Source organism: Canis aureus, chromosome X (genome assembly GCF_053574225.1).
Source record: "Canis aureus isolate CA01 chromosome X, VMU_Caureus_v.1.0, whole genome shotgun sequence".
NCBI classification, from domain to species: domain Eukaryota; kingdom Metazoa; phylum Chordata; class Mammalia; order Carnivora; family Canidae; genus Canis; species Canis aureus.
In genome coordinates this window covers 78241460-78350010 of record NC_135649.1, presented here as the reverse complement: position 1 = coordinate 78350010, position 108551 = coordinate 78241460, and the positions used below count along the sequence as shown (strand labels likewise).

Here is a 108551-nt window from a genome sequence, read left to right as displayed (position 1 = left end):
GCTGTGAGAATAGATTAGAGGAGGCAAGGGTGAAAGCAAGAACAAGGTTCCTGTTCAGGTGCTATTTGCCTGTCAATGTGTGAATTGGTAAAAGGTGCCATCTCCAGGTAGACATAGCCTTATGGCACTTGGCTTGGGAAAAAGGGCCTTTGTATAAGGAGAAATATGCCCCTTCTTCCTGCAGATGCAGCCCCACATCAGCATGCATGAGTTAGCACCAGAATACAGGCTAGATTTCAGCCCCTACTGGGCCCCTCAACCAGATGCCCTTGTGCAGTGCACAAACCGCACAACTGTCTACAGTCATCATCAAAGAAACTAGTAGGAGGTTGTTGCAGTAACTCAGTGAGAGAGGTGATGGCTTGGGTCAGGGTGGAAGCAGGGTAGTGGGAGGAAAATGTACAAGGGATATGCTAAGGAGATCCTTAGCCCTGGGTCTCAGCCCTAGCCTCTAGAAGAATAAAGTATTATTGCTTTCCTAAGAGCAGCTCTAAGGTCTCCCAAACATGAAGGCTCAGACTCATTCCAGCCCTGAACAACTACCCCAAGGGAGGGGTAGGGTGGTTAGTATTTCTCTCCCCATGGAAAGAAGCTATAGCTCCCAGGAAGCTTTGATCCCCAGGAAGAATAACAGCCAACAGGCTGCCCTCCCAAAGGAGTCCAGAAGCAGTTGTACATTTGTGCAAATCATGAGAAATGAGACTATTAATCCCTCCTTAAGGTTATAAGGTTGTGAAGATCAAATATATGTTCAAAGCAGCAGTACTAGGCCTGGTGCTTGGTAGGCACTCAGAAGACCTTGGCCTTAGTCCTAGTTCCTCCACAAACACACTGAGAGATCTGAGACATATCTCTTTCACTTTCTGAGACTCAGTTTCCTCATTTGTGAAATGGGTATAATATTCCCTGTAAAGAAAAAATTGTTGGAGCCAATAGAATGAAACACTGAATGTGAGGGAAGCCTTTGGAAAGGTGGCCATGAGGTAACTGGTGACATCATGATATCTCAGCCCTCCTTTCTCTTTAAACTGTCCCACTAGGAACAGCTCTTTGCCAGAACTTGTGAAAAATCCTTCCAGCTAGTTACCTCTCCTTTAGTCTCCTTGCTGCCTGACTCAGTTTTCCTGAATCTCATCTCTAGGATCTGCCCTTGTTCCCAAACTTGTATTAGATCCTTAAAGTCCACTGGATTTGTACAGAGAGGTGACAGCTAGGTGCCCTGCAAGCCCTGCGAGGACTTGGATGTGAGAGAAATGAGATTACCCTAAGAAAAACTAGCAGAGTGGTACTCAGAAAATGGTGATCATTCCCTCAGGGAGGTTAGAGGAGTTAGTTCCTGCCACTTTTCTTTACTCTTTCTTGTCTTCCTTTATTTCTCTCTCTCTTTCCCCTAGTCTTTCTCTGACTTTTTCTCCTTCTTAATCCCCTGTGAGCCTCTTCTCTTCCCTGTGACTCAAATTTCTGCTTTTCTATTTCTTTTGTCTCTCTCTTCTCCTTCCCTCCAACGGATTGGCCTTTGGGTCATCTAACTCTCCACCCACCTCTCAGCTATCTTTCTTGTGACCACCCCACCCCCTCTCTACCCTCCCCCCTCCTCCCAGGTTTAAGGATGAGCAACTTTCAAGACTCAGGAGCTTTGGAAACTATTCTAAGCCACTGGGGCCACCCCCCAGGTCTGAATAAGGCTGACCCTCAGGAGTGGCAGAGGGGGAGAAGTAGCAGGAAGAAGGAGGTGTTGTTACACTTGTAGTCTTTTTTCTTGCCATTCATTTTGGAGGGGAAAAGTAAAACAAATGAGGAATTAAAAACTCTCTTTTGTCTTGCTCCAGATGCAACTACTGATGGTCAAAGTTTGGTTTGACTCTCTAGGGAAAAAAAAAACTAAGAAACTGCATCGTTGAAATGCTAGGTTTGCCTAGACCACAGCATCTGATAAGACAATTAAAAACAAAAAAGGCTTTTTAATATAAATTTATTTTTTATTGGTGTTCAATTTGCCAACATATAGAGTAACACCCAGTGCTCATCCCATCAAGTGCCCCCTCAGTGCCCATCACCCAGTCACCCCCACCCCCCACCCACCTCCCCTTCCACCATCCCTAGTTTGTTTCCCAGAGTTAGGAGTCTCTCATGTTCTGTATCCCTCTCTGATATTTCCCACTCATTTTTTCTCCTTTCCCTTTATTCCCTTTCACTATTTTTTATATTCCCCAAATGAATGAGACCATATAATGTTTGTCCTTCTCCGATTGACTTATTTCACTCAGCATAATACCCTCCAGTTCCATCCACGTGGAAGCAAATGGTGGGTATTTGTTGTTTCTAATGGCTGAGTAATATTCCATTGTATACATAAACCACATCTTCTTTATCCATTCATCTTTCGATGGACACCGAGGCTCCTTCCACAGTTTGGCTATTGTGGACATTGCTGCTATAAACATTGGGGTGCAGGTGTCCCGGAGTTTCATTACATCTGTATCTTTGGGGTAAATCCCCAACAGTGCAATTGCTGGGTCGTAGGGCAGGAATATTTTTAACTTTTTGAGGAACCTCCACACAGTTTTCCAGAGTGGCTGCACCACTTCACATTCCCACCATCAAAATCCTGGAGGAGAACACAGGCAACACCCTTTTTGAACTTGGCCACAGTAACTTCTTGCAAGATACATCCACGAAGGCAAGAGAAACAAAAGCAAAAATGAACTATTGGGACTTCATCAAGATAAGAAGCTTTTGCACAGCAAAGGATACAGTCAACAAAACTCAAAGACAACCTACAGAATGGGAGAAGATATTCGCAAATGACATATCAGATAAAGGGCTAGTTTCCAAGGTCTATAAAGAACTTATTCAACTCAACAGCAAAGAAACAAACAATCCAATCATGAAATGGGCAAAAGACATGAACAGAAATCTCACAGAGGAGGACATAGACATGGCCAACAAGCACATGAGAAAATGCTCCACATCACTTGCCATCAGGGAAATACAAATCGAAACCACAATGAGATACCACCTCACACCGGTGAGAATGGGGAAAATTAACAAGGCAGGAAAAGGCTTTTAAAACCAAATTAACCCACACACAAATGTAATTCTAAGGAAGAATCAATAGTCTAGTGGATCATTTTTCCTGCAACTCCTTGGAGTAGCTTAAAGAGACTTTCAATCAATGGTGTGGATAGTGAATAAGATGTTCTTTTTGAAATAAATTGAGTTGAATTAAAGATGAAGATTAAATAAATAAGAACAAGGTGATGCTTGACCTTGGCAAACATTCTAAGGTACTTCTCCAGTGGCTACAAACACTGATCTGATGAAAGCAATATATAATGCAAGGCAGCCAAGTGCCAACAGAAATTCAACAGGGCCATGAACACATCTGAAGGAAAAACTAGTTCCCTGGACAACCACGCCCAGCCCTGAAAAGGAGAGATGTAGAAATTAGAAGAGTGTGTCCAATGGTCAGTAGTCCTGTCTAGGTAAGAGAGATGTGGGGATATTGCTTGTTGATTTATGGCTGCCCAAACACACTTCTTCCCCTTCATTTGTCGTCCTTGGGGAATTCTCTCTGACCCACTGTAGCAGGCCTTGTCAGTCACCTCCCTCTTCTAGGCTGTCAGGGCCCTGCTTTGGCTTCGGGGGCCCCCTCATCCCCTGTGTGACTCAGGACTAAGGCCTGATTGATTTAAATCAGTGGTTCTGAAGGTATAGTATGGGACTCCTGGGGACCCCCAAGACCTTTTCATACTGCAAGGTCAAAACTCTTTTCATGATGTTCTTTTCCTTTTTTGTTCTCATTACTTTACAAGTATATGATGGAGTTTTCTAGAGGTTATATGACACATCATGATATCATCACTCTGACAATGAATAGAATGTATCTTTGTTATTCTCATATTTTCTAGAATTTTCCAGGGTTTAACATAAATATATGTGTTTTTACAGGTTAATTCAGTTTAATCTCAGTATTTCTACCATGCTTTTGCTAGCTATAACCCCTGCAACCTTATTATCAGCCAATACATCATTACTTTTATTTTTTATTTTTTTAGCATGTGTTCTTTTTCTTTTTTAAAGTTTTTTTTTTGGGGGTTCTTTTTTTTTTTTTTTTTTTTTTAGTAATCTCTACACCCAAGTGGGGCTCAAACTTATGACCCTGAGATCAAGAGTCACATGTTCTTCCCAGTCAGCCAAGCACCCCTCATTACTTTTAAATCCTGAAGTTTTTTAAAGATTTTATTTATTCATGAGAGACAGAAAGAGAGAGAGAGAGAGAGAGAGAGAGAGGTAGAGACACAGGTAGAGGGGGAAGCAGGTTCCATGCAGGGAGCCCGAAGTGGGACTCGATCCCAGGACTGGGATCATGCCCTGGGCTGAAGGCAGGCGCTAAACTGCTGAGCCACCCAGGCATCCCAAATTCTGAAGTTTTTCTTACATCTACATGGAAACACACACAAGAGGTTAGTACATTTTGTTGTTTTGATTTGCAACCATATTTTAAAATTTTTTCAGTCTTAATTTTTAATATTCTAAAAGTTGTCAACTATTGCTCATATAAACTATTGTCAATGATTGAAATAAATAATTTTAAGGGTATAAAAATGCTCTGAAGCCAAGAAATTCAAGAACTATTGGTTTAAGGCAATCATAGGTCTCCCATTCCTCTTTCCAGAAGTTGGTTAAAGAAGGAGAATGTGACACTGTCCTGACTCATGGGACAGACAGGTCCTCTATGTGGTGGTATTATAGGAAAGGTTTCCTTGATCTGAAAAGGAAACACATGAAGAAGCAACCATTCCTTGGTTTGTCTTTTAATATTGTCCTGTATGGAAGTGATGCAGGGACTCAGCAGCCAGCAGAGCAAGGTAGCCTCTGAGAACAAAGTCAATGCACTGAGTTTCACATAATGGTGAGGTAGAAAGGACTGGGTCCTTAAGGTACTGAATTAACCAACACACAGGCCTCCCCCACTCACCTAGGACTCCTTGTTTTGTGAAATAACACATTATCTCTTTTCTCCCTAGTGTGTTGAGTGGAGTGGGCTTATAAACTAAGTTTAGCCAGCCAAATGCTATCTTTGAATCATGGGCAAAGGATACAAGGATGGAAGGAAGAGTGTGAAATTGTTCATTTACCTTAGCATTCCAGCAGTCCCTGTCCCCCTTCTCAACCTGGTCTTGCCTCTCTCTCTGTGTCTTCTCACGAATTTATTTATTCTCATGAATAAATAAATAAAATCTTAAAAAAAAAAAAGGTAGGGGAAGTGCACCAGGCGAAGACAACCATATCTTTTTTTTTTTTTTAAGACAACCATATCTTGTCAAAGTCCACAGGTGGTACATTCAGGGAAAAGAAGAAATTCCTGGTTGTTTGGGGCACAAAGTGAGGGGGACAATGGGCCAAATGAGGCTAGAGAGGTGACAGAAGCCAGAAGTGACTTTGTAGGCTAGCCATTCTTTTTTTCAAATTTCTAATTGTGGTAAAATGCATATAACATAAAATTTACCATCTTAGGGGCACCTGGCTGGCTCAGTTGGAAAAGCATGTGACTTGATCTCGGGGTTGTGAGTTCGAGCCCCATGGGATGTGGAGATTACAAAAACAAAAACAAAAACAAAAACAAAACAAAACAAAAAAACCTTGAAAAAAATTTACCATCTTAACCATTTTTAAGTGTATGTTTCAGTGGCATTAACTACATTCACATTGTAGTGCAACCATCACCACCATCCATCTCCAGAACTCTTCCTCTTGCAAAACTGTAACTCTGTACCCATTGAACAATAACTTCTCATTTCTCTCCTCTCTCCAGTCCTGGGAAACTACCATTCTACTTTCTGTCTCTACACATTTGCTTGTTCTAGGTACCTACCAGGAAAGGAATCACACAACATTTGTCTTTATGACTGGCCTTTCTCACTTAGCAAAATGTCCTCAAGGCTCATCCATGTGGTAGCAAGTGCCAGAATTTTCTTGGATCAGCCCTTCTTAAACTGTAATTCTGCTGCTCTTTGGGCTTACTTTGATTAGCAAAGTTGTAGGCCGTTTTAAAAATCTCAGGATACAGGGATGCCTGGGTGGCTCAGCAGTTGAGTGAGTGTCTGCCTTCGGCTCAGGGTGTGATCTCTGGTCAGGGGGTCAAGTCCAGCATTGGGCTCCCTATGAGGAGCCTGCTTCTCCCTCTGTCTACGTCTCTGCCTCTCTGTGTCTTTCATGACTAAATAAATAAAATATAAAAAAAAATCTCAGGATATAATCTTGCAATCCTAATATTTGTGCTTGTCTTTTTTTCCCTTACCTTTCCTAACTCTTCTACCAGGAGACAAGAGCATCCATATTTGTATTGGTTTCTTGGGGCTGCCATAACAAAATAATACATACTGAATGGCTTAAAACAACAGATATCTATCCTCTCACAGCTCAGGAGGACAAAAGTTCAAAATCAAGGTGTTGGCAAGGTTAGTTCCTTCAGGAGGCCCTGAGGGAGACTCTGACCCATGCCTCTCTCCTAGTTTCTGGTGGTTGCTGGTAATCCTTGATGTTCCTTGGTTCATAGATCAATCATTCCAATCTCTGCCTCCATCTTCACATAGCCTTCTCCCTGTGTGTCTGTTTTCTGTGTGTCTGTGTTCAAAATTCCCTCTTCTTCGAATATAAATAATAGTAAAAGGGAATAGAAGGGAAGGGAGAAGAAATGGGTAGGAAATATCAGAAAGGGAGACAGAACATGAAGACCCCTAACTCTGGGAAACGAACTAGGGGTGGTGGAAGGGGAGGAGGGTGGGGGGTGGGGGTGAATGGGTGATGGGCACTGAGGGGGGCACTGGACGGGATGAGCACTGGGTGTTATTCTGTATGTTGGCAAATTGAACACCAATAAAAAATAAATTTATTATTATTAAAAAAAAACAAAATTCCCTCTTCTTGTTTTTAAAAGATTTATTTATTTATTTATTTATTTATTTATTTATTTATTTATTTATTTATAAGAGACACACAGAGAGAGGCAGAGACATTAGGCAGAGGGAAAAGCAGGCTCCCTATGGGGAGCCCAATGTGGGACTTGATCCCAGGATCCTGGGATCACGACTGGAGCTGAAAGCAGGCACTCAACCACTGAGCCACCCAGGTGCCCCAAAACTCCCTCTTCTAATAAGGCCACCAATCATTGAATTTAAGGCCCATCCTAATCCAGTATGACTTCATCTTAACTTGATTATATCTGCAAAGATAGTATTTTCAAATGAGGTCATATTCAAAGGTTCTAAGTGAACCTAATTTTGCAGGGAGGAAACCATTCAATGCAGTACATTATCATCTCTAAGGGAATTAGGAATTAAAATTGTTAGAGAAGAAACAAACACAAAGAGAAAGTAGATAATGCTCAGTTTTTTGTTTTGTTTTTGTTCCTAACTTAGACTTTTGTGCAAAGTTAATGAATTTTGTGCAAAAGAGAAATCCTTGATTAGAACAGAACATATTATAATAAAGATTAGAAAGAGAAGAGAGGAGAATAGAGGCCATCTCCCCCCACCAGATGCCAGATACTACTTGACAGTCATTTAATCTGGTATGGGAAAGGAAAGAGTAGTGGCAGTGAATTTAGAGGAGGTTAAGAGGCCTAAGGAGAAAGGATTGAATGGGGGCAGGGACCATGAAGAAAAGCAGGCACAGGGTATAAACAGTGCCGAGAACTGTTGGTGGCAGCTCTGGGAAGCCCCAGTGAAAAGGACTGCTTCTGGTGTATGTAGCAATGGGAGTGGCTATGGCACCTAGCAGGAAGTGCAAAGTAGCAGATGGGCCGAGAATAAGTAGGAAATCTGGCCAGGGTAAATGAGATTTGCCAAGAGTCTTCAAAAATATGAGGGGAGATACTGGATTTTCCAAGTGGCTAGGATTTCAGATATTTTATTAGAATGTTAAAGAACTAGGAGACAATATCAGGCTGTACTTTTTGGGTACATCTAAGCAGAAGGCATTTTGATGACTTTTGACCAGAATCATTGCCTGTTTTGAAGCCCCACAACACTGATATCCCATCACATTCATTATTGGAGAAATATTTGTTGAGCACCTATCATTTGCTAGGTTCTGGGGATGCAGGGATGAATAAGGCAGGCAAAATCTCTGTCCTTCTTGGTATTTTCTTGTCTTTGGGAAGAAAGACACTGAACTAATAATTACATAAAAACACATGTAGACTATATGAATAGCTTTATAAGTCTCGAGGTGCAAGTAGAGTCTTATCTTTTGTATTTCTCCAAAATAAATGAAAATAGGCTTGAGCCTTCATGGGCCAGATTAGCAAAAAAGTTTAACACCACCTGCTTTGGCTCTTCTCTTCCCCTGGCTTATTCAGAAGGATAAGTCCAGAAAGGACTAGACCATAGTCCACAAAGGAGGTCAGCCTGATGTCTATACCTCAGCAGAGAAAAACCACCACTCCCATGCATGCATTATGCCTCATTGCCACAATGTATCACTACTGAACATTGCTCTGTTTCCATCTGGCTCTGCTGCTCTTCTCCAGAACAAAGCTTTGCTGTTTCCACCTTCCAGGGAAGTCAGCATGGTCCTTCAAATATTCTCCAAATTGCAATTCTAAGTAACCAGTGTTTCTGGGCGTACACTTAGCTCTTCTCAGAGACTTCACTGCCTCAGAGGCACAGGTTTCAGACTGAATCAGATATTTGCCCATCACAAACCCATTCCCTAAGGATTTATCCCAGGCCTTGTGAGGCTTTCCTTTTCAAGCCCCTGAAATTCCCTTTCATAGGCAAAGTAACTTCATTGCCTGCAAGGTGGAACCAGATCTAATGAACACACAAAGTTTTATTAACCCTTCCTGAAGAAAATATCTTCCAAACCTCACCTTCCCAAAGAACACCAAAGGTGAAGTGGTTATTTATTTGGTTCTTTGCTACTCAGCATGTGTTCCCCATTTGTTTGGTAATAGCACTTTGATTTGGGAAATCTAAATGATCACTTCCCCCACTGGAAATAGTCTGGCAGGAATGTCAACCATAGTATATGCCTGCCTCCAGTCAAGGGATGGGCAGGTTACCCAAACTAGACCAGCTGAATCTTGAATGGGACAGGCTTCTTTGAACTCTATATGAATCACTTGGGAGTCTTGCAGGTTCTGAGTTAGTGGGCCTGGAAATCCTGCATTTCTAAAAAAACTCCCAGATGTTGCCAACAGGTCACCCTTTGGGCAAAAAGAGCTGAGCAGGCAAACAGCTGGAATACCTTTACTCAAAGGCAGCAAACCTTAAAGACTCAGTCTAGAGCTGCTCTGGATCCTGTCCTCTCTTCTAGAGAAAGGAAGAAGAGGGAAATCCAGAGGGAGGGAAATAGAGAGGGAAGGATGCAGGGAGGGAGAGTGAGAGAAATTTCCTTTCAACCTGCAGCTAGGTCAGGGAAGCCTGGGTGGCTCTGTGGTTGAGCTTCTGCCTTTGGCTCAGGGCATGATCCTGGAGTTCTGGGATCGAGTCTCACATAGGGCTCCCTGCATGGAGCCTGCTTCTCTCTCTGCCTGTGTCTCTGCCTCTCTCTTTCTGTGTCTCTCATGAGTAAATAAAATCTTTAAAAAAAAAAAAAAAAACATGCCGGTCAAAGTGCCATTGTCTCTCCCTATAGCCAGCACCTAATTTTCAGCCTTTGTGTGCTGTGATGTCATCAAAAACATTTTATTTTGTGAAACCTTTGGGAGACAATAAAGGCCCTTGGGCATCTTCAAGGTGGTTGAAAATTTCTTTGTCCAGCAACAACTGGAAGAAAACTTTGGGAAACTATGTGCAAAGATGCTTGACTATTTATCTAGTTTTGCTGCTTTGGTAAGAAGCTTTTGGTAAGAAGCTTTTGGTAAGAAGGTCTGCACATCACTAAGATTCTTTGCATTGATGTCAAAGTCTCCATTAATAATTGTTTTGGTTCATTAAGTTGCTGGAAGGCCATATTCAAAAGATTTGGCATTACAAAATGCAGTAGCTTATTAAAGGGTTTGTGGCAGGAGGGAGATATGGTTAAGGAGTGATCTGAGCTTGACGTCCCAAACTCCCTGTTCTCACTACTCAGGTCCACAGCTACAAGACAAAGTACAAGTTGCCCAGTGTGTACCCAAGATACTGCTATCAGCTGATAAGGACAATTCAGAAATTTCCTCCTTAAAAAAATAAAAATAAAAACAACCCTAACTTCTCTGTGAGGGTTAATCTTTGACTAAAACCTTCAAATGAAGCCCTGGTTTCCAGAGATGGAATGAATGCCCAAGGACATAGGCATTATTGTAGATGAGGCCCAGCAGCTGGGAATTCCAGGAACTGTTCGGCTCTGGTTTCTCCCTAGCAAGGTAACAGAACACTCTTATGGGATTTCTATCTAGGGCCATATTTGGTATGGAGCAGATTCCATAGTGGTGTAAGCAAAAATATGGGTGCATTTTGCTTGTTTGCACTGTTCTCACAATCGATAGTTCCATCTTGCCCAATATTTTACCCAAGCCTCCAGAAATTTTCTGACAGTGAAGGGTATAAGGAATTATGTTGACTCAAACTCCGGTTTACTATAGGTTTATTATTCCATATCACATAGTAATTTATTAGAGTCTGCCCATAAAGAGCAAAACTTGAGGCTCTAAGACTTCATTCATTAGTATTCAGAATGCTATTTGAGGGTCTCCCCTCAAAATCATTCTTGTAAGGTTAGTGGAAGGCCAGCCCGACTTCATCTCTCCACTTCTAAATGTGGGTTTTGATCAGGATTCTTTGGCTGCAAGTAAAAGAAAGTAAGAGGGATGCCTGGGTGGCTCAGTGGTTAAGCATCTGCTTTTGGCTCAGGGCATGATCCTGGAGTCCCAGGATCAAGTCCCACATCGGGCTTCCTCCATAGAGCCTGCTTCTCCCTCTGCCTGTGTCTCTGCCTCTCTCTGTCTCTGTGTCTCTCATGAATAAATAAATAAATAAAATCTTTAACAACAACAAAAAGAAAGTAAGAGAAATTCACAGGATTGAAAGGAACGCTGGACAGACCAAAGCCCTTCAGCTAGCAAGGGAACTTGATAACAGAAAATTATTAACAGGTTCCCCTTGAAGAAATGAATGAACATCAATCATTTTCCCCATCTTTGCATTGCTGGATACAAAGCCCCAACATCCCAATAGAAAAATAAGCAAGGGATATGAGCAGACCATTCACAGATAAGGAAATATGGTGCAGGAATGAGTGTGAGAGTACACTGTAAGAAACATGAGATGATCAGAGGTGGTCTCTGCCCACAGGGGGTCACATATGCTATCAGGCTGTGTCCCCTAGGTCAGGGCCCAGGTCCCACTCCCCTCTCTGGGCTCATCAAGTGCTTTGCATTAAGTAGTTCTTTTAATCCTCAAAATAGCCCTTTAAGTATGATTATGTCTCATTTGTCCAATGAGGAAACTGAGGCTCAGAGAAGGAAGGTGGCTGGCTTTAGGTTGTCTAGCTGGGAGATGGCAGGGATAACACTGCCTCATAGTGGTTATTTCCCCCTGCACATGCCACTTTGGCTACTGTATATGGTTGCGAAGTTTATGCACTTATAAATATCCAATCTAGAGGATAACTGGGGGCTGGGATGAATGCAATCTCACCTGTGATCCACTCAACAAGGTAGCAACGCCTTTGTGAACCTGTGCCTATCCAGTGGAAGAGGCTCATTTGCCTAACTTGTCCAGCCAGGGGAGTGCCTCTCTCACTATGTTCAGAGAACAACGCTATATGGGCTAGTAGCAGCCTTACTTGCTGCATCTCCCTGGGGTAGGTTGTGGAGAGGACACATAGTGGTGGCTGGGAAGAATGAGATAACATAGGATACGAGGCTGTTAGCTTGAGAGAGGCTGAGGGAAACAAGGTGAAACCTTGCAGGAGATCCAGGTGGGTACTTAGGGCAGGAGATTATGTATGGAAAAGGACAAGTTAGGGGCATGTCCTTTCTCTGGGAATTTACTCAGGCCTATGTGAGCTTCTTGGTTCAGTCAAGGGGCTTGATTTAGGGGGCATCAAATATATAAGGCTCTACCTTAGGATCTCAATTTTAGGGCTCCATTCAGGGGGGCTCAGTTTGTAAGACTCTCCTGGATGGCTAGGTCCTAGATGTAGATGGCCCATCATCATACTGGCCTATCACTTCCCTGACTTCCTCATTTCTAACCTTCTTCTCCAGCCACCTCAGCCTTCTACTTTCACTGTCACAGCCTAACCCTCATCCTCAGCAAAAATGGAACCTCCTCTCCAAATCTCAAGTTCAAACATACCATCCTCTAATCATCATTTCCTGGTCTTCTAGCTGATTTATTTTTATACCTATCCTGCATGAGAATTCTTCAAATGCATCTCAATGTCTGATTCTTTCTCCCCACTATCTTTTCATTGCCCTGTACTTCCCTTATGCTCTCACTTCCTTCCTCACCTAGTGTGGGAGGCAGAACTCTAAGATGGTCCCCATGATCTCTACTTCCTGGTATTATGCCCTATATAATCCCTTTCCCTGGAGTATAATCAGGACTAGTGACTTGCTTCTAACCAAGAGAATATGGCAAAGGTGACGTGAGACATTTCTGTCTATCTATCTATCTATCTATCTATCTATCTATCTATCTATCTATCTGGTTTCATCTTGGTATCATGCAAGAAATTCAACTGCTGGCCTTAAAGAGGCAAGCTGCTATGTGATGAACTGCGTATAGTGAGGGCCACATGGCAGGGAACTTTGGGCAGACCCTAGGATGTGAGAACCTCAGTTCTAATAACGACAGAGAACTGGATTCTGGCAACTACATGAGACTGGAAGAGAATATGAAATAATATGTGGCTTCATATGAGACCTCAGCTCTGGCCAACATCTTGATTGCAGTCTGTGAGACCCTGAACAGGGAACCCAGGTAAGCTATGCCTGGACTTCTCACACATAGAAACTGTGACATAATAACCGTGTGTTATTTTAAATTGCAAAGTTTGTGGTAATTTGTTATGTAGCAATAGAAAACTAACACACTCAGCTTAGATTTCATTATCCATCATTATAATCAACTCCCTTACAAGCATCCTTACTATTCTAGCCCTTGTGGCCAACAGACCCTAAGGCAACTCCCAGTAATCCCCACTACCTGGTGTTCATGCCCTGTGTAATCTCCTCCCCCTGACTGTAAGCAGAATCTGTGACTTGCTTTTTGACAATAGAATATGACAAAAGTGATGGAATGTCACTCCCTTAAGACCACATTTTAGCAGTTTAGAATTAGAAACACTCTGCTTTGAAGAAGTAAACTGCCTTGTTGTGAAAGGGCCTATAGAGAGGATCATGTGACAAGGAACTTGGCTTCTAGCAGTTGAGAGCCATCCCTGCCTGAAAGCTAGCAAGAAAATGAGGACCTCAGTCTTCAAAGAGATAAATTATTCCAACAGCCTGAGGGACCCCAGAAGCAGATATTTTCCCTAATCAAGCCTCTGATAAGACTGCAGTTTTAGTTGGCATCTGTATTGCAGCCTGATGAAATCCTAACAAAGACCCAGCTAATTTGTTCCTAGACTTTTGATACATAGAAATTGTGAGATAATAAATGCATTTTGTTTTAAGCCTCCAAGTTTGTGGTGATCTGTTTTGTGGCATAGAAAACTAATACAGCCCCTCCCTCCTGTCTTTATACTGGCCTGGCCTAACACAACCCACGTTAATCACAATGCCCTACCTAGGCTACATCTGTATCTGAGTGGCTGAATGTTGTTACAGAAAACCAAAAACCACACAGCAAATCAATTGATTTCACTCTAAGTCATTGATTGCAGACCTCAAATGGGGATTAATAGCATAGCAATACTGATAAACTCACTTACCTACTCTCAGAGATTACTATTTTAAACCTTCTCTGCTCCTCCCAAACCTCCCACATTCCAGCCTCTGTTCTCACCTTCAGCTTATTGGCTTCTTATCACCTTCCATTAAGAAGATAGCTACATTCAAATGGAAATTCCCTTATCTCACCATCAGATCTACAATCCTCTCTGCATCCAACTTCCTTTTCTTCTGACTTGTCATGGGAAGGAACCATCTTCTTCACATAAAAGACCAGTCCCTGCACTTCTGCTTTACACTCCTTTCACCTACTCAAGGTCTTTACTCCTTCAGTTACTCCCGCCTGTCCTGTATCACCAGGTTCTCTTTGGGGCCATCCCCATCAGTGCATGAATGTGCTCTGTTATCTACCATCTTTAAGAGAACCTCTTGAATTCCATGAGCCCCTCCTGCTACTGCCTATTTCTCTCTTCCCTTCACAGCAAAACTTCTCAAGACACGAATTACACATTGCTGTCCCCACTTCACCTCCATTCACTTTTCAACCAACTTCAGTCTAGTTTGTACCACCTCATGAAACTTGCTCTTTTGAAGTCACCAAAGACTTCATGTTGTCAAATCCAGCAGATGGGTACTTGTCTTTGCTCATCCTAATTGTGCTCTCAGTAGCATCTGACATGGTAGGTCAACCAGTTCCTCCTTCTTGAAACATGTCTATTTCTTCTCATCCTCCTTTGCTGGCTTCTAAATGTTGACATTCTGAGCTTATAGGCCTCTTGTTATCTCCGCTTGAATATCTAATAGGCACCTCAAATTAAACATGTCTAAAACATAAATCTTGATATCTTCCCTAAGTCTGTGTCTCCCACCACCTTCTCCTATCTCAGTACAACCACCAGTTACTAAATTAGAAAACGGAGAATCATGCCTTTCCCTTACCTCCTCTACACTCAGTGGTACTTATGGAGCACTATTGGTTTTATCTCTAAAACTTGTCTTGAATTTGTCCACATGTCTCTGTCTCTACTATCACTAACCTACACTAAACTACTATTATCTCTTCTTTAAACTGTAATAGCTTCCTGATGGTCTCTCTGCTAGCACTTTTGCTTCTCTGTAATTCATTTTCTACACAGTAGCCAGAGTAATCTTTCAAAAAGGTAAATCATATCATTTTATTTCCTTGCATAGAACATTTTCCATTGCATTTCAAATAAAATTCAAAATTCTTGCCAAGGACTAACAAGGCCTTACCTCCTGTACCTTTTTTCCTCTTGTACTGAGTTCCATTATCCTTGTCTTTGTGCTTGTTACCTTTTCTAGAACCATCTTCTTTGGCCTTCTCTCTCTTCCTTATGAGAACAATTTAAATGTTATACCTTCAGAAGTGTTTTTCCTGACCACCATATTAAAAACTGTTCCTCCCTCCCTTGTTATCTTATTTGAATATAAGCTCTGTGAAAGCGGAGCCTTTGTCTTGTTAGCTCAGGACTTAGTGCAATGCCTGGCACATATTCAGCACTCAATTGATATTTGGTGAATCTAGGCATGAATGAATGAATAAGGCACTGAGGATTTAAGTGCAATGTACTTCAATGTGAGGACTGAGAATGGCATGAAAGACAAAATATACTGGACAATTAAGGGCATAATTTTATTCAGCCTATTGCAATAGAAAGACTGTACACTAATGAGAAATGTCTTAAAGGAAAGAAAGGGAGACTGAAATTTTATGGAGGAAAGTAGACAAGGGTAGACAGTTTAGTAGTCTTACATGATGAGGAAGAATAGGGACAGGTCTTATTTCAGTCACTGAGGAATGGTGGAGCTGAGTCAGAATATGTGGGAGCAGGGATGTCCTTGGTAGCTAGCCCTTCCTCAGAACACAAAGACTGGAGGAGTTTTGGACCATGGTTGCTTACCAGGAACACAGGGCTCAGGTAAGTTCCAACATTGTTACTGGCTATCTCAATTTTAGTACAGGAGCTTGATGTGAAAATTTCAATTCGTGGAATCATTTTGTGGGCATAGCCTAGGCACTCACTCTGGGGGCCTATATTTGGGTTCAATCTGAACAACTTGAGTAGACCACCTAGCACTATCATTGGAGGTGATTCTGGAGTTTTAGCCTGAGGGACTTGATCTTGGGACCTTAGTTTGGCAGATCAGCTTCAGGGAGATTTATCAGGGAATTCTACTCTGGAGAACTCAGTTTGGAGGCTCCGATTAGGGGATTCTGCCTACTAGGCACAGTGAAGGGGCTCACTCTGGTTGTAATTAGGTTGGTGCTCCATCCAGTGGTTCATTCTGAGGTTGGTAAGGAGTTTCATTTTGGGGGGTTCAGAATGTGGCCTCAGTATGGGGTCTGAAACATTGTTCTGCAAACTGTCTCTTGCACACAATCTGGGAAACTTCTTCAGGGAGCTCAGGCAGGATATTTGTTCTGGAGACATCATTTTGGGGGTTTGGTCTAGAAACTGTTTCAACCACTTACCTCATGGTTGCCTGTCTAAAGGTTAAGACACTGCTAGCTTAGTACTGGGGATCAGTCTCACTGTACTGGTCAGTCAGGAGCTCTGTCTGGATCACTCACTGTTAGGTGCTCAGCATCAGCATTTGGGTGTGGACTGCTGAGTCATTGTGGATCAGACTTATTTCTCACATATAAAAGCAGTCCCAAGGAACTGCCTATCTCTTCCATTTAAATCTTATTGGCACCCCGATGTTTATAGCAGCAATGACCACAATAGCCAAACTGTGGAAGGAGCCTCGGTGTCCATCGAAAGATGAATGGATAAAGAAGATGTGGTTTATGTATAATGGAATATTACTCAGCCATTAGAAATGACAAATACCCACCATTTGCTTCAACGTGGATGGAACTGGAGGGTATTATGCTGAGTGAAATAAGTCAATCGGAGAAGGACAAACATTATATGGTCTCATTCATTTGGGGAATATAAAAAATAGTGAAAGGGAATAAAGGGGAAAGGAGAAAAAATGAGTGGGAAATATCAGAAAGGGAGACAGAACATGAGAGACTCCTAACTTGGGAAACGAACTAGGGGTGGTGGAATGGGGGAGGTGGGAGGGGGGTGAGGGTGACTGGGTGACGGGCACTGAGGGGGGCACTTGATGTCGGATGAGCACTGGGTGTTATTCCATATGTTGGCAAATTGAACACCAATAAAAAATAAATTTATTAAATAAATAAATAAATAAATAAATAAATAAATAAATAAATAAAAATAAATAAATCTTATTGGCCAGGGATGCCTGGGTGGCTCAGCAGTTGAGAGTCTGCCTTCAGCTCAGGGCATGATCCTGGTTTGGGGATTGAGTCCCGCATTGGACTCCCTGTGGGGAGCCTGCTTCTCCCTCTGCCTATGTCTCTGCCTCTCTCTGTGTGTCTCTCATGAATAAATACATAAAATCTAAAAAAATAAATAAAAATAGATAAATCTTATTGGCCAAAGCTTATAGCACATGGTCATCAGTTGCAAGGGATACTGGAACTGTAGTCTTTTAGCTGGACTTATGTTCACCCAGCTGAAAATATGGGTTCCATTCCAAAGAAGAAAAGGGACAATGTGAATTGGAATGTGAAGCTAGCAGCCTTGCTGCGCAGATGTCTCAGCCTGGGATTCTCAGTCTGAGCCCCTAATTCTGTGGATGCCATTTTGAGTACTCATTCTGGGGGTATGAATTTAGGGTCTGAGAGACTGAAAGTTCATTCTGGGGAATCAGTTTCATGAATAAGGTTGGGGGACCTTGGTCTAGAAGCTTACTTTAAAGGATTCAGTTCAATTTATGAGTCTACAATGTAGATTAACCCAAATAAGGAGAGAAGGCGGGAAGGTTGAATAGAAGTGTTCCAGACTGCTACAAGTGCAAGGAAAGTTTGGCAAGGCTGTCTGGGACTCCTGAACCAAAGTCATCAAAGTATCTCTGTCATACTCATCAGGCTAGGAGTAACTTATGGGAAGCATGGTCTTTGCAGAAATGTAGGGATGGATTTCAGACTACAGCAGCTGGGGCACTTGATCAGTCATGCTCCTTGAAGTCCATGAAGTCCATGAGATGCTTTCTCATGGCTACCATGGGATACATACTGGTGGTTTTCACTGAGGATTCCCTCTAGGGCTCATTCTGGGCATGTTATTTGGAGGCTCAGAGACATTAGGTCTTCATTCTGGAGGAAGCTGTTTCAGAACATGGACTCAGTTTGTACTTTCAGTGAGGGGATGTATCTGTGGTCTTAGCATGTCATTATGGGAACATGACTTTGAGGGCTTGAACATTGACAGTTTATTCTTGAAAAACCCAAGGATTCAATATGAAAGCCTGATTTTTATCTAAGAGGAGACTGAGCCTCTCATTTAAGTGATTGCTTAGCTCAAGACTCAGTCTGGGTGGCTAGGTCTGGCCTGCTTTGGGAAGATCAAGTTTTGGGAGTTCAGTCCAGAATATTTTAGCCTGAGGGGTCAAGCCTAAGGGATCTCAATATGATGACTTCACCTGGGGATCTCTGTCTGGTGGGGTCTCTTGGAATTCCAGGCTGGGTTCCAGTCTAAAAATTTCCATCTGGAACTACCTGCTGCATTTAGACACTAGCAGTTCAGCTTGGCAACTCAATCTGTGTTTTAATCTTGGATTTCAGTCTAAGGTTTTATGTTGGGGATTGAGTTTAGGCTTAGGTTTGGGGAGTTTAGTCTTCAACACGTCAATCTTGCCCTCTTCATCTGAAGGCTTGATCTAGTCTGAAATGTTCACTCTAGAATAGGGTCTAGAGTAGGAGTAGAGTAAGTGTCATGCATAGAATTTGAGTGTGTATTTATTTATTTAATTAAAATATTTTATTTATTTATTCATGAGACACACACACACACACAGAGAGAGAGGGGCAGAGACACAGAGGGAGAAGCAAGCTCCACTCAGGGAGCCTGACATGGGACTCGATCCCGGGACTCCAGGATTACGCCCTGGGCTGAAGCAGATGCCAAACCGCTTAGCCACCCAGGGATCCCCAAAATTGTCACTATTTTATTTTATTTTTTTAAAGATTTTATTTATTTATTCATGAAAGACACAGAGAGAAAGAGGCTGAGACACAGGCAGAGGGAGAAGCAGGCTCCATGCAGGGAACCCGACGTGGGACTTGATCCTGGGACTCCAGGATCAGGCCCTGGGCCGAAGGCAGGGGCTAAACTGCTGAGCCACCCAGGAATTCCCAATTGTCACTATTTTAAAGACATTTTCCATAGCAGATCTTTTTTTTATTCTTTTTCTTTTTTTAAGAAACCTTTTAAGAAAAGGTTTTATCTATTTGAGAGAGAGAGAGCAAGACAGAGAGAGTATGAGGGAGGTGAAAGGCAGAGGGAGAAGCAGACTCCCTGGTGAGCAGGAAACCTGATGTGGGGCTCCATCCCAGGACCCTGAGATCATGACCTGAGCTGAAGGCAGATACTTAACCAACTGAGCCACCTAAGCACCCCGCAGATTTTTTTTAAAGACCTATTTGCTTATTTTAGAGACGGGGGAGAGGCAGAGGGAGTGGGAGAGAGAATCTTGAGCAGACTCCACCCTCAGTACAGAACCCAATGCAGGGCTACATCCTATGACCCTGAGATCATGACCTGAGCGAAACCAAGATCATGGGCAGCTCTGGTGGCGCAGCGGTTTAGCGCCGCCTGCAGCCCGGGGTGGGATCATGGAGACCCTGGATCGAGTCCCACGTCGGGCTCCCTGCACGGAGCCTGCTTCTCCCTCTGCCTGTGTCTCTGCCTCTCGCTCTCTCTCTGAATAAATAAATAAATAAACCTTAAAAAAAAAAAGGAACCAAGATCAGACGCTTAACTGACTGCACCACCCAGGCACCCCTCATGGCAGATGTCTTAAAATATTGTTCACAATCACCATTAATTTGAAATCAGAGTAGTCATTTAACTGCTAACCTGCTAGTAGAGCATAGTATTTAATGCACAAATAAACATGTACATTATAGTTTTTGTAATGTTTTGATAACTATATTTTAATATAATTGGTTTCCTTTGTAGCCTAGATTTTATTTTATGCATTTAAAAACATTAATCTGGAAAGGGATATATTGGCTTCACCAGATTCCCAGATGGGCTCAAGGCACAGAAAAAGGGAAGTCTGTCAGGGTGGTGATTTCACATGCCAAAATCGCACTGGTGGCAAGTCCATCTATGGGAAGAAATTTGATGATGAAAATTCTGTCCTGAAGCATACAAGTAATGACATCTTATCCATGGCAAATGTTGGACCCAACATGAACAGTTCCCAGTTTTTCATCTGCACTGCCAACACTGAGTGGTTGGATGGCAAGCATGTGGTCTTCAGCAAAGTGAAAGAGGGCATGGATATTGTGAAAGCCACAGAGCACTTTGGGACCAGGATGGCAAGACCAGCAAGAAGATCAGCACTGCTCTAATAAATTTGACTTGTGTTTTATCTTAACTACCAGACCATTCCTTCTGTAGCTCAGGGGAGCACCCCTTCACCCCTATCTGCTCGAAATATCCTATAATCTTTGTGCTTTTGCTGCAGTTCTATGGGTTCCATATTTTCCTTACTCCAAGTCTAGCTGGATTGCAGGGTTAAGTTTATGATTATAAAATAAAAACTAAGCAACAACAACAGCAAATCACCATTGCCCAATGATTCAATCAATCATGGCTATGTACGAAGTCTCCATAGGAACCCTGTCAGAGCCCTTCCAGGTTGATCACATGGAGATTTATAGAAAGCATGGAAGCTCCTCATTCCTTCCCACCCACCTTGCACTATGCATCTCTTCCATCTGGCTGTTCCTGAGTTATATTCTTTTTTTTTTTAATTTTTAATTTTAATTTTTATTTTTTTAATTTATTTATGATAGTCACAGAGAGAGAGAGAGAGAGAGAGGCAGAGACACAGGCAGAAGGAGAAGCAGGCTCCATGCAGGGAGCCCGATGTGGGATTCGATCCCAGGTCTCCAGGATCGCGCCCTGGGCCAAAGGCAGGCGCCAAACTGCTGCGCCACTCAGGGATCCCCTGAGTTATATTCTTTTATAAACCAATAATCTAAACTTTTTAAAAGTTTATTTATTTACTTTTAGGTAATCTCTACACTCAATGTAGGGCTCCTGCTCATAACCCCAAGATCAAGAGTCACATGCTTTTCTGGCTGAGCCAGCCAGGTGTCCCTAAACTGATGATTTAGTAAGTGAAATGTTTCTCTGAGTTTTGTGAGCTGTTCTAGCAAATTAATTGAGCCTGAGGAAGGGGTTACTGTGCCCTCTCATATGTAGCCCTTTGGTCAGAAGCACAGGTGGCAACCTGCATTTGTGTTTGGCATGTCATGTGCGTGTGGGGGGGAGGTGGTAGTTTTGTAAGACTGAACCTTAAGCTGTGGGATCAGAGGCTATCACAAGGGAGGCAGTATTAGAGGTGAGTTGAATTGGAGAACACACAGCTGGTGTCAGAGAATTACCTGGTGGTGTGGAAACCCCCTCCACAACACACTGGAAGTGGTGATCAGAATCTTACCTACTCTCTCCATGTACATTAGAGGCATTAAACCCTGGAAACTCACACAGAGATGATTAATCTCAGATCTTTGTTTGGGCTTCTTTGAACTCAATTTAAATTGCTGAGTCTGTTGGAATGAGTCTCAGTAGCTCTGTAGGCGTTGATGCTTCCTGAAGTTATCAGCCTGGAAAGCTCATGGTTATCATTACACATCATGTGGTTTTCTGCTGTGTCTTTGTATATACATTGTTTCCTCAGCATGAAAGTCTCTCTCTTTTTATTCTTTTTTTTTTTTTTTTGGTAACACTCCACCACTTGGCAAAATTCCATTCAAACTTTTAAAAAGCCTCTCAAGCATCATCTCTGAGAGCTGGCCACAACCCCTGAGGCTGGGTCAGGGACCCCCTCTGATGGACTCTCATGAGCCCCCGTGCTCCCTTCTTTTTTTTTTTTAAATTTTTATTTATTTATGATAGTCACACAGAGAGAGAGAGAGAGAGGCAGAGACACAGGCAGAGGGAGAAGCAGGCCCCATGCACCGGGAGCCCGACGTGGGATTCGATCCCGGGTCTCCAGGATCGAGCCCTGGGCCAAAGGCAGGCGCCAAACCGCTGCGCCACCCAGGGATCCCTTTAATTATTTATGGGGATTTTAAAAAATTTTTAAAGATTTTATTTATTTGGGGATCCCTGGGTGGCGCAGCGGTTTGGCGCCTGCCTTTGGCCCAGGGCTCGATCCTGGAGACCCGGGATCGAATCCCACGTCGGGCTCCCGGTGCATGGGGCCTGCTTCTCCCTCTGCCTGTGTCTCTGCCTCTCTCTCTCTCTCTCTGTGTGACTATCATAAATAAATAAAAATTTAAAAAATATATAAAAAAATTTATTTATGTATTTTACAGGTGTGCGTGTGGGAGAGCACAAGTAGGAGGAGTGGCAGGCAGAGCAGAGGAGAAGCAGGCTCCCCACTGAGTAAGGAGCCTGATGCGGTTCTCGATCCCAGGTCCCTAGGATCATGACCTGAGCCAAAGGCAGAGGCTTAACTGACTGAGCCACCCAGGGGCTCTCCTGTGCTCCCTTCTCCTCTAACATTGCACAGAGATGGATTTATTATAGAACTAGTAAATCTTAAGCCTCAGTACCCCACACTTACACAGGCCACTTCTGAGTCCCTGGTTATTGAGCACTGTCAGTTTGAAGAGCATTTAAGATTTGTCGCTGCACAAGAACAGTTAGAATACCCTGAAATTTTACAGTTCACATATAAAAGAAACTAGATGGAGGTTTCCCCAAATTCAACAACAATTTTATTTATTTATTTATTTATTTATTTATTCATTCATTCATTCATTCACTCATTCATTCATTCGAGATACAGTGACAGAGAGGCAGAGACATGGGCAGAGGGAGAAGCAGGCTCCCTGCGGGAACCTAACATGGGACCCGACATGGGACTCGATGTGGGATTCGAGTGGGACTTGATCCTGGGATTCCAGGATCACGCCCTGAGCGGAAGGCAGATGCTCAACCACTGAGCTACCCAGGCGTCCCTTGACACCAATCTTATTACCTTGCTAATAACAATTTTTTTTTAATTTTTATACACAGAGAGAGGCAGAGACACAGGCAGAGGGAGAAGCAGGCTCCATGCAGGGAGCCCAGGATCACGCCCTGGGCTGAAGGTGGCGTTAAACTGCTGATAATAACCGCTAATAACAAATTGTGAGGTTGAAACTTTATTTTTTTATTTTTTATTTTTTTTGAAACTTTTTAAAACTACTGCTAACAAAAGTTTTTTTAATCAACTAAATGGCATTGAATTCTCTTGAATTCCTTGTATTCTCTCAAGAAAATGTTATTGTAAAATAATTGTCATATTTATGTAGAAGAGGGTATCAAGAAACTTGTAGCCCCCCCCCCCAAAAAAAAAAGAAAATAGTGGTGAAGTGAGTCAAGGAACTGATAAAAATATTTTACTTTGGGGAGTTTGGGAAGGTTTATGGTATTTATCAGTTTTTTCTTTCTTTATTTATTCATGAGAGACAGAAAAGCAGGGACATAGGCAGAGGGAAAAGCAGGCTCCCTGTGAGGAGAGCCTGATACAGGACTCCATCTCAGGACTTTCTGGGATCACGACCTGAGCCAAAGGTTGACACTCAACCACTGAGCCACCTATATGCCCAAGTATTTGTCAGTTTTCTTAAATTTCATAATTTGTAACATTTGTGATTTCTTTTATAAATACGAAGCAATGCTTTATTTTCTTTAAGATTTTATTTATTTATTCATGAGAGACACACAGAGATAGAGAGAAGAGGCACAGACATAGGCAGAGGGAGAAGCAGGCTACATGCAGAGAGCCCCACGTGGGACTTGATCCCGAGGCCTCCAGGATCAGGCCCCGGGCTGAAGGCGGCTTTAAACCGCTGAGCCACTGGGGCTGCCCCGAAGCAATGCTTTCATACTGAATTTGTACTATTTCTCTTTGAGATAGTTTGTAAAATTCTATCTCCTTCCGGCCCTTCAAAACCTAGATTCACCCAGAGCAGTGATCATTGTCTAGGGTCCTTGGCCAATCTTGCACGACAGACCGTAAACTCCTTAGGCATTCGATCTAACTCCATACATGACCTAGCAGCATTTAGCATAGGCCCAGGCACAGAAGAGTCAGTACTATTTGTGAACATGGTTTAGTCCAAAGTTTGCAACCCTTGCTGTGAGAGGGAATCACCTATCCTATTTTTCTAAAAACAGCTTTATTGAGATACTATTTATATGCTATAAATTCCACCCACTTAAGGTGTAAAAGTAAATGGTTTTTAGTATATTTACAGTGTTGTGCAGCTGTATTAGTTAGCTAGGGTTGCCATAATTAAATACCAGATACTGGTGACTTTAACAACAAAAATGTATTTTCTCGAAATTCCAGAACTTCGAGATCAAGGTGTCAGCAGGTTTGGTTTCTTCTGAAGTCTTTCTCTTTGGATTTAGATGTCTACCTTCTGTGTTCACATTGTCATTTCTTTGTGCATCTTGTGTCTCTATGTCCTAATCTCCTCTTCTTATAAGGACACCAATCATATTGGATTAGGGTGCACCTCTAAGGCCTCATTTTACCTTATTTACCAATTTGGAGGCTCTGTCTCCAAATCCAGTCACAATCTAAGGTATTGGGGTATCTGGAATCAAGCCCTGGAATCTGTATCTTTATTAAGTTCCTCACATCTTTCAAGAACCCATGGCCACGCGCGTCAGCCACTCCTGGCTTCCTTTGGTTTATTCCATAGGAGTTAACTGTGGTGATGTGATCTATTGCTCTGACAGACTTTTTTATTGCTCTGGTCTTGCTGCCAGGTCAGCAGAAAAGGCAAATCTGCGTTCTTAGGTTCGGCTTTCGGCTCATTCGGCCTGGGCCGTGCTGCGTAGCGATTGGGCCTCCTGGACATCACGTGGTCCGAGGCAGGACGATGGCTGGAGCTGGGGAAGATTCACGGGCGCTCTTCGGAGCTGGTGTCCGGGCGGCGCTGGAGGCCTGGCCAGCTTTGCAGGTGAGTGGGGGCACAGCTGGGATAAAGGTTAGGGTGTGGGGCAGAACCAGAGTTGGCTGGACAACGCGCCTGAGGCTCCACCTGGCCGCATTACCAGCCAGTCCTCCGCCTCCCTAGGCCGGCTTCCAACTGACGTGGTGGGCTTGGGCCTGTGTTCATAGATCGCTGTGGAGAATGGCTTCGGGGGCGTGCACAGCCAGGAGAAGGCCGAGTGGCTGGGGGGTGCAGTAGAGGAGTACTTCTTCCGCAATGGTGAGTGAACGTGAGGCACTGCGACAAGTCTGGGGGGGGGCGCGGGGAGGAGGAGTGGCGGGTCCTGGAGAGCACGCGCTTCCTCTTGAATGGTTGCGGGATGGGACCTAACTGAGGCCGAGGTGGAATGAATACAGGGTTTGGAGTCAGAATCTTGAGTTCAGATGGCTTACGGGCTCGCGGTATCACTCTGGGCAAGTTTTTTTTTTTTTTTTTTTTTTTTTTTAACCTGAGACTCAGTTTCCTAATTCCTAAAATGGGTTAATACCCAGTATCTCCGCATTGTCCAATAAAAACACAGTGCGAATCACATCATACCATATAAAGTTTTCTAGCAGCCACTTCAACAAAGTAAAAAAGAAGCAAATGAAATTAACGTTATTGAATTCAATATATCTAAAATACAGGTAATTGATGTAAAAGATTATTAACGAGATGTTTTACATCCCTTTTTAGTATTAAGTTTTCAAAATCTCGTGGGTATTTTACAATTTTAGCACGTTCTCAATTTGGCCTAGCCGCATTTTGAGTGCTCAGTAACCACATTTGGTCATTTGGACAGCAAAGATCTACATCTTTGATATATCCTGAAGATCATGTAAGAATAAGGGATCCTCTAGTGGGCCTTTTGCATATTAGGATTTTTGCAAGGTTTTTTATTCAGGGGACCCCTGGGTGTCTCAGCGGTTGACCATCTGCCTTTGGCTCAGGGTGTGATCCTGTAGTCCCAGGATGGAGTCCTGCATCGGGCTCCCCACGGGGAGCCTCCTTCTCCCTCTGCCTGTGTCTCTGCCTCTGTCTGTGTGTCTCTCATGAGTAAATAAATCTTTAAAAAAAAGATTTTTTATTCAGGTTTTTAGTCTTGGAGATGACAGGCAGAGTTTTCTCAAAGAAGTTTACCATCTAGTGATGGATCCACTTAAGTAAATAGGCATTTACACTCAAGGTGATAGATATTCTAATAAGGAGGAGCTCAGGGTGCTTGGGTAGCCTGAGACTGAGGAGGAAGCTTCTTTTGTATATTGTTCAGGGAAGTAGAGATTGGGTTGAGTCTTAAGGGGTGAAAAGGAGTTAACTAGGCGGGGGAGACAGCAAAACACAAATAAGTTCAGTGGTATGAGAAGATTATGTGTTATATTTGGAAAGTGGCAGGGAGCTCAGTATTGGAATAAGGGTGTGTGTGCACTTGTGGGTGTAAGGAGTGGTAGAGAATGAAGCTGGGGAGTGGGGACGCCCCAGGAAGAGGATAAGATGTGGAAGACCTTACATGCCTTTGGTTTTGTCCATTAGGCCAGCATTTGCCAAAATGCATGCTATGGAAGACTAGCTCCATTAGATGTGCAGTGAAGAAAAAGCTTCTCCAGTTAAATTATGTAAGACAAGCTCTTTTCTTCAGCTCCTCCTTAAAAGTCAAAATAAGGGATCCCTGGGTGGCGCAGCGGTTTGGCGCCTGCCTTTGGCCCAGGGCGCGATCCTGGAGACCGGGGATCGAATCCCACGTTGGGCTCCTGGTGCATGGAGCCTGCTTCTCCCTCTGCCTATGTCTCTGCCTCTCCCTCTCTCTCTGTGACTATCATAAATAAATAAAAATTAAAAAAAATAAAAGTCAAAATAATCAACAATAAAAGCTTTGGTAAAGATAAGAACCACAAAAAGTCGGTTTTCCTTTGTTTCCCATTAGCTTCTATGGATAGCTTTATTTTTTATTTACCTTTTTTTTTTTAAAGATTTTATTTATTCATTTAGAGAGAGAACGAGAGAGAGAGAGAGAGAGGCAGAGACACAGGCAGAGGGAGAAGCAGGCCCCATGCAGGAAGCCCGATGCGGGACTCGATCCCGGGTCTCCAGGATCATGCCCTGGGCTGCAGGCGGCACTAAACCGCTGTGCCACCGGGGCTGCCCTTTTATTTACCTTTTAAAATATTTTATTTATTCATGAGAGACACAGAGAAAGAGGTAGAGACATAGGCAGAGGGAGAAGCAGGCTCACCGCGGGGAGCCCAATGCAGGACTCCATCCCAGGACCCTGGGATCACGACCTGAGCCAAAGGCAGACGCTCAACCCCTGAGCCACCCAGGTGCCTGGATAGTTTTCTTTTAAAACTAGCAGGGGATCCCTGGGTGGCGCAGCGGTTTGGCGCCTGCCTTTGGCCCAGGGCGCGATCCTGGAGACCCGGGATCGAATCCCACATCGGGCTCCCGGTGCATGGAGCCTGCTTCTCCCTCTGCCTGTGTCTCTGCCTCTCTCTCTCTCTCTGTGACTATCATGAATAAATAAATAAAATCTTTAAAAAAAAAAAAACTAGCAGGACAGCTATTTCTCAAAAGCAGGATATGAAACACTGCTGTAGGTGCCACAGTTGTGAAGGGTCTCTACATTTCAAAAACTTCAGCCCTGAGTGATGGAAATTAACATGGTTTATGGGCTTCTCGTATGCTAGGCATTATTTAGGTGACTCCTCATAACAGACCTTCAAGAAGGCCACTATTAGCCCCTCTTTGTAAATGAGAAAATAGAGGCACAGAGGTATATAACTTGTTCATGGTTACAGATGGAGGCCAGTTAAAATAGGTCAGATGAAAGACGGTGAGTCTGATTGGGATGCTGTGGGAATAAGAGGAATGGGTAGGATGCAGGAGATTGGAAATTAGGTATTTAGTGTTTGTTTGGTTTTTAAAAATCATGTAAAACCTGGAGTACAGCATGCTTCAGTGAGTAAAAGGCCCGCTGTTTGGACCTTTGCCCACCAATCAGATGTGGATCCACCAAGTAGGTAGTGAATAGTAGTGGGCAGGAGTGATTCAGTTGGCTGGTCTTTGCTTTCCTACTCAGCTGACTTGGAGCTAGGTGAGGTGGAAGACTTCCTTGGGGAACTCATGACGAACGAATTTGATACAGTTGTGGAGGATGGGAGTCTGCCCCAGGTGAGCATATTGTGGACACATCTGCCATTTCCTTGCCTGCAGTCTGTCTTCTCCCTAACTGTTTTGAGGCCAAGACTCTTGGGTCTAACCATTCTTTTCTTGAGTCCTACACAAGAACCTTTTGTGACTCCCTTTTGCCTCAAGGAAAAAGTCTAGTCTTCCCAGGTCTTTCCAAATGCTGCCTCTTCTCTTTTATTTCTCTCCATACATCATTCTCAACCAGATCTGTTCTTTACCCCCAGCCCAAGGGCAAGTCAGGCCAGGTACATTTCCACCCCTGCTCTGGTTAACATTACTCCATTAATTTCTGCTGGGATTGCCTTCCCTTTTACCTCTGCTTTCAAACCTAGTTCTAGTGCCTGCCTTGTTTGGAAGCCCTCCTTCCATGCTTTAGGCCCTTACCTGAGTCCTTCATATATGGTTCCTTCATTAGTAAACTCCTTGGGGAGAAAGAGCCCTATTCTCTTCTGGAAAATTCCAAGCCCCTCCCTCCTCTTTCTGCAAACGCAGGCTGGTTGTATTGTAGGTTCTCTAAAAAAAATCCGAGCTGTTTGAATGTTTTCTTGGTAGGTGAGCCAGCAGCTACAGACCATGTTCCACCACTTCCAGAGGGGTGATGGGGCTGCTCTGAAGGAGATGGCCTCCCACATCACCCAGAGAAAGTACAGGGTCAGAGCCACTGCAGTTGCAACAGCCAGAGAGACGGATGAAGATGATGTGGACAGCATGGAGGAGATGGAGGTGAAGGGGGTGCCCCTGGGTGGGGAAATGCAGATATCTTCAATTTTCTGGGAAATTAGCTAGTTTCACAGGGAAATGATAGGGAGGGTATATTATCCAGAGAGGGCAGGGAACTTTCCTAAGGTCACACAGCCAATCCTGGCAGGGTGGGGAGGGAGAGCCTGGGTCTCCAGTGGCCATAGCCAGGAGGTGTTATATTTAGCTCTCTCCTATATTTCTCCTCCAGGTCACAGATACGAATGATGGGGCAGCTACAGATGGGGTCTGCCCCCAGCCTGCATCCTCTGGTCCAGACTCCCAGACTATTAAAGAAGAGGATATAGTGGAGGATGGCTGGACCATTGTCCGGAGAAAGAAATGAGTGGGGCTGGAAATGGTTTGGGCCCTTGCTTGCTAGTTGTTTCAAGACTTGTTTGTAGGGGTTTTGGGGAGGGTTGTGGACTGCTGGACTGGTTGCCTCATCTCCACCCTCTCCCTGTTCCCCTGTCCAGTTTCCTCCAGGGGAAGAAGAGCCCTATGGTCCTTGCTCTTTAGGTGATGTGACCTGGTTCACCACACTCCCTTGGGCCTTAAGTTACTGTCTGCATGATGAGGCCCTGTTTCCCAGCACATTGCCTCTCAGGTGCATTCAGTATGAAGAGGGAGGGATGAGCAGGTGAGGGTGTGACTGGAGGAGAAGGTAAGCACTGGTTGACAGTGGCCAGGTGGATCTGTGAAGGGAGAGGACAAATGGGACGACCAATGCTTCTGCTGGGTCAGGAATGATGAGATGAACATGCAAACTGGAAGCGAGATGAGTCGAAGATGTGAATGAAAATAACTATGGTACCTCTCCTTCTCCCCCCACATACACACAGCAGCTCTGTACCCCTGCCCAGAAATTGGAATCTCCCAGGAACACTCCCTTTCTGCATCCTAGCCTCCAGCCCTGGGTTTCTTCAGGAAGTTGAAGATTTCAGCTAGGTGGAGAGCTTGGGGGACCTGGGCTTTGTCTTCTGTCTCCTCTAACTTCTTTCCATATTCTTATCCAAATCCACTGATGAGGCTTAAAACCTCAGTAAATAGTACCTTATTGTTTAATCTCTGACCTGTGACGAGCCTTGGAATCAGCCTTTTAGGAGCTGGGCTTCAGAGCTCAGCAAGGAAGCAGTTTCTGGGCACCCTAGCAGCCTGTTACTTTGAACAAACACACAGATGGACATATGGAACATAGCAGCACTCTGAAAGTTTCCATAAGCCTGAAATAAACTGTATTTTTCTTTAAAAAACAAAACAGAGTATCCATGGTCCTCCTCCCCACCCCCCGCCCCCCACCACCATTCCCCTGTCCTGCCCTGTGGCCCTGCCATGGGTCTGGACGATAAAATACTGGGTAGCTTGGGGCTGGGGAAAAGCTGTAAGCCATGGGAGAGGCAGGAGGGGTCTGGTCACCATCCCACATAACGTGTGTGAAGACACTGGTTGAGAGGGCAGGGGTGGGCCAGGGCCATGGGGTCAGTGGCAGAGCTGGCACTTGAATCCAGATCTCCAGCTTCCAGTGCTTTGGGTGTGGGGCGGAATTGGGTGGAGGCAGGATCTGTAGGGTGTTGAGGGGATGGGGGCAAAACCGGCCTAATTCAAGGGGGTCTAGCAACAGTTCCCACCCTCCTTGGGGACAGGGATTTAAAAAAAATTGACATCACTGTAGGAATTTTTTTTAAAGCCCATGTTTTGGAAAAAGATGAATTAAAAAACCCAAGACCCGGCACTGGGGATTGAAAGTGCCCGTGATGGGAGTTCAAGTATTGACTGAGCTGGGAGGGAGGGGGCTGGGGCCCCCAATTGGACATGGGCAGCTAGAGTGTGGGGCAGGGGGCCCCAGTTACCCCTTTGAACCCTCTAGGTCTTGTCTCGGGTCTGGGGGGCTTCAGAGGGTTCAGCAGTGGCTCCTGAAGCTGCCACTGGTGCCTCCTCCATCTCCCTGTCTTCAGACAGTGTGAGCCCAGGGCAGAACGTGTCCCCACGGCCTGCCCGACCAAGCACTGCCATCCAGCGCCGCTGCAGCTCCTCTGTCTCAGGGCTGAAGTACCAGCTCAGGTGGCTCTGGGTGATCTTGAAGACATGCCTTCTGTCAGGCCGCTCCCCTGCCTCAGGAGGTCCCACCTCAAAGCCAATGAGGGGCAAGCTGCGCTGGGCTTTCACATCCTAGGGAATAGGAAAGAGCTGGGGTCACCTGGAGGCTGGGCTTCTCACTAGTTTTGCATCTGCCAAACCCCTCTTCCTTCCCCTGCTCAGGAAACTTCCATGGCACCCCTGATAGCAATAGGAAAATGTCAACTGAGGCTAGCATGCAGGCCAGTTAAAATACCTGTTTCCTCCCACAACCAAAACCAGTTGGGCTAGTCTCTAGCATATACCAAATAATGTTTGCAGGCCTTTGTACTAGGCTGTTGCCTCCATTTACAGTTTTTCCCGGCTCCAAACCGGACCTAGCAGTGCCTAACCACTCCGGCTTCTTCCAGGAAACTACCCCACCAGCTCACCCCACTTTTCCCTACATGTTGGCCCAGGATCACTCCTTGTCTCTAGGTGGTCTTTGTTTCACAAGGGTAGGGGCTCTGATTTCCCCTTAGGCTTACCCAGCTCCCCAGGGCCAAGGAGAGGTCAAAGACTGAAGGGGAAGAGGAACAGCCTGGTTTTGCCAGGTGGCTGAAAGGATCTGAGGGAATAGGATGCACACCTGAGGGGCTCCATAGATGTACAGCACCAAGGGTTCATTCTCAGGGACCACGAACCATGCCTTGTGCCAGCCTTTCCCACCTTTCTCCATGTAGTGTAGGAAGCTGCAGATGACGCTGTTCTCCGCAGCCACTGAGGCCTGTTTCTGTGGCCAGAGACACAGGGGACATGAGTGATGACAGAAGGCCTGGCCTAGCTACTCTTGGCTTTGACACCCTCTCAGCTTGGGGATTGATAAAGCTGAAGCTCAGGTGGCCGGAGTGATATGTCCAGTACCTCCCACCCCCGGTGAGTTAGAATCAAGATTGAAAGCCAGGCTTGTCTGATGAACTGCCATGGCTGCTGTCTCCTAAGAGTTGGTGGGAGGGGTATCTCAGCAGGGGCACTTAAATGCTGGGCAGGCATCCTTTCTTCATCAGTTCATTTATTCCTCAAGTCATTATGCATTTATGCCTCACCTGTTTTCCATCTTTCATCATTAATCCATTCCTTACATTTAACAAGAGGCAACCTAGCATTGTGGTGAAGGAAACTGAGTAGCTAGCTGGGTAAGACAGTCTGGCTCAGAATCCCAGCTCTAGATGAAAATGTATCAACTTGGAGGGAGAGCATACAGGTTTGTTTTAAGGATTAAATGAATTAATATATGTAAAGTGCTCAAAATACTTCCTGGTACAGAGTAAGCCTTTTTTTTTTTTAAAGATTGATTTATTTTAGAATGAGTGTGTGCACGTAAGTGGGGGTTAGGGGCAGAGGGAGAGGGAGAGAATCCTCAAGCAGACTTCTGCTGAGTGAGTAGCTCACTGCGGGGGCTTGATCTCACAACGCTGAGATCATGATCTGAGCCCAAATCAAGAGCTGGCCACTTAACTGACAGCCAACCCAGCGCTCACAGAGTAAGCATTCTTTAAGTGTTAAATAAAATAAATACCTCAATTTGGTTAAAAAACCCAAAAAATGTGTGTATATGCATGCATGCTACAGCAGAAGTGTTAATGGTGGTAATCTAGTAGGTAGAAGGAATATGGCGTTTTTATTATTTTTGTGTATATTGTCTGATATTCTTCAGCACACATATTCTACTTTGTAATAAGAAAAGATAATTTGTTAATTGAAAAAACATCCTAGCTCTGCCACTTGCTGGCTGTGTAATTTGGGCAAATAACTCCCTGGGCCTCAGCTTCCTCATATGTAACACAGGGATAGTAATAGCATGGATAGATTAGTTACTGTGAGGATTAAATGTCTAAAGCACTTAAATAAAAATTAGTCTTTCATTCTTGCACTCATTTTACTCACTCCAAGCCTGGGTCACTTGTTCAGTGGATGCAAATGGCACCCTAGCATTTCAGAGATGCCCAGGCATCAATCACACTGGGTGTGTGGCTGGGGCCCATGTGGTCAGTGTGGGAGTGTTAATTGGGGACCTGGCTCTTACCTCCAGGATAGACCTCCGGCGCTGGGGTGTATGCTGGCTGCAGGCTGGGCTGCTCCCAGGCACCCCATGCAAGGCCACGTAGCAGTCAGTGCACACACGGTTGGAGCGGTTGTTGTCATAGATGAGGCGGGCCCGGAACTCGGAGCACTTCCCACAAACCACCTGGGGTGGCAAGTGGGCAAAAACAGCCTGGTTCCTGCCGATCTTTCCCTTCAGTGTATCAACTCCCACAGTAGACTCATGGCCTCCCCCACTTGGAGGGTAACCCACTCAGAATTGGGCCTTTGGGCTGCCAGCCTGTCCCCTCCCTAGCTCTGCCCCTGCCTGCCAAAACTCACATGCCCGCAGGCCTTGCAGTGGTGCCTGCGTTTGGTGATGGAATTGAAGGGCTCCTGGCAGCGCATGCACATGGTGACTTCCTTTTCTCGGATGGGTGTAGGTGCCCGCTTCCCAAGATCCACGTTCTGGAGAGAGGGCCAGGTCCCAGGTCACAGATAGCTACTCCCCAGCCCAGTCCAGCCAGCCCCTGCCCTCTGCCCCAAGGCTTGGATCATCATTGGGAGGTGGCAGATACATTCAGAAGACCTGCCTTTGAGTCCTTGCTCTGTCCCTACCTTACTGTGCTACTGAAGACAAGTCATTTTGACTTTCTGGGCCTCGGTTTCCCCAATGATTTTGCTGCAGCCATACCTCAGAAGTCTGGGCTTCTGAGGTCATGCACTGCCTCTCTGATCTTTACTCTCTGGTAAGAGGAATGGATCATCTCAACATAAAGTGGGGACTTGGAAGCCTGGGAGAGGTCCCATTGCAGGAGAAGGGGGTGGGGACTCTTACTGGAGAGTTAGGAGGTGTGTCTTCATCTTCCCTGTTTGTTGAGTTCAACAGTTTGAAGGTCTCCAGCGTCTGTTCATGCTTCAGGAGTGTGGAGTTGATGGCCTGTAGAGGGGGTTGTGAGAAATAAGGGTCAGATCACCTCACAATTCACCTGTTTCCACCCTCACCTCACCTTCCTATGACCAAGCCTCGGGTCAAAAAAGGTGGCTTCTAGACCAAACTGCTCCTTGCTAGGCATATGATCCTGAGCAAGCCCAATCCCAACTCCAAGTCTCAGTTCTTAGATTTGTGAAATGGGGGAGGGGATTCAGTGGTTGAAAAACCTCAGAAGGTCTTCCTGGCCACTGTCTGGGCTTAAGATTTCACAGGATTTAATTTACTGGGGCTACACTCTCAGCAGAGCCAGCTTCCTAAAAGAAAAATTTGCGTATCCCTTTAACCTTTGGACCTCAGTTTGCTCATCTGTAAAGTGGGGATGGTAATGTTTGTTGGAAAGCAGGTGTCCAGGCCCATTCTGGTCTGATATGAGTTTTAGGGGAGAGTCCACCAACCCCAAGGAGACCTGTTAATGCTCTTCCAGCCCCCTACCACAAAACCTTCTTGGATGTTACCTGGACCCAGTCTTTCTTCTCCTCCTCAGTCCTTGGGGGTTGGGGGGGGGGGAAAGAAAAATGTTGGGTTAGGCAGGCCAACCAAAAGCAACTAGAGTGGTAAAGAGCAAGTGTTTTGGAGTCAGACCGGGGTTTTGATCTTCTGGTCTTTAACTTATCGTGTGATCTTTGGCAAGTCATGTAGCCCGTCTGAGTTTGTTTTTTCAACAATTACTAATACTTTCCAGACCCTGTGCTAGGAACTCGGAACTCAGAGAGAACCCTACCCTTAAGGAGTGCACGGTCTAGGAGGGGAGATGGCCAAGGACAGTACAGGGGGATAAGCACCATGACAGGGTGAAAATAGGGCTGAGGAGCCCAGAAGAAGAGACCTGCCCCAGCCTGGAATTGGAGTGGGGGCTGTTAAGGAAGGTTTCTTCAAGGAGGTGCTGGACCTCAGGTAGAGGGCCATGGGTGAGGTGTGTGTAAATGTATGGAACAGACAAGAAACCCAAAATAGTTCCCTGTTGTTGGAATGGCAAGTTTGAGAGAGGAGGGCAGTTTGTTTTTCTTTAGTCCATTTCCTTCTCCATTTTACATGGAGATAATTACCAGTCTAGGTTGTTCTGAGCAGTAACTGAAGTGACATGTAAGTGCCCAGCACAATCCTTGGTCTACTAGGTGCTGAATCGGTGTAAGTGAACTCTTCCTTTTCCTTCCCTTCCTACCTCTCCTGTCTGCCCTGGAGCCTCCAGGGCCTCTATGCTGGTACAGCTCCCATAAACTGCTCACTAGGAATAGGACCTAGCTTCTTGGCTGACTCCTGCTTGGTCTCTTCTAATCCCCTTCCATATTGACACACCAGACATCAAAAGTATTTTTCTAATAGGAAATTCTGACTACATCCTTAGAATCACTTCATGAAAAATTAAGGCTATGAGCTAATATTTAGCTGCAAGAATGTCCATTGCAATGCTATTTATTATGAAAAATTGGAAACAGCCTAAGTGTCCAACAATAAGGGATCAGATAAAGAAAAAGAAATGATGGTACATCATTACTGTCAGACAACATAAATGGTATATAAAGCTGCTTATAATATGTTAAGCAAAAACATATATACAATACATATAACTTTCCATTTTTGTTTAGAAACATGTGACGTGAGTGTTTATATTTGTCAGAACTCACTGATGTTACACACTTAAGACCTGTGCATTTCCCTGTGTTGAAAATTGGCCTCAAGAAAAGGAGAAGACACTAAACAAATATTGAATTCTACTTAATAATATGCACACCAAAGTCTTTAGGGGTGAGGGTGTATTGATGTCTGTAACTGTTTGAAATGCGTGTTAATAAATCAGATGGACTGGTGGATGGATAAAAGGATAGGTCTGTGATTAAATATAGCACAATGTTAATACTTGTAGAAACTATATGGTGGGTTTGCAGTTGTTCACTGTATAATTCTTTAAACTTTTCTATATTTTGGAATATTTTCTTTTTTTTATTTTTAAAAGATTTTATTTATTCATCAGAGACACATAGAGAGAAAGAGGCAGAGACACAGGCAGAGGGAGAAGTAGGCTCCATTCAGGGAGCCTGACGCTTGGGACTGGATCCCAGGTCTCCAGGATCACACCCTGGGCTTAAGGTGGCGCTAAACTGCTGAGCCACCCGGGCTGCCCTGGAATATTTTCATAATACAATATAGAAAGAAAATGTGTGTGTGTATGTATGTGTGTGTGTGTGCAAATAGAGGAAAGGCCTGGGGTGAAGTATCATGTCTTTAATTTATAATGATTTAGCCAAAGCTATATATGGCAAAATGTCAATTGTTGTTGACTTCTAAGTCAGTAGTGGTCCCAAACCCTGATGCACACATTAAAACCACCAAGGGAGCTTTTAAAACTCATGTTGAGGCTGTATCCCAGACAAATTCAGTCTTTGGGGGTGGGTCTCAGACATCGGTATTTTAAAAAATATTTTAAGTAATCCCCCCAACGTGGGGCTTGAACCTATAATCCCAAGACCAAGAGTCACATGCTCTACTGATTGAGCCAGCCAGGTGCCCCTTAAGACATCAGTATTTTTTAAAAGCTCCCCAGCTGATTCCTGCATTGCCAAGGTTGAGTACCAATTGTTTAAATGGTAGGTATATGGGTGTTTGTTGTATTTCTAATTTTCTGGATATTTGAAATTTTTCATTAAAAATTTTTTAAAGGGCAGTACAATCAATTGCAAAGCAATTGCAAAGCCTTCATGACTTTCCTCTGCCAGTAGGAGGAAATCCTGCACTGCTCAGTACTCCTTTTGGCTCCATTGTCTCTCTGAGGCCCCCTCCCTCCCATCCTCCCAGAGGAAGAGCTGAGTCATGTGACTTGTCACTCCGGTTCTGCTGAGCCCTCTCCTGGATGTGCCCATCATTTACTTTGTTCTTGCTTCCTGGCTGCTGATGGTCTCTCAGTCTCCCAGAGCTTCAAAGCCAACACCTATCTTGCATCCTCTAGGAGGACACCTTCTAGCCATATTCATCTCTCTTTCCTGCCTCCATGCAATCCCAGCAATGAGGCTTCTGACTCTCACTTCTCACTTCCTTGCAGCCTGTCAGAAACAGATCATCTACTCATATGCATCCATTCTCTGGCCCTGACCCTGACCATGATACCGTATCACTTGGGCCCTCAGCAGGCAGCATGAGCTCTATTTCCAGCTCTGCTCCTTTCTGGCTGTGGGATGTTGGGCAAAGTACACAACTCTTCTGTGCCTTGGTTTGCTCATCTGTGAAATGGGATTGATGGTAACAGTAGCTACTTCAACGGTTGTGTTAAGGATTCAACTAGTCAGTTTAAACTTAAATTAAGTTAAAATTAACTTAAAACAGTGCCTAGCATAAGAGCAAGTCTTCACTAAATGTGAGCTATTATTATAATCATCCAAGTAGAGGATGGATGTGAAAGCCTCTTTATTAAATGGCTAGGCATTATTTTTAAATGCTACTATTTTTAAAAGTTTATAAAAAATTTCAAGTGTACAAAAAAGACAGGATAACACAAATTCATTAAATGTATGCCTATCCTATAGATGCAAATTTAAAAAATATTTTGCTATATTTACTTCATATATATGTATATGTATGTATGTATTTATGTGTGTCAATATATGTACATGTGTATGTATTTTTTGGTTGATAAATCATTTAAAAATAAATTACAGATATCATGATACTAAATCTTCAATGTGCAACATGAAAAAAACAAGGCCATTCTCCTGTATAACCATTATACCATTATCACACCTGAAAAAGTTAGCAATAATTCCCCAACAGCTATTGTTCAGCTCACACTTAGATTTTCCCTATTTTCTTGCAAATATATTTTAGGGTTTTGCTCAAATTAGGCTACTTTCATGGACCAAGGATTGCATTTTATTGTGATTTCTCTTAAATCTCTGAATCTACAATAAACTATGTTGTTGTCATTCCTGCTTGGATTAATATCTCATTCTTCCCTCTCCTCTAACAAAACCCACCAGAAGAGCAAAGCTGCATCTTTGGGAAAAGGTACCCATCTTTTCTCTGGAACAATCTCTTCCTTGGGGAGGTAGCCTGGCACAAGGCCTAGAATGCCTTGTATCTGAAGCGAAAGAGGGGTCTGGAGGGAAGGTATAGGTAAGGGCAAGTACCTAGCCTGGAGCTCCAGGGAGCGCTGCTTTCCTGACACCAGGAAGGTCCGAGGCAGATTGAGGTTGGAGCTTTCCTTTAGCTGAATGGAGGGAGAAAGAGGCTTTGTCAGGACTACTAAGCTCCACAGGGACCTTACCCTCTGCACACATGCACGCAAAGACTTGCGGTCAGAGCAGAACAACTTTATTCCTCCCAGCACCAAGGCCCCACTCCAGGTCCCCATCTCCCACCTCCTGGTGCTCACCTCCATGCCATCAACATCAATGCGTGCCCGTACGCTAAACTTCTGGCCAAGGAGCCGCAGCCTGGGCACACAGTAAAGGAGGCGGTCGTTGAACTACGAAGGAAAAGTTTTGGGATGTGTGTGGAGAGGTGTGGCCCAGCCCCCTATCCTTATAGGACTCCTGAAGCTTTATTGTTGGGGAATCAAGGCAACAGATGGAGAAAGCACAGCCCAGATTGAGCACAATGGTCACGAGGAAAGAGCCTAGGCATGGGAGTCGCTTTCTAGTTGGGTGATCTATGGCAAGTCACTTCCAAGTCTTAGTTACGTCACCTCTGAAGTAGAGAAAAAAAAATCCCTAGTGTAGGTGGTAAAAATACAATGAATTAATAGAGGAAAGAATGGCTAGCAAGAGGTATAGTCTTGAGTGAGTACCCAATGTGTGCAACCCCACACCTGGCACTTACTAGTATGAGGTATCGGTCTTGAGTGGTCCCATTCTTTGCTGACAGCTTAAGGATATGGCCTTCTTTTATGAGCTCTTTGGTGGGGCTGACAATGTCTTCCTCACCCCCTAGCAGCTCATATACCTTCAGCAGCTTGTGCATTCGCTCCTGGCAGGAGACAGTAACCAGAAGGCAGGGTTGGGGTGCTGGCTGCCCCTTACATGTCCAGAAATAGCAAGTTCCCCAGTACAAAGACACCACAGGTGGGTGGCTAAGGAAGGGCAGGGGCTAGAAGGGCCACTCACCATTTTGCGGATGGCAGCATTAGAGTGCTCTGCTGCTGTGGCTATCAGCTCCAGAGACTCTGTGGGCAGAGTGGGAGGTCAAACGGGGAACTAGCAGAGAGGAGGCTCTTGGGAGCTTCTTTGCTCCCTGAATGCTTCCTCTTGGCCTAAATACACCCTCCCTGTCCCAGAAAGCACCAGCCCCAAGGATGTCCATAGCAGCATCACTTAAAATCAGAAACTATCTCAATTAATTCCACAATAACAGAATCATTCTGCATGGAATAACTGGCAGTGAATAACATGCAAACTTAGGATTATTATTACCATTAAAAATAACTATAATAATAATTACATAGGTAACTGAAAAGAAACATAGCCATATTTAAAGAGTTGACCATCTCTGGATGGTGGGTCTATGCTATGGGTGGTTTTTACTGTGTTCTTTAGATTTTTCTGTATTTTCCATATTTTTGACAAAGAGTATGTATTACTTTTATAATCAGAAAAAAGCTAAATAAATAAAAAATTAAAAAAAAAAAGGGATCCCTGGGTGGCGCAGCGGTTTGGCACCTGCCTTTGGCCCAGGGTGCGATCCTGGAGACCTGGGATCGAATCCCACATCAGGCTCCCGGTGCATGGAGCCTGCTTCTCCCTCTGCCTATGTCTCTGCCTCTCTCTCTCTCTCTCTCTCTGTGTGACTATCATAAATAAATAAAAAATTAAAAAAAAAGAAAAAAGCCATATATAAAGAAACAAAGAGATGAGCCTATTCTTTGTGTCAATAATATTGATTATAGGAATCTATCCTAAGAAAATATACATTTTAATCAACAAAACCAAGAACTCCCTAGCCAGATTCATTGAAAAAAAGGGGGAAAAGATCTCAAATAAATAAAATCATAAATGAGAGAGGAGAAATAACAACCAACATCACAGAAATACAAATATCTGTAAGAGAATATTGTGAAAAACTATATGCCAGCAAACTGGACAACCTAGAAGAAATGGATAAATTTCTAGAAACATAGAACCTACCAAAACTGAAGCAGGAAGAAATAGAAAATATGAACAGTCTTATTATTACCAAGGAAATTGAATCAGTAATAAAAAAAACTCCCAACAGAGTTGCCTGGGTGGCTCAGGGTATTATCCCGGAGTCCCAGGATCGAGTCCCACATCAGGCTTCCTGCATGGAGCCTGCTTCTCCCTCTGCCCATGCCTCTGCCTCTCTGTCTCTCTCTTTCTGTGTCACTCATAAATAAAAAAATAAATAAATAAAATAAATAAATTAATTAAAAAAACCTCCCAACAAACAAAAGTGCAGGACCACATGACTTCATAGGAAATTCTACCAAACATTTAAAGAAGAGTTAATGTCTCTTCTCAAACTATTCCAAGAAATTGAAGAGGAGGGAAAACTTCCAAAGTCATTCTATGAGGCCAGCATTACCCTGATTCCAAAACCAGATAAAGGCACCACAAGAAAAGAAAACTGTAGGCCAATATCCCTGATGAACAGATGCAAAAATCCTCAACAAAATACTAGCAAACTGAATCCAAAAATACATTTAAAGAATCATTCATGGGGTGCCTAAGTGGCTCAGTTGGTTAAACTGTCTGCCTTCAGCTCAGGTCATGATCCCGGGGTCCCAGGATGAAGCCCGCATTAGGCTCCCTGCTCAGTGGGGAGTCCGCTTCTTCCTCTAACCCTCACCCTACTCGTGCTCTCTGACTCACTTGCTCTCTCTCAAATAAATGAATAAAATTTCAAAAAGAATCATTCACCACAATCAAATGGGATTTATTTCCGGCATGCAAGGGTGGATCAATATTTGCAAATCAAGCAACGTGATAACATCACCTCAACAGGAGACAAGACAAAAACTATATGATCATCTCAACAGATGTAGAAAACCATTTGACAAAGCACAACATCTATTCTTGATAAAATCCCACAACAAAGTAGGTTTAGAGGGAACATACCTCAACATAATAAAGGCCATCTATGAAAAACCCACAGAGAACATCATACTCAGTAGGGAAAACTGAGAGCTTTTCTCTTGATATCAGGAACAAGACAAAGATGTCTACTCTTCTCACCTCTATTCAACATAGTACTGGAAGTCCTAGCCACAGCAGTCAGACAGGAAAACAAAGGCATCCAAATTGGTAAGGAAGAAGTAAAATTTTCCCTATTTGGAGATGACATGATACTATATATAGAAAACCTGAAAGACTCCACCAAAAAACTACTAGATCTGATAAATGAATTCAATAAAGTCACAGGATACAAAATCAATACACAGACATCTGTTGCATTTCTATATACTAATAATGAAGAAGCAGAAAGAGAAATTAAGAAAACAATCCCATTTACAATTGCACAGTACCTAGGGATAGGCTTAACCAAAGAGGTGTAAGACCTGTACTCTGAAAACTTTCAAACGCTGATGAAAGAAACTGAACATGACACAAAGAAAGAGAAAGATATTCTATGTTCATGGATTGAAAGAACAAATATTGTTAAAATGTCTATACCCAAAGCAATCTACACATTTAATGCAATCCCTCTCAAAACAACAACAGCATTTTTTACAGAATTAGAAAAAATAATCCTAAAATTTGTATGGAACCACAAAGGACCCCGAATAGCCAAAGCAATCTTGAAAAAGAAAAACAAAATGGAGGTATCATTATTCCAGACTTCCAAGTTATACTACAAAGCTGTAGTAAACATAAGAGTATGGTAATGGCACAAAAATAGACACATAGTTCGAACAGAATAGAAAACCCTGAAATAAAGCCACAATTATTTTTTTAAAGATTTTATTTATTAATTTGACAGAGAGAGAGAAAAAAAAACAGGGGGAGCAGCAGAAGGAGAGGGAGAAGCAGGTTCCCCACTGAGCAGGGAGCCTGATGTGGAGCTCAATCCCAGGACCTCGGCATCATGAGCTGAGCCAAAGGCAGACGCTTAACCAACTGAGACATCTAGAGACCCTGAAATCCACAATTCTATGCTGAGTTAATCTTTGACCACAGTAGGAAAGAATATGCAATGGGAAACAGTATCTTCAACAAATGGAATTAGGAAAACTGGATAGTTACATGCAAAAGAATGAAACCGGACCACTTTCTTATACACAAGAATAAATTAAAAATGGATTAAAGACCTAAATGGGAGGCCTGAAACCATAAAAATCCTAGAGGAGAACATAGGCAATAATTTCTCAGACAATGGAGGTAGCAACTTTTTCTAGATATGTCTCCTGAGGTAAGGGAAAGAAAAGAAAAAAATAAAGTATTGGGACTACATCAAAATAAAGAACTTCTGCACAGCAAAGGAAACAATCAACAAAATGAAAAGACAATTTACTGAATGGAAGAAGATATTTGCAAATGTGGTCTCTTTTAAAGGGTTAGTATCTAAAATATATAAAGAACTGATATAACCTGAAAGCCAAAAAAACAAATAATCCAATTAGAAATGGGCAGAAGACATGAACAGACATTTCTCTAAAGACGATATACAGATGGCCAGCAGATACACGAAAAGATGCTCCACACTGCTCATCATAAAGGAAATGCAAATAAAACCCAAAATGAGATATCACCTCACACCTGTCAGAATCAGTAAAATCAAAACATAGGAAACAAGTGTTGGTGAGGATGTGGAGAGAAAGGAACCCTTGTACACTGTTAGTGGGAGTGCAAACTGGTGCAGCCACTGTGGAAAACAGCCTGGAAGTTCCTCAAAAAGCTAGAAATAGAACTACCCTAGGATCAGTAATCACACTACTAGGTATTTACTCCCCAAATACAAAAATATTAAGCCAAAGAGATACATGCATGCCAACGTTTATAACAGCACAACTTATAATAACCAAATTTTAGAAGCAGCTCAAGTGTTCATGGATAGATGGTAAAGAAGATGTGGGGTGTGTGTGTGATGGAATATTATTCAGCCATTCTTTTCATAAGAAGAATGAAGTCTTGCCATTTGCAATGACATGGATGGAACTAGAGGGTATGATACTAAGTGAACTAAGTCAGTTGGAGAAAGACAAATATATGATTTCACTCATATGTTGAATTTAAGTGACAAAACATGCAAAAGGAAAAAATTAAGAGAGAGAAATCAAGAAATAGACTCTTAACAATAGAGAAGGAACGGATTGTTACTAGAGAGAAGAGGGGTGGAGATGGGTTAAACAGGTGATGGGGATTAAGGAGTGCACTTGTCTTGATGAGAAATGGGTTATGTATAAAATTGTTGAATCAAAGAAAGAAACAACGCAATCATGAAATGGGCAAAAGACATGAACAGAAATTTCACCAAAAAAGACATACACATGGCCAAAAAGGACATGAGAAAATGCTCCGCATCACTTGCCATCAGGGAAATACAAATCAAAACCACAATGAGATACCACCTCACACCAGTGAGAATGGGGAAAATTAACAAGACAGGAAACAACAAATGCTGGAGAGGATGTGGAGAAAGGGGAACCCTCTTGCACTGGTGCTGGGAATGTGAACTGGTGCAGCCACTCTGGAAAACTGTGTGGAGGTTCCTCAAAGAGTTAAAAATAGATCTGCCCTACAACCCAGCAATTGCACTGCTGGGGATTTACCCCAAAGATACAGATGCAGTGAAACAGCAGGACACCTGCACCCGAATGTTTCTAGCAGCAATGTCCACAATAGCCAACCTGTGGAAGGAGCCCCAGTGTCCAACGAAAGATGAATGGATAAAGAAGCTGTGGTCTATGTATACAATGGAATATTACTCAGCCATTAGAAACGACAAATACCCACCATTTGCTTCAACATGGATGGAACTGGAGGGTATTATGCTGAGTGAAATAAGTCAATCAGAGAAGGACAAACATTATATGGTCTCATTCATTTAGGGAATATAAAAAATAGTGAAAGAGAATGGAAGGGAAAGGAGAGAAAATGAGTGGGAAATATCAGTGAGGGTGACAGAACATGAGAGACTCCTAACTGAGAAACGAACAAGGGGTAGTGGAAGGGGAGGTGGGTGGGGGGATGGGGTGACTGGGTGACAGGCACTGGGGGGCACTTTATGGGATGAGCACTGGGTGTTATGCTATATGTTGCCAAATTGAACTCCAATAAAAAAATTTTAAAAAAATTGTTGAATCACTGTCTTGTGCACCTGAAAGTAATATAACACTGTAGGTTAACTATACTGGAATTAAAATAAATAATAAATAAAAAAGAGAAAACACACATTCTATGTGTAAGTACACTTTCATTACAGTGGTGTTGACAACAGTGTCAACCAGAAACAAAAATTTCCAACTGTAGGGGTGCCTGGGTGGCTCAGTTGGTTAAGCGACTGATTCTTGATTTTGGCCCCGGTCATGATCTCAGGGTCATGAGATCAAGCTCTGTGTCAGGCTCCATGTGGAGTACTGCTTAAGATTCTCTCTCTCCCTTTCCCTCTGCCCCTCCCCTGACCACATGCATTCTCTCTCTCTAAAAATAAAAATGTCCAACTGTCAGAGTTCAGTTAAATAAATTAATGTGCATTCAGGGATCCCTGGGTGGCGCAGCGGTTTAGCGCCTGCCTTTGGCCTGGGGCGCGATCTTGGAGACCCGGGATCGAATCCCACGTCGGGCTCCCGGTGCATGGGGCCTGCTTCTCCCTCTGCCTATGTCTCTGCCTCTCTCTCTCTCTCTCTGTGTGTGTGTGACTATCATAAATAAATAAAAATTAAAAAAAAAATTAATGTGCATTCATATAATGGAATACTGGACATCCTCTACAAGTGATGCTTATACAGAGTTTTTCATAATTTGTGAAATGTTCAGGATATTTTTAAGGATTTTATTTATTTATTTGAAAGAGAGAGAGAGAGCACAAACAGGGGTAGGGGCAGAGAGGGAGAAGCAGGCTCCCTGCTGAGCAGAGAGCCTGACGTGGGGCTCTATCTCAGACCCTGGGATCATGACCTGAGCGGAAGGCAGAAGCTTAACTGAGTAAGCCACCCAGGTGCCCCTGCTCAGGATATTTTAAGAAAAGGATACCAAGTAGTATATACTGAATGATCTTGAATTCACAAATATATGTGTATTAAAAAAAAACAGGAAGAATACAAGTCAAAATGTTCATTATGCTTCTTCTCTGGGGGCTTGTATCACAGGTGATCTTTTTCTCTACCTCTTTCATCTTTTCTGTAATTTCCATATTTTCTATAGTGACTAGGTATCATCAGGGAAAAAAAAATCTTGAAATAAGTCCCTATACATCCCCCCACACTAACAAATCCTGCCCATGCTTGAGGCCCGGCTACAGCTGTACCATATCTCACTTTTGTCTGTATGCTGCTGAATTTTCCCACTAGAAAATATGCCTGTGAGGGAGGAGTACAGGTGCTTCTGAAGAGGGTCCATACGGTTGGCAAACCAAGTCTGCTTTTCTAGGAGGTTGTCCCTCCATGACCATGTCCTGGTACTCCTTGTCTTAATCGGGCCTTTCAAGAGGCTCTAATCTTCAACTCCTCTTCCACCCTAGCTGCCAGAGGGATCTTTCTCACAAACTGCTGCCACTCTTCTGCTTCAATCTGTCAATAGCTCCCTCGTATCTGCAGGGGAAAAGACGCAGCCCCTTAGCCTGGCATTGAAAGCCCTTGGAGATCTGGCTTCTGCTGACCTCTCCAACTTTCTCCACATGTACCTCCCTAAATATGTGCTGTCTTGCTTCATCTGGCTAACTGGATTCAGCTTGCCTTCTCTAGTAAACCTGCTCTGAGTTCATAGGCTGGGTCGGGACCCTGTCACAGTTCCCATGTTCCTCTGCACTCCCCTCTGTCCCACTAGTCACACTATGTGTTCATCATGCATTTACAAATCTGCATCCCCCAGTAGATGAGGAACGCCCTAGGATGGGGCCAGTGTACCCCCCTTCCCCTGTCTCCAGTGCTCCCCATCAGATGGTTTGAATAAATGAGATCCTTCCAATCCTCACACCAATTCTATAAGACAGGCGTGATTGTGCACTGTTTGTCCAAAATGAGGAAACAGACTCAGAGAGAAGAAGTGGTGGCCTTATCTTCCTGGGAAGCAGCTGAGTTGACATCAGAGCTGGAACTTCCCTGTTATCTGCCCCTTCTCCTACCCATTCTGCACCTCCTGCACCCCAGGGCAGGGCCATGTTGGGCGGTAGAGGTCAGAGGTAGCCAGGGAAGGGACAGGAAAAAGACTCTGGTAAGCTGTGGACATACAAATTCAGGCTGGTGCAGGTCACTGGGTTCAGAGTAGAGGCTTTGCTATCAGGAAGTCTGTCCTGAGATGTCTTGTGTGGAGTGCACACTGGTATCTCCAGGGGTCCAGTGTGCATAGGCTGTCTTGAGGGGAGGTGGTTCCAATGTGGGGATGTCAGTCTAGAATTTCATTTGAGGCTTTGGACTAGGGAGTGCAGTTTAAGGAACTTAGTGTAGGGGTTTGGCTTGGAAGTTTTGGTGGGGTTTGGCAGTCTGGGTTTGGAGTCCAGTCTCGGGCTCATGGTAGGCAGTTCAGGCCAGCAGTTCCACCTGGCCTGGTTTGAGGAACCCAGTCTAGAGCCCAGGTTTCAGAGTTCAGTTAGGGAAGTAGAAAGTGGGAGAGTGAGTCTAGGGAACCAGAGATATGATTCAGTGGGGGTCAGGCCTTAAGGTACTTTCTGGGATTCAGCCTGGGGAATTGTAGTCTGAGGGGTAAAAAATTGGAAGGTCAGCTTAAGATCTTGGGCTGGGTAGCATAGTGAGCATATCTTGGACTGTCTTTCATTCAGAAATTCTCATTCTGAGCAGCTCAGAAAACTGGACTGGAAAATTCTTTCCTGTGCGGGACAGGCGTTGGGCTCATCTTTGGGCTTAGCATGGGGAGCTCAGTTGGGCACATTCAAGCTCTGAGGTTCATTCTGGGGACTCAGATAGGGTTGAGATTGGTACAATAGGAAGCTAAGTTAGGTGAACTCAATCTAGGGGCTGATTTAATTGGCATTCAGCAGGGAAGGTATCAGCCAGGGAATTCAGTAATAAAAACTGCTAATATTGGGCATCTACCATGTGCTAGGCACTGTGCTGATGGCTTTACCTGGTTTATCTCATTTATCCTGAAAATAGCTCTATGAAGGAGTTATCAATATCATGCCCCTTCTACACATGAGAAAACTGAGACCAAGCAGCTTGCCCAGGAACACATAGTTGGTAAAAGGGACTCATCTGGTGCCCAGTTTAGGAATATTACACCAGCAACTCATTTTGGGGGTTCATCACAGGGAGCTCACTTGAGGAATTTCAGTTTGGAAATGTCATGCTAGAGGCCCAGTGTGGAAATAAAATGGAAGAACCCAGTCCTGGAAGCCCAACGCGGATATGCGATTTTGTAGAATCCATGGGCTCTGAGTGGAGAAATGAGACAGGAGGTTTCTTCTGGGGATCCCAGTTGGAGGGTTATAAAATGTGGAGACTCAGTGTGGCAGTGAGGTATCCTTCCTGGATCTCAATACGGAGCCCAGTCTGGAGACCTCATTCTGCAGGGCTCAGCCTGGGAATCTCAATCTGTGAATTCAAGGCTGCAAGGTAGAAAATTTGGGGGGGGGGGGCTTTTTGTGGGCAGTCAGTCTGGGAATTAAGACTGAGAAGATGAGATTTGGAGGATCAGACTTCATTTGGGAGAAAATCTAGGGCATTCTTCCACAGTGAAGGGGATGAACACAGGAGTCTGCAGTCTGGGGGACTGAGGTTAGGGAGGACACAATTTGGAGTCTGTCTGGAGCTCAGACTTGGCAGCTTAATCTTAGGGTTCCCTTTGGGGAACTGTAGAAATCAGTCTGAGGGCTCATGTGTCTCAGTCAATAGCATTGATCTGTCCCTGACAAAAGAGTCAATCTTTTGGGCTCAGGATAGATGTCACAGCTTGAGGGACAGTAAATGGGGGTGTTAATCTGGAGTGCTAAGTTTGGCAATACTTGTTTATAGAATGGTGGCTGTGGAGATCAGAATGGGAAGTTCTCTGGGGGGGATTTCCCTGTGGGACCTCAGGCTGAGGGCTGGGAACCCACTCTCAGAGTTCACAACAAGAACATTCTGAAGGCCCAGATCTTAGTTTGGGGAAATCAGTGTGTGTGTGTGTGTGGGGGGGGGGATTCTATAATGGGGACCTTAGGATTCAGCCTGAGGGCTCAGGTTGGAGATGTCAGCCTATGGAACTGCTTCCAGGGAATCAGTCTGGAAGGCTCTTTCTCGAGATTTAGGTTATGTAGCTCCTCCTGGCACTTCAGTGGGGATTCTCATTTGGGGAGATGACTGAGGCACTTAGTCTGCAGATGTCTGTTTGTAGAGTCCAGCTGTCAAACGTCCTAGGGTTCTCACTCTTTCTAGAGGTCCAGGCTTGGTAGCAAAGTGTCCCATGTGGTAGGATGGAGGGGGCTCAATTTGGGAAGAAGACACAGCAGTGGACACAAGTGTCTGCTCCTGATTAGCCCCCCACACTTTCCTAACTTTCATCCTACCTTTAGGGCTGCTCCTTCTTAAGTCTTTTGCTGATTCCACTTCCCTAAGCTTGCCCTTGGCCCCTATTTCTTCTCCACTTACTTTCACTCTTTTGTTGATTGTGGCCAGCCTCACAGCTTTGAATACCATGAGCCAGTGACATCCAAATCCCTCTCCCTAGATTCTAGACTACGTACCTACCTGGTAGCTCACTTTGAACATGTCCAAAATCAACCTCCTTAAGCTCATCTCAAGAACTATCACCACTAGCCAAAAATTCTACTAGTAATTCTTGGCTTTTCTTCCCAAGACTCACACCCATTCCACCCTGGTTCTTTTGGTGCTGCTTCCAAATATAATATATCCTGAATCCAACCATTTCTCACTACTTCCACTGCTCTTACTTCTACTCCCCTCATCCAAGCCAACTTTTCTCACTAAGATTATTGCAAAGGCTTCTTACTGGTCTCTCAGCTCCCTCTCTTGCTTCCCAAGTAATCCTGGTCAAAATCTTCCAATGGCCAACCACTGCACTCAGAATAAAATCCATCTCCTTAGCCTGGCCTTTAAAGTCTCACTCCTCTCTCCAACCCTACTTCTACCATTCTACCTTCACTTATCACGCTCAAGTCATACTGGCTCTCTTGTTGGTCCAGAGATTTGCAAGCTGCCACCCCTTCCCCCCAGGAACTCTGTACTTGCTGTTGCCTCTGGGGAATATGTTCCTGCCCAGTTGGGGAGTGGCTCCCTTCTTCTTGTCATTCAGGTCTGACTCAAATATCTTCTATTCAGAGAGGCCACCCAACCTAAAGGAAGCCCCCCACCTCCGCCATCCCTGTCACATCACCCTCGTATTCTCCGAATTACATGTAGCACCTACCTAATGTTCTCCTGTGTATTTATCAGTTCTCTTTATTATCTGCTGTCTTGTTTACTTCCCTTATCCTCTGTGCCAGCACCAATTTGCAGAACTAAGGTGCTCAGTAAATAATTGCTATATTAATGAAGGGATGAATGGAAATGATGCTCTGGGGAGAGGAAGTTGGGGAGACTCTGGGGAAGCACTCTTGGAGATGTGACCCTGGGTGTGGTGGTGGGGGTGTATTTGTGTGGGCCTCATACTGGAGGAATCAGAATGAGATACTTTTCTAGTGGTCAGTGTGAGGACTCAGTCTGAGGAGGCATTAATTCAGACTAGAGATCAAAATCTTGGAGGTAGAAAATATGGGGTCCAGCCTGGGGTGCTCAGTTCCAAAGAGTTGATTCTGTGGGGCCTTAATCAGACTTGGGAGGTTTTTTATGAGGTTCATCCTAGGTAGCAGCTGGTGACACAGAGGGGAGCTCTAAATGTGGATGATGGAAAAGTCAGGGGCTCGATGAGACAAATATCTTCATGGGGAGCTCAGCTATGGAGATTTGGTAAAGAGGGCTTGGCCTGAGGGGTCGGTCTGGGCTCATGGGGCAGAGGCTTTGGACTCCGGGCAACTTCATCTGAGGATGAGTCTAGGGCTCAGTCTTGGGGTCTTGGCCTAGAAAACAGATGGCTCCCCCTAGGGGAGCATTCTGGGCATGCTTTTCAAACTTGGGGGTTCCAGCTGGGGACTTCAGACTGGGGGACTCCTGAGTGCTCTGTCTGGGTACTCAGGCAGAGATCTCAACCTGGAGGTTCAGCCTGAGGTCTCACTCCAGGGCCTCTGTGGGCCTTTCACAGGCAGCTTTCAGTTTGGAGAGCCTATCCTGGAATCTCATTATGCTGCAATGGAAGGCTGACCCTGTGAGTTAAGTGTTGGAGGATGGGGCGAGGCAGGGCCCGGATGTGTGCACTCACTTTGGGCGTCCTTGCTGTCCGGGGAGCCATGGGGCAGCTTTAAGAGATAGTCCTTGAGAAGCAGCTCATAGCGGGGAATGCGCTGCACAGGTTCCAGCATGTGGTGCTGCAATGTCAGGTTGCCACAGGCTTCCTCCTTCTGTGACAGGCAGAAGCAGAGCAGCTCAGGTCTGGCCATAAACCCCTCACTGGGTCCCTGCAGACCTCTCCTCCCCAGGCTGTCCTGTCCAGCTTCATTGCTTACCTGCACCTCATGGATGATTACTTTAAACTGGGTGGAGCGCTCTGTCCAGGTGTTGACCAGCTCCACAGCACGGTCAAAGTTCTTCACATACTCGCCATACATCTTGAGGAAGGGCGCCAGCTTCTGCAGGATGTCTCCGATGCGTGGGTAGCGGTCCCTGGGGTAGAAGCAGGGGCTGGCATGGTCCTGCTGATCCTTGTCCCCCAGAATTCCCCCAGGGTTCTAGGTCTCTAGTCCTAGGTAAGCTATTCTCATTGCATTCCTAGAAATCTACTTCTCAGCCAGTCTGCTCCTCTGGAATTGCTGCTTATGTTATAGGCCAATTAGGCCAAAAGGCACAGCTTGACCTGGAACCATGGCCCTGACTGCCACCTGCCCCAATTTTGCCCTTCTCTAGTACCAGGAATAACATGTCCTGAAATACCTTCTCTGACCTCACTGCAAGGGCCACTTCATACACTTATTATTGATTCTGGGCCTAGCCTTATGCTGGGTAATTCTGAAGACACAAATGAGTCAACAGAGCCCCAACAGAGTCATTGTCTAATAGGGAAGACAAAGTGAAGCCTGGTTATCCTCCTCAGGAGTCACAGTTTGCTGAGGGACACACAGGACTAGACCTGGGCTTAGCCCTCATTGCTCACGGGCAGCTGAGGGACACACAAGAATCAGGTCAGGCCTCTCCCTCAGGAGTAACAGTCAGTTGGGAAGATGTAGGAACTGGCTTCATGCCAGCCACGCATGGTTATAGTCTGGTGAGGAAGACATACTTTTCCTGTGGGTGTGGGGCGCATGGAGATGATTTTTTTAAAAATATTTTATTTATTTATTCATGAGAGACACCGAGAAAGAGAGAGGCAGAGACATGGCAGAGGGAGAAGCAGGCTCCATGCAGGGGGCCTGATGTGGGACTCGACCCTGGGTCTCCAGGATCACGCCTGAGCCGAAGGCAGGCGCCAAACCGCTGAGCCACCCAGGGATCCCTGGAGATGATTTTTTTTAAAAGATTTCATTCATCTATTTGAGACAGAGAGAGAGGAAGAGAGATCCAGCGAGCAAGCGCATAAGTAGGGTGAGGGGGACAGAGGGAGAGGGAGAAGCAGGCTCCCTGCTGAGTGGAGAGCCCAATGTGGGACTTGATCCCAGGACCCTGGGATCATGACCTGAGCCAAAAGCAGATGCTTAACCGATTGAGCCACCCAGGCACCCTGAGCATGGAGATGATTTTAAGCAGGAAGTAACATGGTCTGATTTTTCTGAAAGACCGTTATGGCAGGTGGTACAGACTTTAAAGGACAGATTGGTAGAGGAGAGCTGGTGGCTGGCAGATTGCCTCCTTCTACCTCAGGACTCAGCTCAGAAATCAGCTCCTCCTTGAATCTTTCTCTAACTCCAGACTAGGTTTAGTCCATTTGTCTGGATTCCTACAGCCTTCCATTCTCAGCTCTATCATAGATCTGATATTAAAAAAAGACAAACAAACAACTGTTGACATTGAGCGCTTATTGTATACAGGATGCTGTTCTAAACTCTTGACATGGATCAACTCATTTAAATCCTTAAAACAACCCTACAAAGTAGGCCATTATTATTATCCTCATTACATAGAGGAGGAAACTGAACCATAGTGATTTAAGAAACTTGCTTAATGTCACAAAGCTAGCAAAGGGCAGAGCTTAAATTTGAACCCAGCCAATCTGGCTCCTAACCTCATACTCTTAAGGGCTGTGCTGTTCTATTGTAATTTTCTGAGTCCTGGTCTGTGTTTTGCATTTGGTTGGGAGGTCATAGAGGGTGGAGCGTTGGTCTGATTTTCTTTGTGAAAGGCAGTAAGAGGAGAGGACGGGCAAGAGTGGACTCTAGCACACACATATGCCCTGGGCTTGGCAGGCTTGTGGACAGGGGGACAGGCAACCTAGATCTGGGGTCCCTCACCATTCCTCCATGCGCTTCTCTAGCTCAGGCAGCAGGAACTGCTGGTGGAAGCAATAGATGGAGCAGATGTTCGAGAAGATGCCATGGACAACGTCAGCAGGGAAGGAACTCCGGTTCCGAGCTTCTTCGAGTAGCCGGGCACAGAACACCTGTGGGGCAGGGCAGGGGTGTTCAGCTGGGCCTGGGGCTTGGCTGGGGGTGAGGGTAGTGTTTGTGGGCAGCTCTGTGGAGCTTTGGGATCAGCATTGGTCTTGAGACTGAGCAGAGAGGGAATGGAATTAGCCTTATGTGTGGGGCTGGATCTCCAGTTATCAAGGGTAAGACCTGGAGGCAGGCATTGGAATGATAAGTCAGGAGCAGGGCCAAGGTCAGAATTAGATTTGGAGTCAGATCCATTCATCTAACACATATTTTTAAGTGCCTACCGTGTACCAGGCACTGTTAGGGATAACACAGCTGGGATAACACAGTGAACAAAGCAAGCAAAAATTCCTACCCTTGGGGCTTCTAGTGGATTTGGGGTCAGGAATGGGACCAGGATTAGAATGAGGATCAGGGCCTGGTAGACAGCTGCCGTCAATTCAGGATCTAGGTCAGAGTTGCAGTCAGGGCTGCTGTACCCACCCAAAGTTGGAATGAGGGTTGGTACAAAGATCAAGCTTGGGATCATAATCAGAACTGACTTCAGAGACAGGATGCGGGTCAAGGTCAGAATGTGGTCTTACCAACTCTAGATTGGTAACGTAAGGTTGGGCTCAGGCCCTCTTACTTCTTCCTTGGCACCCACCTACCATGTCCTGGGGCCCTGGGACCCCTGAGGGGCCATTCACCTGATCCAGGAGATGGAGCCTGGAAACATAGGCCTTCTCAGTTTGCAGGAGCTCATTGGCAATGTGGAACACCTTCTGTTGCACAGTCAGCTGGAAAGGAGAAGAGGCAACCACTCATCGATCGCTCCGTCCCCGAACCTTCACCCAAGCCCTCAGAATTCTCAGGACAGCTCAAATGCTACTCTAAGCCCAATGCCATCCTGGAATAACCCTCCTTATTCCTCCATCTCTAGACCTGTAAACTTCCCAGCTTCAATCCCTGCCTCCCTGGTGTATCATAAAGGCCACTCCTCAATTCTGATGATATGTATGCACTCTCTCACTTGGCCACTCATGCACCCAGGCATCTGCTCTCTCCTAGCTCTGCCATCCATCAGCTTGCATAAATTGTGTAACTGCTCTGTATTTACATCTCCTCATCTACATATACTGATAATAAAAAGACCTAAGTCCCTTTGTAATTGAGATAGTTAAACGATTTATTACAAGTAGAACATAGCAGACTACAGGTTAAGAAGTCTACAAATGTTATTTATTCACCTACTCAGTTCACTGTCAGCAAAGGCTTGCCGAGTACCTGGGATGTGAAGAAAACACAGAGGTACAAAAATGTCCAAAAACTCTGCCTGTCTGCCCAGTTTCCAAATTGCTGGACACATATTTCCTGAGTCCCTGGCCTCAGCCCCCACATTTGAGCTGGGTTCTAGTGAAGAAGGTGTTCTGGCTGCAACCTAACTTAAGTGCAAGGAAACCTCTGAAAAGCAGGCTTAGGCTACTGGGCACAGAAAGGGTTTCCTGCTGCCAAGAGCCTTTGTGGCCACAGCCTCGGGTCCCTTGGGGAAGAGGAGCTCTAGCTCTTGTGCTCCTCTGGTGGCCAGCTGCTGGGAAGTCTCTCTGGATGTGAGGAAACTGAGGCTGTGGTAGGGGACTGGAGACTTGCCTAGTGTCACATAGCTACTGAGTCTTGGGATTTTCCAGCTGGAATGGGACTTTAAAGGATCCCCAAGCAGGACGCTCATCTTCAAGATGGAAAAACTGAGGTCCAACTAGTGGTTCTCTGCTGAGGGTAGAACAATTTTCCCAGTGGGCATATGGAACTGTGCATGGTCATTTTGGTAGTTACAGTGAAGGGGGGGGCGAGGTTTGGGTTTGCAACCAATATTTAGGGACCAGGGGACCAGGGAAGCCAAACATCCAGAGTGGAAACAAAGCCCTGTTTTGAGAAATAGTGAGCTAGGGAAGAACCAAGTGTAAAAGCCAGGCTCCTCATTTTTCCACATTGTTCTGTCTCTTGGTGAACATGGGTCCGTACCTCCACAGACTCCTGTCTCTCCATTAGGGGCACTGGGATTTCTCTGTCTTTCTCATCCTCCTCCTCGTCGTCCTCCTCATCCAAGTCACTATCAACCTCCTGGGAGCCGGGCCGGTGGGGGTCAGCCAAAGGAACAGGGATACTGGCCAGGGCAGGGGGCCCAGGGCCCAGGCTGTGGCTGGGGGGCCCATCATCACTGACGAAGCAGGTCTCCTCACTGTTGGATGGCGAGCTGATGCTGTCAATGCCACTGTCCCGGTTGGGCACCTTCTCACCATCCCGGGGCCCGGGGGCCAGGAGGAACAGGCAGCGGGAGGCCTCGCCCTCGGGAAGCTGGGGCGCTGGTGGCTGCGGGAGTGGCTGTGGCAACACGGCAGGCTCTGTGGAACCTGGGCTGGGGCCAGAGGCTGGCCTATCCGAGGCAACAATCACAGGTTCTCTGAGGCGGATGGTGGACACACATGGAGGCAGGGTATTAGCTTGCCTGAGAGTCCTGTCTCATAGCTTTCCTTCCCATCCCAGGCCCACCCTCACCCCGACAGGGACCAAACTCACCTTTCAAATTTTTCAATCAGTGAGGATACTGCTGCAGAACTGGAGCTGGCTTCCAGCCTGGGGGCCAGGCCCTTGGCCACTCTGGGGTCTGCAGGCAGGGGGCGTGATGGTGGAGGGGGAATGGGCTCAGGTGGGGGGGGCATCCGGGGCATCTGCAGGTAGCTGGGCTTTGGGGGGACTGGAGAAATGGACAGGGAAGAGAGGGGAGATCCCGTTGAGCTGAGTTTAGAGGTAGCTGTCATGTCACAAGGCCCTCCACATCCCCCACCCCAGGCTGCACCTTTGCCTCAGGCAGGTGCAGAGCAAGACTGAGGCAAAATGCCAGTATGTACCCATTAGCCCTAGGTCACAGCCCTTTGCCACTAGACCACGGTGTTTCCTACCCTTCTAACAGGACTACCCCTCTGCCACTGGTCAACCTCTTCCCTCCGTCATCCCCTCTCCTGGGCCATTTCTCTGTCCACCTCTGGAACCACTTACCTTGTGGCTTTGGGCCTGGTGTCCGCTTTAGTGGTGAAGGACGCTGGCTGGGGGTTTCAGTGGGGGGGCCTGGGTCTGAGCGAAGCCTCTGTGGACCTTCTGGATGAGGTTCAAGGCTCTGGCCAGGGTCAAGGGACAAACTTTTAACCAGGATCCGGTTTCCCTGGTGCAGCCCTACAGAAGAGGAGAAGCTGGGTGTGAAGCAATTGATGTGACCCCAAAGGGGCCTGGGGTTGTATGTCTTAGCAGGTATTGGGGTATATTGGGTTTCCCTGAACACCTTTCCTGAGCACACTGTCTTTCTGGGAAGCCCCTACCACAGCCCTCAGATGGGGAGCCAGGCCCAGGGCTGTGGCTGGCTGTTTGCATCAAGAGACAAGAGTTCTTTGTGATCTGTACATTGATTCCTTGTATGTCAGCAGGCATTATTATTAGGGCATTTAGCCAGGCTAGGGGTGGATGTGAGCACCCTACAGTTTGTGTACGTGTTTGCAGCCCTTGCTTATATAGCCACAGTGAGTATGCTGAGCTTTAAGCCTTCTTCATTCTTCTTCTAAAGGTCCTGAGGATATCTGGACTTCCTTGTCTACCATTTTATATAGTGGAGTGTGCTAAAAAATGACAAAACTGTAGGGGCACCTGGCTCAGCCTTTGGCTCAGGTCATGATCCCTGTGTCCTGGGATTGAGTCCCACATCAGGCTCCCTGCTCAGTGGGGAGCCTGCTTCTCCATCTGCTTATGTCTCTGCCTCTTTCTCTGTGTCTCTCATGAATAAATAAAATCTTTTTTAAAAAATGACAAAACTGTATTTCATGAGCAAAAGTTTTGCTTCTTAAAATCCTAGGCTCTCACTAATCTGTACTGACCTCTTCTACTTCCACACCCACACACAACCACACACACTCAGCACCCAGAGTTCAGGTCGCAGGAATGGCTTTAAAATGACAGGCAACAGATACAGAAAATGGGAGGTCTTTTGCACCATCCCTCTTCCCTACTGTGAGCTCCCGAAGTCCACCTCTGTCTTTGGTCCTAGGGGAGATGATGGTTGTATTTGGGACAGAAGACTCCATCTGAAAGACAATGAGGGACCCTCCAGGATGACATGTCCCAAAGGGAAGGAGCGTGGGGGCTCAGGTGGGCCTGGCTAGGCAGGGAGTTGTGGAAGTCAGTGTGTGTGTGTGTGGGGGGCGAGTGGGGGACAGAGAGGGAGGGCAAACCACAGCCACGCACAGCCACAGACTCTGTTACCCTGCATTACAGAGTCTCATACCAACCAGTCACAAAAGGGCCCACTCAGTTACAGAGCCACATGGAGTTATTTAGACTGTTTCATACAACTGCAAGACCTCACAAATCCTTTTTTCTTTTAAAAAAAGATTTTATTTACTTATTCATGAGAGATACACAGAGAAAGGCAGAGACACAGGAAGAGGGAGAAGCCCTCTGCAGGGAGCCTGATGTGGGACTCGATCCCAGGACTCCGGGATCACACTCTGAGCTGAAGGCAGACGCTCAACCACTGAGCCACCCAGGTGTCCCTGGACCTCACAAATTCTAATATCCAATCACATGTCATCATGCTCCTGAAAGCCCAGTCACACACAGTCACAGAGACCCACAGTCATAAAACCCACACAGCCCCAGGGTAGCCCATACACAAGCACAGTCATGCACGGTCACAAAGACAGTCATGCAGTGGCAAGCCTATCATTTTATACAGTTTAATACAATAATTTCCCAACTACTTCCCATCATGTATACTCCTCAAATATGGTTGCACTGAGTCACAAATATATACGGTGAAATTTATACTGTGTCTTGCAATTGCAGGGCCCTGGTGTGTCATATGTACCATAATATGGTGTTGCATGTTCACATGCCTACAAGTGGTCCACATGGTCACAAGGACTATAACCACACAGGGTCATTATACCACATTAGATACAACCTCATACAACTGGATGACATCACAAAGTCACACACTGCCATGTTTCCAGAACACAAGCAATCACAGACATATGCCCTGATTTACTACTCCATCATACTCATGAAACAAACATGTCCAAGGTGTCCTTAGGTCTTAGGGGCTCAGGCATACATACACACCTAACATGTGCCTACTGGTCTGAATGGTTGTGGTGTCAATAATGCCATCTGATGCAAAAACATACAGATACAACATGCAGAGACACTCTACAGGGTCACATGGGCAAAAAAAAGTCACAGGGAATTTTAGGTCTTCCAGTCTTGGAGGGAAGGAACAGCCCAACCCACAGCGTTCCAGCAGCTTCCCTGGGTCTCTGGCCCCAGTCTGGCCCTACTCCAGCCAGGTAGGCCCCAGGGAACTCAGGCCATGGGCCCCTCCCAGCCCTTCAGGAACACGTGCCCCAGGCCCCAGGCCAAGCCCCACTCCTTCACCCTGTATCTTGCCTTGGGTGCAGTTTCCTCACTTCCTTTCCTACCTGAGCAGGCAGGGCCTTGACTGGGAGGGAGGAAGTGCTCCTCTCAGTTCAGTTTAGCCTGCCCTGCTCAGCACCTCCTAGCCTGGTCCTGCCCTGCATTTCCCTGAGTGTGGGGTTGAAGAGGATGAATCACTTGGAGGGTGGCACATAAAGAGACACAGTTTGAGAGACATATGGCCAGAGAAAGCAAGACAGAGTATTTGACAGTGTCAGAGATCCAGGAGGCAAAGCCAGGCACCCCATTGTGCAGACACCTCCACCCCCAACCCCTCAGAGATGCATGTGTAGGTGCAAGGGTCTCGGGTGCCCCTTGTATGCCTCCTCAGGGCTCTACCCAGTCCTGTCTCCACCCCTCAAAGCAGGCAAGCCTCCCTGGGGGAGTCCCCCCTACCCAGTCTGTTACAGAGCAGCTAGGTGGGTGGGGGGGCCTGGCTGGTCTTCTCTTTCTTGGCTCCATTGCCTGCTCTGGGGAGAGGATGGGATGACCATACCATCCTTTGTGGCCCTGCTGTGGCCCACCCTCCACTCCCTCTTCACCTACCTCACCTGGGAGCCGACCAATGGGCCTGCTCTTCTTTCTCTCTGCCTCCTTGCAGGCTGCCCTGCAGAATGGGAAGCTGGATAAAATTCAATTATTCTGGGACACTCTTGATTCCCAGAAGAGAGGGGGCAGGGACTGTGAGCTCAGTATCTAATGAGGAGATGAAGGCAGAGAAAGGGGGCAGTGACTGGCCCAAGGTCACACAGCAAGTCAATGGAAGAGCTTCAGCAGATTGGTCCTACACTGGACTCCTTTCTTAACCCTGCTCTTCCAGGGGAAGCTGGAAAAGAGAAGCAGGAGGGGCAGGGCTGCACCCCAGTGCTTCAGAAAGTCATGAGCTGCAGTGTGGCTAGTGAGTGCAATACTTCTATACCCACCTACAGGGAGATGACATCAGGGTTCCAGTTCCTAGGCCTGGCCAAGAACCAGCTGAAGTTCTGCTGAAGGAAGAAGGTTCAAGATCCCTCCCTTTCCTGTTTTAGAGCTCCTCATGCCTGTTCCTCTGCCTACATTTCCCTGTCTCCTCCTATGTTTTCCCTCAGTGGCCCCCTTGTCCCCAAGTCTTGCTCCCTCCAGGTGGGTAGATGGACCTCCAGCTTAGGTCATGGTATTTATCTGCACAAAAGCCTTCTGTGACTTCCCACTGCCCATGGGGAAAATAGGAACTTCTCAGCTAGGTCTCCATGGCACCTCAGAGTCCCATGCAACTCTCTGGCTTCCCTAGGCTTAGTTCAGTTCTCCCAGATACTTCTGAGCCCTGCTCTGAGCCCAGTAGACTCATTACAGGAAGATGTGAAAATTCCATCTCTGCCCCTAGGGAGCTCCTCAAGGAGGCCTTCTCCCTTTTTGGATACCACAGCCATTCCCACGGCCCCATCCCATCCCACCTGGCTAGGTCCTGCATTGGTTTTCTCCAGACCATTTTGTATAGTTGACAACCCACAGCATTGTCTCTCACACACTCACACTTGCACATCTGACAGAGTCCTCCACCAGCACTGCCCCTTCCACTACTGGGTTTACCAGAGTCCCCAGTGCCCATCAGAGCAGAGGCCACAAAGGACACTACCCCACTCACAGAAAGTCACACCACCAAACTTTATTTTGTATTTTTATTTTTTTCACCAAATTTTATAATACTTGGTGAAAATGTACCCAGCCACACATTGACAATGCATAGCCCTCAACGACCTAGTGAGAGCTGCAAAGTTGTTCACACATACATATGTAACGCGCTCAGCATATTATGCTTGCACACAAGCATTGCTGCCATTCTGGCGTCTCCTGCAACTGACTGGAAGCATACCCTGGGCCCCCCAGGAGTGCCTGGGACCTGTCCCAGGTCTTCCTGTGGGGGTGGGGGTATACAGTCCCAATAAGCCTTCAGCAGGCAAAAGGTAATCTCATTTTAACCCTCAGGGAGCTCCCAGTCTCAAAGACAAGAAAGTGTCATTCAGGAAAAGCTAAGTGGGGCTCAGGAAGTACAAGGGGGTCAGCCTGTTGGTACTGGAGAAGCTCAGGGTGGGAGGGGAGGCTGGGGACAGGGTGACCAGATAAAATACAGAATGCCCAGTTAAATTTGAATTTCAGATTAACAATGAATAATTTCTTAGTATAAGCATGTCTTATGCATACTTATACTAAAAATTTATTACACCATACTAAAAGACTGTTGGTAGACTATCTGAAATTCAAATCTACCTGTACTTTATTTGAGCAAATTTTCACAACCTCAAGGAGGGCTTAGAGTGAATGAGGCAGAGCCGGACCTCTGAAGCGGCACCTGGCAACGAGAGCCCCCTAGTCTCTTGTCCATTTAAGCCTCTGGCAAGCTGTGGGCTCTACCCAATTTCCCTGCAATAAGCACCTAAATGCTCATGACCGTGACATTATTTCAGGGATAACCTTGAATCTGGTCTTATTTATTAAAAGACAAGGTCAATCATTTAGAATCTGTGGTATATGACTATCCCAAAGAGGGGTGGGATTGCTGCACTCATTGACTGGACTGTGTGTATTGAGGTGTTGTGGCACCCTCCTTAGGAAGAGTGGATTCGGGGGTGCCTGGGTGGGTCAGTCGGTTGGGTGTCTGACTCTTGATTTTGGCTTGGGTCATGATCTCAAGGTTGTGAGATCAAGCCCTGAAATGGACTCCAGGCTGGGTGTGGAGCCTGCTAGAGGTTCTCTCTCCCTCTTGCTCTGTCCCTCCTCTGCTCTCTCCCTCTCTTAAAAAAGAAGGAAGATCTGGCTCAGGAGTCATGCAGAGTCAACCCCCCCCCACTAGTTGTGTGACCCTGGGTAAACCTCTGTATCTATCTGAACCCCAGTTCCCTTGTCTGTAAAATTGGATAGTAATCATAGCCCCCAGATTTTGGGGAGCCAGTAAAACAAAGAAGGGAAAGAGCATAATGCCCCCCACCAAACACAGCAATGTGCGTTAAACTTGAAAGCCAACAGAACCACACAGCCACAAAGATACAAAACTGTGCACACAGATACATAAACCCACAGGCCACAGGCTGTAATCCAACACAAAGCTATTGGCACACCAAGAAACATAGCCAGCCCAGCCAGAGATGGACACAGAATCCAGCCCCACTCTCCTCAACAGCTTCTCAGATCTGGGCAGGATTCCTACTAGAGTTGGCATGGCAAAGAAAAGACAATGGTACCCCAACCCGCAATTCACACTCCATTCAAATTCAATTGAAAATACAAATCAGGGATCCCTGGGTGGCGCAGCGGTTTGGCGCCGGCCTTTGGCCCAGGGCGCGATCCCGGAGACCCGGGATCGAGTCCCACGTCAGGCTCCCGGTGCATGGAGCCTGCTTCTCCCTCTGTCTATGTCTCTGCCTCTCTCTCTCTCTCTGTAACTATCATAAATAAATTAAAAAAAAAAGAAAATACAAATCATACAAAACTGTAAAATAAAGGTTAAGAAGCATAATAGAGTTTTAGATTTTTCCATGACAACTTACTGTTATTGAAATAACAAAATCATTCCAAAAATTGTTTCTGGTTGCTACATGCCCCTACTTGGCAGGTGCCCTGAGTGCATGCTTTGGGGCCCCTGGCAGAGCAGGTCTGTCCTCTAGCTGTTGGAAGATAAGGACTCCTTCATTTGTCCATTTCCACTGGAATGACCCTGCCTCTCCCTCCCCTCTTTCTGGTAATTTCAGCTCCCAGCATTCCCCTCCCTGGCCAGCAACACCCTGTCTCCCATCTCCTAGTTGTAGCCTTGGCTTAACCTCAAGTCAGCTAACAGGGCCTCGGACTGGACCTCAGCCATTAACTCCATGGTGACCTGGGCAGTTGCTTCACAACTCTGGACCCCAATTTCCCCATCTGCAAAATGGGGGAGAATATGTGTGTGCTCCTCATTTGGAAGACCTGGTGAGATGCTAGAGGGGGCAGAGGCTGGTCCCAGCACTCAATCCTCCAGACCCCCACTGCGTGCTTCTTCCTATAACCCCTAGACCTCAGTCTCTCTAGGCTAAGAGGTAGGACAGTTGGAATTCCTGGGGGTGGGGTGGGGTGGTGTGGGGTAGAGAAAGGGAACAGAGAGAGTGGAAAGAAAAAACAACAGGCAAATGAAAAAGTGTCTTTTGGAAAGCCAGCTCTGTTGGGAGAGGAGGGGTGAGGGGTGAGGGGAGGGGGAGCAGAGGGGGAAGGGTGTACCTCAGTTTGAGAAAAAAGCAGGGGATAAAGGCCTAACTGCTCCACTTCTTCCCATCTCCCCCTTGAATGTGAGGTCCAGCTTACACCTTTATTTTAAGATTTTATTTATTTATTCATGAGAGACCCAGAAAGAGAGGCAGGCAGAAACAGGCAGAGGGAGAAGCAAGCTCCATGCAGGGAGCCTGACTGTGGGTCTCAATCTCGGGCTCCAGGATCATACCCTGGGCTGAAGGTGGCGCTAAACCGCTGAGCCACCGGGGCTGCCTGGCCTACACCTTTGGGGCCAGACTAACTCAGGCCTTGCTTGGCCTGACAGATGTTCTCTCAGAAAGTTCAAACACAAAGCTCAGTCAAGGGTGAGAAATGCAGGAGGAGCTGTCTACAGGAACCCTGTGGGTAGATTTGAAAGTTCCTTCCTTGAACTGGACTGGTCTTCTGAACATAAGGACTCTGCAGAAAAACAGAGGCACCTTGTGCAGAGTGAAGGCATTTTTGAAAGTGGAAACCATTTTGGCAAGTAAGGAGTTTCCTAGAATGTTCTGTCCTGCAAAATAGAGAAGCTTTCTATAAAATGGAGGTCTCTTTGACAAAAAGAATACCCCTTCTGTAAAGGGAAGAAATTTCTACAAAGCAGAGGAGACTTCTTCAAAATGGAGGGACATTCTATAAAGTGAGGAGAGTTCTATAAACACCTTTTTGTAAAATAGATGACCTGTCTGTAAATGAAGGACTCTGCCAAACAGAAGACTCTTTTGTAAAATGGAAGAAATCTCTTGTAGAGTGAGGCCCCTTCTGTAAAGTGAGGGATGTTTCTATAAAGTGTGTACCCTCATGTAAAGTAAGGACCTTTCTGTAAATTGGGACAGCATTAGGCATGAGGGAATGGTAAGAACTGGGGTAAACTGGAGACCACATGTCTCACCTGAAGTAGGGGTAGTAGCTCCTCCCTTCTATCTAATGGTCACTTTGCAGGAACAGGGCCCTGTGTTTTCAGATCTTCCAATATTTCAAGAGAATCAGAAATGCAGACTTCTACGTGGAATCCCCTAATTTTGAAAATGGTGAGTAGGCCAAACAAAATTTGTGAGTCAAATTCAACTTATGGGCCACTACTTTGTGGTATCTGAAGTAAATGGTCCTTAAGGCCCCTTCCACCTCCACCATTTACCTTCTGTCCTATCTGACATGCTCTGGCCTTTGGGTGGCAGCTCTGGAGGTCCCTTCTTCCACCTCCACTGCTAGGGCCCAATCTTCTCTAGGCCTGAGCAGGCTCATGCAATACTTGTCAGCAGTTCCCTGAACCAGAATCTGCCTTTTGTTCCACCTGCTCCAGTTCACACTTTGCCCTGTGCAAGACACCTGGAGAAGAGACTAGGGGATTTCAAGAACCTTCAGAACTCTCTGGAACTCAAGGTGTTCACTGTTTAGTGGAGGATATAAAGTATGTGGGGTTTAACTGTTTGTTAAGCACCTACTCTGGGCTGGGCATTGTGTTGATGCTTTCCTGTATGGCATCTTCCTAACAACTCTGTGTACTATTAGCTCCACCTTATAGGCCACAAAACTGAGACACAGAGAAGCAAAATCACTTGTCTGAGGATACACAGTTAGAGCTGGGACTGGATCCCAAGCATGTCTGTGTCCAGAGTTACAGAGCAGCATATCCTCAGCCAATGTTTGCTGAGTTGGGAAAGAAATCACATTTGGAGGGAGGAGTGGGGATGACTTTCTAAAGGAGGTGGTTTTTGAGTTCAGCCATCCAGGATGGCATGGTCCTGCAGGCAGGGGAAGAAAATGAGCAAAGGTGTGAATACTAGGTGGAAAAATGAAGGGCACAATGAATAGAGTCCTGGGTTTGTAAAAACGTTCCAGAACAGGAGCAACGGGCAGGAAGGGCCAAAAGACAGACAGGCACCCCCGCCCACACACACATTAGCCACAACCACAACTAAGATACAGAACTCATAGGGAGTAGAGACAGACATTGGCACAGGAACACACACACACACACACACACACACAATGCAAGCATACGCACACACAAGACCTCCGTACAGCAATCCACATCTAGAAACTCCCAGGGGCTTAGACAGAATCAAGGTGACACACAAGCAGGCAAACAGGCACATAAAACAAATGCAGACCCAAAGACACACACAGATACACCAAAAGAAGAACATTACGATATATACAGAACATACCCTTGGGGACAAAGACAGCCAAGCAGCCAGGCACATGTGCACGCACGCAAGTACACACATGCACACACGTGTACACACACACCACACAGCCACATGGGAGCACAGGCAGCCCATCCCTCTTGCAGTTGCTGGATTGCTGGAAGGGTCTGGCCACCTCCTCCTTGTGTCTCTGGACCTGAGGCCAGAGAAAGATGAGGGTGGTTGCTCCACCTCCAGGAGGGGCTGGGGACTTCAGAGGACAGGAAGGGAAGGGAGTGGAGCTGCAGCTGGGAGCACTGGGGCATAATTACCCAGTGCTGGGGCTGCCACGCTGGCTAGGATTTCCCTTCTGTGAGGACAAAGTCAGTAGGGGATGGCCCCTCTGACCCCTGCTGTGTGTGACCCCAAGGACCCCAACATCTACCCATGTCCCTTCCCCTTTTACCAGAAGCCTGGTCAAATTTGAGAGTTAGTAACAGAGAGATCATGAGGGAAAAAGGCAAGGGGACAGAGAGAGAGAGAGAGAGAGAAACCAAGACTAGGAGGGAGAAGACTGAAATGAAGACTGCAGAGAGCCGGACAGCTGGAGAGGGAAGCTGTAAAAGGGGGGTGCGGCAGAAGGGAGCCAGGGACAGCAAGGGATGCAGCCTCAGAGAGGCAAAAGGGCAGAAACAAAAAGGGCAGAACCATTTGTGGAATGTTGGCTACAATGAGTGCTGTGAGGATCTTTACCTGTGGCAAATTCTTAAGACAACACTAAGAGGTGGGCATGATAACCCCATTTTACAGATGAGAAAACAGGCTCAACAGAGGTGAAGAAACTTGCCCAAGGTCACACAGAACTAGAAAGAGGCAAAGCTGGGTCTGCGGGTGGGGGGCAGTGTTTTCCCCACTGCATGACCTTGCAGGAGGAGACTCAGGACCCAGAGATCCCTGAAGGAATTCTCCAGAGAACAGAAGCAGTGAGGCTTAGAGACTGGAGCCCCTAAGAAATGCACAGTAAGAAAGACCCACACCTTCCTTGCCCTACTCCCTGCCACCCCTGGGGCTATGTCAACACCTGGAATGCATTAGGCAGGGAGGCCCTACCTAGGGGAACTGGGAAGAAGTTGGGGGGGGGGGAGCAGGGAAGGTGAAGGGGAAGGCAAAGGTAGCGGTGTGGGCAGCTGCTGTGTGCCTACCAGGTCCAAATGAAGGGCTTCTAAGCCTGCTGCAGCTCCCTGGGGCCAGCCTTGCCAGTCCCGCCTTTCCCCGCTTTCTACAGGCACCTTTCCTCTGTGACTTAACCCCTTCCACGTGCAGGCTCCACAGGAAAGCACCACAGAGGGCCTAAAGCTGTCAGCATGAGGAAGAGCCTCCCATTCCCTCTGGACCTCAACCACACACCTGTGCGCTTTGCCCTCCTGCTCTTAACTTTGGGGCCAAGGTGGGCACAGCTGATGCCTGCCTACTGGGCACAGCCATCTGGATGCCTCATCCCCTGTCTTCAGACTCCTCAGATTCAGTGCATCCCAAGCCACATCCAGCGCCTAGTGGCTCCTCCTTCCTCCTTCTTTCCCCATCCCAAGAGTGGCACATCCATCCTTGCAGTCCCCCAAGCCAGAGGCTGGGTTTTCTCTGATGTCTCCTCCCTCTCCCTCAAATCACACATCCAGCCAGACCCCAAGCTCTCGCACACTAGACTTTCTTAGCTTTAGAATCCATAGGCTCTCTCCCATTCTCCAGCTTCCTAACTGGTTTCCCTCCAATCCTCTCTACAAGGTGTTCTCCACACCACAACCAGCTTATGAAAACACAGTTGGCTTCAATTCCTGCAGCCCTGCGAAGGGCTCCCCTTGCTTCCAGGGAGAACTCCAACCTCCTGAGCTTGGGAATAAAGGAGGCCCAGCTCAAGAACACTTCCCTGCCCCCACCCTCCAGCCACAATGGCCTCTTGTCTGTTCCTCGAAAGTGCTCCCTTCCGCCTGGGGCTTTGGCACATGCTGTTCCCATGGCCTGAATGGCTCTTCCGCTTTGCCTTACCTCTGGACTCCTATTCATCTCCGGAGTCTCAACTCAAGTGTCCTTTTTTCCCTACTTAACCCCCTCCTTGTATGTTCCTGCAGCATCTGTGCTTAGAATTTCTCCATGCAGCTCTTGCCTGCTAGAAAGAAGCTCCGTGAGCAGGGTTGTGCCTGTCTTGTTGCACACCAAGCACCTTGCACAGGACCAACCACAGGGTATGTCCTCAATAAACATTCATTGAATAAAGAAATGCCTTTCTTCTTCCCCTTTTCCCTTCCCTTATCTGCCAAGGATTTGTTTCCAAGTATTTATTGATGCCATGTTATATGCCAGACAAAGGTGATGATCAGGTCCCAGTGTTATAAATGGAAGAAACTAAGGCCCTGAGAGGGGAAAGGAGGCCTGGGGGCACAGTGAGCCAGTGGCAGAGCCAGGAGCACCGAGGCTCCTGCAGCTACTGCCTTGCATCCTAGTCTCCAGTTCCATGCATGTTTTGAAGCATCTTTTGGAGATGTGATGCCTCCCAAGTCCAACAAACTGGGTATTGGAGCCCAGAGAGGCTGGGCTCACTGCTCCAAGGATGTCTGCTCTCTCCCAGAGGAGGGAACATAACTCTGCAGGGCCAGCCAATGGCAGACTGTGCTTCCTGCCCTCATTCCAGACAGGTCCTGGCCCCACCCAGCCAGAATCTGGCCAGCTCCACATCTGCCTAAGGCATTTAGCTAACTGGCCCCCAGAAAGCCATGCTTGGAGTCTGTCTGGGATACAGCTACCACTCACCCTTGAGGAAGCAGGTAGCTCCAACCAGGCCCCCCCACAGGGACAGAGGCACCTGAAAGGGCTCAGGATCAGGGGTGCCAGCCATCTGCAACTTGGAAACTTCCATTCCTTTAGTCCTGTGTGGGAAAGTCCTCCCCCCCCCCCCCCCCCCCCCGCTAACCAGAGTCTTTCTATGCTGTTGTGTTTGTTTGGAGGGCCCCAACTGACTGAACAAAATCTGGGTCTTTTCCCAGACATTCCCTCAGGATCTCAAAGTGCTGCTCTCCAAAAGTCCCCGGTAGAGCCCACCACCCTCTCCTGTCATGAGCCCCCTTTTCTTTCCATGAGCAACCTCCCTCTATGACCTCTCTGGGATGCCCTCAAAAGGGAGAACACTGAGGGAGCCACAAGAATTTACTTTACTAATGTTTGATTTGCTTTTCAGGAGGATTGCTTTGGTTCTTGGCATCAGCAACTACCCTGGGTATATGTAAAATGGGTCTCAGCTTTATGCAAATGTGCTTTAAAAACTGCCCTCCCTCAGAGGTGCCTGCATGGCTCAGTGGGTTAAGCATCTGCCTTCAGCTTGGGTCATGATCCCAGGGTCCTGGGACTGAGTCCCATGTCGGGCTCCCTGCTCAGTGGGGAGCCTGCTTCTCCCTCTCCCTCTGCTCCTCCTCCTCCCCCTACTTGTGCTCTCTCTTAAATTAATAAATTAAAAAAAACTGCCCTCCCTCCCCAAGGCATTTCTAAGGAAAAGTTTGGGCAGATCATGAATGATCCACCTGAGTGTGACTCTGCTGACCTCACTATCTATGTCTTCAGGGATGGGACTGGCCCCCAGAACCACATACAACTTCTCCCCATGAGCTGCTTTGTGACCCCTGACATGCACTGGTGGTGAGAATTCCGAAGCATCTCTGGCCCAGAGAGCTCTCTTCTGAGCTTTCCAACCCTACATCAGGATGCCTGCTGGCCACTTCCACCTGGATGTCCCCCAAGGCCTTTCAAACTCAGTATCCTCCCTCAAACCTGCTTCTTCTCTTGGTCCCACTGCCATCCACTGGGTCACTGTAGTTGGTTTCAGACAACAACCCAAACTCATCCCAGACTATTCCTTCTTCCTTGGCCTCTACATCCAAGCTACCACCAAGGCCCGTCCATGTTAGCCCCTAAATATCTCTCAGATCTTATTATCCTCACCTACTGCCATCACTGTAACCCAAGCTATGATCACCTGTCACTGGGAAGACCATGACCTCGACCCGCCTGTGTCCCTGCTCCTATTCTTGAATCCCCACCATCTACTCTCCACATGTAGCTACGGGGATCTCCCAAATACCCACATCTGGGCACATCATTCCTTTGCTTAATAAACCCTTCAATAGTTACCCCTTTGCCCTCAGGATAAAGTCCCTTTCCCAGCCTTCTCCCTTACTCCTCTCAAAACCACTCCCAGTTCCCAGGATGTCCCATGTCTCAGTGCCCTTGCTCCCACAGAAATTCTTACCTGAACCACACTCCATGTTCCTCCTAGCATCTAAAGCTTGCTGACACCCTTTAGAACCCTTGCTTTGGGCCAGGCCCTGTGGTGGGTGCTACTGATGCCAGGGTGTCCTCTGCCTAGAGTCCCAGAGTTGCAATTGCTTTCCAACTTGAAGTGCCAAATGGCAGCCATTCACAAGAGCTAGGCATAGATGGTAAATTGAGGCAGCCAGTGATTGTGCATATGTGAGTGAAGGGTTGACTTGCTCCCTTTAGTTTAGATTCTCATGCCTTCCTTTGGGGTTGGGAGAGAGGGTGGTAGGCCCACATAGGGTCCTGAGGAGAGGGCCTCAGAGTGGAGGCCTACGTATTCTCCTGGCTCTAATCATGCTGGCTCACTGTAGGACCATGAGTAAACTGTTTCTCTGAGCCTCCACTACCCCAACTAAAAATCAGTTCCCATTCTAGGCTGTGCATAAGAATCACCTGGGGATTCCTGGATTGCAACCCCAAGATTCTGGAGCTCCTCACACTTACTTTTTTCATTTTTAAAAAAAGATTTTATTTATTTATTCATGAGAAACACACAGAGAGAGGCAGAGACACAGGCAGAGGGAGAAGCAGGCTCCATGCAGGGAGCCCCAAGCGGGACTCAATCCCTGGTCTCCAGGATCATGCCCTGGGTGGAAGGTGGCACTAAACTGCTGAGCCACCGGGGCTGCCCACACTTACTTTTTTTCAAAGTCAACAGGGGATTCTGATGTTCACCCAGTTTGGGAAACCCAGAACCATATGGTGTCTAGGGCCCTTTCCAGCTCCCATTCTAACTCTTGAAGTATCTGATGATGCCCTAGGCTCCAAATTAGAGGGAGCCAGCCCTCTTGCTGCCTCCTCAATTGGCTCAGTTCTCCTACTACCCATGGAAAGACTCTTATGTCAGGTACAAATATTTCGACTGAGACGGGCCCCAGGCTACTCCCCATCCAGCATCTGGAAAGATATTCTAGGTCTCAAAACTGAGAAATAGCATAGGGTTTCCCTCAAATCTCTATGAGCAAACTTACAGCTGGGTACTCCTTTCTGACTCTCTCAAAGCCCTCTCTGGCATCGCTTTCCAGGTTTTATCAAACTGGAAAATGGGTATAAAAAGGATCGCCCCCCTCACCAGAAATCAAGGTAACTAAAAGAGAAAACACTTTGAAGCAACTGAAGGGTTTTCACATGGATAGTATATAACTACAGTGGACCCTTGAACAACACGGTATAAACTGCACAGGTTCACTTATATGTGTGTTTTTTTTCGATAAATATAGTATAATACCATAAATGTATTTCCTTTTCCTTATGATTTTCTTTCTTTTTAAAAAAGATTTGTTTATGGGATGCCTGGATGGTTCAGCAGTTGAGCATCTGCCTTTGGCTCAGGGCGTGATCTCAGTTCGGATGAGTCTCACATCGGGCTCCCTGCGTGGAGCCTGCTTCTCGCTCTGCCTGTGTCTCTGCCTCTCTCGGTGTCTCTCATGAATAAATAAATAAAATCTTAAAAAAATAAAATAAAATATTTATTTATTTTAGAGACAGAGTGAGAGAGTGAGTGTGCAAGTGAGGGGAGGGGCAGAGGGAGAGAGAGAATCTTTTTTTTTTTGAGAGAGAGAGAATCTTAAACAGATTCTGCATGAGCGTGGGGCTCAATCTCAGCACCCTGAGATCACAAACTGAGCTGAAATCAAGGTCACTTAACTGACGGAGCCACCCAGGCATCCCTTTTCTTCCTTATGATTGCCTTAACAAAATTTTCTTTTCTCTAGCTTACTTTAAGAATAAAGTATATAATACACATGCAAAATGATTTGTTAACTGACTGTTTATGTTACTGGTAAGGATTCTGGTCAAAAGTAGCCTATTAGTAGTTTTGGGGGAGTTGAAAGTTATATGCAGATTTTTGTGCAAGTAGGGGCATGGCTGTTCATACCCCTAACTCTCCCATTGTTCAAGTATTAACTGTACTATTTTAAAAAGTACCTCCCCCAACCAGGATGGGCCACTGGTCCCTAAGGATGGTGATTCAATAAAGGCCTCATCAGTCTGAGGGAGGAAGTCAGCAGGCACACAAAAATTTTAACATGTGGAGTAAAATGTTTCAACCCTTTAATTGAGAGGACTCTCTTTCTCTCTGTCTCGCTTTCACACACAGATACACATACACACACCCTACAACCACCAACCCTGCCCTCTTTGGGCCAATTATAGGCAAGTCCTGTGGAGAGAGAAGCAAGTCACTGTGCCTACCCCTGGGCTGGCTGGGCAGTGGGGGAGGCGGGCCTCTTACTCCCCATGCTGCTGTGAATCACACCGCCCAGTGCCTGCTTTGCCAGGGCCTGAGTAATTCCTCCACCTCCTCTTCAGAGGGTTTTTCCTTTATTTTAAAAAATATTTTGTTTTATTCTGCATGCTTCTCACCAGCAGTATCTCATAGACTCCTCATGGCATTCTCTAGATGAGGAAATTGAGGCTCAGAGAAGGGAAGTCGCTCACCCACGGTCACACAGTGAGTCAGCTAGGAATGGTTGGACAGGAAGCCAGGTCTTTCCCTCACACTCTTCTTATTCCTAATCCCTATCTTGGAGTATATATACAAAAATGCATATTTAAAAAGACAGCCATCAATTACAGACAAAGGGACTTTGCAAAAAGGATGCTGGGAACTTTGATTTGTTTTTTTGGGGAGGAGGGGAGTAGTTCAGGATAGGTATTGTGATTGGTAATTTGTAAGGATTGGTAGAGTGGGAAGGCAACTCAGAATCACTAGCATGGGGGTAGCAGCAGTGGCAGTACTACCATGTCATCAATCAGATGCTAGAGACCAGGGGTCGAGACAATGCCCAGCTACTGACTCAGACCAAGAGCATCTGGAGGGCAGGAATTCAGTTGTCCTTCTCTTAGACAATAGTTACTGGGATGCCACTATGTGCTCCCTCCATATCCATTCAAGCATTTGTTCTGTAAGAATTTATTAAGCACCTATTGTGTGCTAGGCACTGCGGTACTCACTGAGGACACAACAGGGAACAAAACAGGTACAATACCCTTGCCCTCACAGAGTTCACAATCTAGTGGAGGAAGATGGGCAATAAACAAGTAGACACATACAATAAGATAATTTCAGACTGTACTAAGGGCCAGGATGGAAGCTGTGATGGAGACTCACAAGTGGCCCTCCCCCACTCCAAAGTGGTCAGGGAAGGTCTCTTGGAGGAGGTGTCATCCGAGCTGAGACCTGAAAGATGAGGAACAAGTCAAGTGGAGAGCAGGGGGAAGAGCTGCCAGGCAGAGAGAAAAGCAGATGTAAAGACCTTGAGGTGGGAGTCCTTGAGGCATGTTTTGGGATTTGAGAGAAGGTGCTGCAGTAAGGTGTGCAAGTAGCCTGCTCCACACAGTGTCTGTCAAGGGGTGTTTGGAAAGCCTTCAGGAGCAACATGCAGAGCAGGGTGTTAAAGGCCTCTTGTCAGCTGGATATCTACAGCCCACACTGAGGGAGCCCCTGAAAATTTCCAGAGGTTCCATGACTAGCCCAAAGTCACAACAGCAGTAAGGGGCACATGTTGCTAGTACTTTATGCTTCACTACTGCTAACTGTGCTAGGTCACAGTCCCGGAGACCTATGGATCTTGGGGATATGAGCCCCACTTAGGAGTGGGGGCGGGGTGTCCTAGAGGCTCAACAGTTCTGTCAGCATTGCCCAGTGCAAGGCAGACCAGAAATACACTGCTCTTTCTCTGTGGCTCCTGGGCTCAGGTCCACATAGGGATGTCCTCAGATGGGGGTGGCCCTGCTGGACTCCTCATACACGCAGGCCTGTGCAGTGCAAATGCCCCTCCAGGCAGCAGTCTGTGGCCCCAAACTGACATAGAGTTGCTCCACCTCTGCAAATCCAAGTTCAAGAATCCTGATTTCTCTTCACAACCATCCTTGCAGTCCTACAGCTCTATAGCTCCGCTACAACTGGTTTCTGGCCCCCACCCTTTCTGCTGTTTCCCTACCTATCAGTCCTTTCAGCCCTCCTCTCCAGCTTGACCCCCAAGGCCCACCTCCTCCACCTATCTCACTCATCAGCACCTTCTACTCCCTCCTTCCCTTGTCCTCCCGCCACACACACCTTGGCAAAACCCCAGCCTTGGATCAATCCACCGTCCCTCCTTTTTTTTTTTTTTTTTTCCACTCATACTCCAGAGCTGCTGAACAGTAGAGAAGAAAATCACATAAGCAGAAGGCTTGGCATTACTTTTATGGTCTCCAACCTCAGTTTGGGGAAGGAGAAAGACCACAGACTTTGGACTCAAATATATCTGGTTTTGAATCCTGGCTCCATTCTAGCTGTGGGACCTTGAGCAAGTTATTTAACTTCTCTGGGCTTCAGTTTCCCACCCTACAAAATGGGGCTAATGATACCTACTTCACAAGGTTCCTGAAGATGAAATGAGAATCCACATAAAGCATCCAGTCCAGTGCCTGGCACAATGTAGGCGCTTGGCAAATGAGAGACTTCTTTTCTCTTATTCCCCCGAACAAACTCCTTTCCCCCAACCAAATTCCCCTTACTGCCTTGCAATTCTGCCCGTTTTTCTGGGCGTTCTCCCTCTCCCATTAGTCTCAGCAGATAGAAGAGAAGGGGGTGGGAAGGGTTGAGGGGGCAAGGGGACAGAGAGAGGAGACCGCGGACAGGGGTTGGAAGGACTGGACGGAAGAGAAGCGAGCGAAGGGGGTGGGGGTTGAGAAGACTCGAAGGGCCGACGGTGAGAGGGCCGGCTCCGAGGTGGGGCTTAGAGGGCCCGAAAACAAGAACCCGCTTCCAGTACCAGGCCCGTGGCCCGGGCTCCCATGCTCTCTCGATCACTCACCAGGCCGGGGCTGTGAGCCCTCCAGGTGGTAGGAGAAGCGCAGGGCCCGGTGGTGCTGTGGACTGGGGCCGCAGGGTAAGACCCGGGGGCCTGGAGGAGCGCCCAGGCTGGCGTCCGAGGGTCCGGCAAACTGAGGATCCAGGGGGCCGCCGAGAGCCGAGCCTGAGCCCCTAAGCACCGGCAGTCCTGGCTCGGAGGCTCCAGTGTCCGTGTCGGCACTGACCGGTGGAGCGGCGCCGGGGGCATTCGTGGTTGAGTGTTCGGGCTCGGAAGGCCCGGCGCCCCCCGGGGCTCGGTGGCCATGCATGCTCCGGGCCTGGGCGCGGGGCTCGGGCTCCCCGCTTGGCTCCAGATCCTGGGGCGGAGGCGCGGGCGGAGGAGGCCCGGCGCCCGGCGGAGCAGCGGCCTCAGGCTCGGGGGGCGGGGCTGCGGGCTCAGCCCCACTGCGGAGATTCAAGCCCCCGGCCCGGGCCCGGGCCAGCAGCCGTGGCAGCAGTGGCAGCACCAGCAGCAGCCGCAGCCACCGCCGCTGCCGTGCCAGGCATCGCCGGCCCGGGCCCTGCGCGGGGAATGGGCTCGGCGGGGCCGGGGGCCCGCTGAGGAGCGGTGTCTAAGCGGTAGCGGCTGGGTTAGAGTCGGGGGGCTGCGCTCCGCGCGGGCTCTCTCCTGGGAGGCGAGCCACTTCCGTGGCCCCGGGGCTAGCGGTCAGTCTGTTCGGTGAGTGGGGTCTCTTTCTCCCCGAATGGGAATCGATCTGGGCTCTTCTGACTGGTCGGAAAGGGTTCTTCCTCCCGCCGCAGCGGAGGCTGGGGGGGCGGAGGGGAGGGGAAAGAGAGGGCAGGGCAGGGGAGGGAGGGAGGAGGGGATGGCGCTGGCGGGGGGCGCGCGTGTGCGTCGCGCGCTTGGGCTGCGGGGCTCGCCCTCAGCCAATCCCTCTGGACCGTGCTTCAGCCGCGGGGGCAGGGTAACAGCTAAGGCCTAGGTCTCCGCGGCGGCGGGCAGGAAGGAGCCGGAGAAGGGGGGTGGGGAGGCGGGAGCCGTCGCTGAGACAGCCGCAGCCACAGCGGCGCTGGGACCCAGTTCCTCGGGCCCGCCCCCTCGCCCGGGATTTGCGCTTGGCCACGCCCCCTGACTCGGACCCGCTTCGCTTCTCCCTGCGACAGCCCTCAAAGGCCCTCCTCCCCCTTAAACATTCCCCTCGGCCTTCGTTCCCCATCCCTCCGTGGTCCCATACAGGCAAGTCTCTGGGCCCAAATTTCTCATCTGCCTTTCCGTCCCTCTCCCAGGTCGTCCTCTGTTTGCTCGCCCTTCAGTGTCTTTTCCAGAAACCTTTCCACAGGTTCCAGAGTCTCCCTAGTGCTTGGTTCATAGAGGACTTGTCTTTGATACACTTCATTCTGCTCCGACCAGACCTTATGGTCCTTAACTTCGCCACTCTCTTGCCAATAGCCTCAGTTCTCAGGATTGTTGCATCCGCTTGGCAACATCCCAACCTTGGATCAGTCCAACTGTCCGCCTTTTCCATGCCTGCACAAAGGCAGCTAAACACTGCTGGAGAAAACTATTCACTCTCGCAGATTTGTGCCACTATAAACTCATGGTCCCCAGCATCTATGAGGCCCTCGGTACTGACCCACAACTCTACTGTGTCCCTTGGCTGCTCTTTCCCCCATGCTCCACAACAGCCCTTTCAACCTGCCCTTTCCTCAAAGTTCCAACTTCTCCATCAGCCCCCAAACTTCAGCAGATGACCTGACCTCCTACTTTACAGAGTAAACAGAAGTCACTGAAAGGAAGTTCTGGACTTCTTGCCACCCAACCTACAGGGTCCTTGCCCCTTCTCATCATCATCTAAACACATCCAGATCTCTTCCATCTGAAAACAAGTAAACAATTGCCTAAAAGTCTCCCTCTCCAACCAGGTACCTTCTCTTCTCCTCTCTGTAAACTCCTCAAAAGTGTTGCCTATACTTGACTGTCTTCATTTTCCCACTTCGCACTTATTTTTCAACCTATTCCAATCTGCCTCCAGTACTTGCCTAATACTGTTCTCTCATCAAGGTCTGTCATGTCCTATGTCACAAAATCTAATAGAATCTTTTCAGAGGTTATCCAGCTTGACTTCTTGGTAGTATTTGGCACTTGTGACCACTCCCTCCTCCTTAAACCACTTCCATGACACCACACTCTCATTTTTCTCCTACTGCCTTGGTTAAATTCTTCTTTATTATCCAGGCTCCCCTTTGTTCAATTCTTAAATGTTGGTGCTCCTTAGGGGTTTGGCCTGAGCTCTCTTGTCTTCTCTCTATATACTCTTTCCTTCAATTATTATATTCGCTCCCATGGCTTCAATTATCATCTCTTTGCTGATGACTCCCAAATTGATAGCTCAAGTCCAGATACTTCTCCTGACCCATGCATTCAACTGGTTATTAGGCAGCTCTACCCGAGCACTCCAGAAGCACCTAAAACCTCAGCTTTTTACCACCTCCAGGCATCCTCCTCTCAACCTGTGTGTCCTTCTTTGTACATTTACTTTTGTGATCTCAGTCGAAGCAGAAACCGGAGTTACACGCCTGACTCTTCTCTCTCCTCCACCCCCATGCAATCACCAAACCTCGTCATTTTTACTTCCCGAATATCTCCCAAATTTATTTATTTAGTCTCTTCATTTCTGCTGACATGACCCTAGTGTAGGTCAGCACCCATCTAAACTGCAACACTGTCACAGCCTCCCTGTTTTAGTCTTCCTCCCTGGAATCCCTTTTCCACACCATAGTCAGTATGGTCTTTTTGAAAAGGTAAATCAACTCATATTTCTCTCATGTTTAGAACCCTTCAATGAGTCCCCACTGGCTCAACAGGAAACCTATCTTCTTCAACAAAGAAGATTAAGCTGTGCCCTTGATGGTTTATTTGACCCCTGACAGCCTCTCCAGACTTCATTCTGGAGCCTAAGTTGAAAGTCTTAGACCATTCCTTAAGTCTCTCTAGCCTCTGAGTCTTTGCATATGTTCTTGCCTCTGGGTGAAACTCTGCATTTCCTCAATCCCACTTCATTTGTTCTTCAGATCTCTGCTCATTTGATGAATTTCTTTTTGAGCACATACCACGGACCAGGCACCACCTAAGGCACTAGCTATGCAGCAGTGAATAAGACAGATGTGAACAAGACCATGAGTTTATGGTCTGGTGCTGGAAAGGGCATGAAGTAAATAAACAAACATATAATTACAACACATAAACACACACATAATTACAAATTGTGATAAGGCTATATAAAGAGATAAAACAAGGTGATAGGAAGGAGAATAATGGGTGGGGGCAATTAAGTCTGAGGGGTCAGGCAAGGCCTGACATTTAATCTGAGATGTGAAGGAGTGGGAATTAGCAGATGATGAGCGGAGGCAAAAGTATTTCACACAGAGGACACAGCAAGTAGGAAGGCCCTGGGGAGAAGGGGAAATGGTATACTTAGGAACTGCTGGAAGGCCACTGTGGCTGGAGCATAGTGAGCTGAGAGCGAGAGGAGTGGGATATGAGGTCAAAGAGGTAGGCAGAAGCCATACTACATAGGGCTTTATAGGCCACGGTAAGGAGAACTGATCTTATTCTATGAGCAATGCAAAGGTATTGAAGCAGTGCTTTTAAGTGTGAGTCACACTGCAGAAGGTATTGAAATCAAGTTGAGAAAAGAATAGAAAATATCGATGTATCATAGAAAATGTAGGAAGGGTAAGTTTGTTTCATGAAACTTTTGTTTCAGGTTGTATCATATGAATTGAAACATGATGAAATGGTATCTCTTTTGTAGATAACTCAAATTTCCTAAATACTGAAATATGCTATGTTGAAACATTTTTTTTTTAATTTTTATTTATTTATGATAGTCACAGAGAGAGAGAGAGAGAGAGAGAGAGAGGCAGAGACACAGGCCGAGGGAGAAGCAGGCTCCATGCACCGGGAGCCCGACGTGGGATTCGATCCCGGGTCTCCAGGATCGCGCCCTGGGCCAAAGGCAGGCGCCAAACCGCTGCGCCACCCAGGGATCCCGAAACATTTTTAATTTGGGATTGATGTGGTATGATTTAAAAAGAGTACTTTGGTTGCTGCGGATTGGATTGGAGGAAGGCCAGATTAGAAGCCTGCTGCAGTCAGAGATAATGGTAAGTGGCTGTGGAGATGGAGAGACATAGATTTGAGAGATATTTAGAATTGAAAGGGGTTGGTGTTGTGGCTTGGGGGTAGGAGGGAGCTGATGTGGGTTAGGTCAATTACTGAGATGTGGAAGACAGAAAGAACAGGTTTTCAGGGGAAATGTCAAGGGTTCAGTTCTACACTTCCTTAAGATAATCAAATGGAGAAGTCAAAGCAGGTAATACACCCCAGGGGAGAGGTCTGGGTTTCAGATATAAATGAGAGTTGTCAGTATAGAGCTGGCATTAAAAGCCATGAGAGAAGAGGTCAGTCTGAAGCAGAGCAAAGAGAAAGGAAGAGGATCCTTGACTAAGCTCCAAGGAACTCCAACTCTAGAGATTGGGTGAAGGAACAGGAGGTGGCAAGGAGACTGAGAAAGAAATAAAGAGATAGGTACCTAACTAGGGTTGTGTTGGAAATTTTTAAAAAGAGTACTGAGAAGTCAAGTAAGATGAAGACTGAAAAGGGTTTATTGGAAATGGCAACATGGATATTGGTAGTCACCTTGATAGTAGTTTTGGTGGAATATTAGGGGTGAACACCAGCATGAACGAAGAGGGAATGGGTACACAATTGGTAGGAGTGTAAATTGATACAACAGCTCTAGAAAAGGCTGCACATTTTCTAATAAAGCTGAATGATGCATATACTCTATGACCCAGGCTTTTAAGGTATATATCCTAGAGCATTGCTTCTCACTGTGTGGTCTGGGTTATCCTGGGGGGAGAGTGAGGAGCAGGGAACAAAACTATAATACTAGTAAGGTGTTATTTGCTTCTTTTACTCTCATTATCTTGAGATTGTAGAGTGGTGTTTTCTGGATATCACAACAGATTGAATGCAGAAGTAGATATGAGAATCCAGCTGTCTTCTATTAAGCCATATAGTAAAGAGATGTGCAAAAACTTAAAACCATGCCACTCTTCTCACTGAATTATTTTTGTTTTGGAAAATAGTTATCTTTCATAATCTATGTTATTTATTTGACTATGATGAATTTATTATTTTAAAATTAATATATTTAAGCTTTTGCAGTTTTAATTTCTAATGCAGCAAGTATCGATTGACATAACCCACATTCATGAAAACTCTCTGAGGTCTTGCAGTGATTTTTTAAAAAAATATTTATTTATTTCAGAGAGAGAGTAGGATCAAGTGAGTGATGGGGAGAGGAGGAGAGAGAGAATCTCAAGGGGGCTTGATCTCACAATCCTGAAATCATGACCTGAGCCTAAATCAAGAGTCAGGTGCTTGAATGGGGAAAATTAACAAGGCAGGAAACCACAAATGTTGGAGAGGATGCAGAGAAAAGGGAACCCTCTTACACTGTTGGTGGGAATGTGAACTGGTGCAGCCACTCTGGAAAACTGTGTGGAGGTTCCTCAAGGAGTTAAAAATAGACCTGCCCTACCACCTAGCAATTGCACTGTTGGGGATTTACCCCAAAGATACAGATGCAATGAAACGCCGGGACACCTGCACCCCGATGTTTCTAGCAGCAATGTCCACAATAGCCAAACTGTGGAAGGAGCCTTGGTGTCCATCGAAAGATGAATGGATAAAGAAGATGTGGTTTATGTATACAATGGAATATTACTCAGCCATTAGAAATGATAAATACAAAAAAAAAAAAAGAAAGAAATGACAAATACCCACCATTTGCTTCAACGTGGATGGAACTGGAGGGTATTATGCTGAGTGAAGTAAGTCAATCGGAGAAGGACAAACATTATATGTTCTCATTCATTTGGGGAATATAAATAATAGTGAAAGGGAATATAAGGGAAGGGAGAAGAAATGTGTGGGAAATATCAGAAAGGGAGACAGAACATAAAGACTCCTAACTCTGGGAAATGAACTAGGGGTGGTGGAAGGGGAGGAGGGCGGGGGGTGGGGGTGAATGGGTGACGGGCACTGAGGGGGGCACTTGATGGGATGAGCACTGGGTGATATTCTGTATGTTGGCAAATTGAACACCAATAAAAAATAAATTTATTATTAAAAAAAGAGTCAGGTGCTTCACCAACTGAGCCACCCACATGATTCCCCCTTTTTCTTAAAAAAGATCTATTTAATTATCTTGCAGTGATTTTTAAGAATGTAAAGGAAGTCCTGAGATCAAAAAATTTGAGAATTGCTCCCCTAGAGAAATCCTTGCACATGTGTACTGGGAAATTCTACAAGAATATTCACCAAAGCCTGTTTGTAACATCGATAAATGGAAATAAGAGCATGGGATGAATAAATTCAGACATATTTATATGATGAATACTATAAAGAAATAAAGAATGAACTCTACTTACACGTATCAACATGGATGAAGCTCAGAAAACCTAATGCTGATTCAAAAAGTCATGGAAGGAAAAAAAGAAAAAACTATACATATGTTTATGTATAGTTGAAAAACATGAAAAATTATGCAATATATGGATACAGTCATATGTTATAAAACTATACAGCAAAGAATGAAAAACTGGAGCATTTGGTTGGCTCAGTGGTTGAGCCTTTGGCTCAAGTTGTGAAGCTGGGGTCCTGGGATGGAGTCCCACATCAGGCTCCCCGCAGGGAGCCTGCCTCTCCCTCTATGTCTCTACCTCCCTCTCTGTGTCTCTCATGAATAAATAAAAAAAATCTTAAAAAGAAAAGAAAAATGAAAAATTTAGAACACTAGTTACCTCAGGAAGGGGAAAGAGATGTGACTGGGGAGGGTTACCCAGAGGGTTTTGTCATTGGAAATGATCTGGTTTTGAAGCTAGGTGATGGGTATATAGATATTTATTATTTATTCAAACTGTCTATATATGTATATTCTAAAATATATAAAGTATATAATGAAAATTAAATAAAATTCATTTAACAAACAGGAATAATTGTATAGAGTGCTGGTGAGAGTGTAAATTGTTACAGGGCCCTCCCTGAGGTCAGAGGGAACAGAACACCTCCCTCACCCCCATTGAAGTAGGGCTAGGTGTACAGGCAATTCCACTGAGAAACTTGGCTGTGAATGGGAACAGAGCCCAGAGAAATAAGGTGATGGTAGGAGAGTCAAAGAATGATTTTTTTTAAAGATGGGAGATTCTAGACTATGCTTGTTTGCTGCTGGAATAGTAGAGAGGGAGAAAACAAAGATGCAGAAGAGAAAGGGAAAGGAGGGGTTGGGATCTGGGGCATTGAACCTCCAAAAGGAGAAGAGGTCTTCAGGCCCCTCACTGTAACTGGTAGGAGCAAGACAAGGATGAACACAGTTACTGGGAGGTTTAGAGATTTGGCAGTGGGAAGACGAGGGCTTAGTAACTATTCCTTATGTCCAATGGCTTCTGTTTTGTCACTGAGGCATGAGGTAAGGCCATTTTCTACAGAAAGAATAAAAATATTAGACTTTCTTTTTTTAAAAAGATTAAAGAATGTATTTATTAATGAGAGATACAGAGAGAGAGAGAGAGAGAGAGAGAGGCAGAGACACAGGCAGAGGGAGAAGCAGGCTCCATGCAGGGAGCCTGACGTGGGACTCAATCCCTGGTCTCCAGGATCAGGCCCTGGGCTGAAGGCGGCGCTAAACCGCTGAGCCACCGGGTCTGCCCTAGACTTTCTTAATAGCATGGTTGATAGAAATATATTTTTACTATTGATAGTTTAGAAAAGTTTCAGCTTCATAATGTACATTTTTAGGGCTTGTCAAATTTGGGAAAACTTCTACTTAGTTTCTTTCATATATGAGCGGTAAGATGTTAGGGCATTTCAATTTTCTTGCAAAGTAACAAATCCTAGTACTCTGATTTTTCACTGATTGTTAAGCAGGGCCTTAGAAGGGATCCTGAACCTTCACTGACTTCTGTGTAAATCTGCTTCTGGCCTCTTTGAACTTCCTCCTTCTCCAGAAAGCATTCTCTGATTGCCCCAGGCTGGGGTTCTTCCACGGGAAATTTATTCCTGCCACTCTTAGGACTTTTTCAAGTCTCTGAGCTGGCCATGTTAGCCTTCTTCACTGGATGGAGGGAGCGCCAGAGGGTGAGGAGTTAGGACAGTGTCAGCAAGTCTTCACTGAAGCAGTCTGTGATGGTGGTCAAACGTGTAGACCTTGGAATCAGGCAGACTAGAATTTGTTTGCACTTCAAGTGCATGGTCAGGAAAAGATTCATCCTATTCCTTGGTTCATGAAATAATTTCGCCATTGGACCCTGCTTGGGTTTCACTCCTAGTTCCTATGTGAGACCTTGGGCAAGTTACTCCACACTGAGTCTCAGTTTCCCCATCTGCAAACTGGGGATGGTGATAATAATACCTGCTCTATCAGAGTTGTAAGGATTGAACGACAAAATCCATGCAATGCATGCACATTTTCTGGGAGCTAATCTTTAACAAACAGTAGTCCCACATATGATTGGGACTATATTGTGGACAGAGGATATGGAAGCCTTGCCTTCCTAAGCTCATAGTCTAGTGGGCACCACACTGCCCAGTGCCAGCCCTAATATATCCAAGAAACTTGTAAGTTGGATCAAGATGACTTTATCTTTGTCTCTACTTCTTTTTTTAATTTTTTACTGCCCCCCCCAAGTTCACCATCGCTATTAACCACCTCTCAGACACATCCCCATCTCTGCCTACATTTTGCTTTCTCTTGTCTCTCTGTTTATATCTCTCTGATGGTTTCTCTTTCCTGTCTTTCCTATTCTCTCTCCATCTCTCTCCTCTTCTTGCTCCATTCTCTTCCTGTTTTATGTGTTAGGGATTGCCTTGTCTTTATCTGGTCATAGGCTATCTAACTTATGGTTCTTATCTTGGTCTGAGTCTCTGTCCTCATGTATATAATACCACATTGCTCTACCTCATCTGTTTCTGAATTTCTGGGTGCTCCAGAAATTCTATCTTGTCTATTTCTCTTTCAGTTTCCTTTGGCTCCTTGGCCTCTTTACCATCTGCATTTCTGTCTCCATAACTCTGTCCCTTCTTCTCTCTGGTTGTTTCCCAGTCCTCATCTTTCTGTTTGTGCTGCTGCAGACATGTGTCTCTCATCCCCACCTATATTTCTCTATTCTTACCTTCCTGTGCCATTCTTTCATCTCCCCTCCTCCTCATAATATTTATACTCTTCGTCTCTGTCTCTGATACACTTCTATTTTGGTCTTTTTGCCCTTGTTTCCCTATTTGATTCTCTCCTCATCCTCTATTACCCCTTTTTATCGCTTACCATCTCTCTTACTGGGTTGCTTTCCTCATAGGCCTGTCTCTTGTCTCCCATCTCTCTGTCTTAGGTGGGTTTCACCTATTTCTGTTTCCTCTCTTGTCCCCAGCTTCCCATTCCTCTGTCTCTCTTTGTCACTGACAGAGTAGTCAGGAGTAAAGTCCCTGGTGCTAAATGGTTTGAATTCAAATCTTAGTTGGTTTCTGACTTGCTGTGCCTCAGTGTCCCCATCTGTAAAATAGGGTTGATAACAGCACCTGCTTCACAGCATTACTATGAGCATTAAATGTGCCAAAATACACACACAGTTTGTAGGGCCATGCCTCAGACATAACAAAAGCTCAAAACGTCAGCTGCTACATCATCAACCTCTCTACTCATCTTCATCCCTATCTCTTGCAGTCTTTATTTAATCCAATCACCCCTTACCTATATATCTGGTTGTTATCATCTCTGTGTCCCTCTCTGTCTTCACTTTTTTTTAAAAAAAAGTATTTATTTATTTATTCATGAGAGACACAGAGAGAGAGATAGAGGCAAAGACACAGGCAGAGGGAAAAGCAGGCTTCATGCAGGGACCGGACATGGGATTTGATCCTGGGTCTTAGGATCACACCCTGGGCTGAAGGTGGCACTAAACCGCTTAGCCACCAGGGCTGTCCTGTCCTCACTTTTACATAGCTGCCTCTCTGATGTCATCTCTCTCTCTTCCTACATTTCTGCCTCACTTCTCTGTACTTTCTCTACCTTGCTCACTCCATCTCCCTGTATATCTCTCTGTCCCCATCGTGGTTTCTCCCCATTTCTGACTATTTGCTCCCACCTTTCAGGCCCTACTTGTTTGTCTGTCTCTTTGTCTTTATCTCCTGTTATTCTTTATCTGTTCCTCTCTTCCTAAATCTAATCCTTATTTATGCATTTACTTTAAAAAATTGTATTATGTTTCTTTGTCCTCATCTCCCTGTGTCTTTCCCTGGCCTCTCTGGACAATTTGGATCAGAATTGGTCTCGTAGATAATATGGAGCTATAAAAGGGTTTAGGAGGAAGAAGTAGGCCTGGCAAGAGGCAAGTGGCAGGGTGTGGAATTTCATGGCTCTGCCAAATCCTCCTGAAAGACAAGGCTTCTGAGGTCAAGGTTAGCATAAACCCCCTCAACTCAGCCTCTTGAAAAAGGACAAAGAATGCTGCAGTTATTGGGAGGACCAGGAAGGGGTATTTTTCTGAGTGAAATTCCATCCGGAAGCTGGAATCCAGAGCATTTCCTGTTGTAATGTTTCTTCCAGACTTGGAGAGTCTGAACTTGCCACGTAGCATGTGCACTCCATGCATATATTTCTACAGTGAAACACAAGATGCATACAGAATCCGCCCACACACATACACTTAGAAACACAGACGTGTGCAGAGACATAAAGATGCACATAGAATCACAAATCCTGGGATGCCTGGGTGGCTCAGCAGTTGAGCACGTCTGCCTTCAGCTCAAGGTGTGATCCTGGAGTACCGGGATCGAGTCCTGCATTGGGCTCCCTGCATGGAGCCTGCTTTCTCCCTCTGCCTGTGTCTCTGCCTCTCTCTTTCTGTGTCTCTCATGAATAAATAAATAAAATCTTTAAAAAATATCACAAATCCTCATAGTTGCAGATACTCTGAGACATGGAAAAAATACACACGATGAATCAACACTGGCAGAGATGCAGACATACACAGAGACACTGAGAGACCCATGGAATTATCCCCTCACAGCTCAGGGACACATTCAAACAGACACAGAAGAATAGCTCCACAGAGAATCATCCAGCTAATTTCCCTTTGAAAAATTGTTCTCTTTTGGTCTATTTTCATATAAATAGAAACACACCAGAGCATCATGTGTAAACACACACATTTATAAAAGTGCACATATTCATATACAATCATCAATATCCAAAGCGACAGAATCACACAGAGCCATTAATGAGAATGAAATGGTATGCAAGGACATCCCATCTGCCAAATCCAGGCCAGATAAGTTTAGGTGTTGTTATGCCAGACTCACAAGGAATAGTTACTTCTCTTCTTATGCAAGTTATTCTAGAAAATAGAAAAGAAGAGAAAGCTGCCCAGCTCATTTTCTTAATCTAGTACAATCTTCAAACCTTGAGTCTAAAACTAGACAAGGTGGGATGCCTGGGTGGCTCAGCGGTTGGGCATCTGCCTTTGGCTTGGAGCATGATCCTGGAGTCCCAGGATCGAGTCCCGCATCTGGCTTCCTGCATGGAGCCTGCTTCTCCCTTTGTCTGTGTCTCTCATGAATAAATAAATAAAATCTTAAAAAAATAAAACTAGACAAGGATAATAAAAGAAAATTATAGGGTCATTTCAATTATAAATATAGATGCATAGATCCTAAATAAAATGAGTGGGAAATATCAGAAAGGGAGACAGAACATGAAAGACTCCTAACTCTGGGAAATGAACTAGGGGTGGTGGAAGGGGAGGTGGGTGGGGGGTGGGGGTGACTGGGTGGCAGGCACTGAGGTGGGCACTTGACGGGATGAGCACTGGGTGTTATTCTATATGTTGGCAAATTGAACACCAATAAAAAATAAATTTATAAGAAAAAAATAAATAAATAAAATCTTTAAAAAATATATATTAGTTAATTGCATCCAACAGTATGTTAAATAATACATCACAATCAGATGGAGTTTATTCCAGGAATGCAAAGAGAACTTGTTCAACCTCAGAAAATCTATTGAGGAAATTTGCTACATTAATAGACTTAAGGAGAATACTCATATGATTATCTCAATTAATATAGAATAAGTATGTTACATTCCACTTATGATGAAAACTAGGAAGAGAAAGTAAATTTCTTTTTTTTTTCTTTAAGTAAGCTCTACGCCCAACTTGGGGCTTGAACTCATGACCCCAAGATCAAGAGTCACATGCTCTACCAACTGAGCCAGCCAGGCACCCCAGAAAGCAAATTTAACTTGGTGAAGGTTACATACCAAATCTTTACAACATATTTCATACCAAATGGAGAAACTTAAGATGCATTTCCTTGAAGACTGAGGATAAGACTAGATACTTACTCTAACTACTGTTTAACATAGAACTGGAAGTCTTGGCCGATACTACAATAGGAGAAAAAGAAGTAAGATGTCTAAGTTTGGAAGAGAAGAAACCAACAGACTCAACAGACATACTATTGGAATTTTTTTCAAGTTCAGTGAGGAGGTCAGGTATAAAACCAACTTACAAAAATCAATAGTATTTCTTTTTTCCCCGTTTTTCATTTGAGTATAGTTGACAATGTTACATAAGTTTCAGGTATACAACTTAGTAATTTGACTAGTTTATACACTATTCTATGTTCACCACAAGTATAGATAGCTACCCTCTGCCCCATTACATAGCTATAACAATATCATTGACTGTACTCCTCTTTTTCTTTTAAATTTTTAAAAGTAGGCTCCATGTCTAGTACAGAGCCCAGCATGGGACTTGAACTCAAGACCATGAGATCAAGACCTGAGCCGAGATCAAGCAACCAATGCTCAACAGACTGAGCCACCCAGCCAACTGCGACTGTATTCCTTATGCTGTGCTATTTATTCCCATGACTTATTCATTCCATAACTAGCAGCCTGTATACCCCTCTCCCCTTCACCCATTTTGCCCCACTCCCACCCCTTCCCCTCTGGCAACCAGTGGTTTGTTCTCTGTATTTAAAAGTCTGCTTCTGCTTTTTGCTTATTCATTTTTTAGATTCCATTTATGAGTATGGTATTTGTCTTTATCAGACTTATTTCACTTAGCATAATACTCTCTGAGTCCATCTATGTTGTCTCAAATGGCACAATTTCATCCATTTTTGTGGCTGTATGATATTCCATTGTGTATATATACCGCATCTTCCTTATGCATTAACCCATTGATAGGTACTTAGGTTGCTTCTATATATTGGCTATTGTAAATAATGGTACAATAAACATAGTGGTGCATATATGTTATTGGATTACTGTTTTCCTTTTCTTTGGGTAAATACCCAGTAGTGGAATTAATGGATCTTATGGTAGTTGTATTTTTACTTTTTTTTATTTAAAATCAATTTAATTGGGAAGCCTGGGTGGTGCAGTGGTTGAGCGCCTGCCTTTGGCCCAGGGCATGATCCTGGAGTTCCAGGATCGAGTCCCACATTGGGCTCCCTGTATGGAGCCTGCTTCTCCCTCTGCCTCTCTCTCTCTCTCTCTCTGTCTCTCATGAATAAGTAAAGTCTTTAAAAAAATAAAATCAATTTAATTAACATATAGTGTATTATTAGTTTCAAAGGTAGAGTTTAGTGACTTATCAGTTGCATATAACACCTACTGCTCACTACATCAAGTGCCCTCCTTAATGCACAACACCTAGTTACCCCATCCTCCCACCCTCCTCTCCAGGAACTCTCAGTTTGTTTCCTATAGTTAAGAGTCTCTTATCGTTTACCTCTGTTTTCCTCTTATTTTTTTCTTCCCTTTTCCTATGTTCATCAGTTTTATTTCTTAAATTCCACATATGAGGGAAATCATGTGATATTTATCTTTCTCTGACTGACTTATTTTGCTTAGCATAATATCCTCTAGTTCCATCCACATCATTGCAAATGGCAAGATTTAATTCTTTTTGATGGCTGAAATACCAAGTAGTGCAATTGCCTGGTCATAAGATAGTTCTATTTTTAACTTTTGGAGGACCCTTCATACTGTTTTCCAGAGTGGCTATAACCAGTTTGCATTCACACCCACAGTGTAGGAGTGTTCCCCTTTCTCTGCATCCTCACCAACATCTGTTGTTAACTGAGTTGTTAATTTTAGCCATTCTGACTGATGTGAGATGGTATCTCATTGTAGTTTTGATTTGTATTTCCCTAATGCCCAGTGATGTTGAGCATTTCTTCATGCATAGTTGGTCATTTGTATGTCTTTGGAGAAATGTATCTTCATGTCTTTTGCCCATGTTTTGACTGGATTTTTTATTCTTTGGGTGTTGAGTTTCTTAAGTTCTCTCTAATAAGACAGTTACAAATATCTTCTCTTATCCCATAAATTGCCTTTTAGTTTTGTTGGCTGTTTCCTTTGTTGTGCAAAAGCTTTTCATTTTATTTTTTTGTATATTTTTATTGGAGTTCTATTTGCCAACATATAGCATAACACCCAGTGCTCATCCCATCAAGTGCCCCCCCTCAGTACCTGTCACCCAGTCACCCCATCCCCCCACCCACTCCCTTTCCACTACCCCTTGTTCGTTTTCCAGAGTGAGGAGTCTCTCATGTTCTGTCACCCTCACTGATATTTCTCACTCATTTTCTCTCTTTTCCCCTTTATTTCCTTTCACTATTTTTTATTCCTCAAATGAATGAGACCATATAATGTTTGTCCTTCTCCAATGTGCAAAAGCTTTTTATCTTGATAAAGTCCCAATAATTCATTTTTGCTTTTGTTTATCTTGGCTTTGGAGATGTGTCTAGCAAGAAGTTGCTGTGGCTGAGGTCAAAGAGGTTGCTGCCTGTGTTTTCTAGGATTTTGATGGATTCCTCTATACTGTTTTCCACAGTGGTTGTACCAATTTGCATTCCCACCAATAGTGTACAAGGATTCCATTTTCTCCACATCCTCTCCACACTTGTTATTTCTTGTCTTTTTTAAAATGATTTTATTTATTTATTCATGAGAGACACAGAGAGGGAGGCAGAGACATAGGCAGAGGGAGAGGCAGGCTCTCTGAGGAGAGCCCAATGTGGGACTCGATCCCTGGACTCCGGGATCACACCCTGAGCTGAATGAAGATGCTCAGCCACTGAGCCACCCAGGCATCCCTATTTCTTGTCTTTTTGATAATAACCATTCTGACAGGTGTGAGGTGATATCTGATTGTGGTTTTGATTTGCTATTCCTCTGATAATCAGTGATGTTGAGCATCTTTCCATAGGTTTGGTGTAAGTTCTTTATATACTTGGATATTAACCCCTCATCAGATATATCATTGGTAAATATCTTCTCCAATTCAGAAGGTCATCTTTTTGTTTTGTTAATGGTTTCCTTTTGTGTGCAAAAGTCTTTTATTTTGGTATGGTCCCAACAGTTTAATTTTGCTTTGGTTTTGCTTGCCTTAGGAGATATAGAAAAATGTTGCTAAGGTGATGTCACAGAAATTATTGCTTGTGTTCTCTTCTAGGTACAGAAGAGTATTTCTTCTAGTATTTCTTTATATTAGCAATAAACAAGTAGAAAAAATGTAATTAAAAATAAGATACCTAAAATTAGTCACTAGGCTAAAATGTAAGCTTTTCTAAATATCAGGGTAACTATAAAAATACTAAACAAAACAGACTACATAGTAAAATACTTTTAATACATAAACATATAGTGAAAAAGGAAAAGAAAACTTAAAGGAAAACTTAATAGACATTACCATCAAACATCTTTTGTATCAATAAATATACATGGCCTTAACTTATTTGTTTTAAGAAAAACATTTTTTTCCATTGTATTACTGAGTAAAATCCAAACGGTGTATTAAAGAAAATCAATTAAGGGGTGCCTGGGTGGCTTATTTGCTTGGGCATCAGAATTCTCATTTTGGCTAGGGTCATGGTCTCCAGTGGGTCTTGGGATAGAGCCCTGTGACAGGCTTTGTGCTCAGGGTGGAGTCTGCTTGTTCTTCTCCCTCTGCTCCTCCCTGTTTTGTGTGTGTGCTCTCTCTTTCAAATAAATAAAATCTTAAAAAAAGAAAATCAATTAAAACAAATTGATTCTGAAAGGTTAAAAATACAAGAAAGGACAAAGGTATACCAGTTAAATGCAAATAAAGAAAACATAGGTTGCACTTCTAATTATCAGATAAGTCAAGAACTCAGAACCAAAGGCATTAACTGACTGTGAAGGTCATGTAAAACAAGGATAGATTGAGGAAGTGTCATATATTGGAGTAGATATGATGACTAAATGCAATATGGGATCCTGGGTTGGGGTCTGGAACAGAAAGGGATATTAGTGGAAAAACTGGTGAATCTGAATAAAGTCTGGAGTTTAGTTAATAGCAATGTACCAATACTTAGTCTTGACAAATGTCATACAAGATATTAACATGGGGGCAACTAGGTGAAGGAAACTTTGCACTAACTTTTCAACTGTTCTGTAAATCTAAAATTATTCCAAAACAGAAAGTTTGCTATAAAAAAGCATTAATTGAGGCAAAAGGCCACAATTTACAATGGACATATAAAGTTATGACTATTTTTGTACCAAATAGCATAGCAGCTTTCATAAAGCTGAGATATGGAACTCCTGGGTGGTTAAGTAGTTGGCCATCTACCTTTGGCTCAGGGCGTGGTCCCAGGGTCCTGGGATCCAGTCCCGCATCAGGCTTACTGCAAGGAGCCTGCTTCTCCCTCTGCCTCTCTCATTCTGTGTCTCTCATGAATAAATAAATGAAATCTTTAAAAAAAATAGATTCTCTCTCCCCCTCTGCCTCCCTCACTCTCTGTCTTAAAAAAAAAGAAAAAAGAAAAAGAAAGCACAAGTATACAAATTAGGAAATGAAAAGTTGTACATACCATAGTAAGACAACATTTAAAACATAAAAGACTACCTTGCCCAACTCTATACAAATTGTTTAAATACCTGGAACACATGGAAAACATCCTAGGAAAATATAATTTACTTTAATTTGACTCTAAAAGAGAAAAACCCATATAGGCCAATTTGCATGGAAGAAATAGAGAAAGCTATCAAGAGCTACTTTTCCCCAAAGGTATCAGATCATGATGCTTTCACAGGGGAAGTCTACCACCACTAAAAAGCAGGTAATTTGAATGCCATTTTTATTTTCCTGAGTCTAGATAAAGGAAGAACATTTTCAGATTCATTTTATAAGGTGAGTATAATATTGATACCAAGATTTGACAAAGATTCTACAAGAAAAGGAAAAGGATATAGACCAATATTCACTTATGAATAGCATGCAAAATTCTTTTTTTAGCAATATAAAATTCTTTTTATATATAGTAATGCAAAATTATAAATAAAATATTAGCAAAAAAAAATCCATGACTGTGTGGGGTTTATCCCAAGAATGCAAGAATTGTTCAGTATTACAAAATCCATTAATATAATCTAACATATTATTAAATCTAAGGATAAAAGTTATATCATCATTTTCAGAGATGCCAAAGAATCATCTGGCAAATTAAATATCCATTCTTTTTAAAAATATTTTATTTATTTATTCACGAGAGACACAGAAAGGCAGAGACACAGTCAGAGGGAGAAGCAGGCTCCTCACAGGGAGTCCAAAGTGGGACTTGATCCCCGACTCCAGGATCATGCCCTGAGCTGAAGGCAGACACTCAACTGCTGAGCCACCGAGGCATCCCCAATACCCATTCTTTATAAAAACATTCAATAAGATGAATATAGGGATTTTTTTCCTCGATATGATTTAATTATATGTGTGTGTATATCTCCCCAAATCCAGCAATCCAGCATTTCAGTTAACCTGGAAACACTAGCAGCATTTATATGCTAAAATCAGAAACCAGGTAAAGATGTCTACTCTTTCCACTATAATTTAACATTATATTGGAAGTCGTAAGCATTGTAATTAAGAAAGAAAAAAATTAGAAGTATAAAATTGGAATTGAGGAGGTAAAGCTATCATTATTTATCGATAAGATTATATAGCCCAAACCCCCAAGCAAATCAATAGAAAAACTACTATAAACAAGATCAGGTAGCAGGATATAAAATTAATATATAGAAATCATTTGGGTTAGAAGATATATGGAAGAGGGCCATCCGGCTGGCTCAGTTGGTAGAGCATGTGATTCTTGATCTTGGGGTTGTGAGTTTGAGTCCCACATTGGGGGCTCAAATAAAATCTTTTTCACAAAAGAAGATATATGGAAGAGAAGGTTCTATTTATTACAGCAACAGAAAAGGTAAAATACTGTTTTAGTCTGTTTTGGCTGCTATAACAGAATACCACAGACTGGGTGGCTTATAAACAACAGAAATTTATTTCTGTATGCTGAAAAGTCCAAGATCAAGGCAGACAGATTCAGTGTCTGTTGAGGGTTGCTTCTTGGTTCATAGATAGCCATCTTCTGGCTGTGTCCACTGGGGCTTCTTTTATAAGGGCACTAATCCCACTCATGAAGGCTCCAGTCTCATGACCTACCTCCAAATACCATCCCAGTGAGGATTAGGTTTCAACATCTAAATTTTGGAGGCACACAAACAAATATCTAGAAACAAATTCAATAAGAAATGTCCAAAACCTGTATGAGAAAACATTTATAACACTCTGAAGGAACAAATGGAAAGGTATCCCATGTTATTAAATAAGAAAATTAAGACTTATAAAGATGTCAAATTAATTTATAAATTTGGTATAAACTCATTAAAAATACCATTTTTCTCTGCTCAGTGGGAGTTGGCTTGAGATTCTCTTTCCTTCCCCTTCTGCCCCTCCCCCTCTGCCCCTTCCCTGGCTTGTGTGTGTGTACCATGTGTGCTCTCTCAAGTAAATAAATAAGTAAATAAATAAATAAGTAAATAAATAAATAAAATCTTTTTTAAAAAAGTTCAAATGAAAAATAACAAGCAAGCATAGCCAGGATATCTCCAAAAAGGAAGAACAATGATGTGGGACTATTGCCACAATAATGCTCTATAAAAAGACAAAATGAATATTTATGTGCTGAAACTTAGACAAAGTCTGTGGGTCATTTGGGGGGTTCTACAATCTGGATCAGGTTCTGTTAATCTCAGCTGGGCTAGTTCATGTGTCTGCACTAAGTTAATGGCTTGGCTAGAGATTGGCTACTACTATAGGATGCCTTGACTGGGAGAACTAGGCTCATTTCTACATGTCTCTCACATCTTTCCAAGGTTAGCTTGGGTATAGCTCACAGTGGCAGGTGTCCAAGAGAGGAAACAGAATATGCAAGAACTTTTTCAAGTCTCTTCTTATATCCAGTTTGCTGCTATCCTGTTGGTTAAATCAAGTTATATGGCCACACTCAGATTCAATATAGCAGAGCACTATGAAAGGGTATGGATACATAGACACATGAAAAAATTGGGGTCATTAATACAATCTGTCACCAACAACAACTCAAAATCTAGAATCCATAAAAGAATACATAGATAAATTTGTTTACATAAAATAAAACTTGCCTGGAAAAAATCCATTAACAAAGTCAAAAGGATAACAAACTGGGGAAAAACACTGACAAATGATATAATTCACAAAGGTCTAATCTCTCAATTATAGAAAAACATTCTAGAAATCAAGGAAAGGCCAATAACCCAATAGAAAAATACAAGATATAGACAATTCACAGAAAAAGACATAAAATTTACCCTTAAACATATGAAAAGGTGCTCAACCTCACTCATAAGAGAAATGTAAATTAAATATACGATGAGATACCATTTCTTACCTATCACACTGTAAAAAAATCTAGGTCTTTAACAATACACTCTGTTGGTGAGGCTGTTAAAACAGATAAACTCATACATGAGTGGTAAGTGCAAAATGGTACACCTATGGAGGGAAATTTTGGCAATATCTACCAGTTACAAATATAATTATTGAATTTTCCCTACATAATTATCTGCATATGTATGAAATGTGTATTCATTATGGAACCATTTGTAATACCAAAGGACTAAAAACATCCCAAGCATCCACAAGAGGAGACTGCAGTCATTAAAAAAAACTATTATGTATCTACATAATGTGACATTTTGAGTAAGTACTCTATACACTTCCATACAGTGCCTTTCTATGTACAGGAAACTCTAATTCTCTGATATAGAAAGACCTCCAGGAAGTATTATTAAGAGAAATAAGCAACATATATAACAGAATACACATGTGTAAGGAAGGGGGAGATGGAATATGATACATTTATATTTGTTTGTAGCTGCATAAAGAAACACTGGAATAGATTTTTTTTCCAGCCTTCATGGATCAAGGGACACAGGAACTTACTGGTTTGGGTACTGTATATGAGCTCCACAAGGGCATCTTGATAGCTTTTCCAAATCCACTGACATATTCCCTGTGATAGAGAAGACAGTGTTCCTTGTTCTTCTGCATAACCCTGGGCCTCCCAAATGGCACATTTTGTTTCTCTGTTGCTGTTACTAGAGTAAAAATAACATAAAATAAAAATGCTTGTAAAATTAAAAAAAAAAAACCACTGGAGTAATAAAAAATTAATAAAATTGGTAACTGAATCAAAACAGTATGGTACTGTCATAAAACTCAGGCACATAGATCAGTGGAACAGAATAGAGAGCCCAGAAATAATGATTATATGGTGACTTAATCTGTGACAAAGGAGGCAGAATATATAATGGGGAAAAGATAGTCTCTTCAACAAATGGTGCTGGGAAAACTGAACAGCTATATGTAAAAGAATAAAATTAGACCACTTTCTTACACCATACACAAAAGTAAATTCAAAATGGATTAAGACCTAAAATGTGAGACCTCAAACCATAAAAGTCCTAGAAGAAAACATAGGCAGTAATTTCTTGGACTCCAGCTGTAGAAACATTTTTCTAGGTAAGTTTCCTTAGGCAAGGAAAATAAAAGTAAAATTAAACTATTGGGACTATACCAAAATAAAAAGCTTTTGCATGACAAAGAAAACTATCAATAAAGTGAAAAGGCAACCTACTGAATGGTAGATGATATTTAAAAATGACATCTGATAAAGGTCAATATCCAGAATATATAAAGAACTTATACAACTCAACACCAAGAAAAAAATACAATTAAAACATGGGCAAAAAGCCTGAATAGATATTTTTCAAAAAAAGACATACAAGTGGCCAATAAATCTATGCTCAACATCACTAATCATCAGGGAAATGCAAATCAAAACCACAATGAGATATCACCTCACACCTGTTAGAATGGTTATTATTAAAAAGAGAAGAGCCACTCTGGAAAACAGTATGGAGGCTCCCGAAGAAGTTAAAAATAGAGCTATGACCCTGCAACTGCACTACTAGGTGTTTACCACAAAGATACAAATGTAGTGATCTGAAGGGGCACTTGCATCCCAATGTTCATAGCAGCAATGTTCACAATAGCCAAACTGGGTAAAGAGCCGAGATATCCATTGATCAATGAATGGATAAAGAAGATGTAATTTTATTCAGCCATCAGAAAGGATGGATACTTACCATTTACAGTGATATGGATGAAACTGGAGGGTGTTATATTGAGCTAAATAAGTCAATCAGAGAGAGACACTTATATGGTTTCACTCATATGTGGAACATAAGAAATAGCTCAGAGGATCATAAGGTAAGGGAGGAAAAACTGAATTGTAAGTTATCAGAGAGGGAGAAAAACCATGAGGAACTATAGGAAACAAACTGAGGGTTGCTGGTGGGGAGAGGTGGAAGAGGGATGGGGTAATTGGGTGATGGGCATTTAAGGGGAGCACATGATGTGATGAGCACTGGGTGTTATACTATATGTTGGCAAATTGAATTTAAATTAAAAAAAAAGTGGGGCAGCCTGGGTGGCTCATTGGTTTAGTGCCACCTTCAGCCCAGGGCCTGATCCTGGGGACCCAGATTGAGTCACCCATCGGGCTCCCTGCATGGAGCCTGCTTCTCCCTCTGCCTGTGTCTCTGCTTCTCTCTCTCTCTCTGTGTCTCTCATGAATAAATAAAATAAAATCTTTAAAAAAAAGTACCAGATTGGGGGGGGGGGGGAAGAAAGTGAAACTTAAGAAAAAAAAAAAGCGTGTTAAAAGGTTGAGTTTTTTAAATCTCTTTTCATTCATAGAGTCTGTCTTGATTATTGAAAGTAAACTCAAGTACAAGACAAAATATTAACTATAAAATATTCCACATCTAATGGAAATATTATGCAGCCATAAAAAGAATGAGGTCTTGCCATTTGCAACAATATGGATGTACCTAAAGGGTATAATGCTAAGTGAAATAAGTTAGAGAAAGACAATACCACATAATATCATTCATGTTTAAGAGACAAATGAGCAAAGGAAAAAGAGACCCCCCCCCCAAAAAAAAAAAACCAAACAAACCAAAAAACCACACACAATATACCAGACTCTTAAATACAGAGAATGAATTGGAGGTTGCCAGAGGGGACATGGCTGGGGGGAAGGGTAAAATAGATAAAGGAGATTAGGCATACACTTATCTTTTTTTTTTTTTAATTGTTATTTATTTATGATAGTCACAGAGAGAGAGAGGCAGAGACATAGGCAGAGGGAGAAGGAGGCTCCATGCACCGGGAGCCCGACGTGGGATTCGATCCTGGGTCTCCAGAATTGCGCCCTGGGCCAAAGGCAGGCGCCAAACCGCTGCGCCACCCAGGGATCCCGGCATACACTTATCTTGATGAGCACTGAGTAATGTATAGAATTGCTGAATCATTATACCTGAAATAATATAAGACTGCATATTAATTATATTTCAATAAAAAACAAAAGAATGTGGTAACTGCTGGGGATGTGTATGGTGGCAAATGGGTGAAATGGACAAGAGTGACACTTTTCAAAGTATAATTTTTCTATGGTCTTGATATTCAAAATGTATGTATATTATCTATTAAAAAATAAATATAAAATATTCACAGTAGTAACAAAAACTATAAAACAACTAAGAATTAAATTAGTAAAAACATATAATTCCAAAGAGAAAATTTGAAACTCTTAATGAAGGACACAGATAGAAGGTGAATTCAACAAATGAGAATATATCCCATGTTCTTAGATAAGACAAGTTAATATTTTGATGTTGTCAAGTCCCTCAAATTAACCTATAAATTTAGTGTGATCCTAATAAAAACTCTAGTTGGATTTCTAAAGAGCTTGATAAACTCTTTTTAAAAATTTATGTGGAGGGGCAGCCTGTGTGGCCCAGCAGTTTAGTGCCGCCTTCGGCCTGGGGCTGATCCTGGAGACCCGGGATCCAGTCCCACATCGGGATCCCTGCATGGAGACTGCTTCTCCCTCTGCCTCTCTCTGCCTCTCTCTGTGTCTCTCATGAATAAATAAGTAAAATCTTTTAAAAAATTTTATGTGGAGATATAGCTAAGACAATACTAAAAGAAGACTAAAGTGGAGGTACTTGCCCTATCAGATGTTATATTACAAAATATCAAAAGTAAGGCAGTATCAGTGCAAGAACTGAAACAGACTTGTGTGTGTGTGTTTCATAATATGTAACAAAGGTGGCATGCCGAATTAATGAAAAAGTAAGGATTGTTTAGTGTTTGATGGTGGGAAATGTGGCTTACTGTGTAGAAAAAATAAAATTGTGAGGGGTGGAACAATATGGCAGAGGAGTAGGGGTCATTAACTCACCTGGCCTCACCAACTTACCTAGTTAACTTTCAAACCATCCTGAAAACCTAGGAATTTGACCTGAGATTTAAAGAGAGAATAGCTGGAGTGCTACAGAGAGAAGGGATTTCACTTTTAACAAGGGAGCAGGGATCTCACCCAGGTACACACCTGAGAATCAGCACAGCAGGCCCCTCCTAGAAGACCAGCTGGAAGGACAGGGAAAAAGCAAGTTCTTGACCAAACAGCACTGGAAAGCTCCAGGGGAAGTCGAGGGATTTACAGTTTATAAAACCAGAGGCCACTCTGCACTGAACAAAATGACTAGAAAGAACTCACCACAAAAGAAAGAATCAGAAACAGTACTCTCTGCCATAAAGTTACAGAATTTGTATTACAATTCAAAGTCAGAAAGCCAATTCAGAAGCACAATTACAAAAGCTACCAGTGGCTCTGGAAAAAAGCATAAAAAAATCATGAGACTTCATGACTGCAGAATTTAGATGTAATCAGGCTGAAATTAAAAATCAATTAAATATAAAAAATAGTGACAGGGAATAAAGGGGAAAGGAGAAAAAATGAGTGGGGAATACAGAAAGGGAGACAAAACATGAGAGACTCCTAACTCTGGGAAACGAACTAGGGGTGGGGGAAGGGGAGGTGGGTGGGGGGTGGGGGTGACTGGGTGACGGGCACTGAGGGGGGGCACTTGATGGGATGAGCACTGGGTGTTATTCTATATGTTGGCAAATTGAACACCAATAAAAAATAAATTTACAAAAACAAATAAAAATCAATTAAATGAGATGCAATCCAAACTGGAGGTCCTAACGAGGGTTAACGAGGTAGAAGAAAGAGTGAGTGACATAGAAGACAAGTTGATGGCAAGGAAGGAAGCTGAGGAAAAAGAGAAAAACAATTAAAAGACCATGATGAAAGGTGAACAGAAATAAATGATAGCCTCAGAAGGAAAAATCTGCGTATAATTGTGGTTCCAGAGAGCGCTGAGAGGGACAGAGGGCCAGAAAGCATATTTTAACAAATCATAGCTGAAAATTTCCCTAATTTGGGGGGGAAACAGGCATTCAGATACAGGAGATAGGATCTCCCCCAAAATCAATAAAAACTGTTCAACACCTCGACATTTAATAGTGAAACTTGCAAATTCCAAAGATAAAGAGAAATTCCTTAAACCACCAAGAGACAAGAGATCCCTAACTTACATGGGGATAAATATTAGATTAACAGGAGACCTCTCCACAGAGACCTGGCAGGCCAGAAAGGGCTGGCAGGATATATTCAGGGTCCTAAATGAGAAGAACCTGCAGCCAAGAATACTTTATCTAGGAAGGCTCTCATTCAGAATAGAAGGAGAGATAAAGAGCTTCCAAGATAGGCAGAAACTGAAAGAATATGTGACCTCCAAACCAGCTCTGCAAGAAATATTAAGGGATATCCTGTAAAAGAAAGAGGAAGTCCAAAGATATAATCCACAAAAACAGGGACTGAATAGGTATTATGATGACACTAAATGAATAATTTTCAATTGTAACTCTGAATGTGAATGGGCTAAATGATCCCATCAAAAGACACAGGGTTTTAGACTGGATAAAAAAGCAAGACTCACCTATTTGCTGTCTGTAAGAGACTCATTTTATTTTATTTTTTTATTTTTTTATTTTTTTGAGACTCATTTTAGACCTAAGGACACCTCCAGCCTAAAAATGAAAGGGCAGAGAACCATTTACCATTCAAATGATCCTCAAGAGAAAGCTGGGGTAGCAATCCTCATAGCAGATAAATTAAAGTTTATCCCAAAGACTGTAGTAAGAGATGAAGAGGGACACTATATTATACTTAAAGGGACTATCCATCAAGAGGACCTAACAATCATGAATACTTATGCCCCTAATGTGGGAGCTGCCAAGTATATCAATCAATTAATAACCAAAGTTAAGATATATTTAGATAATAACACTAATACTGGGAGAATTCAGTATTGCACTTTCTGCAAATGACAGATATTCTAAGCATTACATCTCCAAGGAAACAGCTTTAAATGATACACTGGACCAGAGGGATTTCACAGATATATACAGAACTTTGCATCCAAACGCAACTGAATACACACTCTTCTCAAGTGCACATAGAACTTTCTCCAGAATAGACCACATACTGGGTCACAAATCAGGTCTCAACCAATACCAAAAGATTGGAATTGTCCCCTGTATAGTTTCAAACCGTAATGCTTCAAACTGGAACTAAATTACAAGAAGAAATTTGGGAGGATTTCAAACATGTGGAGGTTAAGGAACATCCTGGAAAAAGATGAATGGGTCAACCAGGAAATTAGAGAAGAATTAAAAAGATTCATGGAAAACTAATGAAAATGAAGATACAACCATTCAAAATCTTTGGGATACAGCAGAAGCAGTCTGTGGGAAATACACCACAATACAAGCATCCCCCACAAAATTGGAAACAACACAAATAGATGAGCGAACCTCGCACCTAAAGGAACTGGAGAAAACAGCAAATAAAACCTACACCAAGCAGAAGAAAAGAGTTAATAAAGATTCAAGCAGAACTCAATGCAATAGAGACCAGAAGAACTGTAGAACAGATTAACAAAACCAGAAGTTGGTTCTTTGAAAAGATTAATAAGATAGATAAACCATTAGCCAGCCTTATTAAAAAGAAAAGGGAAAAGACTCAAATTAATATAATCACAAATGAAAAAGGAGAGATCACAATCAATACCAAGGAAATACAAACAATTTTAAAAACGTATTATGAGCAGCTATACACTAATAAGTTAGGCAATCTAGAAGAAATGGATGCATTTCTGGAAAACCACAAATTACCAAAACTGGAACAGGAATAAATAGAAAACCTGAACAGGCCAATAGGCATGGAGGAAATTGAAGCAGTCATCAAAAACCTCCCAAACCACAAAAGTCCAGGGCCAGATGGCTTCCCAGGGGGAATTCTATCAAACGTTTAAAGAAGAAACTTATTCTACTAAAGCTGGTCTGAAAGGTAGAAAGAGATGGAATACTTCTAAACTCATTTTATGAAGCCAGCATCACCTTAATTCCAAAACCAGACAAAGACCCCACCAAAAAGGAGAATTATATGCTAATATTCCTGATGAACACAGATGGAAAAATTCTCAACAAGATACTAGCTAATAGGATCCAACAGTGCATTAAGAAGATTATTCACCATGACCAAGTGGGATTTATGCCCAGGATACAAGGTTGGTACAACACTCATAAAACAATCACGTGATAGATCATATCAACAAGAGAAAAAACAAGAATCATATGATCCTCTCAATAGATGCAGAGATGGCATTTGACAACATACAGCATCCATTCCTGATCAAAACTCTTCAAAGTATAGGGATAGAGGGAACATTCCTCAGCATCTTAAAAGCCATTTACAAAAAGCCCACAGCAAATATTGTTCTCAATGGGGAACACTGAGAGCCTTTTCCCTAAGATCAGGAACACGACAAGGTGAGAGTGGACTCTTAACACTGGTATTCAACATAGGACTAGAAGTCCTAGCCTCAGCAATCAGAAAACAAAAAGAAATAAAAGGCATTCAAATTGGTAAAGAAAAAGTCAAAACCTCCCTTTTTGCAGATGACATGATACAGTATGGAGAAACCCCAAAAGACTCCACCCCAAGATTGCTGGAACTCATACAGCAATTTGGCAATGTGGCAGGATACAAAATCAATGCCTAGAAATCAGTGGCATTTCTATATACTAACAATGAGACTGAAGAAAGAGAAATTAAGGAATCAATCCCATTTACATTTGCACCCGAAAACATAAGATACATAGGAATAAACCTAACCAAAGAAGTAAAGGATCTATATCCTAAAAACTACTGAACACTTCTGAGAGAAATGGAGGAAGACACAAAGAGATGGAAAATATGTCATGCTCATGGATTGGAAGAATTAATATTGTGAAAATGTCAAGGCTACCCAGGGCAATTTACACAGTTAAGGCAATCCTTATCAAAATACCATGGACTTTCTTCAGAGAGTTGGAACAAATCATCTTAAGATTTGTGTGGAATCAGAAAGGACCTCGAATAGCCACGGGACTATTGAAAGAGAAAACCAGAGCCTGGGGCATCACAATGCCAGATTTCAAGTTGTAATACAAATCTGTGGTCATCATGACAGTGTGGTACTGGTACAAAAACACACAGAGATCAATGGAACAGAATAGAGAGCCCAGAAATGGGCCCTCAACTTTATGGTCAACTAATATTCGACAAAGCAGGAAAGACTATCCACTGGAAGAAAGACAGTCTCTTCAATAAATGGTACTGGGAAAATTGGACAGCTATGTGCAGAAGAATGAAACTAGTCCATGCTCTTACGCCATACACAAAGATAAACTCAAAATGGATGAAAGATCTAAATGTGAGAGAAGAATCCATCAAAATCCTAGAGGAGAACACAGGCAACATCCTTTTTGAACTTGGCCACAGTAACTTTTTGCAAGATACGTCTATGAAGGGAAGGGGGAGAAAAGCAAAAATGACCTATTGGGACTTAATCCAGATAAAAAGCTTCTGCACAGCAAAGGAAACAGTCAAGAAAACTGAAAGACAACCTACAGAATGGGAGAAGATATTTGCAAATGACATATCAGATAAAAGGCTAGTATCCAAGATCTATAAAGAACTATTAAACTTAACAGCAAAGAGACAATCCAATCATGAATTGGGCAAAAGACATGAACAGAAATCTCACAGAGGAAGACATAGAGATGGTCAACAAGCACATGAGAAAATGCTCTGCATCACTTGCCATCAGGGAAATACAAATCAAAACCACAATGAGATACCACCTCACACCAGTGAGAATGGGGAAAATTAGCAAGGCAGGAAACCACAAATGTTGGAGAGGATGTGGAGAAAAGGGAACCCTCTTGCACTGTTGGTGGGAATGTGAACTGGTGCAGCCACTCTGGAAAACTGTGTGGAGGTTCCTCAAAGAGTTAAAAATAGAGCTACCCTACGACCCAGCAATTGCACTACTGGGGATTTACCCCAAAGATACAGATGCAGTGAAATGGCAGGACACCTGCATCTCAATGTTTATAGCAGCATTGTCCACGATAGCCAAACTGTGGAAGGAGCCTTGGTGTCCACTGACAGATGAATGGATAAAGAAGATGTGGTCTATATATAAAATGGAATATTACTCAGCCATTAGAAATGACAAATACCCACCATTTTCTTCAACATGTATAGAACTGGAGGGTATTACACTGAGTGAAGCAAGTCAATTGGAGAAGGACAATCATCATATGGTTTCAGTCATATGGGTAACATAAAAAATAGTGAAAGGGATTAAAGGGGAAAGGAGAGAAAATCAGAGAGGGTGACAGAACATGAGAGACTCCTAACTCTGGGAAACGAACAAGGGGTAGTGGAAGGGGAGGTTGCAGGGGTATGGGGTGACTGGGTGATGGGCACTGAGGGGTGCACTTGATGGGATGAGCACTGGGTGTTACACCATATGTTGGGAAATTGAACTCCAATAAAAAATACAAAAAAGAAAAGAAAAAAGAAAATTGCATCCCTTATATATCACTACATATGAGTAAGATTCTAGATGGTGAAAGAGAAACTGTAAAGTTAATTTAAAAAGTAGGAGACTAGCCGGGACACCTGCACCCCGATGTTTATAGCAGCAATGTCCACAATAGCCAAACTGTGGCGTCGGTGTCCATAGAAAGAAGATGTGGTTTATGTATACAATGGAATATTACTCAGCCATTAGAAATGACAAATGCCCACCATTTGCTTCAACGTGGATGGAACTGAAAGGTATTATGCTGAGTGAAGTCAATCGGAGAAGGACAAACATTATATGTTCTCATTCATTTGGGAAATATAAATAATAGTGAAAGGGAATATAAGGGAGGGGAGAAGAAATGTGTGGGAAATATCAGAAAGGGAGACTGAACATAAAGACTCCTAACTCTGGGAAACGAACTAGGGGTGGTGGAAGGGGAGGAGGGCGGGGGGTGGGGGTGAATGGGTGACGGGCACTGAGGGGGGGCACTTGACGGGATGAGCACTGGGTGTTATTCTGTATGTTGGTAAATTGAACACCAATAAAAAATAAATTTATTATAAAAAAAAGTAGGAGACTATCTTTGTGACCTGGGAGGAGGAACTAGTTTTTAAACAAGACCCCGAAACCAGAAACCATAGAGCAAAAATGTGATGATTTCATTACATTAAAATTAACAATTTCTGTTCAAAAAAGGATAACATGGACAAAGTTAAAATAAGGAGAGAATATTTGCAATAGCTCCACTGTATGAGGAGCTAGCAAATCAATAGGAAAGATAGAAACTTCATTGGAAAAAATGGGCCAACTATATAAGAAGGCAATTTACAAAAGAGGCATTTAACACACATGTGAAGTAACATTGAAAAATTCAATAGCAATCAGAGAAAGGAAAACTAAAACACAATATTACTTTATACTTGTTGTATAAACAAGTTTATAACTTATAAACTTGTTGGACCGGCAAAAATTAGAAAGCTGGAAAATGTCAAGTGTTAGTGAGCATGTAGGGACACAGGAATCCTTGTACACTCATGGTAAAACTGTGGACTGGTGTAGGCCTCCCAGAGAACCATTTAGCAGTATTAGTGTTCTTAGTCAAACTAAGTATATGCACTCTTTTTTCTTTTTTGAGTTTTTTTTTTCTTTTTTATTTATGATAGGCACACAGTGAGAGAGAGAGAGGCAGAGACATAGGGAGAAGCAGGCTCCATGCACCGGGAGCCCGACGTGGGATTCGATCCCGGGTTTCCAGGATCGCGCCCTGGGCCAAAGGCAGGCGCCAAACCGCTGCGCCACCCAGGGATCCCGAGTATATGGACTCTTTATGATGCAATCATGCTGGTCCTGAGTGTATGTTCTAAAAGAAATTTTCATATAGGTCAATAAGGGGACATGCACAGTAATGTTCATCAAAGTTTTATTTGTGGTATCAGGGAGCTGGAAGCAATCTTCTATCATTGGGGGAATATTCAGGGAAAACGTGAAGGCAGGCTGTGGTTAGGATGAGCAGGTAGAAGCAATGGATTGGATGTATACACAGCCATATGGATAGACTTTAAAAACACAAGGTTGAATGAAAAAAGTAATAACAACGTATCATTTATATAAAATAAAAATGCACACATAAAGCATCCTCCATAGTAGGATAACCTGATGTTTATGTGCCTGCTGAAGTGATACAATATGAAGTAAATTATTATTGCTGAAAATATTTAACCTGACTCTAATCATGTGGAAAGAGCAGATGAATCTAGATGTGGGACATTCTAGAAGAAACTGCTTGGACTCTTAAAAAACATCAGTGTAATATAAAACACACACAAAATATAGAAGTACTATTCCAGATTAAAAGAATTTAAAGCTGGGACGTCTGGGTGTCTCAGTGGTTTAGTGCCTACCTTCAGCCCAGGGCATGATTCTGGAGTCCAGGGATGGAGTCCCACATCAGGCTCCCTGCATGGAGCCTGCTTCTCCCTCTGCCTGTGTTTCTGCCTGTCTCTCTGTGTCTCTCATGAATAAATAAATAAAATCTAAAAAAAAAATAGAAAAATAAAATAATTTAAAGCAATACAACCACCAAATGTAATACATAAAACTTGATTAGATCCTAGGATCAAATAGTGATCAGATCTAAAATATTTTGGGCACAGTTTTAAAATTTGAATATAGGGTATCTTTAATGGTATTATTTAATTGTTAAATTTTCTTGAGCATGATAATGGCATTGTAGTTGTGTAGGAGAATGTCCTTATTCTCGTAGATGTATGCTGAAGTGTTTAGGGGTGGAGTGTTACATTGCCTGCAAGTTTCAAATGCTTCATCCAAAAAGAAAATGTATACATACATACATAAAGAGAAGTAGAGGAAGTCTCGCAAAATATTAAGGGTATATGGGCTTTCATTGTACTATTCTTTCAAATGTTCTGAATTTTCAAAAAGTAAAAAATAAAAATTTGGGGATAAATATATGCACCTAAAATAACTATACATATTTTGCAAGAACACATATAAGCAAAAAGATCTGCATAAAACACCATAGAATGGATGCCTATGGGAGAAATAATAGGTTGAAGTAGAGATTAAGGTTAATTTAATATTTTTTCAATATTATATCTATCTGAGAGAGAGAGAGAACAAGCAGGGGGAGTGGCACAGAGTTAGAAGCAGGCAACTCACTGAGCAGGGAGCCTGATGTGGGGCCCGACCCCAGGACCTGGGGATCACAAACCCAGACAAAGGCCAATGGACTGAGCCACCCAAGTGCCCTGATTAAGGTGAACTTAAAAGAAACAACAAAAACCTCTCTGTAAAGTAATTCATATTCATTGACTATGTGGAAAACAGAAAAGCACAATGAAGACAACAAAATTCACTGATAATCTCATTTTCTCTCTCAGAAATCTTTTTTTAAAAAGATTTATTTATTTATTAAAGATTTTATTTATTTATTCATGAGAGACCCAGAGAGAGAGAGAGGCAGAGACACAGGCAGAGGGAGAAGCAGGCTCCATGCAGGGAGCCCGACACGGGACTTGATCCCAGGTTTCCAGGATCAGGTCCTGGGCTGAAGGCAGTGCTAAACCGCTGAGCCACCGGGGCTGCCCAAGATTTATTTATTTATTCATGAGAGACACGCACACAGAGAGGCAGAGACATAGGCAGAGGGTGATGTAGGCTCTTCGCAAGAGCCAGATGCAGGACTTGATCCCGGATCCCAGGATCATGACCTGAGCTGAAGGCAGTTGCCCAACCGCTGAGCCACCCAGACGTCCCTGTCAGTAGTTCTTAAAATATTGTACCTGGACTAGCCGCAGCAGATGGTCATTCTCTTCCCCCCACCTTTTTCTTCTTCATCATTATCATCATCATCGTCATTGCTCAGAAACTTAGAAATTCAAATTCCTGGGCCCTACCAGACATACTGAAACACAACTCTGGGCATAGGGCCCAGGAATCAATGTTCTGACAAGCCCTCCCACTGATTCTGATGCTGGTTTAACCATCTCGATGTAACTATCATTATTTTTTTAAAGATTTTATTTATTTATTCATGAGAGACACACACACAGAGAGGCAGAAACACAGGCAGAGGGAGAAGCAGGCTCCATGCAGGGAGCCCGATGTGGGACTCAATCCCGGGACTCCAGAATCACGCCCTGGGCTGAAGGCAGATGCTCAACCGCTGAGCCACCCAGGCGTCCCTTGATGTAACTATCATTAATTTTGTGACTGATCATTGTAATCTTTCTAAAAAAAAGTATGAAATATTTTAGGCATACAAATAAGAGAATAACATAACACACACCCATGTACCTATTGCCTAGATAAAATATTAGACAAACAGTTGAAGTCCCCTGTGTATCTCTTACTCTGTTCCTTTGTTTGCTTCCCCAGAACTAATCACTATTCTGCACTATTTAATTCCATTGTTTAAAAAATACTGTTTACATATTTATATAATCTATAAATAACATAGTGCATATTCTAGATTTTAAAAATCTACATAGGGGAGCCTGGCTGGCTCAGTCAGTAAAGCACCCACATTGGGTGCAGAGATTACTTAAAATGAATGTCTCATATTTCATATATCCTTCTATAATTTGTATTTTATCTCAGCACTGTTTTTGAAATTTACCTGGATTGATATATGCAACCCTATTTCATTTTTTTTCCACTGCTGTATAGTATTCTGTTGTATAGCTGAACTATTTATTCATTCTATTGAACTTTAAGATCGTTCAGATTTTTTCTCTATTATAAACAGGTATGCAATGAATATTCTTGCACATGCCCCTTTGTGCATATGTATAGGAATTTCTCTAGGACTTAAAGTATAGAGGTTATATACACCTTTACCAGTAGAATTGCTGGGTCCCAGGGCTCACCTTCAACTCTTCTGGATATCTTCCTAATTGTTTTCCAAAGTAGTAACACCAAATTTCTTTCTTTGCAAGATTTCATTGCATTTTTTTCCTTATAGTTTGCACATTTGTGACTTTGTTGAAAAAGTCTTTCCCCAGTTGTAGGTGACAAAGATACTCTCCACCATCTTATGTGGAAATGTCGGGATCTAGTTTTCTCTCCTTATGGTGAGCCAAATTTCCCAAAGCTACCTACTAAATTGTCCATTTCCCATTGATTTTGTGGTACAGGCCTGTAAGCTTACTCATTCATGTATATTTGCTGAAACTTGATTTGTACCAGTGTTGTGCTGGGTCTTGTTGAAGTCTTGAAGACATGCAGCCCCTAGTCTCAGGAGGTGAGACTGCAAATCCATTTATGTGTAGATGCAGCCACATAAATGATTACAGTATTAAGGGATAAGTGCAGAAAGGTGTTCTGAGTTTCTAACTCAGTTGGAAAATTCATAGAAGTGACAAGAGTTAGTTCTTTAAAAAACAGGAAGAGTCTGCCAATGCAAGGGGAAGATGGTCAGGGCTTGGTTTGGAGTCCAGAGGAATTTTGTATCTCCACAGTGAGAAGTTAGATGCCTTTCATCAATGTAGGGGCAGCCAGCGAGTAGTGCATATGTAAGGGGTCAGAGTAGGCAGAGGGAATCATTTTCTGCCTGGATTATTCTTTAAGTGGAGAAACATACACTAGGAGTAGCGGGGCTGGGCCCTACACCAAAGTTTAGGTTTTTTGGAAGAGAAGAAGCTGGAATCTAATATCAGAAAGAAGACATTTTCAGACTAGCATTTACTGTTTTTAAGGGGAGATCTCACTCTCCGGCTATGTTAGGAGCTCAAGATGGTTTCAAAAAAATCCTTATTTGTCCTCACTTCAGAGATATATACTCATTCCCTTTTTTCATTCACCGCTCTGGGGCCAAAGGGAAGGAGGGAGGAGGGGAAGAGGACAAACGGGTGGGAGAGGTTTCCAGTTGTTCGGCTCCTGGGCCTGACAATGGATTTGAACTTCCGCAGAAAGAGC

General features: G+C 44.2%; 2 protein-coding genes across 3 annotated transcripts; one reads left to right on the top strand and one right to left on the bottom strand.

Moving 5' to 3' along the window:
- Positions 1-24752: 24752 nt before the first annotated feature.
- TSR2 (TSR2 ribosome maturation factor) lies at positions 24753-30099 on the top strand. 2 transcript variants are annotated; one of them, XM_077887695.1, is made up of 5 exons: positions 24753-24908; positions 25070-25160; positions 27994-28085; positions 28656-28826; positions 29053-30099. In XM_077887695.1, the coding sequence occupies exons 1-5, from the start codon at positions 24828-24830 to the stop codon at positions 29185-29187; spliced, it is 570 nt and encodes a 189-aa protein (XP_077743821.1). In that variant the 5' UTR covers positions 24753-24827; the 3' UTR covers positions 29188-30099. The 2 variants fall into 2 exon arrangements, with proteins under 2 accessions (XP_077743821.1, XP_077743822.1); XM_077887696.1 differs by lacking the exons at positions 24753-24908; positions 27994-28085.
- A 29-nt stretch (positions 30100-30128) lies between these two features.
- FGD1 (FYVE, RhoGEF and PH domain containing 1) lies at positions 30129-74228 on the bottom strand. The gene is made up of 18 exons (XM_077887692.1): positions 73748-74228; positions 55738-55911; positions 55258-55435; positions 54703-55141; positions 53391-53480; positions 52561-52709; positions 50626-50782; positions 50382-50520; positions 39066-39124; positions 38782-38928; positions 38336-38428; positions 38091-38170; positions 34428-34458; positions 33817-33918; positions 33321-33446; positions 32983-33144; positions 31546-31689; positions 30129-31010 (listed from the first exon to the last, which is right to left on the bottom strand). Exons 1-18 carry the CDS (start codon positions 74052-74054, stop codon positions 30705-30707), a joined length of 2883 nt encoding a protein of 960 aa, XP_077743818.1. The 5' UTR covers positions 74055-74228; the 3' UTR covers positions 30129-30704.
- Positions 74229-108551: the final 34323 nt, after the last annotated feature.

What these genes read in the sequence shown, in the direction of transcription:
- TSR2 (XM_077887695.1), top strand. Translation starts at nt 24,828, where the DNA reads ATGGCTGGAGCTGGGGAAGATTCACGGGCGCTCTTCGGAGCTGGTGTC. An exon ending in AGGATGGGAGTCTGCCCCAG is followed by an intron (nt 28,086 to 28,655) that starts GTGAGCATATTG and finishes TTTTCTTGGTAG; the next exon opens with GTGAGCCAGCAGCTACAGAC. An exon ending in ACAGCATGGAGGAGATGGAG is followed by an intron (nt 28,827 to 29,052) that starts GTGAAGGGGGTG and finishes TTTCTCCTCCAG; the next exon opens with GTCACAGATACGAATGATGG.
- FGD1 (XM_077887692.1), bottom strand. Translation starts at nt 74,054, where the DNA reads ATGCATGGCCACCGAGCCCCGGGGGGCGCCGGGCCTTCCGAGCCCGAA. An exon ending in GAGAAGCGCATGGAGGAATG is followed by an intron (nt 50,783 to 52,560) that starts GTGAGGGACCCC and finishes CTTCTACCCCAG; the next exon opens with GGACCGCTACCCACGCATCG. An exon ending in TAATCATCCATGAGGTGCAG is followed by an intron (nt 50,521 to 50,625) that starts GTAAGCAATGAA and finishes TGCCTGTCACAG; the next exon opens with AAGGAGGAAGCCTGTGGCAA.